General features: G+C 44.4%; 1 pseudogene; it reads left to right on the forward strand.

Annotated features, from left to right (window-relative positions):
• Positions 1–31,914: 31,914 nt before the first annotated feature.
• LOC125516746 lies at positions 31,915–101,505 on the forward strand (annotated as a pseudogene).
• The last annotated feature ends 23,687 nt before the right edge of the window (positions 101,506–125,192 follow it).

The raw sequence follows: 125,192 nt of genomic DNA on the forward strand, positions 1-125,192 counted from the left end.
GTGACCGTTCCGCCAGCAGCGAGCGCAGCAGACGGGGTCACGACAAGCTTTGACGCAGTGGTCTAGTACGAGGCACCGGAAGCAGCGTCTCTTCTTGTTTGAGGAGTGTGGTGGATGAAAGCGATGAGGGAGTGGGGAGAGAGGCCGACGAGGTATATATGGGAGGAGTGGTTGCGGGTGACTGTGGGCGCGGGTGGAGGAGAGAAGAGCATCTCGATATGTGGTCGTCGTGGCACTGTTGGACCGCATGGGCGGCATATCTTGTGTCAGCAGAGCGTGATCTCTTGCGTGTTGCAGTGTTTGAGGTGCCCGGGGCGTTTGGCGTGGTCATCGAGCGAACGGGTTAGGCTACATGGCTGGTTTAGGCGCGATGATGATGGTTAGATGCTGGCCAGGAATAGCTTGAGGGGTCGGCGTGGGCGAGAGTTCTGACAAGGAGCGGCAACAGTGACCAAGCGGGGAGAGACAGAGGGCGGTGCAGCACCGTCCGGATTAGACGCGCCGGTGGGGGGGGGAGTGAGTGGGGTACCTAGATTTGGTACAGACAGGGAAACAAAAGGGGATGCCTGGGTTCTAGCGCGAGCCTCACACGCATGCGCAGCCCCGCACACTGCATACGGATTTTCTTTGCGGATTTGGTCTATCTGATGCCGCCGCACAACCATCATTGTGCATGGGGTGGGCCAGGGGGTCATGCATGGCTGAATGGACGTGCGGCGAGCCTGTGAGGGTGGGTGGGGTGGAGCATGCAGGTGCGATTTGGGTGGCTCGAAGGGGTCAAGGATGGAAACGGTTCGTGGTTGCAGTGGGGTGTAAGAAAATGATTTATATAGCACGAGGAGCCGGCTACAGTGAGCAACGGCTGATTCTAGCTGGTCAAAAAGAAAAAGACGAAAGCCTGAGAAGTCAAGAGACCTAGACTTAAGGATTTGAAATTTTGCTGAGCGAGAGAAAATGCCAGTTTTGAAAATGAGCTCATCAACCTTGACTACATGGAAATCTTGCTTGACCGAAAACAGTGGTTTAAAGTTGACTCCACCAGGACTTCATTAGGTCTAACACTAATTGGCGTAAAGGTAACCCAGAAAAAATGAATGTGTGAGGTGTAATGTAGTTGGGGTGGGAGTTGGTTAAGGCGGTTAGCAAGTAGCATACGGTAAAAAAAAGCTAATACCAGTCGATAACATCTCACCTTTGGCAGGTCGAGAGTTGTTGACGGTGAGGGCAGTGATGCATTGAGGTTTGCCGTCGGGGAGGACGACGTGGCATCATACATTGGAATCTTGACCTCGCCGGCGAGTGAGCACCCGGCGCTAGCCAGGAGTGGCGGCCAGGGGAAACGGATCAGCATGCCCAGTTTGTGGAAGTCTCCCATGGAGGCAATGAGGTTGGCAACTGCTGGGTTGGCGACAGTGAACGAGAAGCATGAGTCTCCATCGTTAACGACATTGAAGTGGAGGTAGCAGCCACCAAACAGGCGAGCGAGGATTAGGGCCATTGAGTTGGCACAGAGGGCGAACGGGAATTGGATGAAGCGTGCATACATGCGGCATCCATGGAGGTTGGAGCATGGGTCGATGGTGACTGTCGATCGGAGTTGGGTGGAAACCATGCCTTCGATGTGAAGGCATAGGTCTTCTGAAATTTGCATGAGGGTAGCAAGCGACATGCATGAGGCAGCCGCAAGGGGCGGTGGTGGAAGCGGGGGGGTTCTTGCGAAGGAGAAGGCTTAGTTGCGGTGGCGGATCCTAGTTTGATCTAGGATGATCTCCGCGACTCGGGAGGAAGCCAGCGGAAGACGAGGCGAAGCACATGGCAACGTAGAAGTCTGCAGCACAGCCGCCAAAGGTAGCTTGGAGCAGCATGGCGACGGTGATGACGTCGAGGTGGAGGTTGGAGAACTTGAAAACGATGTAGAGGGGCGAAGCCAGGTGCAGCTCCGACGTTGTGACGGCGAGTCGGCAGTAGTAGCTGCAATCATCTTCGAACTCCAGGCCCATGGTGTTGCCGCAGCCCAGGAAGCAGCGGAGAGCCACCTGGCCAGCTTTGACATAGGGAAAGTCAAAGAGTGACGATGGGGGTGGTGCAACTGAAGGGAGCAACGCATCCAGGGGGCTGGTGATGAGTGTGAGGCAGGTGGTGGGTGTGTGGCCAAGCGGAGGGCTTGCGGTGGTCGGAAGGTGGTCAGATGCGGTGGCCGGAGAGTGGTTGGGGGCCGAGGGGGGGGAGGAAGGTTGGAAGATTCTACCCCGGGCACTCATGAGATTGTTCATCATTTCGACGTCGGGCTTATAGTATCGAGTGTCCAATAGTTTCGAAGCCAGAATGGACGACGTTAAGGTTAGCCACGTAAACGCGGCCCTATGTGGCCCTTCGCTTGTCCGTCTGCGGGTTGATCACCTAGACCAAGTGCTAAATGCCGTTAACTGTGGTGTTTACATGTTTAATCTGAACATTAAGGGGTTAGATATTGAGCTAATATGTCAAATCTGGATAATTTCTTAGACGAGTCATCTGTGGCTGAACACTGTGATAGAGGTCGTGTTTTTTTCCACACGATCGGAATACGGAGCTGATACGAGCATGTTGGTCCGCCGTGCCCGTTCCGAGTCCCGACGCCAGAAGCCCTCCAATTCCACGTGCCGATGGGGAGCTAAGTGGACCGCTGAACCGCGTACGTGAGGGGAGCTGCTCGTGTGGTGCAAGAGGGCATGGAGGACGTCGTGACTTGCCCCTTTTCCAATCCCAAATCAATTCGACTCGCGTAATCAATCCGTCACCCCTCGCAATAATCCGTCGCTGCAGGACGCCTCTATCCCCGCCCGGCCCGCGGCGGCCATTGCCAGTGGCCAGTGCAGCGCTCTTGATGTGGACGGTGCGGAAAGGTTGGATGCGCCGTGAGTGACTCATGGACCGCATCTCCGCGTGTAACGAAACCGGAGATACACCGGTGATGATTGAAGGAAGATCTCACAGAAAGCACGGCTAGATTTGCGGTGGCGGCAGTGTGCGGTGCATGCGGGTGGGCGGGCGCGACGGGTGCATGAGGCCAGGGGTAGGCACACGGTATCGATGCCCACGCCATTTGGGCAAGGGAATCGGGACGACGGCGACGCCGCGTGCGCACAGGTTCGATCTCATCGACGGAGCCTTGGCTTTGCTAATCCCGGCGCGACGTGACGCGCGCGCCGCTCGTGGCGTGCACATGTGTCGCCGTTCTGGGCGATGCCGATACCTCCGCTCGATTACGTGCGGGCAAGGCAAGGGAGCGTAACGACGTCTAAGACTCTAGCTTGTCGAGCTTTGCCAATTTCAGCCTGCGTACAAATTAATGCAACGAACGTCTAACGGCCTAATTGTGATTAACGCCCACATGGGTACGTGATCGGATTGCTAAGCAACACTCCGAAAGGAGCTCAGCTAAAAGAACGTGACGCAAAAAGGATGGACCTATGGTCAGGCCGTTATTTCGCACCCTAATTTCGACAAGGAGAGAGCACGCCGGCTTCTCTATTCAGTGGTTACTTTCAACTCACTTTCAAACAAACAAAAAAAGGAGTGGCTACTTTCGACCGTAGAGGACAGCCCGCTATACATGCGTCGTCATCAGAATAGTTCTCGAAGCCTTGGCCAGCTCTACCGGTAGGAGAAGACATCTCTTTTGATTGGTGTTCGCCGCGATGATCTGGACCGAACGACTTGACAATATGGTGATCCAGTGGTTCTTTTTGCAGCGTGCCAATTACTTTGTGTTTACTTCAGCACCAGCACCCACTCTCTATGCAGCGAAACAAAGACTGGCTATGTAGCATGATTGATACTTTGTGTGTGGTAGGACGCCGACTTGCTTCACCGTGTAGCTAGTGGTCCGACGGCATCGGTTTTTTTTGTGGGCATATTTTTGTTGTTGTTTCAACCGACTATTTTCATACTTCAACGTAATGGACATGCTGGTTTTGCTTTATTTACAACATATTACAAAAGCCTGTTTTGATCCCCGTAATATTTTTCGAAATTGCTTTTGGCTCCTGGTCTTCACCGAGCCCAGGTTTTTCCCCAAAGGTCTATCATTCTTAAGTTTTATTTTTTGAAATAAATACACACATGCATGTGGATGCAGTGGCGAATCTAGGAAGAAAATGAAGGATAGGCTCAAATCAACGGCGAGAAAACTAAGCTCTCTTTTGGAGAAAAAATTAACCATGATGTCCTAATCTTGTTGTCAAAATAAGTTCAATTTCCCAAATTACTATTTTTTGCATTAACTAGATTTTTTCTAGTATTTTTGAAAAAAAAATTGAACCAAATTTTGAATTTATCTTGCAAAATAATCATTATCTCCCCATCTTGTTGTACATATAAGTTGAAAGAGGGGTTACAATCACAATAGCAAAGGAAAGGGTATCTGGGTTCATATTAGTTGGGATAGGTTCAGGTTCAGCGTGAGGGGTACATGCATGCATACTCATTTTTTGTACTCCTCTTCTTTTTTCCAAATAAGTTGCATTGAACACTAAATCGGTTAACAGTACATGAACTAGTAATTACACAGTAGATGGAGGCTGTGCATTCGTTTGAGGTGCCTGTTCGCTGTGCATGTCTCGATAATATATGTACGATTGAGCTGGGATGAAAGTAGTAGTAGTACTGCTATTAAAAAAGTATTGTTTTTTGGAGGGCAGGCTTGAGCCTGTTTAAGCCGGTCTAGTAGACTCGCTGCTGTGTGGATGTATACTTTCTTTCTTAGAATAAGTACGGATGTACGTATCATATATTAAAGAGAAAAGCCACCAAGTCATCTACCCTTGGCCCACTACTCGCTATTCGCCCACGGTGCCAAACCGGTGAAGAACCCCTCGACTTCTCCTCATAGCAAGCCTGCATGCTTCCATAGCCAACCCTCGCCGTCGATTCGCTGGAGTACATGGCGTGTGTATGGCGTTACTCCGTCGAATATCACGGCATTGCAGTGTTTCCATTTTCACCCTTACCACCTGCTTGATGCACCACTCGGGCAATGTCTCGTCCGGTAGGGGGGGCTCTCTCCGGCTGCCCCATGGCCATGCAAACCCGTGTCCAGATCTTCTGAGCAAAGACACAACCTATCATGATGTCATTCATGGTCTTGTCACGCTGCTCACATAGTGGGCAGGTGCTTTGATGTAGTAGTTCCCTCCTTGCTAATATGTCGGACGTCTAGCACCGGTCCTTGATGGCTAGCCATGCGAAGGAACGACACTGCATGGGTGCCCTCGACTTGCATGTAAACATAGCTGTTGGCGCAACTTCCAGCCCTGAGAATTTGGCAGCATATATAGATCTAGCAGAGAGCAAGCCATCCTTCTCCCATGCTGTAACACCCCTGTATTATGAGCTACAACAACACTATGTGATTAATCTAATCATTTTGCTAAACAGTGCATGATCTTCTTTGATTCTATCTCATTTCAAAATCCACTTCAATTCAAATTCAAATAATAAGTGAAATTCAAAAATTCACAAACATGAAAACTAAAATGTTCATCATGTGGAAAACAATACATAACTAATTATGGTGATGAACCAACATTTTTATAAAGTGTTTAAATGTCCTAAACTAATTGAATCAGTGGATAAAACAATTATTTAAATGCTTTTTAATTTATAAAAATTCTAAATTTATTTATTTAAATGACAAAGTAATTGTGGCAGTGACCTAATTTACTAAACTAAATTAGGTGCAAGTTTTATATTTTATAAAACTATTTTTTGATTTAAAGATAATTGTAAAATAGAAAACAAAAAAATAAAAGGAAAAGGTAAAAAGGAAAAGGAAAACCCCCTTCCCCCTCCCCTCGGCCTTAGCCAGCCGGCCCGGCCCAGCTCCCCGCCACCTTCCACCTCGCTACAGGGGAAGCTGACCCAGTGCGCACATTCGCCCCTGATAATCCCCAAGTGCATGGAATTATCGTAGCAATTTCCAAAGGTGAAAGTGATAAGTATGGAGTGTCGAACCCACAAGGAGCTAAAGGTAAGATCAATATTCTCTCAAGCCCTATTTGCCACTGATACGACTCTACGTACACCGAACGTTTGCTTCCAACTAGAAACGAGAAATAAAACTACGTTGTGGGTATGAAGAGAATAACTTTGCATGATATCAGAGAAATAAAATATAAAAGTAGGGGCTGTTATCATAAATTTAGAATATATTACTAAATATTATAAATAGCGAGTGTGGAATAATGGTGGATCGGTGTGCGGAATTGTGCTAGGCAATTGTTAACAAGACAGATAGTCGTCATTGCAATTTCATATGAGGGAGAGGCATAAGCTAACATACTTTCTCTTGTTGGATCATATGCACTTATGATTGGAACTCTAGCAAGCATCTGCAACTACTGAAGATCATTAAGGTAAAACCCAACCATAGTATTAAAGTATCAAGTCCCCTTTATCCCATACGCAACAAACCCCCTTACTCGGGTTTATGATTCTGTCACTCAAACAACCCACTATAAGCGAATCATGAACGTATTGCAACACCCTACAGCAGGAATCCCTCACGCTTGCGCGACATGAAGGGCACAATAGGACAACACCAAAATAAAACATACAACTCGTACCAATCTAAATCATTAATCAACCCAAAGACAAAGGATATTTACTCAAAACATTATAGGATGGCAACACATCATTGGATCATAATATGTGGCATAAAACACCCTGTTCAAGTAGGGATTACAGCGGGGTACGGGAGAGTGGACCGCATAAAAGAGATGAGGATGGTGATGATGATGGTGATGTTGATGAAGACGATCACCGCGGCGATGATTCCCCTTCCGATGGCACTCCGGTGCCACCAAGAGAGAGGAGGAGAGGTTCTTCCGCTTGTGCTTCCTCCTCCATGCCCCCCCCTGGATGGGGAGAAGTTCTCCCTCTGGTCCTTGGCCTTCATGACGATGATGGCCCCTCCGGGATCCTCCTCCATGCCCTCCGGTGATGATGGCCCCCTCCGGCAGGGTGCTAGAGAGGGCCAGGATTGATTTCTCATGGCTACAGAGGCTTGCGGCAGCGAAACTTCCGATTTAGGTTAATTTCTAGAGGTTTTTGTATATATAAGAGGTTTTGGCATCGAGAACAAGTCAGGGGGGTCTCCGGGCTGTCCACGAGGTAGAGGTCGCGCCCAGGGGGGTGGGCGCGCCTCCCACCCTCGTGGGCAGCCCGGGACTCTTCTGGCCCAACTCTTTTACTCCATGGCCTTCTTCTGGTCCAAAAATAAGCTCCGTCAAGTTTTAGGTCAACTGGACTCCGTTTGGTTTTCCTTTTCTGCAATACTCTAAAACAAGGAAAAAAAATATAAACTGGCACTGGGCTCTAGGTTAATAGGTTAGTCCCAAAACCATATAAAATAGCATATAAATGCATATAAAACATCCAAGGTTGATAATATAATAGCATGAATACTTCATAAATTATAGATACGTTGGAGACGTATCAGCATCCGATCACCTCATCGTCGCCGGCGAGGGGATAAGAACGCCACAGACCCCCCCTCGGCCTCGTTAAGTCCCCCTCCCCCCACACAGATATTTAAATCGCCCCCCTCTCCCATGCTCTCTCTCTCTCTTGCACCCGAGCACCTCCGTCGCTGTCGCCGTTGATCCCGCGGCCGTTGTCCTCCTCCCGCCTCACCACCATGTCGTAGGGCTTCGCCATGTTCTTCCATGTCGCATGGTGCCAGCCATTCGAGTCGGGGAGCTCTACAATGCCGACCCCTAGCCCGTCTTTCTCCTCGGGCTCCAGCGACAACCGCTGTCGGTGTCAAAACCAGCGGATCTCGGGTAGGGGGTCCCGAACTGTGTGTCTACGGTGGATGGTAACAGGAGGTAGGGGACACGATGTTTACCCAGGTTCGGGCCCTCTTGATGGAGGTAATACCGTACGTCCTGCTTGATTGATATTGATGATATGAGTATTACAAGAGTTGATCTACCACGAGATCATAGAGGCTAAACCCTAGAAGCTAGCCTATGGTATGATTGTTGTTGTATGTATCGACTAGCCTGCCCCTGGTTTATATAATGCACCAGAGGCCTAGGATAACAAGAGTCCTAGCCGAATACGTCGGTGGGGGAGGAGTCCTTGTCTTGACCACCAAGTCTTGTGGAATCTTCCTTGTATGCGGCAGCTGTCCAAACTGGCCCATGAGTATACGGCCATGGGGGTCCTCGGCCCAATCTAACTGACCGGGAGACGACGTGGTGAGTACCCCCTAGTCCAGGACACCGTCAGTAGCCCCCTGAACCGGTCTTCAAGTTGGGGACGCTCCTCGATTCTTCCGAACTGTTCTTTGTCTTCGGTCGTCGGTCTTGAAAACTGGTTCAACAAATCTTCCCATCTTCTATCTTGAGGATTGCCGAGCTAAATCTGAAGATCTCACACGTCGGGTATCCGAGGAGCCCTTTAAGTCTTTGGCCTTTATCAATGCCTTGTTATTTTTATGCCACCCCTCGGGTTTGAAATTGTTCCCGGGCGGCAGCGTCCTCTTGCGTCCAAGCTCCAACGCCAGACTGCATTCGAGGTATCTTTTGCAGCCAAGCACCAACGTGGGACCGCTTTCCGAGCTCCAACGCCGGAATGTATCCGAGCTCCAACGCCGGACTATGTCCAAACTCCGACGCCGGACTGTATCCGGGCTCCAATGTCAGACTATATCCGAGGTGTCATATCACCTTGGTTCAAAAAAGTTGAAGGAGTTTAGCCGAGCTTAATGCTGGAAATGCCCTCTATGGAGCAAGCCACTAGCGCCCGAGCTTTATGCCGGACTGCTTCCGAGGTGGTGCACCACCGTGACTGCGGGCCAATTTTTTGTCAATATTTTTTATTGGTGCAATTTATTCTCTGCCGATATATATATATATATATAGCCAGTAGCCCTCAAGGTGTGTATCGGTCTAAAACCCGAGATGCACCTGAAGGATGACATAAGACCGCTGATCCCAGTAGACCCTAAGACTCAGGTTGATTCACAAAATCGGCCTGAGGATCAACTCCTAGCTCGGCAGAATACTTCTGGACACAAAAGGCGGTGTGCAAATTCCGCGAGACTCAGGTTGGGTGCGGCCGACCAACCTGAGGATCATAATCTCCTCGAAAACTATATTGCACTTAAATTTTCTGCACTGGATTGCCAATGCAGTAACCCCCGAGACACTGGTCGGGTGGCAACACCAGATCAGGGGATCGATGTGCCCTTTAATATTTGTAAATAATAGGCCCGAAGCCCAGTAGCCCCCGAGCCTTAATGCAGGCATGGGTGGCCGAATTAAGGATCGATATCCATAGTAAAATCACAAATTATGTGTAATGACTCTATGTATCCAAATAATGTACGTCACTAAAGCTCGGATCCGCATTGTACAAAACTTTGTTGACTAACCATCGGCTTCCACCTCCTCGGCCAGTAGCCAAGGAGTGTTTGTCCTACTTTATAAAGCCTTTATGAGGGCAAATATTTACGGCAAATAAGGAAATCTGGCCATACGATTTATAAACAAAGGTACGCAGAGAGATATGTTATATTACTGTTTAACATAAGAAATGTCTTCTAAAGAAAATAGTCCCGCTATCGGTTCCTTTCTTTGGGTTGTCATGCTAAGCATGATCATGAAACCTCAGCTCTAATGTAAGAGCAAGTTATTGAGGATTTAGTTTGGGAGGCCAGTTACTAGCCCCCGGTAGTGTTCGGCGACGGTCGAGGTCGAGCCGTAAACACTTCGGCCAATGTTGTGAATGACCCATCATTTAACACAGTCATCGGATCGCTGACCAGTTTACGCTTATTGTGATAGTCGGTTTTTGGCTTTCTCCACTGAGGTGCTTAACCATGTGAGCTAGAAACACAACCGCAGTGGTTCTCCCTTTGCATACCTAGCCGAACAAAGCGGAACGTAGGAGGCAAGCGCAGGAGCCGGGCAACCCAACTATTGACCGAAGACACAATTCGAAACCGATGCATATATAGCAATATCCGATAATGTTTTTGCCGAATCTCTAAAGGTGTCCGGCGCTGCACTGCGAGACTTGTGCTGAAAACACACAAATAGTTTAAAAGTGCCAAAAGCTTGGAAAACCAAAAAAGTCAGTAAAAACATGAGGTCCGAACAACATCAAGTGTGGTGCCAATCCGAAAATTGGAAGAGAAAAAAAAGTGCTTCTGTCGTGTTTTAACAACGACCAAGAAGAAAACACATTTACTGCTCATATATAAATTTTAAGAGCCCCCAAGTGACTTGGGTAAAAGAATTTTATGTATAATGATTGTATGTACCGAAGTACTTATATCATATATGTGTTCACCCGAACTTTAAACGCGTCTTAACCGACCGTCGGCTTCTCCCTCTTCGGCCAAGAGCCGAAGAGTGTCATGTACTCCACCTGTCGAGAGTATCGATGGTGTTTCCGATGACCAGGCAATCAGGCCATAAGGCTGTAACAGACAAAGCGCGCTAAGGGAACTTATGCTATATTACTAACGAAGTGTAAGAAGCATCTTCAAAGAAAATAGTACCCCCACTGATACCTTTCTTCGGTGCTCATTATTACTATGAGACTTGTGTAATAGATTTTTTGTACTCATGAGTTCTGTTGTGTGCCGACCATGATTGAAAAACAATAAGAGCGCTAGCTTTCGGCTTCACCGGGTCTGAGGTCAGAGCTCGGATGACCCAGTCGTGACAATCGCAGAGGTGCTCCCTCCCTAGCCGAACAACCGGGAACGTAGGGGTAAACACAGGAGCGAGGCAACCCAGCTTGCAAATCGCTTATGTCAATATGGTGCATATTGTGGCGTAATACACGAATAAGGAACGAACCCGTACAAGTATAATCATTTGCAAGAGGAAAAGCTCCATCAAGGGAGCCCCCAAATAAACGGGGTATTTGAATATGCGAGTCACAAACAAAGTTTTGACAAGGAGCTTTGTCACAAACAACTTTGTGCCGAAAAGTATAATGCTTGGTCGAACCAAACAAAATTTAAAACTGAAAGTTTTTTAGCATGAAAGCGACTTAGCTGATTAATGTGCTCGATGTTGATGACGCAGGCTGAGATTGTGGCGGGACGAGATCCCAGCCCCCAAGCCAGTCCCGAGATGTCCGAGCAAAGAACTCGGATTGATGAAGTGGTGACGCAGCATAGTCGATGGGCAAGGTGAAAACCCCAGTCCGACCGCGGCGACGAAGCAGGCCGGCAGTATGACGCCGAAGCCCCCAACGTGTGTTAATGAAGTGATGACGAAGCCCCCGGTCAGCCGAGGTGACGTGGTACGCCGGTACACCCCGGTGATAGCGCTGCCCGGATTATCTACCTGTGCATAGAAAATAGTGCAAGCCGGAGATAATAGGAATAATAATAATAATAAATTGTTGTATAATCAATAATTTATGCAAAATGAGTAATAAAATAAATATGGCCTGTGCGCCGAACACTCGATGAGGTAGAGCTCTCTCGGCGATACCGAAGTCCCCGACGCAACCGAACACGTCGGTATGGCAACAGGACCAACAAGGTGATCACACGAGCCGATTTACGCCGACTGGGACGACGACATCGGCTTGCCGAAGTGACTACATGACACAGTCGAAGTCGATCACCTACACACATAAAATAGTGCGGTCCAAAAAGGATAATTGCTTTTCGCAAAAATAATTTATTGAAAGAGATGTGGCCTGGCGCCGAAGTCATGTCGATGCAGGGTGTCGGCGTGACGCGGTGAAGGCATGGCCAAGCCCGAATTCGCAGGCCAGTCTGAGTTCCAGATGTGGCATTCGCCGAACTATATACGAAAACTGACCGAACCACCACGCGGTCGTTGTTAATGCGGCCACCATTTGATAGACCTGTGTATAGATGATGAAACAAACCGGAGTAATAATTCCTTGGGAAAAATAAACTCAAGCAATAAAAAATAATAGGATTGATAGCACCTGGTTTATTTGTTGTAGCAATCTGGAGAAAGGTTACTCCCAAAATTGGGGCTAGATCCGCACACCCATTGCCTGATGGGAGATGAAGCGGTGGCATGGATATGCTAGCAAAGATTGGCTCGCCGAGGAAAAACCCGTGGTCCAGCTAATGTGATGAAGCTGATCGGCTGGTGACGCCTAAGTCTCCGAAGTAAGTTGATGAAGAGATGGTGAAGCTCTCGGTCTAGCCGAGGAGACAGAGCAGGACGGTAAGGAGACGTTGTAGATGCCGTGTCAGTCGAGGTGTTGAAGCAGTTCAGCATGATGGACATCGGCTTGAATAAGCAACAGTGCGGCCATGACGACGCAGGTCGTAACTTGCGACGCGGTCAATGCCGGTTTGATGAAGTGACCATGCGGCGATGCCTGTGTTCCCGCTCCGTGTATTCCGTGGGGCGACGATGTTGGTGATGATTTATCCTTATTGATTCCGAACTCTTGTTCGCTCGCCGAGATAATGATCCGAATAAGTTGAGCTCGGCTCAAAAGGCGACGACGTGTCTAGCGCAGGTCGATAGCCGTGGAGCAATATTACCGGACTGGTTTGACACCAGCATGATAGTGAAGATTACCTCAGAGGAGGCTTAAAATTTTATGGGCACGTGTTTAAAAAGAACGCACAATACCCTAGGAGAAAATTCCTTTAAGAAAGTTGTCCCATATCACGTTCATAAAGAAACATGAATTCGGGTCGGATCTCTATTCGCGCAGAAAACAGACCCGAAAAGTGATGCACTAATCGGAAGGTTTCTGGAGTTTGGACGGTCGGATCGAGTTGAAATTTTGAGGGGTGTTAGATATAGGAATTCCGCAGCCGATCAAAGGTTGGATCTTTCAATGGACATCCGAGCTAGGTGCTGGCCCTAAACTCGTCCAGATTACCGTCCAGATTTGACAGGGCTCCGGTATATTGTAGATTGCCGGAGATTCCTCCATCAGAACTCGACGAAATTTTGCATGGTTTTTGTAGACTCAATTCCGCACAATTCCACCAAAGGGGTCGTCAAAGCGACGCAATAAGAGGTGGTGTCAGCGGATACAAGTTCGCTGTTCGGAAAAACAGCATGGTCGCCCGATGGCAATGTTGACGTTGAGCCCTGAGCTCCATGGATGATTCCTCCATGATCTTGATAGAGATCGGAGTTTATGTTGATGAAGGCCCTCGTCCGAACATGATGATTGGAGGTGGGGCACAATCCTCGGTCAGGCCAAGGTGACCAGTCGAGGCGCCGACGAAGACACTGACGTTGCAGTTGTTCTGCAGACGAGCCATCGATCCTTTGCCGATCACACAGCGGAACTCCCAATGAAAGCACCAATGTCGGTGTCAAAACCGGCGGCTCTCGGGTAGGGGGCCCCGAAATGTGCGTCTAAGGTGGATGGTAACAGGAGGCAGGGGACACGATGTTTACCCAGGTTCGGGCCCTCTTGATGGAGGTAATACCCTACGTCATGCTTGATTGATATTGATGATATGAGTATTATAAGAGTTGATCTACCACGAGATCGTAGAGGCTAAACCCTAGAAGCTAGTCTATGGTATGATTGTTGCTGTATCTATTGACTAGCCTGCCCCTGGTTTATATAATGCAACAGAGACCTAGGATAACAAGAGTCCTAGCCGAATACGCTGGTGGGGGAGGAGTTCTTGTCTTGACCACCAAGTCTTGTGGAATCTTCCTTGTATGCGGCAGCTGTCCGAACTGGCCCATGAGTATACGGCCATGGGGGTTCTCGGCCCAACCTAACTGACCGGGAGATGACGTGGTGAGTACCCCCTAGTCCAGGACACCGTCAACCGCCTCGACCCGCGCCACCCCGAGCACCTCGAGTTGTCCCGAGCCTCCCCAGCAACGACAGTGAGCACTGCATCCTCCCCCTCTCTCCCCTGCTTCTTCCCTGCCCGTAGTTGTTCCCCCCATCATGCCCAAGTTCGCCTGCGTCGGTCATGTCGCCACCGCGCTCACAGCCCTACACCCGCGTCTGAGCACGTCATCGTGCTCGGCAACCCCCCAGCAACCCAACACGCCTCTCCACCGCTCGTCGTGTCTCGCAGCCTCGTCCTCGAGGCCTGAACGCCGGCATCCGCCACGGTGCTCGCCGCCGTCAGCTCCGGCCACGCCACCGTCCCAGATCGACGCGCGGCTCTGCCCGCGTCCGAACGTGCCCCTCCGCATGCTTTTTGGTCGCCTCCTGCCCGTGCCCTCCGCCGCGAATGAGGCTCGATGGAGCCCTCTTCGGCACCGCCGCTGGTCTGGCCGCCTTGGGGACACCCTTGTGTCGCTGATGGGTGGCCCCCAGTGGCCCCGCTGACCCCTTTGACCACGTTGACCCAGTCAACGTGCTGACTAGGTAGGCCCAGCCCCTAACAGTGGGGCCCAACCCCCCTAATTACTAATTAAAGTAATTAACTTAATTTAGTTAAACTAATTACTCACTAACATGTGGGCCCAGTAGCTTAATTAGTTAAATTAGCTCAAATTTAAGATCTGTTTAGCCCACTGTGTATGACAGGTGGGACCCAACCGTTAGGTTGACCTGGACTAGCTGGGTTGAGTGCTGATGTCACGATGACGCCATGCTGATGTAATAAATTCATTTTTGATTTAATAATAAATTCAGAAAATGTTTAAAACTTCAAAAATTAATATAAAATAATCTATAAGTCAAATGAAAATAATTTATATATGAAAGTTGCTCAGAAAAATGTAACGAATCTGAATATGCAATTTGTTCATCTGTCGCATGCCTCTAGCATCATGAAGATGGATCCTTTCCCTTAGATTCATCTGTTCGAAAAATGCCAAATTCCGGGAATATATTCCAAGATGTTTTCCCTCTTCATCTGTATCGTGTAGTACTGCGTTAGGTCACCCCTAGCACTGCATATTGTCATGTCATGCATCGTGATGCATCTGTTGGCATTATATTTATTGTTTCTTTCCCCTCTTCTCTCTGGTAGACATCGAGATTGACGCTGCTCCTGACGCCAACTACACCGCTGATGACCAGACCTTTTCAGTAGAGCTTCTAGGCAAGCAAACCCCCTTGATCATTCTGATATCGTCCATTACCTTCTGTCTTATGCTTACATTAGAATTGCTACTGCTTATGTATGATCCTATTCTAATGCACAACCTGATTTTGTAACCTGCAATTGTTACCTTACCAGCTTATCCTAAACTACTTAGTATAGGTTGGTTAGTGATCCATCAGTGACCCGTCACCTTGTCCCTGTTTCCCCCTCTTTATCTTTGATTACTTGATCAACGTGATCGACGTCTAGGGCCCGACACATCACATCACACCTGCTTAGTTGTACAACTCTACAGAGCTACTATCAAGTGCCAAGGGTGATACCTCGTGTAGCACTTCTGATAAGATATCTGTAGTATAGCTATTCGGTCTTGGTATACAAAGGGTGATTCCTCCTTCACCACTATCTGATAACAACTATGTCGTGCAACTCATCAAGAGTGAACCACCGAGGGTGATTCCTCCTTAGTTCACCTTGACGGTTACATCAAGTGGAACCTTCAAGGCTGATTCTTCGGATTCTCTTTGGTGTTTTGGACACACGGTTACTTTGACTTTACCACATAACCATGTTGACATCGGGTCGGCCCCAAGGGGTACTAGCGAGTGATGTGAAGTCGGGTTGATCTAGAGGGTACCCGCGAGATAACTACGTAGCACGCCCGGGCATTCTTAGCCCTTGCCGTAAGTATGTGATACGGGGCGATGGGACCACATATCATGGATCATTGATCGTTACCGCGTGCTCCCAAGACACTTGCGGTTTGGATATGTGATCCGAGTAGGCCTCTAGCCTTTTCGCACTAACCACCACGCGACATAAGTATGGGCACTTGATACGTCTCCAACGTATCTATAACTTTTTTATTGTTCCATACTGTTATATTGTCATTCTTGGATGTTTTATAATCATTTCATAGCAACTTTATATCATTTTTTTGGACTAACCTATTGGCATAGTGCCCCGTGCCAGTTGCTGTTTTTTGCTTGTTTTTTACTTCATAGAATATAAGTACCAAATGGAGTCCAAACGCAGCGAAACTTTTTGGAGAATTTTTTGGACCAGAAGACACCCAGTGGGCCAAAGAAGTACCAAAGGGGAGGCCCGAGGTGGGCACAACCCACCAGGGAGTGCCGGTAGGCCCAAGCGTGCCCAAGGGGGTTGTGCCCCCTCGGTGACCTCCCGCACCACCTCTTCGCCCTATAAAACCCCAAATATTCCATAAACCCTAGGGAAATCAAGGAAACACAATTCCAGCTGCCGCAAGTTCCAGAACCATGACATCCAATCTAAACACCATCATAGAGGGGTTCATCATCCTCATTGGTGCCTCTCCGATGATGCGTCAGTAGGTTACCATAGACATACAGTTCCGTAGGTAGTAGCTAGATGACTTCTTCTCTCTTTTTGATTCTCAATACAATGCTCTCTTGGAGATCTATTTGATGTAATTCTTTTTGTGGTGTGTTTGTTACGATCCGATAAACTTTGAGTTTATGATTAGATCTATATCCATGAATATTGTTTGAGTCTTCTTTTGATCTCTTATATGCATGATTATTTGTAGCCTCATATTTCTTCTTCGAATCCTTGGTTTAGTTAGGCCAACTAGATCGATTTTTCTTGCCATGGGAAGAGGTGCTTTGTGATGGGTTTGATTTTGCGGTGTTCTTTCCCATTGACAGAAGGGGCAACAAGACATGCATGCATCGTTGCTATTAAGGATAACAAGATGGGGTTATTCCTACATGAATAGATCTCATCTACATCATGTCATCGTTCTTATTGCATTACTCCATTTTTTCATGAAATTAATACACTAGATGCATGCTGGATAACGGTCAATGTGTGGAGTAATAGTAGTATATGCAGGCAGGAGTCAGTCTACTAATCTTGGACGTGATGCCTATATATTGATTATTTTCTTGGATATCGTCATAACTATTCGATTTTCTATCAATTGCCCCCCAGTAATTTTTTTACCCACCGTGTGCTATATCTTGAGAGAAGCCGCTAGTAAAATCTATGACCCCCGGGTCTATTCTTTATCATATTTGCTTTTCGATCTGTTATTTGCCTTTGGGATCTATTTTTATTTGCTTTTATTTTCAGATCTATTATTCCAAAAACCCAAAAATACTTCGCTGCACTTTTTATTTGCATCTTTTACTTCACGTTTTATCGAGATCTATTTATCTAATCTACGACAATTGTTATCCCGTCAACTTGACAATTTCTGGAGCCGTTACCCGAAGAGGGATTGACAACCCCTCATACGCGTCGGGTTGCAAGTATTTGTTCTTTGTGTGCAGGTACCATTTACATAGTGTTTCTTGGTTCTCCTACTGGATTTTTACCTTGGTTTCATAACTGAGGGAAATACCTACCATAGTTGTACTGCATCATCCCTTCCTCTTTGGGGAAATACCGACACAGTTTCAAGCGACATCAAAAGGAATTTCTGGCACCGTGGCTGGGGAGACATCATCAACATCTATCAGGTTCCTAATCACAAATCTCGTCTCCTTGCAATTTACAATATTTTCCATTTGCCTCTCATTTTCATCTCCCCCACTTCACAAAAAATTGCCGTTTTATCCGCCCTCCTTTTCTTTCGCCGTTTTCTCATCATATTTGTTTTTGTTTGCAATCTTGTTTGCGTAGTTGCGATGTCTCAAGAAAATACCATGTTGTGTGATTTTTCCAATACCAACAATAATGATTTTAGCGTTCCGATTGCTCCTCCCGCCACTAGTGCGGAGTCTTGTGATTTTAATGTCGCTTTGTTGAATATTGTTATGAAAGAACAATTTTCCGGTACTCCTAGTGAGGATGTCGTGTCCCATCTAAACACATTTTTAGAATTGTGTGGTATGCAAAAATAGATGTGAACAATGATATTGTGAAGTTGCAATTATTTCCTTTCCTTTGCGGGATCATGCAAAATTTTAGTTTTCTTCTTTGCCTCGTAATAGTATCAATTCTTGGGATAAGTGCAAAGATGCTTCTATTACTAATTATTTTCCGCCGGCGAAAATTATTTCCCTAAGAACACAGATCATGAATTTTAAGCAACTTGAGCATGAACATGTTGTGCAATCTTGGGAAAGAATGAAATTGACGCTAAGAAGTTGTCCTACTCATGGTTTAAATCTTTGGATGATTATACAATTTTTTATGTAGGATTGAATTTTGTTTCTAGAAATCTTTTTAGATTCCGCCGCGAGTGGCCCTTTATGGAAATTACTTTGGGTGAAGCTACTAAATTACTTTATAATATTATGGAAAATTATTCACAATGGCATAGCGAAAGAGCACCTACTAGTAAGAAGGTTAATTCGATTGAAGAAATTTGTACGTTGAGTGAAAAAAGTTGATGCTCTTATGAAATTGGTTGCTAGTAAAAGTGCTCCTATTGATCTTAATGATGTGCCTTCGTCTCTTTGATTGAGCAAAATAGTGATCCCGTAGATGTGAATTTTGTCTCGCGAAACAATTTTAATAACAATACTTATAGAGGTAATTTTAATCCTAGGTCTTTTCCCGGAAATTTCTCTAATAATTATGGTTATTCTTATGGTAATAGTTCTTACAATAATAGGAACACCTCTGATCTTGAGAATAATATTAAAGAATTTATAAATGCTCAAAAGCTTTCAATACTACGATAGAAGAAAAGTTGAATAAGATTGATGATATGTCTAGGAGTATTGATAGAATTTAGCATGATGTAGAAAATCTCAAGATTAATTTTTTTCCACCTAAGGTTGACATTAATGAGTCAATTCAGGCTTTATATGTTTCTATGGATAAAAGTAATAAAAGAACCGCTATGCTTAGAGCTACAAGAGTTTTTAGAAAGAGCGTTTTCTAGTGATTGCTTTCATAAAAATGATGAAGATCTTAAAACAATTGGTGTTTATTCTATTGATTCCTTGTTTAGTAAAATTAAAATTGATGATAAAGGGACTGAAGAAGAGTCAACTTTATCTAGAAGGCGTCCCGATAATTCGGAGGGTAAAAATCTTGATGATAAAATTGATAAAAGTGGGTTTTGGAGAGGTCAAAACATTAACTAGTGATGTGCCCACTCTTTTGGATTACAAAGACTTTAATTATGATAATTTATCTTTGATTGAATGTATTTCTTTGTTGCAATCCATGATAAATTCACCCCATGCTTATGAACAAAATTAAGATTTTACTAAACATATCGTAGATGCCATGATGAAAGCTTTAGAAGAAAAGTTGGAACTAGAGATTTCAAGTCCTAGAAAACCACATGATGAATGAGAACCTACTATCAATGTCAAGATTAAAAATTATGATTGTTTTGCTTTATGTGATTTGGGTGCTAGTGTTTCCACAATTCCGAAATCTTTATGTGATGTGCTTGGTCTTATCGATATTGAAGAATGTTCTCTTAATTTGCACTTGGCGGATTCTACTATTAAAAAGCCTACGGGAAGAATTAATGATGTTCTTATTCCTGCAAATAGGAATTATGTGCCCATAGATTTTATTGTTCTTGATATTGATTGCAATTTATCTTGTCCTATTATACTTGGTAGACCGTTTTTACGCACTATAGGTGCCGTGATTGATATGAAAGAAGGAAAGATTAAATTTCAGTTTCCACTAAGAAAGTGTATTGAACACTTACCTAGAACAAGAATTAAGCCACCATATGAGTCAATCATGAGGGCATCTTATGTATCAAAAACTAAAGATGACAATACTTGAATCTATGCATTATGCCTAGCTAGGGGCATAAAATGATAGCGCTTGTTGGGAGGCAACCCAATGAATACATTTTATTTTTGTCTTTTCCTTTATATTATTGAGTGTTTGCACAATTATGCTATTATTATGATTGTGTTTTTATGTTAGTGTTTGTGTCAAGTAAAGCCTTTGGGATCATGTTTGGTGATAGTTGATTTGATCTTGTTGAAAAACAGAAACTTTTGCGCCCAGTAAAATAATTTTCATAAATCTTATAAACGTGATAAAATTCTGAATTTTTACACAAGATTGATATACAAATTGCTTACATTGTCCTAAATTTTTATAATTTTTGGAGTTACAGAAGTATACGACGTTTTCAGATTACTACAGATTGTTCTGTTTTTGACAGATTCTGTTTTCTTTGAATTGTGTGCTTATTTTGATGAATCAATGGATTGTATCGGGGGGTATAAGCCATGGTAAAGTTAGAATACAGTAGGTATAATGCAAAATTAAAATATGAATGGGTTTGCAATAGTACTTAGAGTGGTAATTTGCTTTGTTATACGAACGGATCTCAAGGAAGTTTTGTTAAATTTTGTGTGATTGAAGTTTCAAGTTTTGGGTGAGATCACGATGGATGAATTAATAAGGAGTGAAAAGAGCCTAAGCTTGGGGATGCCCCATGGCACCCCAAGATAATATTCAAGGAGAACCAAGCAACTAAGCTTGGGGATGCCTGTCGGTGTCAAAACCGGCCGATCTCGGGTAGGGGGTCCCGAACTGTGCATCTAAGGATCGGAGGTAACAGGAGATAAGGGAGACACGATGTTTACCCAGGTTCGGGCCCTCTTGATGGAGGTAAAACCCTATGTCCTGCTTGATTGTATTTGATGAGTATAGGGGTTACAAGAGTTGATCTACCTCGAGATCGTAATGGCTAAACCCTAGATGTCTAGCCTATATGATTTGTCTTAGCCTCTACGGACTAAACCCTCCAGTTTATATAGACGCCGGAGGGGCCTAGGGTTGTACAAAGTCGGTTTACAGAGAAAGGAAATTATACATCCAGACGCTAGGCTTGCCATCCACGCAAAGGAGAGTCCCATCCGGACACGGGGGAAAGTCTTCTGCCTTGTATCTTCACGGGCCATCAGTCCGGCCCATATCGGATAGCCCGGACACCCGAGGACCCCTTAGTCCAGGACTCCCTCAGTAGCCCCCGAACTTGCCTTCAATGATGATGTAATATTCGGCCCATGTCTTCAGATTTGGAACGCGGGTTCTTCATTACAATCCGGACCAATGATAATACGGCGATAACCTCAATGTCTTTTACTGTCCCCCCGACGGCGCTTCGATTTTCGCACTTCGGGCGAATACGAACAGTCCATGCTTTTTAGCAAATAAACCCCTCACCATGCTTGGACGACACCTATATAAATAGATATGGATCTCCAAAGGCCATCTCACACCGCACAGAAGAAAAAACGACCAACTTTAGCCACAAAACAATGCCTTCCATCATGGCCGGCACCCCTGGCTCCTCTTCACGCCCCCATGGCCCTCAAGAGGGTGATTGGCAGAGTTGCTCCGTGCCCCATCTTCAACTAAGCCGGCTCTAGATGCAGGGCTACCTCCCCCTCGCAAATCTAGTTTCTGTTCGAGCAGGATTATATTCAATAGGCAATGATTCGATGGCTGAGAACTTTTCCAACCCCAATAAGGAGGAGAGAGTGTGCTTCGTCCCGTTTCTGTTATGGGGCCTAGGGTTTCCAATCCATCCCTTCCTCCTGGGGTTATTGGTATTTTACGACATCCAACTGCACAACCTCACCCCAGGTTTGATTTTGCACATCTCAGGCTTTGTTGCCCTCTGCGAGCTATTCCTAAGCATCGAGGCCTATTTTGGATTATGGAGGAAATTCTTCTGCCTCCCTGATACGTCTCCAATGTATCCACTTTTCCAAACACTTTTGCCCTTGTTTTGGAATCTAACTTGCATGATTTGAATGGAACTAACCCAGACTGACGTTGTTTTCAGCAGAATTGCCATGGTGTTATTTTTGTGCAGAAATAAAAGTTCTTGGAATGACATGAAAATGAACGGAGAATATTTTTGGAATATATAAAAAATACTGGCGAAAGAATCAAGGCCTCTCTTGAGAGGGATGATCTGGAGTCCGTTCGGGGCTCCGGAGAGGGGGGGGGTCCGTCGCCATCGTCATCATCAACCTTCCTCCATCACCAATTTCATGATGCTCACCGCCGTGCGTGAGTAGTTCCATTGTAGGCTTGCTGGACGGTGATGGGTTGGATGATATTTATCATGTAATCGAGTTAGTTTTGTTAGGGTTTGATTCCTAGTATTCACTATGTTCCGAGATTGATGTTGTTATGACTTTGCTATGCTTAATGCTTGTCACCAGGGCCCGAGTGCCATGATTTCAGATCTGAACCTATTATGTTTTCATGAATATATGTGAGTTCTTGATCCTATCTTGCAAGTCTATAGTCACCTATTATGTGTTATGATCCGTTAACCCCGAAGTGACAATAATGGGGATACTTACCGGTGATGACCGTAGTTTGAGGAGATCATGTCTTCACTAACTGTTAATGCTTTGGTCCGGTACTCTATTAAAAGGAGGCCTTAATATCCCTTAGTTTCCAATAGGACCCCACTGCCACGGGAGGGTAGGACAAAAGATGTCATGCAAGTTCTTTTCCATAAGCATGTATGACTATACTCGAAATACATGCCTACATTACATTGATGAACTGGAGCTAGTTCTGTGTCACCCTATGTTATAACTATTGCATGAGGAATCGCATCCGACATAATTATCCATCACTGATGCATTTCCTACGAGCTTTTCACATATTGATCTTCGCTTATTTACTTTTTCGTTGTTACTATTACAATCACTATAAAACCAAAACTATTACGTTTGCTACCGTTACCGCTACTATCGTATTACTTTGCTACTAAATACTTTGTTGCAGATATTAAGTTTCTAGGTGTGGTTGAATTGATAACTCAGCTGCTAATACTTGAGAATATTCTTTGGCTCCCCTTGTGTCGAATCAATAAATTTGGGTTGAATACTCTACCTCGAAAACTGTTGCGATCCCCTATACTTGTGGGTTATCAAGACTATTTTCTGGCGTCGTTGCCGGGGAGCATAGCTCTATTCTTTGAGTCACTTGGGATTTATATCCAGTGGTTACTATGAAGAACTTGAAAAATAAAAGAACCAAGATTTTTCCCTCAACTACGAGGGGAGGTAAGGAACTGCCATCTAGCTCTGCACTTGATTCACCTTCTATTTTGAGTAAACTTGCGACACCTACTCCTGCTATTCATTCTGATATGTCGCATGTTATTGATGATGCCACCTCTGCTTTGCATGATACTTATGATGAAACTACTTCTATGCTTGATGATATTGTGCCACTAGGTGAATTTCTTGATGAACAACTTGCTAGGGTTAGAAAGAATGAAATTATTGAAACTGATAATATTGATGAAAGTGATGATGAAGATTCTCCCCCTAGATATGAATTGCCTGTTGTTCCTGAGGGTTATGTTATGGATGAAGAAACTGCTAGAGCCTTCTTAGCTTGCAATGATAGATCGGATCTTAAGAAATTATTAGCTAATCTTAAAGAAAAGTCTTTGAATGCTAGAATGAAATATGACCCTGCTTTTGCTACTTGACCTATCTTTATTACCGATAAGGATTATGATTTCTCTGTCGACCCTGAGTTAATTACTTTGGTTGAATCTGATCCTTTTTGTGGCTATGAATCTGAAACTGTTGTGGCGCATCTTACTGAATTAAATGATATAGCCACCCTGTTCACTAATGATGAGAAAACTCGCTATTACTTTATCCTTAAGTTGTTTCCGTTCTAATTAAAGGGTGACACTAAAACATGGTTTAATTCTCTTGATCCTGGTTGTGTGCGTAGTCCCCGGGATATGATTTATTACTTCTCTGCTAAATATTTCCCCGCTCATAAGAAACAAGCTGCCTTAAGGGAAATATATAATTTTTTGCAAATTGAAGAAGAGAGTCTCCCACAAGCTTGGGGGAGGCTTCTCCAATTACTGAATGCTTTGCCTGATCATCCTCTCAAGAAAAATGAAATACTTGATATGTTTTATAATGGACTACCAATGCTTCCAGAGACCACCTAGATAGTTGTGTTGGTTGTGTTTTCAGGGAAAGAACTATTGATCAAGCTAAATTGCTATTGAATAATATGTTGAGTAATGAAAATGATTGGACACTTCCTGAACTAGCTCCTAAGCCAACTCCGAAGAAAAGGGGTATTCTATTTCTCAGTCCCGAAGATATGCAAGAGGCAAAGAAATCTATGAAAGAAAAATGATATTAAAGCTGAAGATGTTAAGAATTTACCACCTGTTGAAGAAATAAATGGTCTTGATAGGTCTCTCTCCTCCTATTTTGATTATCCTCACAAATAACGTTATAAGTCTGCTAGCCAATTAAAGCTGAAGATGTTAAGAATTTACCAGGTGATATCCCTTGTTATAAGTCTGCTAGCCAATGCCTAGATGAGTTTGATAATTTTATTGTTAAACAAGAAAACTTCAATGCTTATGTTGGTAGACAATTGAACCGCAATGCTGATATGCTTGAACACTTGAGTGATTATATGTCTAGAGTTAAAGGTGAACTTAAACTTATTAGTAAACATGCTTCTATGGTTACCACTCAAGTAGAACAAGTACTTAAAGCTCATAATGATTTGATCACTGAATTAAATAATAAGAAAAATGATAATGTTGTTAGAGTTATGACTAGAGGGGGTAAAATGACTCAGGTACCTTTGTATCCTAAGGGCCACCCTAAGAGAATTGAGCAAGATTCCCAGAGAACTAATGTTGATGCACCTAGTCCTTCTAAAAGGAAGAAAAAGAAAAATGATAGGACCTTGCATGCTTCTAGTGAACATGTTGTTGACACACCTGAGAATCCCAATGATATTTCTATTTCTGATGCTGAAACACAATCTGGTAATGAACATGAACCTAGTGATAATGTTAATTATGGTGTTCATGTTGATGCTCAACCTAGTAATGATAATGATGTAGAGATTGAACCTGCTGTTGATCTTGATAACCCACAATCAAAGAATCAACGTTATGATAAGAGAGACTTTGTTGCTAGGAAGCACGGTAAAGAAAGAGAACCATGGGTTCAGAAGCCCATGCCTTTTCCTCCTAAACCATCCAAGAAAAAGGATGATGAGGATTTTGAGCGCTTTGCTGAAATGATTAGACCTATCTTTTTGCGTATGCGTTTGAATGATATGCTTAAAATGAATCCTTATGCTAAGTACATGAAAGATATTGTTACTAATAAAAGAAAGATACCGGAAGATGATATTTCCACCATGCTTGCTAATTATACTTTTAAGGGTGGAATACCTAAGAAACTAGGAGATCCCGGAGTACCAACTATACCATGCTCCATTAAAAGAAACTATGTTAAAACTGCTTTATGTGATCTTGGAGCCGGTGTTAGTGTTATGCCTCTCTCTTTATATCGTAGACTTGAATTGAATATGTTGACACCTACTGAAATATCTTTGCCAATGGCTGATAAATCAACTGCTATACCTGTCGGTATTTGTGAGGATGTGCCTGTTGTGGTTGCAAACGTTACTATTTTAACGGACTTTGTTATTCTTGGTATTCCTGAGGACGATAGTATGTCGATTATCCTTGGTAGACCCTTTTTGAATACTGCAGGGGCTGTTATTGATTGCAACAAAGGCAATGTCACTTTTCATGTCAATGGTAATGAGCATACGGTACACTTACTGAGGAAACAACCTCAAGTCCACAGTATAAATTCTGTTGGAAAATTTTCAATGATTACAATTGGAGGTTTTGAATTTCCTCTTCCTACTGTCAAGAAGAAATATGATATTCTTATTGCTGGGATGTGCATATCCCCGTTGAGGTAACCTAGTGTTATTTGAAATTTCTCCGGTTTCATGCAATTCAGAATGAGTTTGTTAACAAGACTTGATCAACCTTGTTAGTGGATTCCTTTTGATGAGCATGAGATGGATGAAGTTAGAAAACACAACCCTCTGTACCCTCCTTTTACTTTCTGTTATTTATCTTAAATAAAGTAAAAATAGTATTTTCTGTTTTTTTGCTGAATTATCCTTGTAATAAAAAATACCCCAAAAATAAAAGTTCTCCAAATGCCATGAAAATGAAATATGATTTTTCCCAGAATATTTAAGAATTTTTTGCACTGAGAACACATCAGGGGGACCCACCGTGTGCCCACAAGGATGGAGGGCGCATCCTACCCCTTGGGCGCGCCCCCTGCCTCGTGGACCCCACGTGGGCCCCCTCCACTTATTCTTGAACCCACACACTTTGTCTTCCTCTAGAAAAAATCATCCACCACCTCAACCCGTGTTCTAGCTGATCTTGCTGCCATTTTAGATCTCCTTGCTCAAAGCTCCATTGACAAAACTGCTTTGGGGGATTGTTCTTCGGTATGTGACTCCTCCAATGGTCCAATTAGTTTTTGTTCTAGTGCTTTATTTATTGCAAATTTTTGCTGCTTAGGTGACCCTATTCTTGAGCTTGCATGTAAAATTTATGTGGTCAAAAGTAGTTTTAATGCATGATATAGCCTCTAGGAACTTGTAGGAGTAGTTGCTATCAATCTTGTTGAGTTTGGTTCACTTTTATTTTTGAGTTACTAAAAATTTTCAGAAATTTTCCAGAGGAAGAAATATGTTTAGGAAAATTTACCAAGGTGGTTCCTCAAGGAAGCAAGGACCCAGGCCCGCGATACATGAGCCGGACAATGAACTACCAATAGAAGCTCAAGTACGGCCTTGTGAATGGTCGTCAGAAGATTTTATGGTCGAAGCAGGAATTAAGGAGGAATTTGACGCGTATGTGCGTAATGCTGAACTTGAGGGATTCGTTTCATATAAGTGCCCCCAATATTATCACCTAACAGATTCCTTTGTTAGAAGGTTTAAATTTACATCCTCACGCAATTCTCACAATGTCCTTTTTGATCTTTATGATAAATTTTATACCATGGACTTAGAAGATTTTAATACTGCTTGTAAACTCCTGCAGTGGGGTAGTGCTAGTGAACCTCGCAAATCTGAATTTAAAGAATTTCTTGCTAGTATCATTGTGGGAGAATATAGAGAAATAACACAAGCTACCATAGGGAGCATTCATTTTCCCGCCATACATTATTTTGCTCTCTTCGTGGGTAGATGCATTAGCAGTAAGGATGAGGCGTGTCACATGTGCGTTCCCGATCTTAGTGTTCTCAAGAGTGCTGTATTAGGAGATAAACAATATAACTTGGGGGCTATTGTTGCACGTAGGTTGCATAATAACAGTATTAATGGATATTTGTTTGGTGGAATTTACGCAACCCGTTTAGCTAATTGTCTTGAGGTACCCATACGCGGATATGATATGGAGTTGCCCCCTACTTATCTGGATTATAATGCTATGGTTCGTCATCAGTTTGTTGAGAGGAACGATCAGTTCCTCCAGTACCGACTAATCTTTGACAGACGGTGCACCTTCCATGTTGCTCTCCCTGCTCCTACTTTCTTTGATTTTCAGACAAAAGGGAGATATGTTATAACCAGGGAGGAGGCGAACGAGTACGAGAGGAGGACGGAGGCATCTCGCCTCCAAGCTGCAGCTCATAAGGCAATTGCCGCTGCATCTCAGTACGACCCCAGCTACAGCTTTAATCCGTGGGCATAGACCAACTTAGGCCAAAAGCCTAAGCTTGGGGGAGTACGTATCTCTCACCGACATTACATTCATGTTCGCACACTCATGCCAGTTGTCGGTGCTCATACTTTTTCATTGTATCATCCATGCTAGTTTATTTTCTTTTTAAACTTTCTACTTGTGTCTTTGAAAAACCTTAAGAAAAAAAAGAAAAAAAAATTAGTTGTAGCTTTTAGCTAGTTTACTTTCCATGCTTGTAGTAGTAATAATTAAAAAGAAAACCCAAAAAGATTTCTCGTTCTTCTTTTGCTTGTTGGGAGCTTTCCCGTGTAAATAGCTTTATTTCTTTTCTTGTTCTTTGGGGGTCGAGAGGAGAATACCATGATGAAAATGTTGAGTGGCTCTCATATGCATTATTGTTGATCTAACAAAGAGCCCATATTACCTTGTCTTCTCCCTTGAATTGAATGCTTGCAGATTCCAGCTTAGTCCAATGCACGTGCACTATTATTATCCACACTATTCGGTTGTGCAAGTGAAAGGCAATAATGACGATATGCGATGGAATGATTGAGATGAGAGAAGCTGGTATGAACTCGACCTCTCTTGCTTTTGTAAATATGATTAGTTCATCGTTCCTAATTCAGCCTATTATGAATGAAACATGTTTGCAATGACAATTAGAGATTATAGTTGCTTATTCCATGCTTAATTTGCTAGGAGTTTATAATGGTTTACCTTGCGTGCCAATATGCTATTAAAATGGTTGTGATGTGCTATGATGGGGTGGTATCCTCCTTTGAACGATCTGAGTGGCCTGACTTGGCACATGTTCATGCATGTAGTTGAAACAAAATCAACATAGCCTCCACGATATTTATGTTCATGGTGATTTATATCCTACTCATGCTTGCATTCAGTGTTGATTAATTTTAATGCATGTTCATGACTGTTGTCGCTCTCTAGCTGGTCACTTCCCAGTCTCTTTCTAGACTTCACTTGTACTAAGCGGGAATACTGCTTGTGCATCCAATTCCATAAACCCCAAAGTTGTTCCATATGAGTCCACCATACCTTCCTATATGTGGTATCTACCTATCATTCCAAGTAAATTTGTATGTGCCAAACTCTAAACCTTCAAAAAAAATTCTATTTTGTATGCTCGAATAGCTCATGCATCAACTAGGGTTGTCTGTATCTTCCATGCTAGGCGGGTTATTCTCAAGAGGAGTGGACTCCACTCCTCACTCACGAGAAAATGGCTGGTCACCGGGATGCCCAGTCCGATGCTCAAATCAAATCAAAATAATTGCAAACAAAACTCCCCCAGGATTGTTGTTAGTTGGAGGCACCCATTGTTTCGGGCAAGCCATGGATTGATGCTTGTTGGTGGTGGGGGAGTATAAACTTTACCATTCTGCTTGGGAACTGCCTATAATGTGTGTAGCATGGAAGATATCAAGATCTCTCAGTTGTTATGTTAACAATGAAAGTATACCGCTCAAAATTTTATTCATCTCTATTTCAAAATCGAGCTCCGGCACCTCTACAAATCCCTACTTCCCTCAGCGAACGGCCTATCCATTTACTTTTATGTTGAGTCATCACCCTCTTATTAAAAAGCACCAATTGGAGAGCACCGCTATCATTTGCATGTATTATTATTAGTTTACATTGAGTATGACTGTGACTGGATCTCTTTTACCATGAATTACAATTTCCGGTCAGCCCTTGATCTTCAGGGGTGCTCTGCATTTATGTTTTGCAGTCTCAGAAAGGGCTAGCGAGATACCATCTTGTTATATCATATTATGATTGTTTGGATAAAGTGTTGTCATCTGAGATTTATTATTATTGCTCGCTAGTTGATTATGCCATTGATATGAGTAAACATGAGACCTAATGTTATTGTGAATATGGTTAGTTCATAAACTTTGCTGAAAACTTGAATGCTGGCTTTACATGTTTACAACAAGCAGAGCAAACAGAGTTTGTAAAAGTTTTTCTTTATCACTTTCAGTTTGTCAACTGAATTGCTTGAGGACAAGCACATATTTAAGCTTAGGGGAGTTGATACGTCTCCAACGTATCCATTTTCCAAACACTTTTGCCCTTGTTTTGGACTCTAACTTGCATGATTTGAATGGAACTAACCCGAAGTGATGTTGTTTTCAGTAGAACTGCCATGGTGTTATTTTTATGCAGAAATAAAAGTTCTTGGAATGACCTGAAAATCAACGGAGAATATTTTTGGAATATATAAAAAATACTGGCGAAAGAATCAAGGCCAGGGGCCCACACCCTGTCCACGAGGGTGGGGGCGCGCCCCCTGCCTCGTGGGCCCCCTGGTGCTCCTCCGACCTCCACTCCAACTCTATATATTCGTGTTCGGGGAGAAAAAATAAGAGAGAAGGACTCATCGCGTTTTACGATATGGAGCCGCCGCCAAGCCCTAATCTCTTTCGAGAGGGCTAGTCTGAAGTCCGTTCGGGGCTCCGGAGAGGGGGATCCGTCGCCATCGTCATCATCAACCTTCCTCCATCACCAATTTCATGATGCTCATCGCCGTGTGTGAGTAATTCCACCGTAGGCTTGCTTGACGGTGATGGGTTGGATGAGATTTATCATGTAATTGAGTTAGTTTTGTTAGGGTTTGATCCCTAGTATCCACTATGTTTTAAGATTGATGTTGCTATGACTTTGCTATGCTTAATGATTGTCACTAGGGCCCGAGTGCCATGATTTCAGATCTGAACCTATTATGTTTTGATGAATATATGTGAGTTCTTGATCTTATCTTGCAAGTCTATAGTCACCTATTATGTGTTATGATGCGTTAACCCCGAAGTGACAATAATCAGGATACTTACCGGTGATGACCGTAGTTTGAGGAGTTCATGTATTCACTAAGTGTTAATGCTTTGGTCTGGTACTCTATTAAAAGGAGGCCTTTATATCCCTTAGTTTCCAATAGGACCCCGCTGCCACGGGAGGGTAGGACAAAAGATGTCATGCAAGTTCTTTTCCATAAGCACGTATGACTATATTCGGAATACATGCCTACATTACATTGATGAACTGGAGCTAGTTCTGTGTCACCTATGTTATAACTATTGCATGAGGAATCGCATCCGACATAATTATCCATCATTGATCCATTGCCTACGAGCTTTTCACATATTGATCTTCGCTTATTTACTTTTTCGTTGTTACTGTTACAATCACTATAAAACCAAAACTACTACTTTTGCTACCGTTACTGCTACTATCATATTACTTTGCTACTAAATACTTTGCTACAGATATTAAGTTTCTAGGTGTGGTTGAATTGACAACTCAGCTGCTAATACTTGAGAATATTCTTTGGCTCCCCTTGTGTTGAATCAATAAATTTGGGTTGAATACTCTACCCTCAAAAACTGTTGCGGTCCCCTATACTTGTGGGTTATCATTCCCTGCCACCGAGGGGTTTCCATATTTGAAGTGGATGGCACCAAAGTATGGCGTATTGTCGGATTCAGATACCCTGTAGGAACACCTAAGGAAGCATACCTGCAGTGGTCTTCAGAGTGGTTCTATATGGACGATGTTCCGCTGCTGGATCCAGTCAGGCACGGTCTCCCTGAATTTTCCAACACTCCTTTGAAGAAGCGTCTCAACTGGCGTCCCCGAAGTCCCAAAGAAGAGGACAGTGCAGAGATACAGAGGTTGGTCAGCAAGGTCAGGCTGCTCGCCCACTCCGAACTCTCATTAGTTGAGGTCATGGCGATTGCAATAAAGAGGTGTGTGCAGTCTCTTCAATCCAGAGTAACTCTCTTATGGTGTTACAACGGAGAAGATGACGCATCCCGTTACAGACGGCAGGGTCCGGGTACCCCAGCCGAACTGGCTTCAATTTTGGCCGATCTGTACAAGGGCGAAAAAGAAGATTTTCTCCGGTTAAACTGTCGGGAGGCCTATTCCATGTACACCCCTATTGAATGGGTAAGATCTCAATTCATCTATGCTTATTTCATTGCATTGCAGACACTAATCGAGTGTACTGTTTGTTGCCACCAACTAGTCATGGAGGAGGATGACCGAGGACGTCCACTGTCCTGCTCCCCAGTCGGATGATCATAATCGTGATAAAGATCCTGGCTTTTGCGAGGATTCGGATATATATATATATATAGAATTTGACGATTGGGTATTCTATCAGGAGAGCCTTGACAGTTCGAAAGTGGCCATCATCGCCGACTACCCCATTGTCCAGGCTCTCCTGATAGAATACCCCATCGTCAAGGCTAGCACTTGAGTTCTAAATACAAACCAGACGCACTTGAGTGCGGTCACCGCCGAACTAGCGGAGTTGAAAAGGACCACGATGGGTGCTTCCAAGGAAAGAAAACTTGAGGAGGAGAAGGACAAACAGTCCGAAGAGATAGAGAGCTTGAAGGCTCAACTATCAGCCGCGCGGAAGGAAAATGAAAAGTTGAAGGGCGGCATGTTCGGTATGTTTTCCCCTCTTATTTAGGACCACCATAGATACTCATGTTTAGTCCATAATACGGAATACCATGAATTTGTTGCCGCAGGTCTATTAACTAGTCGACCCGAGGAGGAAGTGTCCGGGTTTCAAGGCGACATGCTAAAGGAGTTGTCCGTCGTGCATGCTCGGGCCCGGAAAGCCATGAGGAGTATGGTGAAGGCATTATGGCCATATGATACTCCCCAGAAAGTATGGAGGGCCTAGAGAACCTGTTCAAAGGTGCCTGTCGCCGGTTCGAGCTATGGAAGACGTCTTCCTACCATGAAGGCGCACAAGAAGCCTGGGCCATGGTGAAGACACGCTTCTCAAAACTGGATCCGAATCATATGGCCTGAGTAGGACCACAAGGACCAGATGGGAAGGAAATCCCCTTAAGTTTAGTTTATGATCAAGTAATGATTGTTGCAAAATATTCGTAGGAAGATTGCAGGTTAGACAGCCTTATAGACGACATAGAGAAGGAATAGGTTTTTAACTTAATGTATCAATGTACATTTATGATCAACCTATGGTTTGATCCGAACATGCGAAATGATTTTGTCATCGTAGGATTTCGACTTTAACCTCCCAACCAATAATGGTGGAGTGTTTCTGGATACGTAGGACGAAAGGAAGTATCCTTCCGAAAATCAGGCAAGCCAGTCATTGTGCTCGAACAGACAAAAAATTCGAGTTTGGAATGTATGTTATATTACGTATGTAAACATCTTCCAAGGAAAATAGTTCCGCTAACAGTTCCTTTCCTTGGGTCGGCATTTTATGATTACACGTGCTGGGGCATGTGGTTCATAGTACGGAAAACCATCTCAAAGTGCTTTATAGATGATTGCAATACAACAAGAATCTGTTGTTTTAGTGCCGACCAATTATTCCCTTAAGAACGCTAGCTTTCAGCTTCACCCGTCTTAGGTACATGTCCAGATGACCCGGTTGTAACAATCACAGAGGTGCTCCCTTTATGCCCTAGCCGAATAATCGGGAATGTAGGGCATAAGCACAGGAGCGAGGCAACCCAGCTTGGCAAAAACTTAAGTCATAGAGGTGCATATAATGGCAAGAAAGGATGTATCTCCACAAACGACATATAAATTATGAGATCGAGGCTTGATATAATAATAAGCTTCTACTTACAGAAGCCCCTAGTCATGGCGGGGTGTATACATTTAAGGATTGTTGGGGAACACAATATTTCAAAAAAATTCCTACGATCACACAAGATCTATCTAGGAGATGCATAGCAACAAGAGGGGAGAGTGTGTCTAAGTACCATCGTAGACCGAAAGCGGAAGCATTTATCAACGCGGTTGATGTAATCGTACACCTTCACGATCTGTCCCGATAAAGTACCGAACGTATGACACCTTCGCGTTCAGCACACGTTCAGCTCAATGACATCCTTGCCTTCTTGATCCAGCAAGAGGGGCGAAGTAGTAGATGAGTTCTGGCAGCACGATGGCATGGTGACGGTGTTGGTGAAGAACAATCTCCGCAGGGCTTCGCCTAAGCACTACAAAAACCATGACGGAGGATAAACTAGAGGGGACAGGGTTGTCGCCACACGGCTTGGTGTTTCTTGATGTTTCTTGGGTGCTAGCCCTGCCCCTCTATTTATATGTTGAGCCTTGGGGTCTAAACTTGGAGTAAAAGCCTACACAAAGTCGGTTTCACTCGAAAGGCAAGAGTCCTTCTCGGACTCCTGGACCAGATGCCAGGGTTCCCGGCATCTGGCCCCTAGACTCCGCAAAACTTCCTTTTGCGCTTTCCAAAAACCTTGTGGGCTTTCCAGTTTTGGCCCAAATAAAGTGTTCTCGTACCCAAACATTTCGGGAAACATCCGGAACCCCTTCCGGTGAATTCCGGAACCCTTCCGGAGACCAAACACTATTATCCCATATATCAATCTTTATATCCAGACCATTCTGGAAGTCCTCGTCATGTCCGTGATCTCATCCGGGACTCCAAACAACTTTTGGTCACCAACATACATAACTCATATAATTCTATATCGTCAACGAACGTTAAGCGTGCGGACCCTACGGGTTTGAGAACTATGTAGACATGACTGAGATATCTCTCTGGTCAATAACCAATAGCGGAACCTGGATGCCCATATTGGCTCCTACATATTCTACGAAGATCTTTATCGGTCGAACCGCATAACAACATACGTTGTTCCCTTTGTCATCGGTATGTTACTTTCTCGAGATTCGGTCGTTGGTATCCTCATACCTAGTTCAATCTCGTTATCGGCGAGTGTCTTTACTCGTTCCATAATGCATTATCCCGCAACTAACTCATTAGTCACATTGCTTGCAAGGCTTATAGTGATGATCATTACCGAGAGGGCCCAGAGATACCTCTCCGATACACGGAGTGACAAATCCTAATCTTGATCTATACCAACTCAACAAACACCATCGGAGACACATGTAGAGCATCTTTATAATCGCCCAGTTACGTGGTGACGTTTGATAGAACACTAAGTGTTGCTTTGGTATTTGGGAGTTGCATAATCTCATAGTCATAGGAACATGTATAAGTCATGAAGAAAGCAGTAGCAATAAACTAAACGATCATAGTGCTAAGCTAACGGATGGGTCTTGTCCATCACATCATTTTCTAATGATGTGATCCCGTTCATCAAATGACAACACATGTCCATGGCTAGGAAACTTAACCATCTTTGATTAACGAGCTAGTCAAGTAGAGGCACACTAGGGACACTCTGTTTGTCTATGTATTCACACATGTACTAAGTTTCCGGTTAATACAATTCTAGAATGAATAATAAACATTTATCATGATATAAGGAAATATAAATAACAACTTTATTATTGCATCTAGGGCATATTTCCTTCGAGGATGTGTACCCCTCAAGTGTTCGGCCTATCCGAACACACCATGGGAAACGTATAAAATGAAAAAAGGAAAATTTTGAAAAGGATACAAAAGAACGAATAAGAAGCAGGGCCGTACTTATGCGTAGAATCTTCGGAGCCGGGCAGCGTTCCAAGGGTTTGGCTCTAAGCGATTATTCGACGCATTGCGAAGGCGGTAGGCTCCTCCCATCAGAACTTCATCTATAATGAAGGGACCTTCCCATTTTGGTTTGAGTTTGTCCTTTTTCTTCTTTGGGAGGCGTAAAGCGAGCTCACCAACGTTGTAAGTCTTTGCCCGCACTTCTCTGCTTTGGTATCTTCGAGCTTGTTGTTGATAAAATGCGGAATGGGCTTTTGCAACATCGCGCTCCTCCTCCAGGCGATCTAAGTCGTTCTGCCGATCGAGCTCGGCCTCTCTCTCTTCATACATGCGCACTCGAGGTGAATCATGAATAATGTTGCAGGGCAAGACAGCTTCTGCACCGTACACCATGAAGAATGGTGTGTATCCGGTCGTGCGGTTGGGCGTGGTCCACAACCCCCAGAGTACGGAATCAAGTTCCTCCATCCAATGTTTGTCTGACTCCTTTAGGGATCGCACTAGTCTGGGGTTGATGCCGCTCATTATGAGGCCATTGGCCCGCTCGACTTGACCGTTTTTTTAGGGTGATATACGAAGGCGTAATCGAGCTTGATGCCCAGTTTAGCACACCAATTTTTTACCTCATCGTCTGTGAAGTTAGAGCCATTATCAGTAATAATGTTGTGCGGGATACCATAACGGTGTACGACACTGGATATAAAGTTTATCACCGGCCCGGCTTTAGCTGTTTTTACTGGTTTGGCCTCTATCCACTTAGTGAATTTATCCACAATGACCAGTAGATATTTCTTCTTATGGCTTCCCCTTTAAGGGGTCCGACCATGTCTAGCCCTCAGACCGCAAAAAGCCAGGTAATGGGGATAGTTCTTAGGGAAGTAGGAGGCATATGGCTTTGATTGGCGAAGATCTGGCATCCTACACCGTGTTGTACAAGGGCCTGTGCATCTACTCGGGCCGTGGGCCAAAAGAAGCATGTACGAAAGGCTTTGCTTACAAGGGACCGAGCTGCGGCATGATGGCCGCCAAGGCCAGCATGTATTTCGGCCAAGAGTTGCTACCCCTCCTCTTTGGAGATATGTATTTGAAGAACTCCAGTAGTGCTTTTCTTGTAGAGTTCTCCTTCGTGAACTTTGTAGGCCTTGGACCGCCGGACTATGCGATGAGCCTCGTTCTGATCATTAGGGAGCTCCTGCCTATTAAGGTAGGCCAAGAAGGGTTCGGTCCATGGAGCAATAACCGCCATGATTACATGAGCGGAAGGCGTTGGCTCAATGCCCGAGCCCCCGATGATATCCGAATCATGGTTGGCGTCCGGGGGTGTGATCGACGCCGGACTATTATTTCCGCTCTCGTCCTGCCATACCACAGATGGCTTAAAAAGCCTCCCCAAAAAGGTGTTAGGCGGGACGGGGTCGCGTTTAGCGCCCAAACAAGCAAGGATTCTGCTTCTTTATTACTATCTCGAGGCACATGATGAAACTCAAGCCCCTCAAATCGAGCCAATGTTCTAAGTATGGCATTGCGGTAGTCCGCCATCTTTGGATCCTTTGCGTCAAATTCTCTATTTATTTGGGATATCGCGAGGTTCAAATCCCCACACACCTCAAGGCGTTGTATGCCCATAAAAACGGCCATCCGGAGTCCATGCAGGAGCGCTTCATATTCGGCCGCATTATTGGAATCTGTATACATGATTTGTAATATATAACGGACTGTGTCCCCTGTAGGGGATATTAGAATGACACCAGCCCCCAATCCGGCTAACATTTTGGAACTGTCAAAGTACATCACCCATTTGGAGTATGTGATGTACTCTTTACGGAGTTTGGCTTCTGTCCATTCAGCGACAAAGTCGGCCAACACATGATATTTAATAGCTCGGCATGGCTTGTATGTTATTTCAAATGGTAAGAGCTTGATAGACCATTTGGCAATGCGGCCAGTGGCGTCTCGATTGTTTATGATGTCATTGAGTGGCACTTCAGAGGCCACCGTGATTGAGCACTCTTGAAAGTAGTGCTGCAGCTTTCGAGATGCCATGGAGACCGCATACGCTATCTTTTGATAATGCGGGTATCAGGATTTGCACGGTGTAAGGACCGCCGATACATAATATACTGATCTTTGGAGTGGAAATTTGTGTCCCTCTTCCTCTCGTTCGACAACGAGCACAACGCTCACTGCTTGGTGAGTTGCTAATTTGTATAGAAGCATAGGTTCGCCAACGTTTGGTGCGTCAAGGATTGGGTTGTTTGCTAACAAAGTTTTTATTTCTTCCAACCCGGCCGTCGCCGCTTCCGTCCACTCGAAGTGATCAGTACGTCGGAGCAGGCGATAAAGTGGTAGTGCCTTTTCTCCCAATCTGGAGATAAAGTGGCTCAAGGTTGCCATACACCCAGCTAGTTTTTGGACCTACTTCAGGTCTGTTTGGTGTTGCCAATTGCGACAAGGCTCGGATTTTGGCTGGGTTTGCTTCGATTCCTCTATTGGAAACAATGAACTCGAGCAGCTCTCTGGCCGGGACGCCGAAAACGAATTTTCCGGATTGAGTCATATGTCATATGTTCGGAGGTTGTCGAATGTGAGGCGCAAGTCGTCCACCAATGATTCGACATGTCTAGTTTTGATGACTACATCATCTACATATGCCTCCACCATCTTGCCAATTTGTTTTTCCAGGCATGTTTGAATCATGCGTTGGTAGGTGGCGCCGGTGTTTTTGAGTCCGAAAGGCATAGTGTTAAAGCAGAAAGGCCCATAAAGAGTGATGAATGCCGTTGCGGCTTGATCGGATTCCCTCATCTTAATTTGATAGTATTCGGAGTATGCATTGAGGAAGCACAATGAATCGTGTCATGCAGTTGCATCAATGATTTGGTCAATGCGGGGCAGTGGGAAGGGGTCCTTAGGGCAGGCCTTGTTAAGGTCTTTGAAATCGACACAAAGGCACCATGATTTATCCTTCTTTGGCACCATGATCAGGTTTGCTAGCCAGTCTGGGTGTTTGATCTCTCTGATGAACCCGGCTTCAAGTAGTTTGGCTAGCTCCTCCCCCATGGCTTGTCGCTTGGGTTCAGAAAATTGCAGCAGTGTTTGCTTGACTGGTTTAAAGCCTTTTATTATATTGAGGCTATGTTCGGCCAGTCTGCGTGGGATTTCTGGCATATCCGAAGGATGCCAGGCGAAGATGTCCCAATTTTCGCGCAAAAACGCTCTTAGAGCAGCGTCAATCGTTGGATCCAGTTGTGCTCCAACGGCTGCAGTTTTATTAGGATCCATTGGGTGTACTTGAAATTTGACTATTTCGTCTGCTGGTTTAAAGGAAGTGGATTTGGGCCTCTTTTCGAGGATTACGTCGTCCCTTTCCAATGTAGAGCGCAGAGTGGTTAGTTCCTCGGCCACGAGGGCCTCGGATAGCGCCTCGAGGGCTAGGGATGCGGTTTCATTTTCGGCGCAGAGTGCTATATCCGGATCAATGGTGACAGTGATAAGTCCGTTGGGCCCTAGCATTTTGAGCTGCATGTACCCGTAATGGGGTATGGCTTGAAAGCGTATGCTCGCCCTAACAGGGCGTGATATCCGCTGTGGAAAGGTGCCATGTGGAAGAGCAACTCTTTGGACCGATAGTTCTTCGGTGTGTCGAATACGACGTCGAGTTTGATCTTCCCCGAGCTTATTGCTTCTCGGCTGGGGATGATGCCTCGGAAAGTGGTGCCGCTTTGCTCAATGCCACTTTTGTCCATCTACAGTTTTAGGAGCGTATCCTCGTAGATGAGGTTTAATCCACTTCCATCGTCCATGATTACTTTGGTGAGCCGAAAGCCATCTACTATTGGGTTTAAGACCAAAGCAACTGGTGCTCGGACTGATCTGACCCTTGGCTCGTCATCTGCGGTGAAGGTTATTGCCATGTCATTCCAAGGATTTACTGCGGCTACCTGGTTGACTTTGGCAAGGTCGCGCAATGCCCTCTTGCGCCGGTTGTTGGAAGAAAAGGTCTCAAAGACCGTAAAAACGTTTGAGACCGACAACTTCCGAAGAGTGCCTCTCTGAAGGAATGCTGGTGAGGATGGCTTCGCCGCTCTTAGCCACCTGGCGGAGTACCCAACATGCCCAAAGGTTGTGTGTTGATTCGGTATTCGGCATTGTATGTATATGACAAGGTTTATCAAGCAGGTCGTCAAGGACGATTCTGTGTCCCGTAAAGGGATTTACTTTCTTGTCCATGGGATGATGATCGGGTTCCCAGTAAGGGTGCATCCTTTTTGTCCGTCCGGTGGGCTGCTTGAAGGCAGGAGGCTCCCACTGAGCTGTTTGTGCCTTCCAGGTGCTTTTCATTGCACTGTACTTTTGTACAATGTGTGCTAGGTCTGCAAAGTGCAGTATGCGGCGGCGGTTGAGGGCGTTAAGGATTCCTTCGTCCGTAAAATTGCGGCAAAATATTAAAACCGCGTCGTCGTCACGGCAGTCCTTGATCTTGTTTTTGACAAGGAGGAACCTGGCCCAAAAGTGGTGGACTATTTCCTCAGGTTGCTGCCGCACATACATTAGGTCGCATACGTCTGGAGGGCCTGAATTGTCTGGGGAATATTGCTTGCGGTGGGTGGGCGGACTAAAATCTGAATCCTAACCCATTATTGCATCCGGAGTTTGAATAATTTGCGAAGTCACCGACCTAGGGTCCGGAGCGTTCTGGCGGTCTTCGAGCTCAACGCCCGGTTCTTTGTTCGAAGGACATGAGGTCTCTTCCCGAAGAGGGGTATCCGGCTTGCCAGACTCGGAAATCCGAACATAGCTTGTTTTTAACGTAGGGGAGAAGTATCATCGGCTTGTTCCTCCACGACCGCTACCAGATGGGTGATCAGCGGGGACCTGATTTCCCTTTGATAGTCGTAGAAGCAATAGTTGGCGAGACGACAATGTAACGCCCTCGATGCGGCTATAGCTCCCACGTGTCGAGGCACGACTTAGAGACATAACCGCATTGAAAGCAATGTCGCGAGTTAGGCAATCTTCACAACATCCCATGTAATATAGATAATAAAAGGGGAGATACATAGTTGGCTTACACTCGCCACGTCAATCAAAGTACATAAATAGCATTACAACATTCAAACACTCATGGCCCGACTACGGCGCCAAAATGAAAGAACAACCCAACATGCGACACGGTCCCGATCACCCCAACTGGGCACCACTACTGATCATCAGGCAAAGACACGTAGTATCGGCGTGAGTCCTCGTCGAACTCCCACTTGAGCTCAAGTGCGTCATCTGGAGCGGAATCATCAGGCCCTGCATCTGGTTTGGAAGTAATCTGTGAGCCACAGGGACTCAGCAATCTCGCACCCTCGCGATCAAGACTATTTAAGCTTAATACGTAAGGCAAGGAAAATATGTGGAGCTGCGGCAAGCGACTAGCATATATGGTGGCTATCCTGTTCGCAAAAGAGAGCGAGAAGAGGAGGCAAAGCGCGAGCGAGTAACTAGAGGGCATCCTGCGGCAAGCATTACTCCAACACCGTGTTCACTACCCGGACTCCGCCGAGAAGAGACCATCACGGCAACTCACACAGTTGATTCATTTTAATTAAGTTAAGGTTCAAGTTATCTACAACCGGACATTAACAAATTCCCATCTGCCCATAACCGCGGGCACGGCTTTCGAAAGTTCAAATCCATGCAGGGGAGTCCCAACTTAGCCCATGACAAGCTCTCACGGTCAACGAAGGAATAGACCTCCTCCTGAGACGTTCCGATCAGACTCGGTATCCCAGTTCTTCAAGACACTTCGCCCATTAAAACAAATCCAGCAACACCGCCCGAATGTGCCGACAAATCCCGATAGGAGCTGCACATATCTCGTTCTCAGGGCACACTCAGATGAACACTACGTACAACTAAAACCAACCCTCGAGTTGCCCCAAGGTGGTGCTGCAAGTGGCTCTGTTTGGACCAACACTCAGAGGAGCACTGGCCCGGGGGGGTTTAAATAAGATGACCCTCGGGCTCCAGAAACCCAAGGGAAAAAGAGGCTAGGTGGCAAATGGTAAAACCAAGGTTGGGCATTGCTGGAAAAGCTTTAATCAAGGCGAACTATCAAGGGGTTCCCATTATAACCCAACCGCGTAAGGAACGCAAATTCCGGGAACATAACACTGATATGACGGAAACTAGGGCGCCAAGAGTGGAACAAAACACTAGGCGAGAGGCCGAGCCTTCCACCCTTTACCAAGTATATAGATGCATTAAGATAACAAGGCAATATAATGATATCCCAACAAGTAAATAATGTTCCAACAAGGAACGGTCTCCAATCTTCACCTGCAACTAGCAACGCTATAAGAGGGGCTGAGCAAAGCGGTAACATAGCCAATCAACGGTTTACTAGGACATGGTGGGTTAGAGGTTTAACATGGCAATTTGGGAGGCATGATAAGCAAGTGGTAGGTATCGTAGCATAGGCATAAGCTAATCGTGGAGCAAACTCATCTACGGTAACATCTAGCCGCCTCGCATCGCATCCGCTGCAGGGCATAGCAACCGAGACACGATGTCCGGGCCGCACCGGACACGTCGCGGCCATCTCACAGACTACATAGCACCCGACCGAGCTCAGATAGTTCTCCCACTTGCTTGTAGGCCCAGCGTGTTGGCTGGGAATCCGCCACTCAGCATACGCTCACGCTTCCCGTCGGCCCCTGGGCACAACGTCGCTGGCCTCCTGCACAATATGCGGGGCGACTGCCCGCGCAGACCCAAACGGTGCCCTCCGGACAGCCGACGGCCCGCCTTTCGTCACCACTTTCCTCGACGCGCCCGCCCGTGGCCAAGTGCCTCGCGCGCCGCCGCTCCGCACAGTTTCCCTCGCCGCCGTAGTGTAACCCGCCGAGAGCTCAGGTCTCCCCGGCCCCCTCGTACCGCCGCCGGCCGCGCACACAAAGGAGCGCCCGGACCCAAGACACCCACGCGCACACACCAAGGCGGCAGAGAGCCGCCTCCAGCGGCGGCACGTCGAACCCAAAACACCTTCCCCACCTAACCCTCACGCATTGACCCCCTCCCCGAGCCAGAACCTGCCATTCCGGCGGTAGCCCGCCTCTACTCGTCCTGCGCTTTGCGCGCAGATCCCTTGCCCGTGAACTACATGTCGATGCATTACCCGTGTGAGCCTCGGCAATGCTAGATCGACAAGGTCACCAAAACTTCGTTATAGACACCTGGTTCTGCCTCTCAACCCTGAGACTATGTGAATATTCCCCCACTGGTGTCATTGCCGTGCCTCGCGGATACCTATGCAGATGTCGATGAAATCGACTCGCATTCCCACGAATTATAGGGTCAATAGTAACATTACGAAGAAAATAGTCTCGTTCCGTTGCCAAGGTTGACAGCCACGGTTTTGGACAAAATGGCTATTCAATGCTCTGATTGGTCTACAATACTGATTTATTGCACCTGTTTTGTTCCCTGCAATCTGATGCCGCACCCAAAATTAATGCTTTTTAGAATAATTGCTATTTTGAGATAAGTCAGATCTGCTCATGCCTCCAATTAAGATATTTGTGCATTTTGCCATGATTATTGTAGTTGCATGCTGGGATGCGCCTGCAGCTCTTGATGGATTGTGTTAGATTAATAGTGCCTATTTACTAGCAACCAATTGCCTAACTACAGCAGAAGGTGCAATCCCTGATTTGTGATTGGTGTCATGAACATGCGTACAGTCAGACTAGCACCAAGCTCTGACAATCAAGCATTGGGGGCAACGCATATCAGTTATAAATCGATCTGATTTCAGGGGAGACTCTAAAGGCAGTTCGGACCTAACCTTGATCTCTCGTTTTATTCTCATCATGGTAATGTCATATGTTCATGTCTGTTTTGCCTCAGCTTTTCCCGTACCATCCATTTCTGCAGGAAAGATCCAGTGAAACTGAGACAGTCTGTATGCTTGTATAACTCTGTCCAAAGTGCTAGCTCTCCTATACTATCACATGGTCTCACTTAGTTACTCTTGCAATATGGAAGCAACCCTGTGTGAGTCAAATCGAACTGGCGCTCTACAATCTTTACTCCATAAATTCGACATGAATTCGTGGTGACAAGAAACAGTGGATTCTACTCTTGTTAGCAAGATCTTTGTGGAGGGATGGTTGTAGATAAGTTGATTAGCAGCTATGCTCGCTAGGTAGCATTATTGTTTATTTGCTCTACTGTGCCAATTGCTCTAAGGCTTAGTAGACTACTGTTATTTTCCTTTTCATTGGTCGGTGTAGCATATGCCTAAATCATATATGCCATTGTACAGCATGTACATATGCTCGATACTATGGCTAGAGTGCAATCGAGGACGTCTGAATAAAACGCAGGCAATGGCCCTACGTTTGATGATCCTTGTATGTCCAGGCAAGATAGCTCGCCGTTTTCCCTTAAGTGAGTCTAAGAACACTGATCTCATGTTATATAATAGCCAGTTCCTCACATGCTTCATATGTTATATTTTGCATTGATCCCTTTGCCTTGCTCAAGGTCAACTAGAGCAAAAGGACTTTTTGGTTTAAGCTCTTTGGAGCAGCTCCAGTCCGTTGCTCTTTACTCTCTAGCACCAAAGATCTTAACACCTTAGCTATTAGGCCAAAAGGGATCAGAAAACATTTGCAAGCATGTGAACATGGCAAATGGCAAAAACATAATCAGTTCTCAGACTTAGTGAAAACTGGAGCATGCTGAAAACAGATATCAAGTAGGCATGTTTACGAGCTCGATGCACTCACTACAGAGCATGTCATGACAATCTAAGCATACACCCATCAAAAATACACAAAATACAAGCTAGACATGGCAAGAACAATAACATAGCATGCACGGATCAACTACAACATCCTCGGCAAAATTGCTAACAAGTAGACAATCTGCCCAGATTCATGAAATGACAAAAGTAGAGCTCGATTGACTCAAGCTAGGGTGCTCCATAATTGCAAACAAAGGCATGGATGGATAGAGCACTACAAGATTAACAAAACATCCTTACTGATCATCCTCAAAAGAGGCACGGATCACTAGGAAACAACATGAACATATGGCATAATGAGATAAACAGATCAAGGACTTAGTGGAAATGCTAAGTCCCTGAAATCAGCATTAACGAATGCTCCACTTTGCAAGCTTGTGCTAGTCACCACACACATCACAAAAATACATGGGTTGCACCTCTGGATAGATGGCAAAACATATAACAAAACTCATCAAGAGCTCAGGCGCATATCATGCACACAATAATCATGGCAAAAATGACAAATATCTAATTGGAGCAGCAGATCTGACAATTATCTCAAATAGCATTATTCTAAAAGCATTTCGGGCATCAAGATGAACTCAAATGAAAATGATGCAATGATATGAAATGATGTGCTCTCTGAGACGAACATTTTGATATGCTATATGCCCAAATTGGAGCTACTGATGCAAAGTTACGGCACGATGAACAGGGGCAAAATATCTAGGGTTTGAGGCAAAAGTCAACCGAGTTTGGATCTGGATCCAGATCTGGCCGCACGGGTTACGAGGTTCACCGGAGAGGGACTTGAAGCTCGCCGGAGAGAGGGGGGTCGCCGGAGGGAGGTGTGGCCGGGGCGGCGGCGTCGAGGAGGCGGCGAGGTGCGGTGGCCGGGGCGGCTCTTGCCGGCGGGTGGCGCGGGGCCGGTCGGGCGACCTTGCGCCGGCCGGCGTCGGTGGCGGGCGGCGGCTCCCGGGCGCCTCGGGCGGCCGGACTTGCGGAGGGCGGCGGCGGCACGGCTCCCGGGCGGCGCGTCGAGGAAGGGGACGAAGGCGGGCGGCGGCGCGCCGGTTTGGGTCGCGGGGGCCCGCTGGAGGCCGCGGCGGGCCGGCGGCGGAAGCGGCGATGTGGGGCGGTTCCCGCCACGTGGCAGCGCGGGATTGGCGGCGGCAGATTGGGCGGACGTGTCCGGTGCGGCCCGGACATTGTCCGGCCGCGCGGATGGAGCGGGGCTAGGGTTTGGAAGAGGGGATCCACGAATTTCGGGAGGGTGGTGTATATATAGGCATAGAGAGAGCTAGGAGTGTCCAAATGAGGTGCGGTTTTCGGCCACGCGATCGTGATCGAACGCTCTAGATGATGGAGAGGGTTTTGGTGGGTTTTGAGGCAAAATGGAGGGGTGTTGGGCTGCAACACACAAGAGGCCTTTTCGGTCCCTCGGTTAACCGTTGGAGCATCAAACGAATTCCAAATGGTACGAAACTTGACAGGCGGTCTACCGGTAGTAAACCAAGGCCGCTTGGCAAGTCTCGGTCCAATCCGGAAATGTTTAATCCCCACACATGAAAGGAAGGTAGAAATGACCACCGGAGGAGAACGAAGCGCCGGAATGCAAAACGGACAACGGGGAAAATGCTCGAATGCATGAGATGAACACGTATGCAAATGCAATGCACATGATGACATGATATGAGATGCATGACAACGATAACAACACACGGAGACAAAAGCCTGAACCCGAGAAAATAAAATAACTTAACGCCGAAAACGTCAAGAGTAGGAGTACATATTGGGTAAATTACATCCGGGGTGTTACAACACTCCACCACTACGAAAGGATCTCGTCCCGAGATCTAGGACTGAAAGAACGCCGGGTACCCAGAACGGAGGTGAACCTCGCGTTCCCAGGTGGCTTCACAGTCGGAATGGTGTGACCACTTGACTTTGAGGAATTTGATTGACTTGTTGCGAGTCTTGCGTTCAGTCTCTTCAAGAATAGCAACGGGGTGCTAACGATAAGAGAGATCTTCTTGGAGCTCAATGTCCTCGAAGTTGACGGTGCGATCAGGAGTCTTGAAGCACTTTCGAAGCTGAGAGACATGGAACACGTCATGAACATTTGCAAAGTTTGAAGGAAGCTCGATTTGATAGGCGAGATCGCCTCTCTTGCTGACGATCTTGAAAGGTCCCACGTATCTAGGGGCAAGCTTCCCTTTGATACCGAAGCGGCGAGTACCTTTCATAGGAGAGACGCGGAGGTAAACATGATCTCCGATCTCGAAAGCCAAATCACGGTGCTTACTATCATAGTAGCTCTTCTGGCGGGATTGGGCTGCTTTGAGGTTATCTCGAATGACTTTGCACATTTCCTCTGCCTCTGTGATTAAGTCATTTCCGAGAAGCTGACGTTCACCGATTTCAGACCAGTTGAGAGGGGTACGGCACTTCCTGCCATACAGAATTTCAAATGGGGCCTTGCCCGAACTTGCTTGAAAACTGTTGTTGTAGGAGAATTCAGCATAAGGAAGACAATCCTCCCACTTCATGCCAAAGGAGATCACACAAGCCCTGAGCATATCTTCAAGAATCTGATTGACACGCTCGACTTGACCGCTAGTTTGAGGATGGAAAGCTGTGCTGAAGCGGATGTTGGTGCCCATGGCCTTCTGAAAAGAATCCCAAAACTTGGAGGTAAAGATGCTGCCACGGTCTGAAGAGATCACTTGTGGAATACCGTGCAGAGAGACAATCCGAGAGGTATAGAGTTCCGCCAATTGAGCTGCAGTGATTGACTCTTTGATAGGCAGAAAGTGAGCCACTTTAGTGAGTTTGTCGATGACAACGAATATAGCATCATTGCCACGCTTGGACTTTGGAAACCCAGTCACGAAGTCCATCTCGATGTGGTCAAACTTCCATTCTGGAATGGCAAGAGGTTGGAGGAGACCCGCTGGCCTTTGGTGTTCTGCCTTCACTCTTCTGCAGACATCACATTCATTCACGAATTGAGCAATCTCGCGCTTCATTCGAGTCCACCAATAAGCCTGCTTGAGGTCCTGATACATCTTCGTGCTCCCAGGGTGGATGGAGAGGAGAGAATTTTCAGCCTCGTTCATGATCACTTTATGAAGGTCACCTTTGGGCACAACAATACGATCCTCGAAGAAGAGAGTATCCTTGTCATCAAGGCGGTAACACTTGTACTTGGGTTGACTCTTGGCAATCCCATCTTCACCTTCTTCACCATAGCATCAAGAAGCTGAGCTTGGCGAATCTGGTCTTCCAAGGTAGGAGAGACTTGAAGGTTGGCGAGGAAACCTTGAGGAACAACTTGCAGATTAAGTTTGCGGAAAGCTTCACAAAGCTCGGGTTGATAAGGCTTGAGAATCAGACTGTTGCAATAAGCCTTCCTGCTTAATGCGTCCGCAATCACATTGGCCTTGCCTGGAGTATACTCGATACTTGGATTATACTCTTGAATCATTTCAACCCAACGAGTTTGCCTGAGGTTGAGATTAGGCTGAGTGAAGATGTACTTGAGACTCTTGTGATCAGTGAAAATGTCCACTTTTCTTCCCAATAAGAGATGTCTCCACGTCAAAAGAGCATGCACAACTGCCGCCAACTCGAGGTCATGAGTGGGGTAGTTCTTCTCGTTGGGCTTCAACTGGTGAGAGATATAAGCCACAACTTTCTTCTCTTGCATCAACACTGCGCCAAGACCTTGGAGAGAGGCATCGCAAAAGACCTCGTACGGTTTGGATTCATCAGGCGGAGTCAGAATTGGAGCAGTGATCAATTTCTCTTTCAAAGTGTTGAAAGCAATCTCACACTCCAGAGACCAAACGTACTTGACATGCTTCTGGAGAAGATTTGAGAGAGGCTTCACGATCTTAGAAAAGTTTTCAACGAATCTTCGACAGTAGCTTGCGAGACCGAGGAAGCTATGGAGTTGCTTCACGTTCTGAGGAGGTTCCCAATTCACAATTGCAGACACCTTCTCAGGATTCACCGCAATGCCATTGGCAGAGATGATATGACCAAGATAAAGAACCTCATTGAGCCAAAATTCGCACTTGGAGAACTTAGCATAGAACTGGTGTTCTCTGAGCTTATCGAGTACCAAACACAGGTGCTTGGCATGATCTTCCTTGTTCTTCGAAAAGACCAGAATGTCGTCGAGATAGACCAAAATGAAGTCATTGGTGTAGGCGTTGAAGATGAAGTTCATCATGCAAGAGAAAGTCGGAGGAGCGTTGACGAGGCCAAAAGACATGACAGTGTATTCATATGAACCATAGCTTGTCCTGAAAGCCATCTTGGGAATATCTTGCTCACGGATTCGAATCTGATGATAACCCATACGGAGATCAAGCTTGGAGAATACTTGGGCGCCTTTGAGTTGTTCGAACAGCTCGTTGATGTTGGGAAATGGGTATTTGTTCTTGATGGTCTTCTTGTTCAATGGACAGTAATCAACACAAAGTCGGTCTGTTCCATCCTTCTTCTTCACAAAAAGAACACCACAACCCCACGAACAAGAACTAGGCCGGATGAGGCCCATTCTCTCTTGAATATCGAGTTGCTTCTTCAGCTCCTTCAACTCTTCAGGTCCGAGATTGTAAGGACGCTTGCACACTGGTTCTGTGCCAGGCTCAAGATCGATGACGAATTCAACTGGCCGGTGCGGAGGCATTCCTGGAAGCTCTTCTGGAAATACATCTTGATATTCGCAAACGACTAGAATCTGCGAGATAGCATCCAGTTCACCCTTCTCATTGAGAGAAAACAGACGGATGGTATCATCACGAGCGGCAAAGACAATTATATCCTCAGACGAATGAGTCAATTGAATCTGCCTGGCTGCACAATCAAGATGCGCCTTGTGCTTAGAAAGCCAATCCTTTCCGAGAATAAGATCAATATTCGAATTATCAAGAACCACCGGAGAAGAAAGGAACTTGTAGTCGCCCAACGTGATAGAGACATCCGGGACGCAATTGTTAGAAGTCATTTGCTTGCCCGGAGACACAATCTTCAACGGGACAGGAATCCTCTCGGTCACAAAATCATGCTTGGCAACAAATGGTGTTGAAATAAAAGAAAGCGATGCACCCGTGTCAAAAAGAACTTTTGCAGGAACATCGTTAACAGGAAGTTACCCATGATGACATCTGGCGAGTCCTCTGCCTGAGCTGCATTCAGCAAGTTGACCTTGGTGTGCTTGGGGTTATGCTTGACCACAGCTGTACTTGCCGATCTCACGGGAGGAGGAGGAGGAGGGAGGCGCCTCTGATTGAAACAATTGTTTGCATAGTGACCCTTCTGTTGGCACTTGTTGCACGTGACCTCTGAAAGCGGACGGTGATATGGAGCACTCGATCTTGGAGCTTGGGACGAAGTCTTGTTCTGAAAGCCAGGGTTGGGTGGGTGGGAAGATCCACTGCCACCTTTGCTCTTCTGCTGATACGGCTGACGGGACGGAGGAGGAGGAAGCCAATACTTCTGCTGCTTGGCCACTTGAGTAGAGGAAGAAGGAGTAGTGTCTCTGACTCGCTTCTTGGAAGCATCACACCTCAGTTGAGCAGCCTCTTGCTTCAATGCCATGTTGTAGAACTCATCGTACCTCAAGGGCTCAAAGAGAACAAGAGCTAACTTGATTTCTTCTCTGAGACCACCCCTGAACTGGTATATCATGCTCTTCTCGTCAGGCACGTCCTGCTTAGCAAAGCGGGCGAGCTTCTGAAACAACTTGTTGTAGTCATAGACAGACAAAGAGCCTTGCTTCAGGTTGCGGAATTCCTCACGCTTGCTTTCAACCACGCTCTGAGGAATATGATGAGCTTTAATGTCTTGACGGAATTCATCCCAGGTAATCACGCGGCCTCCTTTGGAATCCTTGTACTGCTGGAACCATTCTGCAGCTTGGTCTTTGAGTTGGAAGGAAGCGAACTTGACGAAGTCCTCAGGCCTGACGTTACTGCACTCGAAATGCTTGCACAGATCCACGAGCCAATCGTCAGCATCAGTTGCCTCAACACAACTGCTGAAAGTCTTTGGCCCGTTAGCAAGGAACTGGTTGAGTGTAGCAAAGTGATTCTGATTGTTGCCTTGGTTGCCTTGGTTCGCTTGATTGCGCTCTTGAAGAATTTGCATGATCAACTGCGTGTTTGCATTGGTTGCGGCCATCACAGATTGCCATGCCTCCGGAGGAGGTGGAGGTGGTGGCGGATCCCGATTCTGATTCTGATTGGTGCTCTTAGCGGGAGCCATCCTGAAGAGGGTGACAACCATTAGCACATTGACAGATAAAAAGAAGCTGAATCCAACGGGATGAAATTGCAACATATAGTCTTCACATCCGAACAAAATGAATGAATGCATTCCTCTTGAAATGGTCACATATCCATAAATTGAGAAGCCAGTTAGAATTTAGGTAGAGAAATAAATCAACAAGGTACGGATCAAGAACGAATACTCGGTAAGAAATCCCAATCTCAAACCAAATATCCGTGGAAGAAGAACTAGAGCTACAAGAATTCCCACCGATGAAACTCCCGAACCTTTCCGGTTATGCAATCAGGTGTTGGGGATACAGGGGAAGCATAATATCTCACCCAAAACTAGCAAATCATACATCCAGCTGTATCCATCCTTTAACACATAACCGAGAAAACTTCGGAAACCATCTACCTCAACCTTTGAAAAGCATCCGTTATACAAGTTATGGCGATACTCCCGAACTCCCGCCCCAGTACTGGGTGGCGTCAAGGTTATCTCACCAACGAACTGCATAAAAGAGATTTTCGATGTCGGCGTACTAAACTTAGGTATTCTAGAACTGCAACGATAAAATTGTGACGACAACACCTCGGAGCTCAACTCCCCGGGACACTGCCACAACCCCTAAAGACAGGAGGCACCAAGAACAATGTTCTCGTCACAAAACCATCGGAACGATTCCAAGATACCCGCGTGATCCTAAAAAAAATAGTGAAATTTGAGAAGAGAAGAGTCAAAACTCTACGTCAGGATGCCTTACCAGAGCGATGAGGAGACTGGGAAGTAAAAAAGAATTCCTAAACTCTCCGATATATAATTCCTAAATGACTCAAAACATTTTTCTAGACTCAAGAACGGCTGGTAAAAACGATCAAGCAATGGGGGCTCCTAAGGTCGGGGAAGGCTCTGATTACCAACATGTAATGCCCTCGATGCGGCTATAGCTCCCACGTGTCGAGGCACGACTTAGAGACATAACCGCATTGAAAGCAATATCGCAAGTTAGGCAATCTTCACAACATCCCATGTAATATAGATAATAAAAGGGGAGATACATAGTTGGCTTACACTCGCCACGTCAATCAAAGTACATAAATAGCATTACAACATTCAAACACTCATGGCCCGACTACGGCGCCAAAATGAAAGAACAACCCAACATGCGACACGGTCCCGATCACCCCAACTGGGCACCACTACTGATCATCAGGGAAAGACACGTAGTATCGGCGTGAGTCCTCGTCGAACTCCCACTTGACATCAAGCGCGTCATCTGGAGCGGAATCATCAGGCCCTGCATCTGGTTTGGAAGTAATCTGTGAGCCACAGGGACTCAGCAATCTCGCACCCTCGCGATCAAGACTATTTAAGCTTAATAGGTAAGGCAAGGAAAATATGTGGAGCTGCGGCAAGCGACTAGCATATATGGTGGCTATCCTGTTCGCAAAAGAGAGCGAGAAGAGGAGGCAAAGAGCGAGCGAGTAACTAGAGGGCATCCTGCGGCAAGCATTACTCCAACACCGTGTTCACTACCCGGACTCCGCCAAGAAAAGACCATCATGGCAACTCACACAGTTGATTCATTTTAATTAAGTTAAGGTTCAAGTTATCTACAACCGGACATTAACAAATTCCCATCTGCCCATAACCGCGGGCACGGCTTTCCAAAGATCAAATCCCTACAGGGGAGTCCCAACTTAGCCCATGACAAGCTCTCATGGTCAACGAAGGAATAGACCTCCTCCCGAGACGTTCCGATCAGACTCGGTATCCCGGTTCTTCAAGACACTTCGACCAGTTAAAACAAATCCAGCAACACCGCCCGAATGTGCCGACAAATCCCGATAGGAGCTGCACATATCTCATTCTCAGGGCACACTCAGATGAACACTACGTACAACTAAAACCAACCCTCGAGTTGCCCCGAGGTGGCGCTGCAAGTGGCTCTGTTTGGACCAACACTCAAAGGAGCACTGGCCCGGGGGGTTTAAATAAGATGACCCTCGAGCTCCGGAAACCCAAGGGAAAAAGAGGCTAGGTGGCAAATGGTAAAACCAAGGTTGGGCATTGCTGGAAAAGCTTTAATCAAGGCGAACTATCAAGGGGTTCCCATTATAACCCAACCGCGTAAGGAACGCGAAATCCGGGAACATAACATCGATATGACGGAAACTAGGGCGGCAAGAGTGGAACAAAACACTAGGCGAGAGGCCAAGCCTTCCACCCTTTACCAAGTATATAGATGCATTAAGATAACAAGGCAATATAATTATATCCCAATAAGTAAATAATGTTCCAACAAGGAACGGTCTCCAATCTTCACCTGCAACTAGCAACGCTATAAGAGGGGCTGAGCAAAGCGGTAACATAGCCAATCAACGGTTTGCTAGGACATGGTGGGTTAGAGGTTTAACATGGCAATTTGGGAGGCATGATAAGCAAGTGGTAGGTATCGTAGCATAGCCATAGCAAAAGAGCGAGCATCTAGCAAAGCAAAGATAGTAGTGATTTTGAGGGTATGATCATCTTGCCTGCAAAGTTGTCAGAGTTGACTGGATCCTCGAAAGAAAACTCAACGGGCTCCTCGTTAGCGAACTCGTCTCCCGGCTCTACCCAAACAAGACAAACAAGCAACAAGGACACAATCAACCACGTGCAAACTCAAACAACATGATGCAAGGATGGTATGCTATGCGGGATGCATTATGTGATGCATATGCAAGATTTGACAAGGAATGATTAAACCTGGCCTCAGCTTGGAAATCCAAGCGTGCCACTGGAAAGATGAGATGAAATCGCTTGAAAACGATATAAAGAATGCCGAAATCGGAGTTACGGTTTGGAAATGGCAAGCGATTCAAATATGACCACGTTCTGCGATTTACAGCAAGTAGCCATCTAAATGCAACAAGATGAACATGCTATAGCACCCAATCATGGCAACACAATACATGGCAGGGATCCATTCAAGATGCTTAACAAAATACTAGCACTGAGCTACGGCCAATTCATCCATTAACAGGTTCAAACAAGCATGGCAAAAATGCATTTGACAAACAGATCTCAGACTTGGTGAAATTAACACTTGTCTGGAATTTCAGATCAGATAGCACTCTTTGGAGCATGAAAACGATATGCTACAAGATCTGAACATGGCAAAGTAAAGCATGGCATGGAGCTAGTCAAAGAGCTTAACAAAAGTCCCTTAGTGACCTTGAGCCAAAAGGGATCAGAAAATACATTTGAAAGCATGTGAACATGGCAAAAACATAATCAGTTCTCAGACTTAGTGAAAACTGGAGCATGCTGAAAACAGATATCAAGTAGGCATGTTTACGAGCTCGATGCACTCACTACAGAGCATGTCATGACAATCTAAGCATACACCCATCAAGAATACACAAAATACAAGCTAGACATGGGAAGAACAATAACATAGCATGCACGGATCAACTACAACATCCTCGGCAAAATTACTAACAAGTAGACAATCTGCCCAGATTCACGAAATAACAAAAGTAGAGCTCGATTGACTCAAGCTAGGGTGCTCCATAATTGCAAACAAAGACATGGATGGATAGAGCACTACAATATTAACAAAACATCCTTACTGATCATCCTCAAAAGAGGCACGGATCACTAGGAAACAACATGAACATATGGCATAATAAGATAAACAGATCAAGGACTTAGTGGAAATGCTAAGTCCCTGAAATCAGCATTAACGAATGCTCCACTTTGCAAGCTTGTGCTAGTCACCACACACATCACAAAAGTACATGGGTTGCACCTCTGGATAGATGGCAATACATATAACAAAACTCATCAAGAGCTCAGGGGCATATCATGCACACAATAATCATGGCAAAAATGACAAATATCTAATTGGAGCAGCAGATCTGACAATTATCTCAAATAGCATTCTTCTAACAGAATTTCGGGCACCAAGATGAACTCAAATGAAAATGATGCAATGAGATGAAATGATGTGCTCTCTGAGGCGAACATTTTGATATGCTATATGCCCAAAACGGAGCTAGGATGCAAAGTTACGGCATGATGAACAGGGTCAAAATATCTAGGGTTTGAGGCAAAAGTCAACCGAGTTTGGATCTGGATCCAGATCTGGCTGCACGGGTTACGAGGTTCGCCGGAGAGGGACTTGAAGCTCGCCGGAGAGAGGGGGTCGCCGGAGGGAGGTGTGGCCGGGGCGGCGGCGTCGAGGAGGCGGCGAGGTGCGGTGGCCGGGGCGGCGCTTGCCGGCGGGTGGCGCGGGGCCGGTCGGGCGACCTTGCGCCGGCTGGCGTCGGTGGCGGGCGGCGGCTCCCGGGCGCCTCGGGTGGCCGGACTTGCGGAGGACGGCGGCGGCGCAGCTCCCGGGCGGCGCGTCGAGGAAGGGGACGAAGGCGGGCGGCGGCGCGCCGGTTTGGGCCGCGGGGGCCCGCGGTGGGCCGGTGGCGGAAGCGGCGATGTGGGGCGGTTCCCGCCACGTGGCAGCGCAGGATTGGCGGCGGCGGATCGGGCAGACGTGTCCGGTGCGGCCCGGACGTTGTCCGGCCGCGCGGATGGAGCGAGGCTAGGGTTTGGAAGAGGATCCGCGAATTTCGGGAGGATGGTGTATATATAGGCATAGAGGGAGCTAGGAGTGTCCAAATGAGGTGCGGTTTTCGGCCACGCGATCGTGATCGAACGCTCTAGATGATGGAGAGGGTTTTGGTGGGTTTTGGGCCAAAATGGAGGGGTGTTGGGCTGCAACACACACGAGGCCTTTTCGGTCCCTCGGTTAACCGTTGGAGCATCAAACGAAGTCCAAATGGTACGAAACTTGACAGGCGGTGTACCGGTAGTAAACCAAGGCCGCTTGGCAAGTTTCGGTCCAATCCGGAAATGTTTAATCCCCACACACGAAAGAAAGGTAGAAATGACCACCAGAGGAGAACGAAGCGCCGGAATGTAAAACAGACAACGGGGAAAATGCTTGAATGCATGAGATGAACACGTATGCAAATGCAATGCACATGATGACATGATATAAGATGCATGACAACGACAACAACACACGGAGACAAAAGCCCGAACCCGAGAAAATAAAATAACTTAACGCCGGAAACGGCAAGAGTAGGAGTACATATTGGGTAAATTACATCCGGGGTGTTACAGACAACGATGCTACGATGGAGATCAAGGTGTCGTGCCGGTGACGATGGTGATCATGATGGTGCTTCGGAGATGGAGATGACAAGCACAAGATGATGATGGCCATATCATATCACTTATATTGATTGCATGTGATGTTTATCTTTTATGCATCTTATTTTTCTTTGTTTGATGGTAGTATTATAAGATGATCTCTCACTAAATTTCAAGATAAAAGTGTTCTCCCTGAGTATGCACCGTTCCCAAAGTTCGTCGTGCCCAAACACCACATGATGATCGGGTGTGATAAGCTCTACGTCCATCTACAACGGGTGCAAGCCAGTTTTGCACACACAGAATACTCAGGTTAAACTTGACAAGCCTAGCATATGCAGATATGGCCTCGGAACACTGAGACCGAAAGGTCGAGCGCGAATCATATAGTAGATATGATCAACATAGTGATGTTCACCATTGAAAACTACTCCATTTCATGTGATGATCGGTTATGGTTTAGTTGATTTGGATCACGTGATCACTTAGATGATTCGAGGGATGTCTATCTAAGTGGGAGTTCTTAAGTAATATGATTAATTGAACTTAAATTTATCATGAACTTATTACCTGATAGTATTTTGCATGTCTATGTTTGTTGTAGATAGATGGCTCGTGCTGTTGTTCCATTGAATTTTAATGCGTTCCTTGAGGAAGCAAAGTTGAAAGATGATGGTAGCAATTACACGGACTGGGTCCGTAACTTGAGGATTATCCTCATTGTTGCATAGAAGAATTACGTCCTGGAAGCACCGCCAAGTGCCAAACCTGCTGCAGGAGCAACACCAGATGTTATGAACACCTGCCAGAGAAAAGCTGGTGACTACCCGATAGATCAATGTGCCATGTTTTACGACTTAGAACCGGGACTTCAACGACATTTTGAACGTCATGGAGCATATGAGATGTTCCAGGAGTTGAATTTAATATTTCAAGCAAAGCCCGGATTGAGAGATATGAAGTCTCCAATAAGTTCTATAGCTGCAAGATGGAGGAGAATAGTTCTGTCAGTGTGCATATACTAAAAATGTCTGGGTATCATAATCACTTGACTCAACTGGGAGTTAATCTTCCTGTTGATAGTGTCACTGACAGAGTTCTTCAATCACTGCCACCAAGCTACAAGAGCTTCGTGATGAACTATAATATGCAAGGGATGGATAAGATGATTCCCGAGCTCTTCGCAATGCTACAGGCTGCAGAGGTAGAAATCAAGAAGGAGCATCAAGTGTTGATGGTTAATAAGACCACCAGTTTCAAGAAAAAGGGCAAAGGGAAGCAGAAGGGGAACTTCAAAAAGAAAAACAAACAAGTTGCTACTCAAGAGAAGAAATCCAAGTCTGGACCTAAGCCTGAGACTGAGTGCTTCTTCTGCAAATAGACTGGTCATTGGAAGCGGAACTGCCCCAAGTATTTGGCGGATAAGAAGGATGGCAAGGTGAACAAAGGTATATGTGATATACATGTTATTGATGTGTACCTTACCAGAGCTCGCAGTAGCACCTGGGTTTAATACTGGTTCTGTTGCTAATATTTGCAACTCAAAACAGGGACTACGGATTAAGCGAACACTGGCTAAGGACGAGGTGACGATGCGCTTGGGAAATGGTTCCAAAGTCGATGTGATCACCATCGGCACGCTACCTCTACATCTACCTTTGGGATTAGTTTTAGACCTAAATAATTGTTATTTGGTGCCAGCGTTGAGCATGAACATTATATCTGGATCTTGTTTAATGCAAGACGGTTATTCATTTAAATCTAAGAATAATGGTTGTTCTATTTATATGAGTAATATCTTTTATGGTCATGCACCCTTAAAGAGTGGTCTATTTTTGATGAATCTCGATAGTAGTGATACACATATTCATAATGTTGAAGCCAAAAGATGCAGAGTTGATAATCATAGTGCAACTTATTTGTGGCACTGCCGTTTGGGTCATATTGGTATAAAGCGCATGAAGAAACTCCATACTGATGGACTTTTGGAATCACTTGATTATGAATCACTTGGTACTTGCGAACCATGCCTCGTGGGCAAGATGACTAAAACGTCGTTCTCCGGAACTATGGAGCGAGCAACTGATTTGTTAGAGATCATACATACTGATGTATGTGGTCCAATGAATGTTGAGGCTCGCGGCGGGTATCGTTATTTTCTCACCTTCACAGATGATTTAAGCAGATATGGGTATATCTACTTAATGAAACATAAGTCTGAAACATTTGAAAAGTTCAAAGAATTTCAGAGTGAAGTTGAAAATCATCGTAACAAGAAAATAAAGTTTCTACGATCTGATCGTGGAGGAGAATATTTGAGTTACGAGTTTGGTCTACATTTGAAACAATGCGGAATAGTTTCGCAAATCACGCCACCCGGAACACCACAGCGTAATCGTGTGTCCAAACGTCGTAATCGTACTTTACTAGATATGGTGCGATCTATGATGTCTCTTATTGATTTACCGCTATCGTTTTGGGGTTATGCTTTAGAGACGGCCGCATTCACGTTTAATACGGCACCATCAAAATCCATTGAGACGACACCTTATGAACTATGGTTTGGCAAGAAACCAAAGTTGTCGTTTCTTAAAGTTTGGGGCTGCGATGCTTATGTGAAAAAGCTTCAACCTGATAAGCTCGAACCCAAATCAGAGAAATGTGTCTTCATAGGATACCCAAAGGAAACGGTAGGGTACACCTTCTATCACAGATCCGAAGGCAAGCCATTCGTTGCTAAGAATGGATCCTTTCTAGAGAAGGAGTTTCTCTCGAAAGAAGTGAGTGGGAGGAAAGTAGAACTTGATGAGGTAACAGTACCTGCTCCCTTGTTGGAAAGTAGTTCATCACAAAAACCGGTTCCTGTGACATCTACACGAGTTAGTGAGGAAGTTAATGATGATGATCATGAAACTTCAAATCAAGTTATTACTGAACCTCGTAGGTCAACCAGAGTAAGATCCGCACCAGAGTGGTACGGTAATCCTGTTCTGGAGGTTATGTTGCTAGACCATGACGAACCTACGAACTATGAAGAAGCGATGGTAAGCCCAGATTCCGCAAAATGGCTTGAAGCCATGAAATCTGAGATGGGATCCATGTATGAGAACAAAGTGTGGACTTTGGTTGACTTGCCCGTTGATCGGCAAGCCATCGAGAATAAATGGATATTCAAGAAGAAGACTGACGCTGATGGTAAAGTTACTGTCTATAAAGCTCGACTTGTTGCAAAAGGTTTTCGACAAGTTCAAGGGATTGACTACGATGAGACCTTCTCACCCGCAGCGATGCTTAAGTCTGTCCGAATCATGTTAGCAATTTCCGCATTTTATGATTATGAAATTTGGCAAATGGATGTCAAAACTGCATTCCTGAATGGATTTCTGGAAGAAGAGTTGTATATGATGCAACCGGAAGGTTTTGTCGATCCAAAGGGAGCTAACAAAGTGTGCAAGCTCCAATGATACATTTATGGACTGGTGCAAGCCTCTCAGAGTTGGAATAAACATTTTGATAGTGTGATCAAAGCATATGGTTTTATACAGACTTTTGGAGAAGGCTGTATTTACAAGAAAGTGAGTGGGAGCTCTGTAGCATTTCTGATATTATATGTGGATGACATATTGTTGATTGGAAATGATATAGAATTTCTGGATAGCATAAAAGGATATTTGAACAAGAGTTTTTCAATGAAAGACCTCGGTGAAGCTGCTTATATATTGGGCATCAAGATCTATAGAGATAGATCGAGGTGCTTAATTGGACTTTCACAAAGCACATACCTTGACAAAGTTTTGAAGAAGTTCAAAATGGATCAAGCAAAGAAAGGGTTCTTGCCTGTGTTACAAGGTGTGAGATTGAGTAAGACTCAATGCCCGACCACTTCAGAAGATAGAGAGAAAATGAAAGAGGTTCCCTATGCTTCAGCCATAGGCTCTATCATGTATGCAATGTTGTGTACCAGACCTGATGTGTGCCTTGCTATTAGTTTAGCAGGGAGGTACCAAAGTAATCCAGGAGTGGATCACTGGACAGCGGTCAAGAACATCCTGAAATACCTGAAAAGGATGAAGGATATGTTTCTCGTTTATGGAGGTGACAAAGAGCTCGTCGTTAATGGTTACGTCGATGCAAGCGTTGACACTGATCCGGATGATTCTAAATCGCAAACCGGATATGTGTTTTTATTAAATGGTGGAGCTGTCAGTTGGTGCAGTTCTAAACAAAGCGTCGTAGCAGGATCTACATGTGAAGCGGAGTACATAGTTGCTTCGTAAGCAGCAAATGAAGGAGTCTGGATGAAGGAGTTCATATCCGATCTAGGTGTCATACCTAGTGCATCGGGTCCAATGAAAATATTTTGTGACAATACTGGTGCAATTGCTTTGGCAAAGGAATCCAGATTTCACAAGAGAACCAAGCACATCAAGAGACGCTTCATCTCCATCCGGGATCAAGTCCAGGTGGGAGACATAGAGATTTGCAAGATACATACGGATCTGAATGTTGCAGACCCGTTGACTAAGCCTCCTCCACGAGCAAAACATGATCAGCACCAAGGCTCCATGGGTGTTAGAATCATTACTGTGTAATCTAGATTATTAACTCTAGTGCAAGTGGGAGACTGAAGGAAATATGCCCTAGAGGCAATAATAAAGTTATTATTTATTTCCTTATATCATGATAAATGTTTATTATTCATGCTAGAATTGTATTAACCGGAAACATGATACATGTGTGAATACATAGACAAACAGAGTGTCACTAGTATGCCTCTACTTGACTAGCTCGTTGATCAAAGATGGTTATGTTTCCTAGCCATAGACAAAGAGTTGTCATTTGATTAACGGGATCACATCATTAGAAGAATGATGTGATTGACTTGACCCATTCCGTTAGCTTAGCACTTGATCGTTTAGTTTGTTGTTATTGCTTTCTTCATGACTTATACATGTTCCTTTGACTATGAGATTATGTAACTCCCATTTACCGGAGGAACACTTTGTGTGCTACCAAACGTCACAACGTAACTGGGTGATTATAAAGGTGCTCTACAGGTGTCTCCAAAGGTACTTGTTGGGTTGGCGTATTTCAAGATTAGGATTTGTCACTCCGATTGTCGGAGAGGTATCTCTGGGCCCACTAGGTAATACACATCACTTAAGCCTTGCAAGAATTGCAACTAATGAGTTAGTTACGAGATGATGTATTATGGAACGAGTAAAGAGACTTGCCGGTAACGAGATTGAACTAGGTATTGAGATACCGACGATCGAATCTCGGGCAAGTAACATACCGATGACAAAGGGAACAAACATATGTTGTTATGCGGTTTGACCGATAAAGATCTTCGTAGAATATGTAGGAGCCAATATGAGCATCCAGGTTCCGCTATTAGTTATTGACCGGAGATGTGTCTCGGTCATGTCTACATAGTTCTCGAACCCATAGGGTCCGCACGCTTAAAGTTCAATGACGGTTATATCCTTATGGGGCGCGCCAAGGGTGGCTGACCCCCTCCCCCTCCTCCACTCCTTTATATACGGGGAGGAAGGCACCCCCTAGAGACACAACAATTGACCCCTTGGATCTCTTAGCCGTGTGCGGTGCCCCCTCCGCCATAATCCACCTCGGTCATATCGTAGCAGTGCTTAGGCGAAGCCCTGCGTCGGTAGAACATCATCATCGTCACCACGCCGTCGTGCTGACGGAACTCTCCCTTAAAGCTCGGTTGGATCGGAGTTCGAGGGACGTCATCGAGTTGAACGTGTGCAGAACTCGGAGGTGCCGTGCGTTCGGTACTTGATCGGTCGGATCGTGAACACGTATGACTACATCAACCGCGTTGTGCTAACGCTTCTGCTTTCGGTCTACGAGGGTATGTGGACACACTCTCCCCTCTTGTTGCTATGCATCACCATGATCTTGCGTGTGCGTAGGAATTTTTTTGAAATTACTACGTTACCCAACTGAAAACGCTGAGCTGGAGGAGCTGTCCTGGAGCTAGGGTCTCTCCAGAGGTAATGTTTTCGTTAATGACAAGGCGAGCCATCGATCCCACAGTGAACAGCACAATGGAACTCTCAATGAAAGCACCAATGTCGGTGTCAAAACCGGCTGATCTCGGGTAGGTGGTCCTGAACTATGCGTCTGAGGATCGAAGGTAACAGGAGACAAGGGAGACACGATGTTTACCCAGGTTCGGGCCCCCTTGATGGAGGTAAAACCCTACGTCCTGCTTGATTGTATTTGATGAGTATAGGGGTTACAAGAGTTGATCTACCTCGAGATTGTAATGGCTAAACCCTAGATGTCTAGCCTATATGATTTTTCTTAGCCTCTACAGACTAAACCCTCCGGCTTATATAGACACCGGAGGGGCCTAGGGTTGTACAAAGTCGGTTTACGAAGAAAGGAAATTATACATCCGAACGCTAGGCTTGCCATCCACGCAAAGGAGAGTCCCGTCCGGACACGGGGGAAAGTCTTATGCCTTGTATCTTCACGGCCCATCAGTCCGGCCCATATCGGATAGCCCGGACACCCGAGGATCCCTTAGTCCAAGACTCCCTCAATGCCTTCCGGCGCATCCCCTCTTTCTTCTAACGACCATCGGTATTTTACTTGGAGCTATATTTTATTCGTCACATATCATGAGTTTTTCTTGGAGCGGATTGTATTATATGAGTCTTTGCTTGTTTTACTTTTTAGTTTGTGTCATCTATCCTTGCTGGACACACCGATTTGAAAGATCCAAAATTATGCTATGATTTGATAGAATTGCTCTTTGTGCTTCACTTAAATTTTTTGAGTTATGGAATTGCTCCAGTGCTTTACTTATATCTTTTTGAGCATGGCGTGCTTTAATATTTTTGAAGAAATGCTCCCATCCTTCACTTATATTTATTTGAGAGTTAGTAAATTTTTGAAGAAATTCTCTCATGCTTCACTTATATTGTTTTGAGAGAAGAAAATTTTTATGCTCATGTGCTTCACTTAAAATTTTTTGAGCTTATCAAAAGCAACATATGGAACTAGTCCCAAAGTGATAGATATTCAAGAGGGATATAATAAAAACTTTCATGAAGATCATTGGACAAATTAAACTTGATTCTTTGTAATAGTTTTGAGATATGATTATATTGATATGTGAGTCATGTTGATGAGTAATTATGCTTTAGTAAGAATATTGGTGTTAAGGTTTGTGATTCCCTATGCAAGCATGAAAGTCAATAGTTATGCAATGAAATTACATCCTACTTATGGTTCATTATTCAGTGTTAGTTATGCTTAAGGCTCGCTTATGAGATTTTCCGTTTCATGGTTGGTTGCTTCTCAATCTATTTGCTAGCCTCCACTTGTACTAAGTAGAAATACTAATTGTGCATCAAAAACCTTTAAATCCAGTTTCGCCATATGAGTCCACCATACCGACCTATATGCGGTATTTTCGTACCGTTCGAAGCAAATTTGTTTGTGCCATCTCTAAGTTTCAAAATGAATTTCCTTTTTGTGTGCTTGTACTGCTCATGAAGCGGCGGGGGTGGCCAATATTTTCCTTGCTAGATGTGTTATTATCAAGATGAGTGTTTATTCACTTGTCATTGCACGAGAGTACAGCGGTAATAGGGATGCCCAGTCAAGAAATGAAAAAGAAATTTACTTTATGTTGTCAGTGTTGGTATGGAAGGCACCCGTGGATACGGCTAGCCATGGATTGTGAAAGAATGGTGGAAAAAAGAATAAACTTTATTTTCTGTCTGGGAACTGCCTATGATATGTCTAGCATGGAAAGTGTTGGAATTACTTAGTCGTTTTCGTTGACGAGAAAAGTATGCCTCTCAAAAAATTATCTCTCAATTTAAGCTTTGAGCTCTGGCACCTCTACAAATCCCTAATTCCCTCTGTGAAGGGCCTTTCTATTTACTTTATGCAATTTTATTTTTATTTGAGTCGCCATCTTCTCTTATAAAGCACCAACTAGGGAGCACTATGATCATACTTGAGCATTGGATGTAGCTAACATGCGAGTGTGTTTCATGAATGGATCAATGGTTGAGCATGATGGGCTAGGGATAACTTTCTTTAGTGTTGATATTTTGAAAGACATGGTGATATGCTTGAGTATTGAAATCTTCATGTCAAAACTAGACTATTGCTTTGAACCATATAAGGTCCAAATGTCCATGCTACAAAAGAAAAGAATATGTGATGAACATGTTAGGCAGCATTCCACAACAAAAATTCTGTTTTTATCATTTACCTACTCGAGGGGTGCCAGTTGATGTTTTTTGCTTATTTTTTACTGCGCAGAATATCAGTACCAAACGAAGTCCAAATGCAGTGAAACTTTTAAGAGAAATTTTTTTTTGGACCAGAAGACACCCAGTGGGCAAAAAAGTACCAGAGGGGATGCTCGAGGTGGGCACAACCCACCAGGGCATGCCAGGAGGCCCAGGCACGCCCAGGGGGTTGTTCCCCATTCGGTGACCTCCCACACCGCCTCTTTGCCCTATAAATCCCCAAATATTCCATAAACCCTAGGGGAGTCGACGAAACACAATTCTAGCCGCCACAAGTTCCAGAACCATGAGATCCAATCTAAACACCATCACGGAGGGGTTCATCATCCTCATTGGTGCCTCTCCGATGATGCGCGAGTAGTTTACCATAGACCTACGGGTCCTTAGGAAGTAGCTAGATGGGTTCTTCTCTCTTTTTGATTCTCAATACAATGGTCTCTTGGAGATCTATTTGATGTAACTCTTTTTGCGATGTGTTTGTTGGGATCCGATGAACTTTGAATTTATGATCAGATCTATATGCATGAATATTGTTTGAGTCTTCTTTTGATCTCTTATATGCATGATTATTTAGAGCCTTGTATTTCTTCTTCAAATCTTTGGTTTAGTTAGGCCAAGTAGATCAATTTTTCTTGCCATGGGAAGAGGTGCTTTGTGATGGATTCGATCTTGCGGTGTCCTTTCTAGTGACAGAAGGGGCGGCAAGACACGCATGTATCGTTGCTATTAAGTATAACAAGATAGGGGCTATTCTTACATGAATAGATGTCGTCTACATCATGCCATCGTTCTTATTGCATTACTCCGTTTCTCCATGAACTTAATACACTAGATGCATGCTGGATGGCGGACGATGTGTGGAGTAATAGTAGTAGATGCAGCCAGGAGTTGGTCTACTAATCTTGGACGTGATGCCTATATATTGATCATTGCCTTGTATATTGCTACCTCTTGAGCTTGCGTTGGATTTCCCCGAAGAGGAAAGGATGATGCAGCAGAGTAGCGTAAGTATTTCCCTCAGTTTTTGAGAACCAAGGTATCAATCCAGTAGGAGGCCACGCTCAAGTCCCTCGTACCTGCACAAAACGATAGCTACTCGCAACCAACGCGATTAGGGGTTGTCAATCCCTTCACGGTCACTTACGAGAGTGAGATCTGATAGATATAATTTTTTTGGTATTTTTGGTATAGAGATGCAAAGTGAAAAGTAAAAGGCAAAGTAAAAGGCAAAACAAGATTAAAGTGATGGAGATTGATATGATGAGAATAGACCCGGGGGCCATAGGTTTCACTAGTGGCTTCTCTCAAGAGCATAAGTATTCTACGGTGGGTGAACAAATTACTGTTGAGCAATTGACAGAAATGAGCATTGTTATGAGAATATCTAGGCATGATCATGTATATAGGCATCACGTCCGTGACAAGTAGACCGAAACGATTCTGCATCTACTACTATTACTCCACTCATCGACCGCTATCCAGCATGCATCTAGAGTATTAAGTTAAAAACAGAGTAACGCTTTAAGAAAGATGACATGATGTAGAGAGATAAATTCATGCAATATGAAATAAACCCCATCTTGTTATCCTCGATGGCAACGATGCAATACGTGCCTTGCTGCCCCTTCTGTCACTGGGAAAGGACACCGCAAGATCGAACCCAAAGCTAAGCACTTCTCCCATGGCAAGAACTACCAATCTAGTTGGCCAAACCAAACGGATAATTCGAAGAGACTTGCAAAGATAACCAATCATACAGAAAAGAATTCATAGAAGATTCAAATATTATTCATAGATAGACTTGATCATAAACCCACATTTCATTCGGTCTCAACAAACACACCGCAAAAAGAAGATTACATCGAATAGATCTCCACAAAAGAGGGGGAGAACTTTGTATTGAGATCCAAAAAGAGAGAAGAAGCCATCTAGCTACTAACTATGGACCCGAAGGTCTGAGGTAAACTACTCACACTTCATCGGAGAGGCCATGATGATGTAGAAGCCCTCCGTGATGACGACCCTCTCCGGCGGAGCTCCGGAACAGGCCCCAAGATGGGATCTCGTGGATACAGAAAGTTGCGGCGGTGGAATTAGGTTTTTTGGCTCCTGTTCTGATCGTTTGGGGGTACGTAGGTATATATAGGAGGAAAGAGTACGTCGGTGGAGCACCGAGGGGCTCACGAGGCAGGGGGGCGCGCCCCCCACCCTCATGACCGCCTCTTTGACTCCTTGGAGTAGGGTCCAAGTCTCCTGGATCACGTTCGGGTGAGAAAATCACGTTCTCGAAGGTTTTATTCCGTTTGGACTCCGTTTGATATTCTGTTTCTCTGAAATACTGAAATAGGCAAAAAAACAGCAATTCTGGGCTGGGCCTCCGGTTAATAGGGTAGTCCCCAAAATAATATAAAAGTGGAAAATAAAGCCCAATATAGTCCAAAACAGTAGATAATATAGCATGGAGCAATCAAAAATTACAGATACGTTGGAGACGTATCAGGCATCCCCAAGCTTAATTCCTGCTCGTCCTCGAGTAGGTGAATGATAAAAAGAGAATTTTTTATGCGGAGTGCTACTTGGCATAATTTCAATGCAAATCTTCTTAATTATGATATCAATATTTAGATTCGAAAGATTCAAGACAAAAGTTTATATTGACATAAAAATAATAATACTTCAAGCATACTAACAAAGCAATTATGTCTTCTCAAAATAACATGGCCAAAGAAAGTTATCCCTACAAAATCATATAGTCTGGCTATGCTCTATCTTCACCACACAAAGTATTTAAATCATGCACAACCCCAATAACAAGCCAAGCAATTGATTCATACTCTAACTTTTTCAAAACTTTTTCAATCTTCACGCAATACATGAGCGTGAGCCATGGATATAGCACTATAGGTGGAATAGAATGGTGGCTGTGGAGAAGACAAAAAGGAGAAGATAGTCTCACATCAACTAGGCGTATCAACAGGCAATGGAGATGCCCATCAATAGATATCGATGTGAGTGAGTAGAGATTGCCATGCAACAGATGCACTAGAGCTATAAGTATATGAAAGCTCAAAAAGAAACTAAGTGGGTGTGCATCCAACTTGCTTCCTCATGAAGACCTAGGGCAATTTGAGGAAGCCCATCATTGGAATATACAAGCCAAGTTCTATAATGAAAGATTCCCACTAGTATATGAAAGTGATAACATGAGAGACTCTCTACTATGAAGATCATGGTGCTACTTTGAAGCACAAGTGTGTAAAAGGATAGTAACATTGTCCCTTCTCTCTTTTTCTCTTATTTTTTTTATTTGGGCCTTTTCTCTCTTTTTTTATGGCCTCTTTTCTTTCTCTTTTTTTGGGGCTTCTTTGGCCTCTTTTATTTATTTTTCGTCCGGAGTCTCATCCCGACTTGTGGGGGAATCATAGTCTCCATCATCCTTTCCTCACTGGGACAATGCTCTAATAATGATGATCATCACACTTTTATTTTTCTTACAACTCAACAATTACAACTCGATACTTAGAACAAAATATGACTCTATATGAATGCCTCCGGCGGTGTACCGGGATATGCAATATGACAATGAGGGAGTGTGTCATAATAAACGGAACAGTGAAAAGTTGCATGGCAATATATCTCGGAATGGCTATGGAAATGCCATAATAGGTAGGTATGGTGAAGGTACATGGTAGGTGTATGATACCGGCGAAAAGTGCGCGGTATTAGAGAGGCTAGCAAAGGTGGAAGGGTGAGAGTGCGTATAATCCATGGACTCAACATTAGTCATAAAGAACTCATATACTTATTGCAAAAATCTAGAAGTTATCAAAGCAAAGTATTACGCGCATGCTCCTAGGGGGATAGATTGGTAGGAAAAGACCATCGCTCGTCCCCGACCGCCACTCATGAGGAAGACAATCAATAAATAAATCATGCTCTGACTTCATCACATAACGGTTCACCATACGTGCATGCTACAGGAATCACAAACTTTAACACAAGTATTCTCTAAATTCACAACTACTCAACTAGCATGACTTTAATATTATCACCTCCATATCTCAAAACAATTATCGTGCTTCAATCTTTTCTTAGTATTCAACACACTCAAAAGAAAGTTTCACAAATCTTGAATACCAAGCATATTATTATTAAGCAAATTACCATGCTATTAAGAGACTCTCAAAATAATTTAAGTGAAGCATGAGAGATCAATAGTTTCTTTAAAACAAATCCACCACCGTGCTCTAAAAGATCTAAGTGAAGCACATAGAGCTAAATTACATAGCTCAAAAGATATAAGTGAAGCACATAAAGCAAAACTACTTAGCTCAAAAAGATATAAGTGAAGCACATAGAGCAAAATTATAATGCTCAAAAGATATAAGTGAAGCACATAGAGTATTTTATCAAATTTTAATTTATGTATGGCTCTCTCAAAAGGTGTGTACAGCAAGGATGATTGTGGCACACTGAAACACAAAGACACAAATAATACAAGACGCTCCAAGCAAAACACATATCATGTTGGTGAATAAAAATATAGCTCCAAGTAAATTACCGATGGAAGTGGACGAAAGAGGGGATGCCTTCTGGGGCATCCCCAAGCTTTGAATTTTTGGTGTCCTTGGATTATCTTGGGGGTGCCATGGGCATCCCCAAGCTTAGGCTCTTGCCACTCCTTGTTCCATAATCCATTACAAGAATTCACCCAAAACTTGTAAACTTCACAACACAAAACTTAAAGTAGAAAACGCGTGAGCTCTGTTAGCGAAAGAAAACAAAAAACCACTTCAAGGTACTGTAATGAACTCATTATTTATTTATATTGGTGTTAAACCTACTGTATTCCAAGTTCTCTATGTATTATAAACTATTTTACTAACCATAGATTCATCAAAATAAGCAAACAACACACGAAAAACAGAATCTGTCAAAAACAGAACAGTCTGTAGTAGTCTGTAGCTAGCGCAAGATCTGGAATCCCAAAAATTCTAAAATAAATTGCTGGACGTGAGAAATTTATCTATTAATAATCTGAAAAAAGAATTAACTAAATATCACTCTTCAAATAAAAATTACAACAGTTCTCGTGAGCGCTAAAGTTTCTGTTTTTTACAGCAAGTTCAACAAGACTTTCCCCAAGTCTTCCCAACGGTTCTACTTGGCACAAACACTAATTAAACACAAAAAACACAACCAAAACAGAGGCTAAATAATTTATTTATTACTAAACAGGAGCAAAAAGCAAGGAATAAAAATAAAATTGGGTTGCCTCCCAACAAGCGCTATCGTTTAACGCCCCTAGCTAGGCATAAAAGCGAGGATAGATCTAGGTATTGTCATCTTTGGTTTTAGAGAAAAAGAGAGCAAACTTGATATCTATGGAATTAATCTTTCTATTTTGACAGAGTACATGTCCATTAATGGTAGAAGAAAGATTAAAAATGTTGCGGAAATTGGCATCTAGGCTAGCTTTTATCTCTTTAATAGATTCGTTTTGGTAAGAAAGCAAGAGAGATGTGATTTCAGTTTTCTCAGTAATGGGGTGCCCAAATATAGTTTCCATCCTCTCATAGGTATCTATGGGGTCCCCTTCAAGAAAACCCCCCTCGAAAATAGAATCTAAAACTTGTTTGAACGAAGCGGGTAGCCCAACATAAAAGCTTTTTAAGTAAACCTCAATTTGATATTGGGGTACATAGCTAGCCCGGATCCTTAACAGCCTATCCCAAGCATCTTTCAAAGATTCATCAAGTAAATAACGAAAAATTCCAGAATCATCTTCATCAAAATTACTAAGGTTCTCATTGATAACTCCAGCAAGTTGTTCTATAGCATTCCGATTTATGAGTTTAGATAAGATAGCAGGATTGTCTAAAGCACTAGAACTTGGGAGAGAACCCCCAACTCTTTTTGGTTCTGACATGGCGAGGGAAAAGAGGCAAACAGAAAAAGAGAGGGCGAATAAAACGGCAAGGGTGAAGTGCGGGAGAGGAAAACGAGAGGCAAATGGCAAATGATGTAATGCGAGAGATAAGGATTGTGATGGGTACTTGGTATGTTGACTTTTTGCGTAGACTCCCTGGCAACGGCACCAGAAATTCTTCTTGCTACCTCTTGAGCTTGCATTGGATTTCCCCGAAGAGGAAAGGATGATGCAGCAGAGTAGCGTAAGTATTTCCCTCAGTTTTTGAGAACCAAGGTATCAATCCAGTAGGAGGCCACGCTCAAGTCCCTCGTACCTGCACAAAACGATAGCTACTCGCAACCAACGCGATTAGGGGTTGTCAATCCCTTCACGGTCACTTACGAGAGTGAGATCTGATAGATATAATATTTTTGGTATTTTTGGTATAGAGATGAAAAGTGAAAAGTAAAAGGCAAAGTAAAAAAGCAAAACAAGATTTAAGTGATGGAGATTGATATGATGAGAATAGACCCAGGGGCCATAGGTTTCACTAGTGGCTTCTCTCAAGAGCATAAGTATTCTACGGTGGGTGAACAAATTACTATTGAGCAATTGACAGAATTGAGCATAGTTATGAGAATATCTAGGCATGATCATGTATATAGGCATCACGTCCGTGACAAGTAGACCGAAACGATTCTTGCATCTACTACTATTACTCCACTCATCGACCGCTATCCAGCATGCATCTAGAGTATTAAGTTAAAAATAGAGTAACGCTTTAAGCAAGATGACATGATGTAGAGAGATAAATTCATGCAATATGAAATAAACCCCATCTTGTTATCCTCGATGGCAACGATGCAATACGTGCCTTGCTGCCCCTTCTGTCACTGGGAAAGGACACCGCAAGATCGAACCCAAAGCTAAGCACTTCTCCCATGGCAAGAACTACCAATCTATTTGGCCAAACCAAACGGATAATTCAAAGAGACTTGCAAAGATAACCAATCATACATAAAAGAATTCAGAGAAGATTCAAATATTATTCATAGATAGACTTGATCATAAACCCACAATTCATCGGTCTCAACAAACACACCGCAAAAAGAAGATTACATCGAATAGATCTCCACAAGAGAGGGGGAGAACTTTGTATTGAGATCCAAAAAGAGAGAAGAAGCCATCTAGCTACTAACTATGGACCCGAAGGTCTGAGGTAAACTACTCACACTTCATTGGAGAGGCTATGATGATGTAGAAGCCCTCCGTGATGACGACCCTCTCCGGCGGAGCTCCGGAACAGGCCCCAAGATGGGATCTCGTGGATACAAAAAGTTGCGGTGGTGGAATTAGGTTTTTTGGCTCCTGTTCTGATCGTTTGGGGGTACGTACGTATATATAGGAGGAAAGAGTACGTCGGCGGAGCACCGAGGGGCCCACAAGGCAGGGGGGCGCGCCCTAGGGGGGTGGGCGCGCCCCCACCCTCGTGACCGCCTCTTTGACTCCTTGGAGTAGGGTCCAAGTCTCCTGGATCACGTTCGGTGAGAAAATCACGTTCCCAAAGGTTTTATTCCGTTTGGACTCCGTTTGATATTCTGTTTCTCCGAAATACTGAAATAGGCAAAAAACAGCAATTCTGGGCTGGGCCTCCGGTCAATAGGTTAGTCCCAAAAATAATATAAAAGTGGAAAATAAAGCCCAATATAGTCCAAAACAGTAGATAATATAGCATGGAGCAATCAAAAATTATAGATACGTTGGAGATGTATCATATATCGTCATAACTATTTGATTTTCTATCAATTACCCAATAGTAATTTGTTTACCCACCGTGTGCTATTTCTTAAGAGAAGCCACTAGTGAAATCTACGGCCCTCGGGTTTTTTTATTATATTTGCTTTCCGATCTGTTATTTGCCTTTAAGATATATATTTTTTGCTTTTATTTTTAGATCTATTATTTTCAAAAACCCAAGAATACTTTGCTGCACTTTTTATTTGCATCTTTTACTTCGCGTTTTATCAAGATCTATTTATCCAATCTGTTACGGCATATCTCTCTCAAGATAGTTTTGGTGATTGATGACAACATGTTTGCGGACTAATCATGTGCTTTGAATAGTTCACAGATTCACCCCTGGCACGAGACGCTTCCTTCCCTTCGGAGTGTCCTTCAAGACGGTGTAGCTCTTTCGTTTCTCTCTCGGTGGACTAGTTGCGTAGAGGGCACCGTACTATCAAGAGGGGGTCCGCTGGGGTTTTGCATGGGTGGAATCAACACGTACACATCAGCTTCTCACCCTCCGAGCTTGTCCATTCCTTTGAAGAGGTCTCTCCACTTTTCGTTGTCCTGTCTGGGTCCCAGCGGTAGTACCGCGCAACCCAGCCGTAGTACCGCTGAGGAGACACAAGCGGCAGTACCGCTCCACAGCGGTAGTACCGACCTTGTCTCCATAGCAGTAGTACCGCTGGGGTGCCTGGCACCACCGCCTCGTCCTCAGCCTCATTGGAGAGATTCTCTCTCTCTCTCTTCAGTGTCCCAGCGGTAGTGCCGCACTACCAACGGTAGTACGGCCGAAGGGTCACAAGCGGCAGTACCGCTCCACAGCGGTAGTACCGCCCGTGACCCCGCTGCCGTAGTACCGCTGGGCTGTCTGGCTCCTACCGCCTCGACTCGAGGGGTCTTTTTCTCGTGTCGGGTTTTGCGGCACTACTTGCAGTTGTAGAGGCGGCAGTACCGTTTCAGGAGCGGTAGTACCGCCCCTACCACCGCGGTAGTACCTCGTTGGGTCCTATTCCCTACTAGTCTCCTCTGCGCGGTAGTGCCGCTGGCTGGTGCGGCAGTACCGCTGACCTAGCGGTAGTACCGCCCCCTCTTAGCGGTAGTACTGCCCTGTGTGGGGCTGGTTGGTGGGGGAAAAGGTTGGATTGTTGCCCCCACTATAAAAGGGAGTCCCCTTCTTCTCTTTGACTTAACTCTTCCTCCCCCAAGCTCCATTTATTGCTCAAGCTTCATTAAATGCTCCAAGCTCCATTTTCGCCCGATCTATCTCTCTAGCCAATCAAACTTGTTGATTTGCTCGGGAGTGGTGTACCAATAGTTAGGAAGTAAAATGGGCTTTTTATTGGGGATAGAGGGACTTGACTTGAACCCTCACGATTTAGAAAGTCGACGGATTTTCCTCTTACTAGAAATTTCATTGTGGTCGGTAACGTTGGTGAATTAACAGAAACGTGAGAAGGCCCCGATCTACACTTCCACCAAGGGATTTTCGATTCCCCCACTCATCCCTAGCGGATCTTGTTACTCTTGGGTGTTTGAGCACCCTAGACGGTTGAGGTCATCACGGAGCCATAGTCCATTGTGGTGAAGCTTCGTGGTTTTGTTGGGAGCCTCCGATTAAGTTGTGGAGATTGCCCCAACCTTGTTTGTAAAGGTTCGGTCGCCGCCTTCAAGGGCACCAATAGTGGAATCACGGCATCTCGCATTGTGTGAGGGCGTGAGGAGAATACGGTGGCCCTAGTGGCTTCTTGGGGAGCATCGTGCCTCCACACCGCTCCAACGGAGACGTACTTCCCCTCAAAGGGAAGGAACTTCGGTAACACATCCTTGTCTTCACCGGATCCACTCTTGGTTATCTCTTACCTTTACTTGTGCAAGCTCTTTAGTGTTACTTCTCTTGCTTGCTTGTTTGCTTGTTGGTATTGCATCATATAGTTTGCTCACCTAGTTGCACATCTAGACAACCTACTTTGATGCAAAGTTTAATTTGATAACGAAAATTTAAAAATTGGTAGTTGCCTATTCAACCCCCCCTCTAGTCAACCATATCGATCCTTTCAATTGGTATCAGAGCCTCGTCTCTTTATTAAGTACTTTACCGTCCAAAGAGTATGGTTGATACCGTAGACGGTGTGGAGGAACACTCTAGTGTGAATCTGATCTCGTCCACGGGCGATGGGGGAACCTCAGTCTCTCGTGAGGAATTCAATGTGGTCTTAGAGACATTGAAGACCTCCATGACGACCGAGGTTGAAAGCATGTTTACTAAAGTTCTTGAGGGGCTTAAACTTTCCACCGCATCGTTGAAAGTGGGTGATCCCACCAACAAGGTGACGGATGTTATCCCCGACAAGGGGGAAGCTAGTAGTGAAAAGGCTCCATCTTCTAGTGGTAAAAATGGCACCGGCATCTTTGCTCATGTGGAACCACCACTTGTTTATGGTGGAGCGGTTCCTTCTACTCATTTGAATCATGCCGGTCCTCCCCCTAAGATTGTGAAAAATGAGGACTTTGATTCTTGGGTTTACCGCTTTATACGTCATTTAAATCATGTGAACACTAACCTTTGGAGAATCATTGAAGAAGGTTTTTATCCGCATGATCCAAGCAACTTCACTCCTCGAGAAGCCGCGGATAATCAATTCAATGAGAATGCTCTCTTCATCATTCAAGATGCAATTCCACCCGAAGACCTACCTCATCTTCGTCCCTTCGCCTTGGCCAAAGATGCATGGCATTGTGTTGTCTCTCTCTACCGGGGAAGCGCAAGCATTCAACGCTCCAACTATGAAGTGGTGCAAGATGAGGCCGATGAGTTTGCTATGAAAGAAGATGAAGAACCTCGTGAGCTTTATCGGAGAGTAACCAAACTCGCGGTCTCACTACGAGATCACGGGAGCAAGGACACGGATGACAATTGGATCAAGCGCAAATTCCTCAAGGCAATGATGCCCTACCACAAGGCCATGTCCTCCGTCATTCGTCAAAGACCAGACTTCCACACTTTGACCTCAAGTGAAGTGTTGGATGAGTTTGTGGCCATGAACATTTTGGACAAGACCGCCGACAATGCGGTGCTCCGTTCTCAACGGGCAAAGAAGCCTAACCTTGCATTGAAGGCCAAGCTCACCGTTGAAGAAGAAGAAGAGGAAGAAGAGGAGAGCAACCCCGAAGATACGAAGTATGCATATCATGAACACATGGCACTTGCTTCAAGGCAATTTTGGAGCAAGAAAAACTCGAGGCCAAACTTTAGCAAAAACAACTCGAGTGGCACGAGGGGCAAGCAACGTGTAAGGACTTGCTAAAATTGCGGCAATGTGAGTCATTTTGTTGCGGAATGCCCGTATGAGAAGAGGGAAGACAATGTGGCAAGCTCATCCGAAAGGACAAGGCCAAGTCGTTCCCCAACAAGAACAACTTCACCAAGAAGACTCCTCCCAAGGCATTGGTTGTACAAGAAGAGTACAATGAGGATGATGACGATGATGAGTCGGTTGCCATGGCCTCCGTTGCCATTGCGACGACTTCACAGGTGTCTCTCTTCGACTCACCCAATGAGAGCATCACTGCCAAGTGCCTCATGGCTAAAGCCACCAACAAGGTAACCCCCAATATCAAAACTACCATCATTAATCATCCTTCTCCGACAGATAGCATTAATGAACTTGAGGGAGCTAATGTGGAGGCTAACGAGTTTGAGGCCTTTATGGGCAAACTCAAGGGAAAATTCAAGAAGCACTTTGTTGCTCTCTTGGAACAACTTGGTGAAGCCAATGACATGATCGAGGCTCACGAAGACACCATCACTAAGATGGAAGGGCATAGTCGTGACTATGCCGATGAGATTTCGGATCTTTCCAATGCTCTTGAGGAAGAGCGTGGTCTTCGTTTGGCTCTTGAGGAGTCACACAACGTTGATCATGCTAAGTTAAAGAAAGATTATGATCATGTCCTCATAGTTTCTCATGTGCTAAACTCCGAGAAGGCCGAACTTGAGGTTGATCTTGCTAGACTCAAAGAGGAGTTTGATCTACTTGACAAGGCTCACAAGGTCTTGAAGGGTGCTCATGCTAGCCTCAAAGAGTCTCATGATCAACTTCAAGTAAAGCTAACCAAGGAAAAAGCCACTTTTCCCTCGTATGATGTTAATTGATAATGCAAATGCTACTAACCCGTGTTGTGAGCATGTGCATCTCGTTGAGGAGAACGCTAATCTAAAGGGGCAACTTGAGAGAGGTCTTGCGACTTGCATACAAGGCAAGAAGAACCTCAACGATCTCTTGATCAACCAAAAGGGAGTTGTGGCCAAGGAAGGGGTTGGGTACGTGCCCGACTCCAAGAACAAGAAGAAGAATGACAAGACCAAACGACCTCCTCCTCTCATGCAAACCTTTGTGAAGGAGGGAGAGAGTGCCTCCGAGGAGAAGAAGAAGAAGAATGTCAAGAAGGGCAATGTCACCCCTCCCAACAAAGCCGGTGATTTTAATCCTTCTTATGTGTTATGCCGTGCTAGTGATGGGCATGTTTATGCCAAATTTGTTGGTTCTCATCATGAATACATTGAATGGTCTATTTGGGTTCCAAAAACCCTTGTTACTAACATCAAAGGACCCATTACAAAATGGGTACCTAAAACCAAGCATTGATCTCTTGTAGGTGTTTGCTTCCGGTGGGGGATCATGGTTGCTCGATAGCGGAGCTACAAATCATATGACCGGAAGCAAAGACTTGGTGGTGGACGTGCACAAGGTTCCATCTATGCCCACCAATGTCGAGTGGGGTGACGCCTCATCTTCTAAGGTATTGGGACTTGGCAAGGTGGTCATCTCTCATGATCTCACGATCGAGAAGGTCATGCTTGTTGAGTCCCTTGCATACAATTTACTTTTCGTTCGTCAACTTGCAATCATGGGCTTTGCCACTTTCTTTGATATCGATACCGTGGCCCTCTTATGGAGCAAGACTCTTAAAGTAGCTTTTGTTGGGCATGTCGAGAACGGTCTATATGTGATTAACTTTTCGGAGCGACCCACTAAGACAGCGACATGCCTAATGGCTAAAGTTGATGTGGGATGGCTTTGGCATCGCCGTTTAGCCCATGTCAATATGAGATCTTTGCAAAGTCTCCTCAAGGGGGACCATGTCCGTGGACTAACAAATGTTAGTTTTGCTAAAGATCGTGCTTGTAGTGCCTGTATCGAAGGAAAGCTACATGAGAAGGCTCACCCTCCCACGACTATCATTTATTCAAAGAGGCCTTTGGAGCTCCTTTACATGGATCTCTTTGGGCCTCCATCCTTCGATAGTCTTGGAGGTAGGAAGTATTGCTTGGTGATTGTGGATGACTACTCAAGGTACACGTGGGTGTATTTCTTCAAGAGGAAGAGCGAGACCCAACAAACCGTCATTGACTTTGCAAATGAAGCACAACGTCAACACAATGCAAAGATCTTGACAATAAGAAGTGACAACGGCACCGAGTTCAAGAACTACACCTTGGATGAGTTTATTAGTGATGAGGGAATCAAGCATCAATATTCCGCACCCTACACCCCTCAACAAAACGGTGTCGCAGAGAGGAAGAACCGGACGTTGATGGATGCGGCAAGGACCATGATGGCGGAGTTCAAGTCTCCATACAACTTTTGGGCCGAAGCCATCAACACCGCGTGTCATGCATCCAATCGGCTCTACCTCCGCAAGGGCTTGAACAAGACTCCATACGAGATACTCACGGTAACAAGCCCAACCTCAAGTACTTCCGGGTATTCGGGTGTAAGTGTTTCATTCTCAAGAAAGGTGTTCGGTTGTCTAAATTTGAGGCTAGAGCTTATGAGGGCATATTTGTTGGCTATGCTACAAACTCTCATGCTTACCGTGTCCTCAATAAATCCACAGGACTTATTGAGGAGACGTGTAATGTGGATTTTGATGAGAATAACGGCTCCCAAGTGGAACAAAGTGGCACTTGTGATGTAGGTGATGAAATTCCTCCCCAAGCCATAAGAAGAATGGGTGTTGGCTTTATCCTACCCATTGAGGAACCCCTTTTGGCCGAAGGAGAAGGACAAAGCTCCACTCAAGTGGATCCATCACCAACCCAAGGCCCACACGCTTCCGAAGTTCAACATGAAGGCCCTCATCTTCAAGAACATGACCAAGGGCAAGATCACGCTCAAGACGGTGTTGACACATCAAGTGATGCCCAAGGTCAAGTTCTCTCCTCCGAGCAAGTTCAAGAACAAGAACAAGCCCAAGACGACGCTCAAGATGATCAAGTGACCACTCCTCGTCTCACCTCCGAGGAGGAATTAGAGCGTCGTGCCGCCAAGGTTGCTTCCAAGCTCTCCACCAAGGATCATCTCATGACGAATGTGCTTGGAAGCTTAAGAAAGGGGGTAAGCACTCGTAGATAATTAGCAAATTATTGTGAGCATCACGCATTTGTCTCTTGTGTGGAACCCCACAAGGTGTATGAAGCGCTAGAAGATCTGTATTGGCTCAATTCCATGCATGAAGAACTCAACAACTTCGAGCGCAACAAAGTGTGGAGATTGGTGCCAAGACCAACGGGGAATCACAATGTCATAGGAACCAAGTGGATATTCAAGAACAAGCAAGATGCCCATGGGATTATCATTCGCAACAAGGCTCGTTTGGTAGCACAAGGCTACTCCCAAGTCGAGGGTATCGACTACGGTGAAACCTTTGCTCCCGTTGCTCGTCTTGAATCCATTCGCATGTTGATTGCATATTCTTCTCATCATAACTTTAAGTTACAACAAATGGATGTGAAGAGTGCTTTTCTTAATGGTCCTATTAATGAATTGGTTTACGTCAAGCAACCCCCCGAGTTCGAGGATCCCTTCTTTCCCAATCATGTGTATCAACTCGATAAGGCACTCTATGGCCTTAAACAAGCCCCACGTGCATGGTATGACCACCTTACCGAGTTGTTACAAGACCGTGGTTTTGAAGTTGGGCTAATCGACCCCACTCTTTTTACTAAGAAGGTCAAAGGGGAGTTGTTTGTGTGCCAATTATATGTTGATGATATTATCTTTGGTTCTCCTAACAAAGCTTTCAATGAGGAATTTGCCGCTCTCATGACCTCAAAGTTCGAGATGTCCTCCATGGGAGAGTTGAAGTTCTTTCTAGGGTTCGAAGTGAAGCAAAGAAGAGAAGGAATCTTCATCAATCAATCCAAATACACTCAAGACATGCTCAAGAGATTCAAGCTAAGTGACGTCAAGCCGGCTTCCACTCCAATGCCCACCAAGTGCCAACTTGACTTAGATCCCAATGGTAAAGTGGTGGATCAAAAGGTATATCGTTCCATGATTGGATCCTTGCTTTACCTTTGTGCATCTAGATCGGACATCATGTTGAGTGTGGGAATTTGAGCACGGTTTCAAGCCGCACCTAAGGAAAGTCACTATGTGGCGGTCAAACGAATCTTTCGATATTTGGCTCATACCCCAAACTTTGGCTTATGGTACCCAAGAGGATCAAACTTTAAGCTTGTAGGGTACTCGGATTCCGATTGGGCGGGAGACAAAGTGAATAGGAAGTCCACTTCCGGAGGGTGCCAATTCCTTGGTTGCTCTTTGGTAAGTTGGTCTTCCAAAAAGCAAAGTTGTGTGTCTCTCTCGTCCACTGAGGCGGAGTATGTTGCCGCCGGTAGTTGTTGTGCACAACTCCTATGGATGAGGCAAACTTTAAAGGATTACGGTGTCACTTGTGACAAAGTGCCTCTTTGGTGTGACAATGAAAGTGCCATCAAGATCTCTCTCAACCCGGTGCAACACTTCAAGACGAAGCATATTGAGATTCGGTATCACTTCATCCGGGATCACATTAGGCAAGGAGAGATCGAGCTCAACTATGTCAACACTCATGACAACCTTGCAGATATTTTCACGAAGCCCTTGGATGAAGCAAGATTTCGCGAGTTAAGGCATGAGCTAAATATAATTGATTCGAGCAATGTGGCTTGAACCCTTGCACACCTCACCACGCTCAATTTGTTGTCTAGTTTAGGTGTAGGCATGGACATAGGGGGAGTGTTGTTCTCTCAATGAACTCTCCCCCCCCATTATGCATAAATTGATCAAGTCTTTCACTTTAGCCATCGTTGATGGTACTTGTGTTTCAAAGATGAGTTTTGGTCATGGGCCCAAGGTTAAAATCTTCGCGGCGCCATACCTCTTGACTCAAACATAGGTGGCCTCGGCCACCGCCCTCTTTTGAAGAGGTGTGTCTTGGTCGTTTGCTCGTGTGCTCTCTTTTCTTGCCGTTTGTGTCTTTCCTTCGAGCAAAAGCCTTGTTTGTTTGGTTGCCGTGGCGTGCTGGGCGGTACTATCGCTGGTGGTGCGCGGTACTACCACTCATAAGCGGTACTACCGCCCCCATCACGGTACTACCGCTAAGGGACGGGACCAGGGGGTTATATCGGGGTAGGGGGAGGTTTCTTCTCCCCCATACCCATTCGCCCCCCTCTTTCTTCTTCCTCTCTCCAGCCTCCACTCGCCGCGGGAGGGCTCCGGCGGATCTCCGTCTCCGGGGCGTCCCTCTCCATTTCCTTTGGTGGAGTCGATCCCCACCCCGTTCTCTTGCCATGGATGCCGGTATTGCCCCCGTTCCTTCTTTCCTTTTGTCTCGTTTTCAGATCTTGTTTCTTAGGGGCAATGGTGGTTGCATCTCTAGATTTTTGGCTAAATCTAGGCTTGAGTTGGTTGGAGAAGGCAACTAGACTATCTCGATTAGAGTTTGGTAGGAATATTTTTGATTTTGGCAGGCCGGTAGTGCCAAATCTGACCACGGTAGTAGGAAACCGCTGTTTCTCCGCCTCGTGCTGTAGGAAACTGTTGTTTCTCTGCCTCGAGCAGTACTACCACTCTCGTTGGAGCGGTACTACCGCTTGGGCTCGAGCGGTACTACCGCTCTCGTTGGAGCGGTACTATCGCTTGACCTCGAGCGGTACTACCGCTCTCTTTGGGGCGGTACTACCGCTTGGGCGGTACTACCGCTTGGGCGGTACTACCGCGGGCATGTCACGGTACTACCGCTGCATACCAAATTCCATCAAATTCCTACCTTACCTTGATTATTTTTGTTGTGTTTGTTGGCTTATGCTCGTTCTTTCTGGTTGTTTTGCGTGTTCTTGTGTTTGTCTTCAGGTGATGACCCTTCTGAGCATCAAGCTCGCCGTATCAACCCCGGGCGTGCAACATCAAAACGCTACCGCACCTCTGAGCCAGCCGGTGGTTCCTCGAGCACCCAACCGCCTCCAGCAAGCGCTTCTGCAAGTGTTCCTCCACCTCCTCAGCAATCGAAGAGATCCGCCAACAAGCCAAAAGGGAAGACTGTGACTGAGATGACCAACAAGGAGTTTTGGGAGAAGCGTCGCCGCAACCCCTATGCGGTGGACCAAGAACCAACTTTGGTCAACCGCCCGTTCTAGAACCGTTTTCAGTTTGCCATCTACTTTGATGTGATCAAGGCCAAGAAGAATCTCTTTGTTGATGTTCGCTCCATTGACACTGATTCTATGGAGAAGGACCCGGAGTACTTTGGCGAAGCCCTTCAGATGTGCACTCAGCTGAACATTCTCAGGATCATGCAATTCAACAAGGATTTCGATGCGGATTTGGTGGCTCAATTCTATGCCACCGTCCATCTTGGGACGGATGTCGACAGGACTCTGACATGGATGACCAATGGCAAGCTACTTTCCGTCAAGTGGAAGGCTTTCATGGAGTTACTTGATGTGGTGGATCACGGGCTTGAGACTCCTGTCGGCTTCCGCCCTCACCGCAATGCTACGTCCACCCACAAGCAAGCCCTTTGGCCCTACTGCACTATGAAAGTTCACCCAGTAATTGAGAAGAAGACCTATGAGCTGTCTCCGTATCTGGACATTCTTCACCGCATCTTCCGTGAGACTCTATTTCCTCGGATCGGGAATCTGGATATGGTCCACTCTTACCTCGTGGACATGCTCCTTTTCTGTCAGCATGAGAAGGAAGCAAGCACTGGAGAGAGTCTGGATATTTCTCATGTCATGTGGTCTGAACTTCTCTCTGCCATGTCTGAGCGCAAGTGCCCGATATATGGTCCATTCATCATGAGGCTCATTGAGAGGGCCTGGGCACAGACCTATCCCAGAGCGTTGCTAGAGACTGGAGACTTGGTTTCTCATGAGATCAAGCGTCTGAGGAAGAAGGACAATTGGGTCACCCCAGCGCCTCATACAGGGGGTCCGTCTGCTGCTGCTGCTACTGCTGCCATGGAGACCGAGGGTGGGGCAGCCACTGATGATCACAAGGAGGATACTGGCCCCTCTAGTGATGAACCCTCGTGGGCGAAGAAGCTTAAAAACAAGTTGAAGAAGCTTTTCTGCATGGAGTCTCATGGTCAGTACATGACTCATGTGGCGGAGAAGCATGCCAGGATGTGCCACAAGGAGCTCATGCGTCAGTTGGGAGCGACAGTTGCCAGTGGTTCTGAGGGTCAGATCACTGAAGAGGAGGAGTGGATTCATCAGCACTGCCCTTGGACCGACTCCGACACCGAGCAGTTTTCGACCAACGACGAAGATGCAGACGATCACGCTGAGATTTGATGTTTCGAGATCCTCAGCTTGCCATCACCTGGAGTTGTAGCATCGCTCTTTTCCCTTTTTGGTGTCTCGCTGCCAAAGGGGGAGAGAGTGTAGGGATTTGTGTCATGCTTTGTGTTTGTCGTCTTGTGTTTTCTTGTGTGTTCTCTCGGTGTCTTTGTTTGGTTTGGTTTGATGCCCGTGAGACCTAAGTTCTAGACATATGGTGTGAGACATATGCTCCCTATCGCTACCTTATTACTTATGTCTATTCAGTACTGTAGTTTATTATGAGTTGCATGCTTTTCCTATTATATTCTCTTCTCTCATATATCTTGTGCTTGGAATTGTGCTTAGAATTGTTGAATATAAAATATAGGGGGAGTGTTGATCCAGATGTGTGTGTCTTGCTTTCTGAATGCTCCTCTAACCAGGTGCACACATTCTGGGGGAGTCTGTCTATATTTTGTAGTTCTTAGTTTTCTTTCATTTATTTCTTTTCCTTGCGCAAATCCCTAGTTGTCATCAATCCACCAAAAAGGGGGAGATTGTTACGGCATATCTCTCTCAAGGTAGTTTTGGTGATTGATGACAACATGTTTGCAGACTATCATGTGCTTTGAATAGTTCACAGATTCACCCCTGGCACGAGACGTTTCCTTCCCTTCGGAGTGTCCTTCAAGACGGTGTAGCTCTTTCGTTTCTCTCTTGGTGGACTAGTTGCGTAGAGGGCACCGTACTATCAAGAGGGGGTCCGCTGGGGTTTTGCATGGGTGGAATCAACACGTACACATCAGCTTCTCACCCTCCGAGCTTGTCCATTCCTTTGAAGAGGTCTCTCCACTTTTCGTTGTCCTGTCTGGGTCCCAGCGGTAGTACCGCGCAACCCAGCCATAGTACCGCTGAGGAGACACAAGCGGCAGTACCGCTCCACAGCGGTAGTACCGACCTTGTCTCCATAGCAGTAGTACCGCTGGGGTGCCTGGCACCACCGCCTCGTCCTCAGCCTCATTGGAGAGATTCTCTCTCTCTCTTCAGTGTCCCAGCGGTAGTGCCGCACTACCAGCGGTAGTACGGCCGAAGGGTCACAAGCGGCAGTACCGCTCCACAGCGGTAGTACCGCCCGTGACCCCGCTGCCGTAGTACCACTGGCTGTCTGGCTCCTACCGCCTCGACTCGAGGGGTCTTTTTCTCGTGTCGGGTTTTGCGGCACTAGTTGCAGTTGTAGAGGCGGCAGTACCGTTTCAGGAGCGGTAGTACCGCCCCTACCACCGCGGTAGTACCTTGTTGGGTCCTATTCCCTACTAGTCTTCTCTGCGCGGTAGTGCCGCTGGCTGGTGCGGCAGTACCGCTGACCTAGCGGTAGTACCGCCCCCTGTTAGAGGTAGTACCGCCCTGTGCGGGGCTGGTTGGTGGGGGCAACGGTTGGATTGTTGCCCCCACTATAAAAGGGAGTCCCCTTCTTCTCTTTGACTTACCTCTTCCTCCCCCAAGCTCCATTTATTGCTCAAGCTTCATTAAATGCTCCAAGCTCCATTTTTGCCCGATCTATCTCTCTAGCCAATCAAACTTGTTGATTTGCTCGGGAGTGGTTGAGAAGGCCCCGATCTACACTTCCACCAAGGGATTTTCGATTCCCCCACTCATCCCTAGCGGATCTTGTTACTCTTGGGTGTTTGAGCACCCTAGACGGTTGAGGTCATCACGGAGCCATAGTCCATTGTGGTGAAGCTTCGTGGTTTTGTTGGGAGCCTCCGATTAAGTTGTGGAGATTGCCCCAACCTTGTTTGTAAAGGTTCGGTCGCCGCCTTCAAGGGCACCAATAGTGGAATCACGGCATCTCGCATTGTGTGAGGGCGTGAGGAGAATACGGTGGCCCTAGTGGCTTCTTGGGGAGCATCGTGCCTTCACACCGCTCCAACGGAGACGTACTTCCCCTCAAAGGGAAGGAACTTCGGTAACACATCCTCGTCTTCACCGGATCCACTCTTGGTTATCTCTTACCTTTACTTGTGCAAGCTCTTTAGTGTTACTTCTCTTGCTTGCTTGTTTGCTTGTTGGTATTGCATCATATAGGTTGCTCACCTAGTTGCACATCTAGACAACCTACTTTGATGCAAAGTTTAATTTGATAAAGAAAAGTTAAAAATTGGTAGTTGCCTATTCACCCCCCCCCTCTAGTCAACCATATCGATCCTTTCACAATCTACCACAATTTTTATCCCGTAAACTTGACAATTTCTGGCGCTGTTACCCGAAGAGGGATTGACAACCCCTCATACGCGTCAGGTTGCAAGTATTTGTTCTTTGTGTGCAAGTACCGTTTACATATATAGTTTTGCTTGGTTCTCCTACTGGATTGATACCTTGGTTTCATAACGGAGGGAAATACCTACCGTAGTTGTACTGCATCATCCCTTTCTCTTTGGGGAAATACCAACGCAATTTCAAGCGACATCAGCACTCGGCGTCGTACATTTCTCCAAAAGCTCTTCGGACGTCAACGATTGAGCGACACACGTCCGGGTGGTCCGCGTAAGCACCTGCCTTGTATAAGGAGGTAGCAAGGACTGATCCCGGCAGTCAACGCAACATCCAGGAGTGCAAAGGGCGATGGGCCCAAGACCCCTGCATGCTTAGGATGTAGACAGGCGTGCTGGCCTCTCTGTTGAGCCTAGGTAGGACTATGGTGTGTCAATCAGCCGAGGTCGGGTATGATCTGATGGTGTGCCCGACTAGAGTTAATTGAGCGTGTTGGGTAAGTTTGTGCACCCCTGCAGGGTAGTTAATCTATTCGAATAGCCGTGTCCACGGTAATGGACGCTCAGAGTTGTATCCCGATCGATACAACTAGAACCGGATGCTGAGGCATGAAATGGATGATGGCTCCAGGATTGCTTTCTCGCAGGGAGTCGAGGAAGGATCTCTGAGCGTGGTTACTACAACATACTACTACTTATACTATGCTAATTTGCACTCTTCTAATGCTTCAAGATGCTTGAAGATGCTAGTCTTCGATAGGCTAGGCTTTCCCTTCTCTTCTGGCATTTCTGCTGTTCAGTCCAAAAATTTAGCCCCATTCCTTTGATACCGATGCATACTTAGTTTAGATATGATGTAAGTCTTATGAGTACTTTGGATGAGTACTCACAGTTGCTTTTCTACCTCTTTTCCCCCTATACCCGATTACTGCGATCAGATGACGAATCCCAAGAGCCAGATGTCACCACCGATGACTACTACTACCCCGATGGAGCTTACTATTATGTGGAAACCGCCGAAGACCAAGAGTAGTTAGGAGGTTCCCAGGCAGGAGGCCTTGCCTTTTCGATCGTTGTTGCTTTTGTGCTAGCCTTCTTAAGGCAGACTTGTTTAACTTATGTCTGTACTCAGATATTGTTGCTTCCGCTGACTCATTTGTATTCGAGTTTTTGTATTCAAGCCCTCGAGGCCCTGGCTTGTAATATGAAGCTTGTATGATTTTATTTTGTGTCTAGAGTTGTGTTGTCATATCTTCCCGTGAGTCTCTGATATTGATCGTGTTTATTTGCATGTATGATTAGTGCACGATTAAGTCGGGGTGTCACACATGCCCTGTGGATCGAGTCACGCTCTCCAGTATGGATTTGAACCTGGTCGACCCTTTGCCACACCTCCAAGAATTGTGGTAACATGGTGGCCGTGAGTTCAAGGACAATGTCCACGACCCACGTATGGTCTCGCGAAGCTTCTGAGATAGTGTGTGTGGATCTATCTTGCCTTGATACCTTCTGATATAGCAGCAGTGCGAGCTCCTCGATCCATTGACCCTGAAGGCATTTATCCTTTCAAAAGAATGTGTCCTTGCCATCGCCCACTGTGGCTCTTGCCACCGCATGGAATAGGGCCATCGATTCTGCGGTACTGAGATTGTGAACTCAGACCATGGTCGGGAATGATTTGAATACTACTTCCTCTGTAAAGAAATATTGCTACTCTCTTTATAAAGTAGTGACCTAAACGCTCTTATATTTCTTTACAGAGAGAGTACTTGTTTGTAAAGTTTCATCAGGAAATACATTTGATATGATCTACATAAAAATAATAAAATCTGTGTATTTCATCATAATTTTTACACACATATGCTATGCATCTTTGAGTACTTGTCTGGTTTTTCTAAAAATATTAAAATTGGAATACAAATTTCATTATTTTTTTGACAATTTTAGGCTTAACGGAGGCCCGGGGCGAAAGAACCCTCGCCCAAATAGTTCACCAAATTTAAAATGCACGCGGGAAGCAGTGGACATTCTGATTTTTTTTTCAGAGAATGGTGTTGAGAGCATAGGTATGCTTCACGCGCCGAGTTGCCAAGCATGGATGGCTTGATTGTATTGTCCTTCAAAAATCATGTGCGTAGTGTCATGTGTATAGAAGTGCTCAAGCAACAATCATTAAGTCATGGACTGATGACCTCTTGTAAATTTTAATGTACACCATGTTTCCAAAAATCCCCCCCCCCCTTTCTTTTCATCTATTTGCTATGTGCTCCATCCATTCCATAATATAGTGCGTAAGTATGAAAGTACATCTTATAATGAATCTATTGATATAAGTTGGGCATTCTAGATGTAAATGTTTTTTCCCACAAATTTGATTAAACTTTTTGAGATTTAAAAAAATTCAAAAAATATATATATACACTACATTTTGAAACAGATGGAGTAGATAACTTTAATTAATGAACATTTATCATAGAGCTATTGTTCTACGGTTTGAGGATAAAACAGCAAACATTTGGCCCCACTCTTAATTCTAGTAAAAACATAGGACGACATGGAAGAGCAATTCCTAAACACCCTAGATTCAGATCTATACCTAAAAGTAAATAGTGCTTCTACCCGTCCGTCATACCATTTTGCATAAACCCCTCTGACTTTTCCAATAATCAACCCGCAGTCCAGGTTTTAGACATATCTTTGCTTTTGCATAACCCCTACCCCCTGCACTGTTTTTATGAAATGACCTGCAGCCCAATTGTAGGCGGATTTTTGCTTTTTAAAAATATATCCATATCTTTTAAACCGTAACTCCGAATTTAATACGTTATGTATAGATTTTGAGTTGAAGAATGAGTAGAATCTGAATATGATGTTATTTTACCTGTTAACAAATTTTAAAATATGGTTAAACGAAAAAAAATCTATTTTAAATGTTATTTAGGATGCAACCTTAATCAATAGCGCATGATCCATCTTTTTTTTCCATATTGGTGACTACCCGGATTGGAAATAAACACCTACAAAAAAATTAGATTGGAGACAAAAGAAACCATCTACCCTCCTCCTTGCTCACCTTGCACTCTTCGGATCGCCTTCGGTGTACGCCCCTTTGAGTTGCACCCTGTGTCCCCCCCTCCACCCCCTATCAATGAAATGATATGCAACAATATGTATTCACCAAAAGAACAAAAGAAACCATCTATCACTACACATGCATGCCTCATCAAAACCTCACAAAGAAAGCAGATTGCTCATCTTATGTCGGAAAAGAGACATTTTAGGATTGACCATATTTAAACATGTTGTAATTGTGTGAGCACAGTGACCACCATCGGCGAGGGTGGAAAGAAGGGATAAGCGGAAGGACCCTGATAAGTGCCACACGTGTGGCACCAACACATAGCAACTCCGAACGTTTTTATGGCAAGTTTACTGACGCGAGGATGACAACTTTAGTTATCAAGCATGTCAACATTTTTTTTCAGATGGCAAGTTTCAGTTTTTTGGGGTTTGTTTTTTTCTTTTCGGATCAGAACTTTAGTTGTGAAAACATCAGGGTCGAAGTGCTTCGTGTCATACGTGTGTTACTTATCATTTGGGTAAGCGGAAACACAGATGAGATACCATGTGTTAAGGTAAAGAACGTAGACCTATCGGAGTCTTAAGTCATGGTTATTGAGTTAGAAGCGTATGGTATTTTTTTACAACGCACGGACTACTAATACGTGGCATGGTCGTCATCCTGCACTTTGCTCTGTCAATCAGCACGTTGTTCCCCACAAATATTAAAACAGCAATGTATGTATGTTAGGTCTGTCGGATGCAAAAAGAAGTCCTAATCACACGTACTCGTCAGGTCAGTTCTGCAACGTGAAAGCATCAGCAGTCAGCATAATAGACTATGATAAGAGAAACCGGGCGAGCGAGCTTTTGTCATGCCTAAGAGGAGATGTCGGTGTCCATGGACGGACACTCGGGGTAGGATCACCACACCACCATGTTCGGTGACAAGTCATGGCAACGCGCAGCAGCTAATCAATATTGCATCCGGTTGACCCATCATGTTTATAGCCTGCCAGATCTTCCACGCGGAACTGAAAGCAAGGGGCACCGCCCAACTGGTACAGTACCTTTGCCTTGACGTTAACGGGTGCGACCTGTGTCCTCCGTTCCCATTACCCGCCCTAGCCACTGTGCCTTGACGATATCCATATATCCTATCTCGCTTTGTGGGCCGGCACGCCGGGGTTTGACCAGCCGGAAACTCGACAGCGTAACGTCGAGCTGCCGTGGCTGTGTGGATACACAGTGTGCACGAGTGATTGAGGGGCCGTGTACAGATTCGGTGGGCTGGATTTCTCAGATAAGGCTGATCATCACCGGATCCTGAGCGCGACACTGCACCTAGGCTGGGCGAGACCTTTGGGGATGCTGGATAAGCACGTCTCGTTCACTTGAAATCTTGTGGAATTTGCATATCCGGTTTGCTAAACATGGGCGACTACAATGAGCTTGGAAGCACGGCCGTGTACGAATTCACCTAAAGCTAGTGCCTTCTCAAGGGAAGAAAAGGGAGCCCCATGGCAGTGCAAACAGTGATAAGAAATTCCCAAGTTGTACTAGAAAGTAATAAGTGTTGGTTGGTGGGAAGAAAAGGTTGCCATTCTATGGAATGTGATTTAGCAGTCGACTTCCGAATAAGGTTAGAACTAACTAAGCCCCCCTTTCCGTGAGCAAGGTAGCCTTGGTTGAAAAAAGAGAGGAAGGTAGCCCTATTTTTTTCAATTTATGCGGGAAATTAAGAATCCAAAAGGAGATTGCCAGATTCGGCAACTATTCAGCCTCGTGGATGGAGGATAGATTGCACTGGTCAGCTATCTTAACGTGAACTTCATGGAGCTAGTCCAATTTTATTTAATTTTTTATTTGCGGGTGAGTCCAAAAGTTTCTTAACAGCGAGAAAAGCCAAGCTCATGACAGGTAATACAATTTGATTAGCTGAAATTTTCCTTTGGTAAAGAGGGCTCGTCTATTATTAACAATTCCAGAAATCCATATAAATACGAAAGGGTATTTTATCCTTATCAACAGGATGTTGGTCTTGACTTAAGTGAAGATATTGGCTCTTTTCTTTTCTTTTATTCGCAAAATACGCCATCTTATTAGAAGAAGAATCTCAATTATTGCTCCAAAGAAACGGCAAACATCAAGAATGTTACACCTATGAAACTAGTAAAAATTCCCACTAGCCTGGCTGTGATGCTCTGGTGTTGGATAGATACAGTGAACTCAAGAACAGGAAACGCCGGCTACGAGCCTTAGAAGAACAGCCCAATAAGAGCAGAGCAAATGTGTTTCTTTTCCTTATAAAATACTCCACTAAATGTGGTGCCATAGGATTTGGGCATTAACCTATCGCCGAGTAATGTGCAAGTATCTATCGCTGAGTAGGATCCGATGCAAAAGGGGATACTTGCCTTAACATGGTTTGTTAGGCCAAGACAGCCCTTTCTCGTCATAATCAATGTTAACAGCGACCCAATAACAACTCCAAAATGCTAATGGCCGCTCCACGGGAATATTGGAAACCTTGGAAAAGGCAATCCTCTAAATCATATCGGCTTCAAGTGGCCTTACTAGAAGAGAAACCTCAGAAAAAAAAAGCAATCATGTAAATCATATCCGATTCAAGTGGCATTACTGTATGGAGACACATCAAAGCTGATTCGGCTGTGCGTAAGTGTAACACGTTGTGCTGCGCAGTATACACAGGATATATCATAGTATGTGGAGTACGATGAGTGTGTTTGTTCTGTCCACGTCACGTCACTCCTGTTTCCATCCACGCCTTGCCTGCCTCACATTGACTAGATTGCTCATCTCTCCACCACCAAGTTATCTGCTATTCAGGTTCTGTACGAAGTACTACTCCCTAGTGTCAGAAAATGTCTCTTACATTTTGAGACTGAGGGAGTATATACACAGAATCAAGTTACTTTATGTTTTCTTTTCTTTTCCACGTATTCAAGTAAAGAGTTAAGTGTTTTGCACCTGAAATTGAATTTGATGATTGCCCTGCTCTAGCCTGACTAAATTTATGGCAGTCTGTATTCATTTTCCTGCCCCTCGATTACCCATATTTATTTTCGAAATACCTGGCGATTGTTCCATGTGGGAATCCTATTTGGCGCACAGGCCGCTAGTTAACAACCGAGCGCATACCCCCTGCCGCTGCGTACACTTTGAGCGGGCATATTTATAGGATTTCTTAAAAAATAGAAATTCTGGAAAAAGGAAAAATTGGGAAATTTTTGAAATCCCAAATTATCTAAAGAAGAAACAACAAAAAGGAAAAGAAAAAAAAAATGAAAATATGGTATGAAAAAACTCGACGCCCCGTACATGGGCCAGCTCAGAAAGAGCTCGCAGGGAAAGGGGCTGCGCGTTGGCTCGGCATATCCTATTCAGCACTTCACGCGCCAGTTTCTTCCGGGAGCAACTAGTTGACGAGCACTCCTTCGGGAGCCTCGCAACGATCACTTGAGGTGGGTTCTCTGCCGCCGCCACGTGTCGTGTCCTGGTCGCTCTCTCTAAAAATTTTTCGTAACGCGTTTTTGGCTTTTTGGATAGTTTTTTCTGGGTTTTTTTCAACATTCGGTTTTCCACCTGTCATTCTTACCTTTTCGACAAAAAAAATTACATGAAAAAACGTATATATTTTTCTTAAGGGGCATAATTTTGCTTCCACGAGAGGTATGCTTTTGCTTTCGCGAGAGGCATGGCCGTGCCTCTCAGAGACGAAAAAAAACATGTATTTACTTTTCTTTTCTTCCATGAGAGGCACAGTTTTACTTCCGTAAGAGGCATGGTCATGTCTCTTAGAAACGAAAAAAAAATTGTTTGCTTTGGTGAGAGGCACGATTTTGCTTCCTCGAGAGACACAACCATGCCTCTCGGAATAAATATAAAAAAATGTTTTTACCTTTTGTGAGAGGCACGTTTTTGCTCCCGCGAGAGGCACAACCATGCCTTTCAGAAACGAAAAAAATGCATTTTCTCTTTTTAAACGGCTACTAGAAAGGGAAAAAACGTGCTCCCGGTTTGGTCTTTTTGTCCGGGTTTCTTCGTCAAAAGAAAAGTCTGCCGAAACCTATCAACATGGAATCTGATACTTGTCCCAATGTCGAGATGTGGGAGTGATCTTTGGAAGAAGTACTTCTCAACTAATGATTTTGGTTTCTTTGAAATTACCTAACGGCAAAACACTACTGCTCCAATCTGGGCTGTCCCATTCTACTTCTATCTTTTCGCGGGAACTAAAAATGTTGCAGCAACAGGATCGAATCCACGACCTCATCGTTCAAATGTCGAGATGTGGGAGTGATCTTTGGAAGAAGTACTTCTCAATTAATGATTTTGGTTTCTTTGAAATTACCTAACGGCAAAACACTACTGCTCCAATCTGGGCTGTCCCATTCTGCTTCTATCTTTTCGCGGGAACTAAAAATGTTGCAGCAACAGGATCGAATCCACGACCTCATCGTTCAAAACGAAGCGAAGCATCCACCAGGCCGTCTGATGCTCCATTGCATAGTGACTTCGCTCTTTCCTTTAATTTCGTTATATAGTTCGGTTTGTTCTTTTCCTTTTTTATATCTTTTTTCTTAAAAGCATGGTTTTAAAAAGCAATAATGTTAATCTTTTTTTCCAAAATCGATGAACCTTTTTAAATATTTGATAACTATTTTATAATTTTGATGAACTTTTCTAAAATTTGACGAATTTTTTTTCAACTTTGATGAACTTTTTTCTAGTTTGATGAACTTTTTCAAATTTGACGAACTTTTTTTAATGTTGATGAACATTTTTTTCAAGTTCAATGAACTTTTTTCCAAATTTTGTGAAATTTTCTAAATTACATTAACTTTTTTAAAATTAATGAACTCTTTTTCAAGTTCATGATTTTTTCTCAAAATCAGTGAACTTTTTTGAATTCACAATTTTTTCCTTTTTTGCGAATTATTTCATTTTAAATCGATTATTATTTTCCTTAATACGATTGAGCGAACCAGGGAAAAAATGCGAAAACTAAATGGGCCAGCGCACTTTCGCTGGCGCGTGGGCTCCAAGTAAGCTCCTTGGTGGCTAAAGCGTTGAATAGAGGCTCCCCTCTGGCTCGGGGCATTTCCTAAACGGCGCCCTCAGCGGCCGTTTACAGTTGTCTGTGCAATCGGGCGCACACCCCCGTTCCCAACCTGGGCCGGCCCGCTTTACTCTTTTCCTCTCCTTTTTTTGTAAACTGTTTCAAAAAAGGTGCACAACAGAGATTCGACTATGCGACAGTTCGACCGCGGTAACCACCGGAGGCAGCTTCCCTTTGTGATTGATAGCAACTTTTAAGGTTCTTCAAATAACTGACGTGAATCTATTTGTTTTTTTTTCTTTTTGTCTGGTTTTCTTCTGTCTTTTTTTCTTTTTTTGATCTGGCGAACTTTTCTTCAGTTCACCAAAAAAAATCTGTGAAACTTTTTCGAACTCGTTAACTTTTTGCAAATAATACGAACTCTTTTCAAAATTTGATGAATTTTTTTGAAATCGATCAACATTTTTTCAAATTGATGAACTTTTTTTGTGAACATTTTTTGAATTCCTGAACTTTTTTCACAATCGATGAAATTTTTGCAAATCTGATGAACTTTTTTTTCAGAATTGATGAACTTTTTAAAATTTTGATGAACTTTTTTCAGATTCATTGAACTTGTTTTCAAATTCGATAATTTTTTTTCAAATTTGATGAACATTTTTCAAAATGGATGATGTTTTTTTTCAAGTTGTGAACTTTTTCTATATATGTGAACTTTTTTGAAAATCAATGAACTTTTTTAATTCGTGATTTTCATTATTTTATGAGTTCTTTTCGGAATTTATATTAAAAAAATCTATGCAGCGTGTATAATATATGTTATGTGCAGTATTTAAAGGTTAAATAGTTCTTCCTCCGTCCGAAAATACTTGTCCCGGGATTGAATGTATCTAGATGTATTTTAGTTCTAGATACATCCATTTGTATCCATTTCTTCGACAAGTATTTCCGGACGGAGGGAGTATAGTTTACTGGTAACTAGCAAAAAGGCCCGTGCGTTGCAACGGGAGAGAACCCAAACTTCCCTAACGCAATGGTTCAAGACCCCCTCCGCCTCCCACCACCCACCGCGAGACATTATGACATCAACATACTCTTCGAAATCATCCACACTGCCATGAAAAGATATGTTGCGCAAAAACATAAACGTGAAAGTATTTCGTAAGGGTACTGAAGGTGACTTGCAGAAATATCTTCGTGGTAGCGAGTATCTCTTCACATCTTACACAATGTTAATTCCATTTTAGTACAACATATTTTCTTCACTACATAGGCAACACAAATTTCCTTGAACCAGTCTTGGCTTTGTTTAGGGATTGTGTAGTGTAGCACTATTCGTGTCCAACGATATTACGAGCGTTGTATAAAACTTCTTCATCCCTGACTAATATAATAGAGAAAATATAGAGTTTGTGTCGCACACAACAAGGGCTCTCGGCCAACTCTTTGTACTTTGGTGTCAGGCAGAAAAATAAACAAAACCTGCATCACATGCCACTATGTGCCACCTTCTGTATTCAACTCAAACAAAGGTCACAAATAAGATTACTCTCATTCCTAGTATCATTGTGAAATGTAGTTGTTTCACTGAAAGTAAGAATACAAATATCTAGATTCTTTTTTTTTCTGCAGGAAAACTTTATCAAACTTACAAAAGTTGTTAGGTTTTCTTGCTTTTCGCAAGTTAAAGTTACTTGTGTCAGGTGTGTTGATGACCTGAAAACTACGGCTCCTATGACATGAAGATATTGAAATTTGCTTCAAGTATGAAGAAAACTTTTGTCAAACTTGTAGAACATGTTTTCATCGGGAGAAAGAATTGACGTAAATATATTATTAGACGGAAGGATTGCCCTTATGTTATAAATCAATCGTTGCATGCGGGTCTACAATCCCGTTCATATATGCGCATTTTAGATCAAGAGATGCAGAGGCCGGGGGTTATCCTCCTTATCAAAAAAGAAAAAATATGCGCATTTTAGAATTCTGTTGTTTAAAGCAGCAATCAACCACCCATTTTTAAACGGGGCTCCCTTTTTCGTTATTATTATTCTGAGAAAAATATTGTATCAACAACAAATAAATATTTTTTATTATGATTTAGAGAACAGACTGGGACGCAGGATGGGGAAAAAACTACACACCGGCTCTTTTCTTTCTTTCCTTCTTCCCACTTCCCTATTTTTTTTCTATTTTTCTCTATTTTTCTGGGGTAGCTTCCAGCTTTCCTTTTTTTCAGTCAAATCTGAAATCCCTCTTTTCCTTCTTTATTCTGTTTCCTTCCTCATTACGGGATGGCTGGCTTCCCAATTTTCTTTTTTTTTCTCTATCAACCCCCTCATTATAGGGTAAGTTTCCACTTTCTTATTTTTCTCTATCAAACTAAATCCCTCCTTTCCTTCTTTATTTTTGAGCATTAAATTCTGAATCCCTCCTTTCCACCTTTATTTTTCGGCATTAAATTCCGAATCCCTCCTTTCCTTCTTTATTTTCTTGCTTTCCTTCCTTATTATTACAGGATGAAATTTTCACTTTACCCTCTTCTCCACGTGGCTCGCTGATGATCAGGCAATTCATCTACGTATATAAGTTGGTAAGTTTCTGTAAATATGACCGATGTGGGATCATTAAATTGTACAATGAATCAACTATTTTACATTGCTATTGCATAGCCCATGTGGCAGCAGCCATCAAGATGCCCGCTGAGATCTGGAGTTCGAAACCACAACCCTATGTTTTTTTTGTTTGGCCCACACCAACCAGCTGTGTGCGGCCCACAACCATCTGCAGGCCCAAGTGTGGTAGGAACGCAGCAAACGTGATGTTTTTGATGTATGGGCAACTATATAGATTAGTACCACATCGGATAAAGAAAGGGAAGTGTTTGTGGCCGGGGCGCCGGTCGCGCTCCGTGCGTTGGATCTCTTTTGATCCAAGGGACATTGTCTGCGCCACGTGTCACCACAGACCCATGTTTTTTTTAACTCGCACGGGTTATCCCTTCCCCAGTTTTTGCTGCAACCGCACGGGGTCGTCATTTCGGTGCGAGGAGGCAGGGCGACCGGCGGGCGACGGGCTTGTTGGCGCTGGCAGATCAGGAGCGGCGGCGGCGGCCCAGGGCGGATCTCGATTCTCCGGCGGTCTATGGCTTCCCCGGATGGTAACTCTCCCCTCCTGCTCTCCCTTTTCGTTGTTGTCTCCCCCTTCCCCGTTGGCTTTAGGGTTAGGGCGGGTTATGATGCGGGCGAGTCGTTTGTGTTCCCGCGGGCCGGCGCCGGCGCCGGCGCGGACGGGGACGGGGTGGTGTTCCCGCGGGTCGAGGAAGGGGGCGGGGTGGTGTTCCCGTGGGCAGAGGGAGGGGGCGGGTGGTGTTGCCGCGGGCAGATGGAGGGGGCGGGGTGGTGGATTTGAAGGATTTGAATCTTGTGTTCAAGAGGGATTTGGGATGGGATTGGGATTAGGGTTGGATCTCGTCTTGTTCGGGGAAATTCGATGTTTCCTGTCCTGAGCTGTGTTCCATCACGGCGCCAAGGGGACGGAGTGAGCTGGAAGCGGCCGGAACCAGGCTGCGTGTTGGCTTTGCGCGCACGCGTTTGGTGCTTCCATTTCTTAAAATCTGGAGGAAAGTCCCTTTGAATCGTTCAACAGGACAGAGTGTCAAGCTCCCCGCGTTCGGTGGGAGATTTCTGGTGACAAGTGACAGGTTGTTGTTTGTCCGTCCATCGCATTTCTCCGTCGATAGTACTGGTGCTACTACTCTGTAAGACTGTAGCTGTACTGGGTGTGCACGCTGTGCCCAATCATTTTGCTAGATCACCGTGATGATGAGATTTACTGCCACAGGGTGTCAGGGAGGGACGTACTAATTTCAGACCATTGTAGTAGTAGTACTAGTACCTAGCAAACATGAATAATTATTACTCCATGTACATTGGAGTAGTACTTGGTACCTGCAAGATTTTTTCCTCTCTAAGGCTGAAGTGAAACAAATATGGCCCTAATGCTGTGCTAAGTGAAGGACATGTTGTTCTTGCAATGATCCATGTTGATTTGCTTACTTTGGAGTGCCTGCATTATGTCAATGATCAACCTGGCTGTATTGTATCTGTGAGTGTTGCTTACTGCTGCCATGGGTTGTCGTCATTGGTTTGTGTGATGCCAGTGCTAAACCATCTGATTTCAGATTATTTATCCAGGTATATATGGCTTTGCTTATTTCATCAGCAGACAGTTATATGGATTTTACATTGTTGCATCACACTTTCTTGAGTAGTCATTATCCGGTCTGATGGTCTCGTGTTAACATTTCTGGGTCACCAATGATTAGTAGAAATAATTAGTTCGTTGAAGGTTACATTTGTATATGTTACTAAGTTGAACATTAGCATATGAACTAGATGCTTTACTAATCAATGCAGCTTATTCATATTTCCCAGTCACTACTCAAACTTCAGAGAATAGTGGGACTAAACTAGACATGGTAGGGACAACGCAATATGACACTTACAAGTTACAGCCAATGCTAGTAATAATAGGACTGTCTCCCCAAATTGGCTAATGGCAGTTATGGTCAAAATACCTGATCATCACATGTAGTAATTTTGTTAAATATTATTTTTCACAAAATTCTTAGTTAAGGCTGAAGTGAAACAAACATGACCCTAATGCTGAAGCGAAACAAACATAGCCCAAATGATGTGCTAACTGAAGGACATGTTTTATTCTGTACATTTTTTATGTGTGCTTGTATGTTTCTTATGTCTTACAGATTTTTTAGGTGTTCTTGTATGTTTTTTCCTAGTTACTGATGATGCAGTTTTAGGGTTTTATTGACTTGTTTTTTTTCCTTTTTGTAGATGTCGCAGGCACCGCTGGTGAGAATGAAGGGAGTAAGAAGGTTAAGAAGAAGACCAAGAAGAAAGGCAATCTATGTGGCTTTAAGTCAAGGTTTAACTCAAAAAGGCTGGCTGAGATTGGGAAGCAAGTATCACCAGAAAAACAGAGAATCATAAGGGAGGGACCGTTTGGAGACTTGTTGGACATCCGGTCTTTCAAGGTGCCCCATGAGCTCATTGAGTTTGTTGTGATGAACACGAATCACATACTCTCTGAGTTCAAACACAAGAACAAGTCCATCACCTTCAGCAAGCTCATGGTGAAAAGGATTTTCAACGTGCCATCCGGTGATAGACCCGTGAAGCTTCTTAAGAAGAGTGATGAACATGATCTTCGCAGCATCTACAAGGAGGGGAACAGGGCTCCAATCGCCCATGTTGTAAAGTTGCTCACTAGTTGCAGCGATGAGGACGTGGTTATGATAAATAGGACTTGGACACTCCTTGCGTTGGCAACAGTTTTGTGCCCAGGCACTGGCAATATGGTGAATCTCGAGTATCTAGCTTCCTTGGAAGATATGTCTTTGGTGCATGAATTCGCTTGGGATGAGCACTTGTTGGCACGAGCGATGGAGGAGGTTGGAGTCTTTCAAGAGAAGAAGAGGATGCAAGAAAATACAGAAAAAGTAGCGGAGTTTCAGATCGCTTCATGCCTTCCCATGTTAGCGGTATGCAACGCAACAAAATGAAATACATGCATTTTTTTCTTTGCTGCATGAAACCTTTTATACATTTCTATAGCTCGCATTTATGTTTTTGTTGGCTAATGTCCTTTTCCATTCTATGCAGATCATATACATGGATCATATTGATATTCCGGCCGGCCTCCCAAATGAGCATGCCATTGATTATTCCGTGCCAAGGATATGTTTTGTTTGTCAAAAGGATTTTGATTGGTTGGATAAAGTTGACAAGAACAAGCTCACTCTTGTCCAACCTTTCTACGGGAAACACACCTAAGTAATTTTGCTACATCCCGCCTATGTACTTTCCTTTGCCAATGGAGTATTAAGACCCCCCTGTTTTTTGCTCACTGAATTTGCATGTAGCAATCTTTGCTTTTCCATTTAGGTTATGGCAGCCTTCTTATTTCCGCCACTCATGTTTTGTTTTCCGAGATATGGAGTTTGTGCAACACCCCCTATGCAGTACAACTCGCGGGACAGGAAGTTGGTGCTGAAGCAGCCAGTGGGCAGGGAGTTGGTGCTGAAGAACCTAGTGGCCAAGGAACTAGTGGCCAAGGAAGCCAAATTCAAGGTGCTGAAATTCCAGCAAAGGACTCTCAATCAAACGAGGCTCAACAAAATGTTGAAGCTGAACCACACCTATCATCCTCGCTCAACGATTGGCTGCAGCAATCATTCCCTAGCATGCAGGATCTAAGGGTACTTTCCCCCCATCTACACTTTCTTTTTCTTTGTATTCATTTCCTGTTTTGCCTTTGGCTTTGCATTATTTACTATACCCAGTTGCAAGTGTATATTTTGTTTGCTGCATCCCTCATTCCGATGTGCTACAACCATGTTCTGTTTTTGCTTCATATGTGGTTTAAGTTCATACCTACTAGGCTTTTTTTACTGCATCCATATGTCTAGTGTGCTACAACTACATTATGTTTTTGTTTCAAACATGTCATAATTTTGCTACATCCATATCCATAATTTGCTACCTAGAGGTATAGACCATTTGTTTTTTATGCTTCATCCATGATAGTAAATTGCTGCAATCACACTGTTTATTTGATACATAGTGACATAGCAGCACACCTACTTCTCAAAATCTGGATTTACTTGTCACTAAAAATGTTGGCCACTTGCTTTCTTGTAGGTACCAACTCAGTTTCAAATGCTATACGACAAGCACAAGGGTATTTTTGTAGCATAGGTGGATGGTGTAGTAGGCAAGTTTGGACAGTGTTTAAAGGAATTGCAGTGCAACCGGATGGCCGCTCTCCTTCGTGATGTTGGAGATGCCATCACAGCTACCAATGAGCCCAACTTTTCCTTTGAAGCACCTATCATGGACGAATGTCGCGGAAAAGAGAATGATGCTAAAGCTGCAAATGCCGACATTGGTGCTCAAGCTCAAGCTCAAGGTACAACACCTAGCATCAACAAGGATGAAGTCACCGGATTGAACCTAGAAGTTGCAACAGAGGCTGCGGAAACTCGTGAGCAACAAAGAGTGAGTTTCGAGATGGAAGACAACGCCTCACCTCACAGCCCCCCACTCTTCTATGATGCACCCAGGAGTGCGACAGCCGGCATTTGGGACGACGAGCCATCCTGTGAGTTGTTCCCAAAGGGCTCCGAAGACTATGAGATGATGCATTCCACAGATGAGCCTATAATTAAGAAGAGCACAGTCAGTCCCATCTATGCAAACATCCCCGTGTTTCCTGTTTCAGACGATGATGACATCCCAAGTATGCTTTCTTCATCTTGCATCATTTCTTTTTGTTTTTCTCCATATCATTTTTTCACAATTGTGTGATTCCAGCAAATTCTTTTTGTACAATATCTTGCAAACTCATCCATTTGTATTTTTTTGCTACAGCTGCTAAGATGGTCGCTACAGAAGAGCATTTTGCTGATGCAAGCAGTGGCCCTAGCACACATGACAAGAGCACTAGGAAGAAGAGGATGGCCAAAGTTCCAGCCATAAAAAATACCAAGGCAAAGAAGCAAAAGGTCGACAAGGCTGCAGAAATGTATGAGAGGTTTGTAAAACACGGGAAACCATTGAGGAAATCACAATCCAATGAACAAGTGTGAGCTACCTAAGCCTTATCTGTTTTTGCTTTTTATTTTTTATTTTTTCTGCTCGAAACAAATGATTCATTCGGTTGCATCTATGGTAACAGGACACCTTTCATCAAGCTAGGTGGATTTTACATTGGATACAAGAAATTCCTTGTATGCTTCAAGCCTCGCGGGGATATGAATGATGAGGTCATGTCACTATGTATCGAGATGAACAACATTGCATCCCGTGCAGCAAAAGAACCGGAGCTGAAGAAATACATTTTCTCAGTCCACGCGGGGGTAAGTTTTTGTAAAAACAAGCAATGCTTCATTCTTTTCTTTCTTTTCACATTTTCGTTGCAACACACACTAACCATTTTGTTGTATCTTTCAAGTAGATCCTACTAAAACAAGACCCATCAACTTTCCAACCAGCAAAACTCATGGCTGAGCTTGAAAGGGCTATGAAAGTGTTCAAGGTTCAAAAGTTTGACCTCGTAAGTCTCACGAAGCTTTCTTTTGTTCCACACCACAAATAACTTCCAAATATGATCCAATGATGTGACGCGGCTGTAACATTTTTTACATGTTCTGAGTACCTTTTCGCCTTTCTTTTGTTTTTTGCAGCTCTTTTTCACAATTGTTCATGATCGCCATTGGATAGTTGTTTGCGCAAACTTGCTTCACAAGCAGTGGAATGTATTTGACTCAATCCATTCAAAAGGAAAACAATCTCCTTTGAAGAAGCAAGCCAATAACCTGGTATGCTCATGCTCTCTAATTTTTTCTGTTTAGCCTTCTGATTCATCTACATAAATGCCCTGTTGTCATCTTTACACACCTCATTTTATTTTTGAAAATTTTGTGTGTGTTTTCGGTGCTAGATCACAAACTTTGCAACCCTCGCACAAGAGTGCAGCGAATTCAATGTCAATGTTGGATCCTTCGCCCATGTTGACCTAGAGGATTACCCAAAGCAAGATACCCTGTGAGTTTTCTTTTTGAATTTTGCTTCAATCATGTGTTCCATTTCAACATTTTGTTTTTTCAACTACGCATGGGAAGTATGATGGAGAACTTTTTATTATCTCACAGATGTGATTATGGTTTTTTTGGGCTCAAGTATGTGGAGAACTATGATGGGAAGTCAATGAGAGAGTTCAAGCAGGTACACATTTTTAATTTTTTGTCTTGTCATTTTGTTACAATCTACTTTCTTTGTTTTCAATACTCATGCAACAGAAGAATACCATGTTTTGTTGTTGCTTCATATGTGGTTCAAGTTTGTACCTACTAGGCTTTTTTAGCTACATCCATATGTCTAGTTTGCTACAACTACATTCTGCTTTTGCTTCATCCATATCATAATTTTGCTACATCCATATCAATTTTTTGCGGTGGATGGATGTGAACTTTTTGCATTCATCACTCATGCAACACAAGAATAACTAGTATCATACTTGCTTACTTTTTGTATTCATTTTTTACAGGAAGACATGGCGCGATACCGCATCGATGTGGCATACAACCTTTTCAGCCACCCAATGAACAACGCCCCAAAGGAGCGGGCGTTCAACGATGAGTTGGCGGCTTGATTTTCTGGAAGGTTCAAGACGAACAAGCTTGTTTCTTCGTTAGGTCTAGATCATGTCTGAGGTGGTAGCGTTCTGATAGGATTAGAGTAGTGCGCGTTCGTATGTAAACTGTTGATACCTCCAGTAAACATGTGTCCTTTTGGTATGTAAACCGATGATAACTTGATATTTGGATGATGCACTTATGTTTTTAATGGATGCGTTCTTCTGTTTGCCAACATGATCATGCGGTGACAATTGTTTTTTGTTTCACTGGTTCTGAAATATGAAAATATTTCAAACTTCATCCATTGAAGTTTCAAGGGAATCTCTGTGCATTTTCCCCCTCAAAACATATTTTCTAAAAAATAATATGTGAATGCTACTTTTTGTCACACACTTATATTGCTGGAATCTCATAGGAAATAGCTACAACCTTCAATTAGATTTGTTGCAGAGCCAAAATATATTTTTTTACCTGCAAATTAGCTACATCCCTACAATATTTTTGCTGGAAGCATAATGTAAATATGCTTCCTTTCCCAACTTTTGCTATACAGCTAAATCAACACTTTAAATCATTCAAGGCTTTTTCCTTTTCAAACTTGTTATTTTGCTTCAACCATGTTTTAAAAAGCTTCAACCATGTTTACAAAAAGCTTCAACCATGTTTCCTAAAAGCTGCAACCATATTTTGAAAAAGTTTCAACCATACTTTGAAAAAGTTACAACCAAGTTTTCAAAAGCTTCAACCATGTTTCCTAAAAGTTGCAACCTTGTTTACAGAAGCTTCAACCATGTTGTTAAAAAGCTGCAACCATGCTTTCCAGAAATCTTATAAACATGTTTTCTTGAAGCTTCAAACATGTTTCCTAAAAGCTTCAACCATATTTTCAAAAAGATTCAACCATGTTTTTCAAAAACTTCAACCATGCTTTTCAAAAGCTTAAAACATGTTCTTTTTAAGCATGGATCAAGCTGTGGTTACAACAACCATTGAGTACTATTTTTTAAAAATAAATAAGAAAAAACCCACATTCTGCTTTTTTTAAATTCTACTTTTGGCACCATCATACTACAAAAAGTAAGCTCTCACAAACATATAACAATAAGAATTTATTTAAAAACAACTCTTGTAAAAAGCAACATTCTGCTTTTTTCAAACTACGCAGGTAGTAATATGTTGCAATCCCACAAAACAAACATTCACAGCTAGTCAACACAACTTATTATCATAAGTCATGGGGTGTTACAAGGCAATTCATCATTTTTACCTCACGAAAATATCCTAAAGTGTAAGGATTGTTTCGACACCCGGAGCTTTCGCGCTCGCACTCATAGCAAGAAAAGCTGCAAGGAGTTGGCAATCCTTCACGTTGTGATCTTCATCTTCACAATATTTTCATGGAGTCTTCTTTTCCCTTGGCTTTGGAGCTTTCTTCGTTTTCGCCGCGTCCTTCTTTGCTTTCTTCTTCATTTCATCTTCTCGAATCTCAATTAGTGGTTTCCTGTGCTTCTCTTTCTCCTTTGGCCTCCCCTTCTTTGCAGACTTTGGTGGGTTCCGCAGTCCTACGGGGGGTGGATCCCGCTGACCTGTACTTGGACCTCCTAAGACTTGTTCATGTCCTGCATGACCTTGGTCTTCTTCGTCTCCTGCAAACCCATCAGTTGCTCTAGCTTTTATTGCAGCAACCCCAACACTGCCCTGATCAATTAGCCCAGAGACAAAACTATAAGCTTCATCATTGAAGCAAGCATCAGAAGCGAGTTTCCCAAACTTCCGGCATAGAGAGTTAAACTTTAGGGTGTTTGTCGTGGGGACGCCAAAATGCATAGCTCTATGCCCATCGCCCGGTTCAGGCGCAAGGTCGGTTTCTCTCTTAGACCATCTTGGAAGCATGTAAGTCGCAGGTATCATTTGCACATTCAGGTGCACCATGACACGGATGATATGTGGGCAGATCAGCCCACACATCTCAAACATGTTGCAGGTGCACATGTATGCCTGATCTTTAGGAGCAACACGCACCGTGTACACTTTTGGGTTGCCGCCATAGTTTGCAACAAGGCGAAACCAGATGACATCCCCTTGCAGCTGATATTGCAGACCATAACCTGTTGATTTAGCCAATAGTTTCTGAAACTTGGAAAATACCTCTCTGGTATAGAAATCTGCAGCTTGCTTTTCAATGTTGTAGCTGCAAACAAAAAAAGCTTCCAACATCAATAATAATTTCTACATATGTTTCAAAGAAATGCTGCAACCACACTGTGCTGGAAAACTAAAAAAATGCTACATGACTTTGGACTTACTTGCCCCAGAGCGGAGGCCTCGCCGCTTCATTGATGAAGCCAGCATTGTCTTCACGATCAAGCATTAGTTCCTGGCAAAGCTCAAACTGCTGGACAAATGTCCAAACCGAGTCTCCATGATGATTTAAAGTCTTGAAGTAGGAATTCAGGCCCTCGGACCGCCCGGTTGTTCCTGTGAATGGGAAGAACTTATTCCTAAAGTACACAGGAGCCCACATCTCCCTGCTGTCCCACATGTTCTTCAGGTGTTTCTTATCAGTCACACCAAATGACTCGACCATCTGCTTCCATCGTTCTTCAAACTCCTCAACGGTATCGGAATCATTGATGCAACCATAGAATGCTTCAGCAAAAGGCTCATCCTTGCCCAACATCTTCCCTAGTTTCGTCCTTGCAACCCGGAAGACGTGCCACTTGCAACATCTGTGTGTTGAATGTGGAAATACCATTGAGATGGCTTTAGCCATTGCCTGGTCTTGATCAGTCATAATGTTCAATGGATGCTCGTTATTCATTGCCAACATCCATTGCTGGAAGACCCACTTGAAAGTTTTGATGGTCTCATCAGGCAACAAAGCGCACCCCAAGCAAACAGTATGTGTGTGGTTGTTAATGCCAACAATCGGAGCAAAGGGCAAGTTGTAGCGATTGGTGCAGAATGTGGTGTCGAAAAACACACAATCTTTATACTTTGGATACAAGGCCCTTGTTCTCCCATCAACCCAGAAAAGTGCTCTAACAGCTCCATCTTCTTCTAGCTTCGAGAAAAAGAAGTTGGGATTCTCCACTTGTCTTCTCTCAAAGTACTCGATTGTCAGCTCCAAATCACGCTCTGACAGGCCCCTTCGCAGCTTTGCTCTTGCATTTGTCACATCAGTCTTCACATACGGCAAACTCCTAGGATCGCAACATCGTGCATCTCCAAGCAAGCCCATCATATTAGCCGTTGATATGTTGCGATAGTGCAGCGAAGTGATGTATTGCATGTCTGCATCGGGGATCTTTCTGTGAGAGCGGCAAAATCTTCGACGCCCCCTTTGCAACATCAGCTGGTGTGTGTGATCGGCCTCAAAAACTGTCACAACCCAGCTACCTTCTTTGAGGCTAACACCCATACGAGCCTTGCAATCATATCGCTCCAACCGGTTTCTTCGCCTCTTGTCGCTCACATCCATATAGCTGCCAGCTTGTTTGCTTGGAGATTTTTTATTACTAGCATAGCTCATATCAACATCATCACTTTGATTTGTTGCAGCCCCGTCAGAAATGCTTCCACCAACATTCTTAGAAGGATCTTTCCGTGAGTGTATGCACTCAAAAACTCTATAGATTAGGATGCGCTTCTGTTCTAAGCTATTTTTCCTACTATGCTTTGACGTCACAATGCGAGTTCCAAAGCCCATCTTCGAAGCATATTCATTGTAAACACGCTGAGCTTCTTCAACATTGTCAAAAATCATTCCAACAAAAGGGACAACTGGCTGTGATGATATATCTTCGTCTGGTTCATCAACAAGTGTTGCAGCATTTCCATTGGCATTGTCACCGGTCACACGGGCATTGCAATGGTTTGGAGCTGCACCATCCGTGTTCAGCTGCAAGGAATCGTCACTATCATGTCCCGGAGTATCATTCAGATCAATGCCATCATCTTCTTCTTCATGCGCAACATTTTGCATATCATCATCAAGGAAAATCGATGGCTCCACAGCAATATTCTGCAACAAAATCAGCACCCAAGTCAGTTCTTTTTTGCTGCATCAAAAAACATGCAAAAAACGCGAACAAAAAAAGTGGATGCAGCATGTCAATCAGAATTCCAAAACAACTCCTGCATGCAGCATTTTAGGATGTAACATGTAACATCCAGCAAGTAGCACGTAGCAAGTGCAACACATACTTGTAACATTTTACTAGCAGACAGCAGGAAGATGCTACCATTAATTGACAACATATCACAAACAATACACAAAAATCAAACACAAGTACGTTGAGAACATCTCTTTTTAATATCATGCTCATCAATTGAAATCAAAGGTTGCAACATTTTTTTGTGAACAAAAGGATCTAGGGTTGCAATTGGAAATCATACCAGATCAATTTCATCCCGGCCATGCCGTGCTGCATCTTGGAAGACCACACCAGGGTTGTAGTACCGTTGCAGCACCGGTCCACTACCACCAGGGCCTTGCCGCCTCAGGGGACTTCGGCCATGAACGACAGTGGAGCTCGAGCCCAAATCCATGGAGGCAAGGAGGTCATTACGGATGTAAGACATGGTTGAAGCAATTCCAAGGCCGCTTGATAGATGGGGAAGCCCCTCCTGGACGTGATTCAGCCGTGGGGAAATTAAAACAGGCGGATCCGGCCGCCGCCGCCGCGGATCGGGGACGGGCAGACGCGGGGGATCCAGCTCCCCTGTTTTTCTCGTTGTGGCTGTTTGTACAACAGTTGCAACAAAACGTGTTTTTTTTGCTGCAACGGTTGGCTCGGTACACACTCGCGCGCAGATCTAACGGTTCGCGCTAACCGCATCGAACGGCTCGGGCTCGACCGGCCGAACCGTTGCGCCGGTGCGCCGGGGCAGATCGCTGCCCATAAAGAAAATATAATATGAGCAAGGTGGACGGACCAAAAATAGAGGAAATTACGGTGGTAAGAAGCAATAGCCTCTTTATTAGTAGGTATAGATAGATAACTAACAAGTTGTGTCTGGTCTACTGGTTGCCATGGCTGGTTGTTACTCGACATGTGCCGTGTCTGATTCTTTGTGAGCGCAGAATTTTTCTTCGCGTTTGTTTTTCCAGCATGTTGATGGGCGGGCCCGCTAGGCACCTCGCGTGCGTGCCGGTTTAGCTTGGCGAGGCTTAAAGCGCCAATTAGGAGCTCCCCCTGGCTTGGTCACCAGAGCCTAAGGCGGCAAATAGCGCGTACTCTATAACTCGCTTACAGCGAGTTCTATAGCACGCTGGCCAGAAGAAATTTTTGCATTGCAATATTAACTGGACCGGCCCAGTTCATGTCCTCCCTCTGCCCGCTCGCGAGTTCCCTCGTTCATTTGGGAGGCTCGTTCTTTTGGAAGTGTTAAAAAAAGCTACACTTAGTTCGGTCCGATTTTCTTCTAGTTTTTTCTTTTTTCTTTCCTTCCGTTTTTACAATCTGTTTTCTTGTTTCTTTTTTGGCTCTCTTTGGTTTTTGTTTCCTTTGAGGTTTTTTTTTCTTCTCTGGGTTTTCCTTTTTCTGATGATTTTTTCGCGTTTCCACTGGTTTTTCTTTTTCTTTTTTTGCTTTGTTTTTTCTATCTTTACGGTTTTCTTTATTTCTTTCATGATTTTAACTGTTTTTTCTTGTTTCCTTTCTATTTTTTCTTCATTTTCTATGTTTCTTTATTGGGTTTCACTAGTTTTTTTGCTTTTCTTTCTTTGGTTTTCTTTGTTACTTTGTTATACGTTTCCAGTTTTTAATGATTTTCTAAATTTGTATCTGTGCATTTTTCGTATAAACAGGAGCATTTGTTGAATACATGTTTAACAGTTTCTAAATAGATCATTAACATTTTTTGAAATTTGGTTTTTATTTTTACTTTATCCATACACATTTTTAAATTTTTTCATACATATGGAGTATCTTTTATGTACACATTGAACATTTTCGGAAATACATGATTAACATTTTTTTAAACAAATAATTTTTAGGTCCAATTTTTTTCATAAACATGGCACATTTTTTAAGGAATACTTTATATTCACATGGTTAACATTTTCCGAATACATGAGTAACATTATTTTTTATGCCTACTTTTTCATAAACATTGTGCATTTATTGTATACATCAAGATCATTTTATGTATAGATGTTTAACATTTTTCAAATACATGATTAATATTTTTATGCCTTCTATTTTCATTCACATAGTACATTTTTCTGTAAAATCACAAACCTTTTCATATATAGGTTATATTTTTGCAAATAAATAATTAACATTTTCATATCAAACATGTTTGGTAAACATGAGAAATATTTTCTTTATTCACATTTAACTTTTCTCAAAATGCTTGGTTAACGCATTTTGAATACATGATCCACATTATATATATATATATATATATATATATATATATTTTAACATTTTTCAAATGCTTGATTAACATTTTTCAAATACTAGATTAATTTTTTTAATACATGGTCAACAACTTTTTTCCATACACATTTCACATTTTCAAATGCTTGATTAAAATTTACCAAATGCAAGTTTGACATTTTTTATTACATGGTCAACATTTTTCTATACAAATTTAACATTTTTAGAATACTTAATTAATATTTCTATATTACTCTGTTACCATTTTATTAAATACTCCCTCCGTCCGGAAAATCTTGTTCCTTAAATGGATTTATCTATCACTAACTTGGTGCTAGATACATCCATTTGAGGGACAAGCTTTTTTGGACGGAGGGAGTATGTGATCATCTTTTTACACTCATAATGTATTCTTTTTGTATACATTTTCGATGAAATGAGAAACATTTTCTTTTATACACAATTAACACTTTTTAAATGCCTGGTTAATTTTTTTGATTTTTTTTATTTAAAGTGTTTTTTTCTAATATATTTATTAAGAATATTTGGAAGTGCAAAAGAAAGAAAAAACATAAAACATGAAAAAAAACAGCAAAAAAGATTTTGTTTTATTTTTGCGAGAAACACGTGTAACTTTATTAATCATAACAATTACAGGTACACTGATTTGTACCGAAGATCCAAGAAAATACAAAGTAACTTCTATGACCAAGAATTACAATGAAATCTCTTATAAACACCTTCTTCGTGGTAGTATTCTCTGCTTGAAAAATACTCCAAAGACTTCGGTGAAGAGGCAGTTCAAAAAGATAAACCAGGACAAGGCCTCCCACACGGTTGTGTCGGCCCATTTAGGGTTTCCCTTACGCAAGAGCACGCTAGGCCTCGCTAGAGGCGAGACATCGCGCTATCGGCAAAATAGAGCCAACTCCTATATGGCACCTTAAGTGTTGGTTTTAGTTTTTTTTTAGCAAAATGTGCCGGTTTTAGTACATCGCACACACTCGATCCGAACATGTCGGCCCATGTAACCTAGTGAGCGGGAAGTTTCGTGTGGGGTTTAGGATGCTTCTGGAAGGTTTCCAGCCTGGTTTTGGGAACTATTTAAAAATTTGAAAAGTTTTTACAAATTCATGAACTTTTCTCAAATTATGCACTTTTTCAAATTTCATGATCTCTTTTCAAATCCATGAATTTTTTCAGTTCTACTAACTTCTTTTAGTGAACTATAGTTCATGAAGTTTTTTCAAATATCTGAAGTTTATCACTTTTACCAACTTTTTTAGTGAGTTTTTTCCTATTCATGAAAATTTCCAAATGTTTGCACTTTTTTTAAAACAATCTTGATCTTTTTTATATTCTTGAACTTTTTCCAAATTCATGAACTATTTTAGAAGTTCACAATTTTTTTATAATTTGTGGAATTTTTCAATGTTTGTGAACATTTTTTAAATTGGTGAACTTTTCAAATTGGCAAACTCTTTACAAATTTGTGAACTTTTTGTCATTCATGAACTTTTCCAAATTTGGAAACATTTTTAAAATTCATGAACTTTTTCACAACATGTTTTTCACAACACGTGTGTGACGCTCCCGATTTAATCATGTACTAATCATACACACAAACATGAACGATCAAGATCAAAGACTCACGGGAAGAGATCACAACAGAACTCTACAACACAAAGGATAAAGATAAATCTTTATATTACAAGCTAGGGGCCAGGAGGACCCGAATACATAAGTAATCAAAGCAAATAGTATCTGAGTAGAGACATAGTTAGACAAGTTTGCCTTAAGAAGGCTAAGCAAAACAATGCCACTAGATCGAAAGGCGAGGCCTCCTGTCTGGGACCTCCGGACTACTCCTGGTTGTCGGTTTCCATGTAGTATGCTCCGCTGGGGGGGACCTCCATCTGCGACGCCATCATCTATTGTGAACATCCAGATCAAAGGAAAAAGGGGTTGCAAAGCAACCGTGAGTACTCATCCAAAGTACTCGCAAGACTTACACCAGATCTACACTACATATTCATCGGTATCAAAGAAATGGGGTAGTATATGTGGACTAAACTATATAATATCAGAATAAGATGGGAGAAGCTCATTGTCGGTGTCAAAACCGACAGACCTTGGGGTAGGGGGTCCTGGACTGTGGAGCTAGGATCGATGGTAATAGGAGATGAGGGACACTGTATTTACCCAGGTTCGGGCCCTCTCTAAGAGGTAAAACCCTACTCCTGCTTGATTGTATTCGATATATGTGTTACAGGGTTGATCTACCTCGAGATCAGTATGAGCAAACCCTAGGCTACAGGGGATGAAGATTGCTCTCCCCCAATGACTACACCCTTCGGTTTATATAGACACCGATAGGGCTAGGGTTACTAAAGATAGATTACATATCAGGAATAAAAGATATCTTGCGCCTTCATGACTTGGAGGATACTCCATGGCTTCAAAGAAATCCTGCCATAGTACGGCTCCACCAGTCCGGCCCATATACAATGGGCCGTTGCCCCGAGGACCCCTTAGTCCATGACTCCATGAGTAGCCCCCGAACTTGCCTTCACCGCCAAAACTTGTGTCCGACATCTGCTCTGATAACTGTATTCGGCTTGCAAGGTGAGTTCTTTAGCAGATCTTCCCTGTTCGGTGCCACGTGATGTTCGGAGCCCGGCACAACTGTTTCTCTCAATACCAAAGGTAATAATAAAAGATTCTATTTGAGTGCGGATAATGCCTTTATCTGACAACCTTTCCTCCTTTAACAAAGAGTCGCTCCCAGCCATAAAGCCGGGCAGTTACTGTTTCTTGATACGCGGCTCGAGGCTGACGCCATGCTTGACACGTCCATTCGGGGTGGAGATCGTGTCCCGCTTTTTGGGGGATATGGTTAATGATTTCGATTCCCCCCTTTCATAATGTCGCGGAGATATCGGGAAGTGGAGAAGCCACCGACGTGAAAAAGGGATCTTTGGCCTGCCCATAGCCTATAAAGGGTGGCCACTACAGTTTATATCCCACGCCTTCTCCTTCCTTCCGCACTCACAGATCTCCAGAGCTCCAGCGCCCCCTTTCTCCTTGTTTTCATAGCCAATCCCACTCCACCTTCCTCGACCATGGCCGGATCTGGCGCTAATGGGAAGTGGGAAGCTTCATGTGTCTTCAACAAGGAGATATTGAAGTTGAAGGAGGTCGACTACCTGCCGGCCAACGTCGCCCACAGAGCCCCTGAAAAGGGCCAGATCATCCCGACGCCCGGGCCGGGCGAGAGGGTAGTTTTTCTTCCTCATTTCCTTAGAGGACTAGGTTTCCCCTTGCACCCCTTCGTGTGGGGGCTAATGTTCTATTACGGGCTAGATTTTCACGATCTACCCCACAATTCCCTCCTCCACATTTCGACGTTCATTGTCGTCTAGGAAGCGCTCCTCCGAGTCGAGCCGCACTTCAGCCTATGGCTGAAAGTGTTCAATGTGAAGCCGAAAGTGGTCAGCAAGGAGCATGCAGATTGCGGAGGGGCTATGATCAGCAGATTGACCTGGGTCCAGTGGCTGGAGGACCACATCGTTGATACTGTCCGTATGTGGCAGAAGGAGTGGTTCTACATCACCGAGCCAAGGGAGGCCACATGGGGAGCGGCCCCCGCATTCCGATCCGGACCCCCCACCCGATTGGCCTCTTGGACCAACAAGGGTCCGGATTGGGGTTGTGTTGCCGATACCAAAGCGCTGCAAAAGCGCGTGGAAAGCGTGATAGAGACTAGCGTGAAGTTGGTCGACGTTTCCCGGATCACGCTCAACCGCGGGCTCCTTCCTTGACAGGCGAGGGCCAAGCCTATGTGGGAGTATGATCCCGAAGACCAGGCCACTATGCGGCACCTCTTCGGCACAACTCATGACAAGATATGTGGCCAAATATTCCAACCCCATGAGGGGTGGCCAGCAGAGGGGAAGGACATCGACTACGATGCCGGAAAACGCCCGAAGGAGGTAAGCGGCATGTTTCTTCGAGGAGTGTTCAGATACTTACTTTTTGTAGGATCTGATTTAATCTTGTTACGCGGGTCCTACAGGGCTGGCTCGCCAAGGCCAAAAAGATCAGCGGTCCAGTGCCGCTGCCAGAGGCACCCCGATAGGAGCAGCTGGAGAGGATGCTGGTAGTGGTGCCGTACAAGCCACCCGCCAAGAAGGACAAGAAGCAAGAAGGCCAGGAGGCCAAGAAAGGCCTCCGCCGCCGGCTCCGTTTGGGAAGCCGGTCAGGAGACACCGCGGCCTCATCCGTACAGGATGGGGGCGAGGAGGAAGAGGACGAAGAGGAGAGTGCCTCTCCGCACTCGAAAAAGAGGCCGGCGTCCGAAGATGCCGAGCAGGTCCAACCTTCCCCGGCCCCGAAGAGACGACACTAGCCAAAGTTGGACATACCCGATAGCTCGGACGATGAGAAGTCCGAGGCGTCCGGGGAGCTCCCAAGAAGGAGCTTAGGGTCAAGCCCCTGCCAGCAGGTAATGTGTCCATATTTTCAACTATCATATTTTAACAGTTTGTTTTGGTTTGGAAGTTAACTCCTTGGATTTATCGTCCCCAGCATGAGCGCCCTACTGAGCAGACCTCAGAAGGGACGTCTTCGCCCACAGCGCTGGCGGACAGCGGGTCCATGGCGCATTCCGCACCTCCCTTGGTCCTCGAAGAGGCCGAGGAGGTGCGGTATTGAAGAACTCCTCCTCCGAACATGGAGAGGGAGGTAGATGTTGTGATGACCGAGGTCAATGCCTTGGTCAACGAAGACCAAGAGGGAGGGTCCCTCCTGGACGGTGAGGGAAAAGAGTCCGGTCCATCTGGACCCCCTCCATTGATTGCTCCTGAGCCCCCGAGGCCCTCGACAGCATAGACTCCTCCCAACAGGGAGGGGGCCAGGAAGCTAACGCTGGAGCTGGACTCCTCCGTGAGGGCGGTGGCTGGCTGGCCGGACAAACTACAGGAGTTGGTTAACAACTCCGCCATCATTGAAGGGCGCCGCACTCTGATCAGTGCGGTTATGCAGAGAGTTCGGTCCGTCTAATCCGGACTGAACGACGCTGTCCAAGGCCTTCTAACAGGCTTTGAGGTAAGTCAAGTAATGATCCTTCCTTGTAATGCGGTTTTAATTGTTAGTTCGGGTAGGCCGTGTACATAGCAGCCCACGAGACTCTTCTAGGAACTCAAAGAGACCCGCAGAGGATCGAAATATGTTAGTTGTCTAATAATGTCGATATTTCAAATGTTAACGCAGGCATCCTCCGTGGCCGTGGCTGCTAGTGCCGCGGCGTTAGAGGAGATGGATCGGAAACTCAAACTTTCCGATCAGGAGCTGGATCTTGTCAACAAGCGGCTTGATGTGGCGCAAGGTAAGCTCTATAAAAATATATGTACTTGCCAGATAATGACCGGCCGGACCATTTACTGATCCTTTTAATCTTGATGAAATTACAGCTGCTGCCACCGAAGTCGAGGGCTTGAAGGCTTGAAGGAGGCCCTGAAGAAAGCTGAGGCCGAGGAAGCCAAGAAGGGGGCAGCCGCAAAGAAGGCGGTATCCGAGCTAGAGCAAGCCAAGCATGCTGCTAAGCAGCATGAATCTCGGGTAACTGAGGTCCAAGTGGAGCTCAAGGATGCCGCTGAGAAGCTTGAGGCCCTTGAGAAGGGGCGAGAGGAGCAATCCTCCTGTCTGTCCAAGGTGGAGAAGGATCTCCAAGAGGCATGAAGTGACGCCTGAGGTGTCCGGGAGGAGCTTCGGCAGGCGGCGCAGATTGCGAATGGTAAGCAATACTTACTGCAGTGTGTGTTCGGAGGCAACAGGTTTTCTCTGCTAACGAGGGTCTGGCGCTCCGCATGCGTCTTCGCCGATCTCCTGAAGAATGTGGCAGCCGCAGCGAGGCACTATGCCACCCGCGAGGAGGACTCCACGCAGCGGCTCTTTTGGTCGCAGTTTCCTGACTCCGAGCGTCCTCCCCTCGTCAGTGATCGAATGAAGCAGCCGATGCAGATGCATCGGATGTCCGAGCTGGCCCTGAAGGACCTCTGCGTCAGCCTGTGGCCATCCGAGCCTATTCCGGACACATACTTTGGCCTTGTGCAGAAGCCGCGTGATGACCCACAAGTATAGGGGATCTATCATAGTCCTTTCAATAAGTAAGAGTGTCGAACCCAACGAGGAGTAGAAGGAAATGACAAGAGGTTTTCAGCAAGGTATTCTCTGCAAACACGAAAATTATCGATAATAGATAGTTGTGTGATAAGATAATCCGTAACGGGTTACAAGTAACAAAAGTAACTAAGGTGCAACAAGGTGGCCCAATCCTTTTTGTAGCAAAGCACATGCCTGGACAAACTCTTATATAAAGCAAAGCGCTCCCGAGGACACATGGGAATTACTGTCAAGCTAGTTTTCATCATGCTCATATGATTCACGTTCGTTCGTTGATAATTTGATATGTGGGTGGACTAGTGCTTGGGTGCTGCCCTTCCTTGGACAAGCCTCCCACTTATGATTAACCCCTCTCGCAAGCATCCACGACTATGAAATAAGAATTAAGATAAATCTAACCATAGCATGAAACATATGGATCCAAATCAGCCCCTTACGAAGCAACACATAAACTAGGGTTTAAGCTTCTGTCACTCTAGCAACCCATCATCTAGTTATTACTTCCCAATGCCTTCTCCTAGGCCCAAATCATGGTGAAGTATCATGTAGTCAACATTCACATAACACCACTAGAGGAGATACATCATACATCTCATCAAAATATCGAACGAATACCAAATTCACGTGATTACTTAAAATAAGACTTCTCCCATGTCCTCAGGAACAAACATAACTACTCACAAAGCATATTCATGTTCATAATCAGAGGAGTATTAATTATCATTAAGAATCAGAACATATGATCTTCCATCGAATAAACCAACTAGCATCAACTACAAGGAGTAATCAACACTACTAGCAACCCACATGTACCAATCTGAGGTTTTGAGACAAAGATCGGATACAAGAGATGAACTAGGGTTTGAGAGGAGATGGTGCTGGTGAAGATGTTGATGGAGATTGACCCCCTCTCGACGAGAGGATCATTGGTGATGACGATGGCTTCGATTTCCCCCTCCGAGGAGGAAGTTTCCCTGGCAAAACAGCTTCGCCGGAGCCCTAGATTAGTTCTGCCCAAGTTTCGCCTCGAGACGGCGGCGCTTCGTCCTGAAAGCTTCCTCTTGATTTTTTTCCAGGTAAAAATACTTCATATAGCAAAAGATGGGCACCGGGGGCCTGCTAGGTAGGCGCCAAGGCAGGGGGCGCGCTCAGGGGTAGGGCGTCCCCACCCTTGTGGCTAGCTGGTGGGCCCCCTCAGGTGATTTCTTTGCCCAATATTTTTTATATATTAAAAAATAATTCTCCATGAAGTTTCAGGACTTTTGGAGTTGTGCAGAATAGGTCTCTCAGATTTGCTCCTTTTCCAGTCCATAATTCCACCTGCTAGCATTCTCCCTCTTTATGAAAACCTTGTAAAATGTGTATGTTTGGAGCAAAATTATCGAGAGGGAAAGCAAAAGTGGTATTTTCTTGATCCTCTTTTGACACATGTATTTGAGAAAAACCAGAATAACCATCTAGAAAGCAAAAAATGCGTATGTTTGGACAATCTTTCTAGCATTTGATCAATAAAAGATAGAGGGTAATGATCTTTTCTAGTAACTTTGTTCAATTTGCGATTACCATTCTATAACCTGTAACAATTCTTTGTGGGATCAGTTCATTCTTATCATTAGGAACAACAATAATACCTCCCTTCTTAGGGACACAATGAGCAGGACTTACCCATCTACTATCAGCAATATGGTAAATTATACCCACCTCTAGGAGCTTTAGTATTTCATTCCTTACCACTTCTTCCATCCTAGGATTTAACCTTTGTTGATGATAAACAACTAGTTTAACATCAGGCTCCAAATTAATTTTGTGTTGACATAGAGTGGGAATAATGCCCTTAAGATCATCAAGAGTATATCCAATAGCGGCACAATGCTTCTTCAGAGTTTTCAATAATCTCTTTTCTTCATGCTCTGAAAGGTTAGCACTAATAATAACAGGATATATCTTATTTTCATCAAGATAAGCATACTTCAAAGTATCAGGTAATTGTTTAAGCTCAAACAAGGGACCACCCTTGGGTGGAGGAGGATCTCCAAGGATATCAACATGCAAGTTGTGTTTCAAAACATGCCATTGATTAAAGAATATTTCATCTAATTCCTTTCTTTCATTCATAAACATATCATTTTCATGGTCTAGCAAATATTGTTCCAAAGGATTAGTAGGAGGCACAACAATAGAAGCAAGACCAATAATTTCATCCTTACTAGGCAATTCCTTATCATGGGGTTGTCTACGAAATTCAGAGAAATTAAAATGATGAGACATATCCCCAAAACTTACAGTAACAATTTCTTTCTCATAGTCTATCTTTGCATTAATAGTATTCAAGAAAGGTCTACCAAATATAATGGGACAAAAGTCATCTTGCAGGGAACCAATAACAAGAAAATCAGTAGGGTATTTTATTTTCCCACACAAGACTTCAACATATCTAACAATCCCAATTGGTGATATGGTATCTCTATTGGCAAGCTTAATAGTAACATCAATGTCTTCTATCTCAGCAGGTGCAATATCATTCATAATTTCTTGATATAAAGTAAAAGGCATTGCACTCACACTAGCACCCACATCACATAAGCCATGATAACAATGATCTCCTATTCTGACAGAAACAACAGGAATGCCAATGACTGGTCTATGTTTATCTTGAATATCGGGTTTAGCAATTCTAGCAGCTGCATTACAAAAATAATTAACATGCCCATCAATATTATCAACCAAGAGATCCTTAACCATAGCAATACTAGGTTCAACATTAATTTTTTCAGGGGGTGTAGGTGTTCTAGTATAACTCTTAGGAACCATAGTTGAAGCTTTAGCATGATCCTTTATCCTAACAGGAAAAGGTGGTTTCTCAATATAAGTAGTAGGAATAACAGGATCAACATTATAAGTAATAGTTTCTTCTTCAACTTTAATAGGTTTGTGACGCCCCAAGACCGGAGCTTCAGATGCCTTCCGTGGTTTCCGGGTTTTCGTCGTGTGAGTTGTTGGTTTGTTGCATTCATCTTTGCATCGTGTGCATTGCATCATGTCATAAATCTTTTGCATCTCAACTAAATAAATTGCATGGATCTTTGGTCCATTTAAACCGAGGGAAGTCACATGGTGACTTCTCTTTATAACATACCCTCCTGATAGTAGGGAGCTATATTAATATTCCATTCGTGTGGAATTACCTTGACACACTTGCAAATATTTTCCCCATGCCTTTCGTCCCATGCATCATCTCCTTCTCTTTTCCTTCTATTTCCTGTCTTTTGCTAGTCCCATTTTCCCCCTTCTCTTTTAATGTCCATTCTTTTCCCTATAAATTCTAGACAGTGCCAGGACCACCTCCTCCAATTTTCAGATCCTTTGGACTTGTTTTGGTAGGGTTCAAAATGGCTCAAGTTTGAATTTAATTCGAACTTGAATTATTTTTCTATCTATAATATTTGCCAAGTCCATTTTTTTCAAATTGTGCATAATGCAAGGACTCCAGATACATTCTCATATCTCTCTCACGCCTTCACTTTATCTTCGAGCTTTTCCCACTTATTCTCTGTTTGAGGAAATTGTGAATAGAAGGAATAAGGGGGGAAGGGAGAGCCCAGCTCCAGTGGCAGCAATGCAGCCCAACACCAGCAGCAACTGGGCTGGCCTCTAAGGCCCAGTCGCCCAGGCCCATCCTGCCCTGTTAACCCTAGCCTCGACCCACATCTCCCTCGAACCCCTCCTCCTTTTTCGTTCCTCCCAGCGCCGCCAGGAGAGCGCCGCATGCTCGCGCCGTCCGACTCCCATCTCCTCGATCTCCCCTCGAACCCTTTCTCTCGATCCGTGGCCTCCTCCCTCTGCTGCCCGGATCCCGCGCCGGCCCCTCCTTCCATCGCGCCTCGACCCGATCCCCTCCTGCCGCGAGCACCCATCTCCGACGCCCGCGGCCCGATCTCCCTCCGTCAGCCACGTCCAGCGCCGGCCCTGCTGCTGAGCGACGCCTGCTCTTCGGTCCGGCGTCCCGCGCTGACCCCGTCGCCATCGTCCATCCTATCGTCGGAGCCCGGCGCCTCTACCTCTCCTCTGCTCCCGCCTGCTTCACCTCCCCGTGCTCCAGTTGCGCCGACGTCCGAAGCTCCAAGTCCTCCGCCTCCGTTGTTCGTCCCAAGATCCGGCGAGGTCACGGCCGGACCCAACTCCGGTGCCCCGTCACCATCGGTGCTGACCTCCACCGCAGGAGCCGCGTCGTCGCTGCCCTGTTTCTGTGTTGTTCGCCAAGTCCCGCAGGAGGCCGCACGAGCCCGCGTTGACCACGTCGGTGTGGGTCCCTTTTGCCAGCAGCCGCACGTCACACATACCTCAAGTCCCAGCGGCCTCGTTCGCCTTTGCGCTAGCCCTGCTCCAGAACCACCAAGACCGTCCAGGATTCGTCAAGAACCGGTTCGAGTATGACTATCGCTGATACCTCGAGGACACCGAGTATGACTACATAGGATGATGCATCAAGTTCCGGGGCTGTCTACATGGAAGTACCACTACCGTCGCCAAGACCAAGATGGTGCCAAAAGTACCAAGACAAACGGGAACGACTACCGAGGTCCCTCCAAGTTCGACCAAGATTGCCGTGTACAACTACCGTCGACTCGGATTACGCCAAGTACACCGTCGGCCTTGGTTTCACCGAGACCACCTCGAGTATGACTACACGACCGGAAAACAAGTTCCTTGTACCACTATCATCACAAGAACCAAGTACGGCAAGTCCGAAGACCCTAGTTGCCCCGTGTAACGCAAGCGTCAAGTTCCTCTACCGATGACTCGAACGGCTACGAAACGTGTACCACCACCGTCGCCCGAATGTCTACGGAACATGTACCACGACCATCGCTGAAGACCCCGTGGACGTCAAGTTCCGTGTCGTGACCCCGAACATCTATGGACATGAACCACTACTTCCCTCGACGACCCGGAAACGTCTACTTCCCCTACACCGCATCGAACTTGAACCCCTCCGATAACGCACGCTTCAAAGGTATAACGTCGAGACGACCGTCGTGGACGAATGTTGCGTGATGTATGAGTTGCACCCTTTGTCTGCACCATGTCTGTAGTGTCTCTCGCTTCCATGCCATCTACTCATGGGACACCCGGTATCCAGGAGCGCCCCACCATCTTTTACACGCATCCGCACACTTCTCCTTTGCATCGGTATCTCAATCGAGTTACCGGAATCGGAAAGTTGCCGTGGCATCATTTTCGGATTCGTTGCCGTGGCACCCCTTTCATTTCCGCCACGATGACAAATGCCCTCATCACGCTCATGTCAACTTTTAATAAAAATTGCATAAACTTGAACATGTCATCCGCATCATGTTAACAACTTTAAGATGGTTAAAATTTGTTGTTGCTTTAAAAAATCTAATGCATATGGGGACTTACTGGATTTGTTATTTGTTATATCCGGCCTCATTTAAATTGTTTAGATGATATAGTTTTGATTTGATTCACCTCTTGCCATGTTAACCAACATTTAATATTGTTGAGTACCTAACCGAGAGTGAACTAAATAAGTCATGTGGTGATTCGTCAATATGCAACTTGTTTCATATTGAGCTCCACTTAATTTTTAGTATTGTTTGTGCACTTGACCATGCCATGCTTCATTAAACCGGACATGCATCATACTTGGTTGTGCATCATGCCATGTTTATGTGTTGGTTGTTTACTATGTGGTGTGCTTCTTTCCGGTGTTGCTTCTTTGGGTTGGGTCCGATAACGTCGCGTTTGTGAGGACCCGTTCGTCTACGTCCGTTTGTCTTCTTCATGGACTCGTTCTTCTTCCTTGCGGGTTTTCAGGCAAGATGATCATACCCTCGAAATCACTTCTATCTTTGCTTGCTAGTTGCTCGCTCTTTTGCTATGCCTTTGCTGCGATACCTACCACTTGGTTATAATGCCTCCCATGTTGTTGAACCAAGCCTCTAACCCACCTTGTCCTAGCAAACCGTTGTTTGGCTATGTTACCGCTTTGCTCAGCCCCTCTTATAGCGTTGTTAGTTGCAGGTGAAGATTGGATCTTGTTCCATGTTTGGAACAGGGATATTTTTGTTGGGATATCACAATACCTTGTATTTAATTAATGCATCTATATACTTGGTAAAGGGTGGAAGGCTCGGCCTTATGCCTGGTGTTTTGTTCCACTCTTGCCGCCCTAGTTTCCGTCATATCGGTGTTATGTTCCCGGATTTTGCGTTCCTTACGCGGTTGGGTAATAATGGGAACCCCTTGACAGTTCGCCTTGAATAAACCTCTTCCAGCAATGCCCAACATTGGTTTTACCATTTGCCACCTAGCCTTTTTTTCCCTTGGGTTCTGCAGACTCAAGGGCCATCTTTATTTTAACCCCCCGGGCCAGTGCTCCTCTGAGTGTTGGTCCAACCTGTTAGCCGCCGGTGGCCACCAGGGGCAACTCTGGGCTGGCCTACCGGAAGTTTAGACAATCTGAGTGTGCCCTGAGAAAGAGATATGTGCAGCTCCTATTGGGATTTGTCGGCACATTCGGGCGGTGTTGCTGGATTTGTTTTAACCTGTCGAAGTGTCTTGAAGAATCGGGATACCGAGTCTGATCGGAACGTCTCGGGAGGAGGTCTATTCCTTCGTTGACCGTGAGAGCTTGTCATGGGCTAAGTTGGGACTCCCCTACAGGGATTTGAACTTTCGAAAGCCGTGCCCACGGTTATGGGCAGATGGGAATTTGTTAACGTCCGGTTGTAGAAAACCTGAAGTTGACCTTAATTAAAATGCATCAACCGCGTGTGTAACCATGATGGTCTCTTTCCGGCGGAGTCCGGGAAGTGAACACGGTGTTGGAGTTATGCTTGACGTAGGTTGTTCTAGGATCACTTCTTGATTATAGTTTCTTGATCGTGTTTTGCCTTCTCTTCTCGCTCTCATTTGCGTATGTTAGCCACCATATATGCTAGTCGCTTGTTGCAGCTACTCCTCATACCTTTTACCTTACCCATAAGCTTAAATAGTTCTGATCGCAAGGGTGCGAGATTGCTGAGTCCCCGTGACTCACAGATACTTCCAAAACCAGCTTGCAGGTGCCGATGAGTCCGTGCAGATGACGCAACCAAGCTCAGGAGGAGCTCGATGAAGATCCTGTCCTTTGTGTTGTTTCGTTCTAGTTGATCAGTAGTGGTGCCCAGTTGGGGTCGATCGGGGACCGTGTCGCATTTGGGGTTCTTATTTTATTTTGGTTCCGTAGTCAGACCTTGATTGTATTTGGATGGTGTAATGCTTTATTTATGTATTTGTGTGAAGTGGCGATTGTAAGCCAACTATGTATCTCTTTCCCTTATGTATTACATGGGTTGTGTGAAGATTACCTCACTTGCGACATTGCTTTCAATGTGGTTATGCCTCTAAGTCGTGCTTCGACACGTGGGAGATATAGCCGCATCGAGGGCGTTATAAGTTGGTAATCAGAGCCTTCCCCGACCTTAGGAGCCCCCTGCTTGATCATTTTTAGCAGTCGTTGTTGAGTCTAGAAAAATGTTTTGAGTCATTTAGGAATTATATATCGGAGAGTTTAGGAATTCTTTTTACTCCCCAGTCCCTTCATCGCTCTGGTAAGGCATCCTGACGTAGAGTTTTGACTCTTCTCTTCTCAAATTTCACTAAAAAAATTTTAGGATCACGCGGGTATCTTGGAATCGTTCCGATGGTTTTGTGACGAGAACATTGTCTTGGTGCCTCCTGTCAGGGGTTTTGTGGCAGTGTCCCAGGGAGTTGAGCTCCGAGGTGTTGTCGTCATAATTTTATCGTTGCAGTTCTGGAATACCTGAGTTTAGTACGCCGACATCGAAAATCTCTTTTATGCAGTTCGTTGGTGAGATAACCTCGACGCCACCCAGTACTGGGGCGGGAGTTCGGGAGTATTGCCATAACTTGTCAACGGATGCTTTTCAAAGGTTGAGGTAGACGATTTCCGAAGGTTTCTTGGTTATGTGTTGAAGGATGGATATAGCTGGATGTAGGATTTGTTAGCTTTGGGTGAGATATTATGCTTCCCCTGTATCCCCAACACCTGATTGCATAACCGGACAGTTTCATGAGTTTATAAGTGGGAAATCAAGTAGCTCTTAGGATATCTTTCCGACAGATGTATGATATGAAATTGGGGTTGAACGTCTAGTGGTCCGCCTATTCACGGTCGATTTTACAGTGGTCTCGTTGTGTCTTAAAGAGTCCTTGGCTATGCCGACTCGGGGACGCTTCGTATGTCATGTGCACTGCCTTGTACATGACGGTGCTGTACGATCGAGCCCGTGTTAGTCCCACCATGAAAACTTCGGACGAAATCTCTATCATATGTTTGTTCCGGCTTATTCTGCAAGCCAATCCTTTGATTTGTTTTGAGTTGTGGTATTCGAGTTGCTTCAAAGTCAAATGTTGATTCCATACCTTCTCTAAACGGTGTTCTCATACTCCGATGCGAATACTAATCCTTCTCGATAATTGAGATTGTCATATCACTCCTTTTCAACCGGTGTGTCTCTCTTTAAGTGGATCCGATCATTTCAACATTAGCAAGATCAATTCTCAGTTCTTCTCAACGGTGTTTGTTTCAGCCGTCTCCGAGTTGCCTTTGTTTTTTTCCCGCCCTCCCTCCCTTGTTTTCTCCGAGGACTCAGAATTTTTACTCAACTATCCTTTTATTGATGGGAAGTCTCTCCATTCCTTTTCCGCCAATGTTCTTACCCGGTGTTGCTCATGAAGATACTAACGGAGCTTCAAGTTCGTCAACCTTCACTCATTTTTCTTCTCCGGTGGTTTAAATTCAAGCGTTATTGATCATATCTTTCTCCTCATTTCAAATACCTTCTCATGCTGGTGCACCTCATATTCATTCACTTCTCGCTATTTAATTGTTCCGGAGTGCTCAAGATATCTCGAAGATTCGTGTTTCCACTCTGCATTCGTTCAAGCTCTTTCGAGATTGGTATCTCATTCAAGTCATTTAATTCAACTGGTGCAACCTCTCTTTTTAATCATTTCAACGGTGTTTCTCTTGAGTGGGCCCTAACCCACAGGTCTTTTCCATGATCTTACCTGACTCTTCTATTTTCTCGGAGGTATTCTCAAATTCTTTTCGAAGTTTGACGTAAGAATGATTTACCATCAGTCAAATGTCTTTCTCTAAGATCTTTCAAAATTCTTTTCATCGTTGGCTCAACCTCTTCATTTTGATTCTTCCGGAGTGTCTAAATAATTCATGGTGATGTTCTCGTCGTCATTCTCGGATTTTGAAGACCGAAGAAGAGTTTCTCTTTAATCTTGCTCCATTCTCTTCTAGACTCATGGGTCTATCTTATTGCCATTCTCTCACCATTGTATTCATTTGTCAGTATTTCTTTTCACCCATCTGGAGCATTTCATGAGTTGTTTCCCATTCATTTCCTTCGAAGGCCATCGTTTCAAATATTATTCATTTTCAGCTTTCAGCTCTCCTTCTCTAAATCTTACCGGTGCATCAGTCAAGTATTCTCTAATCAGTTCGTGAACTATTCGTCCTCTTGTATCTAAATTCTCTCAAGTATCTTCGTTCATTTCATAATTCTTCCCGGTGTTTCTTTATCTTTACTTCGTTCATTTCCAATTCTTACGGTGGTTCGTTCAAGATTTCTCTTCCGTATCAATTCATTCGTGGTTTCAATTCTACCGGTGGTTCGTTGAAGACCTTCCTCAAGTTTGCGCTATATCTATCTTAATCCTTTCTACGAGTATAAGTAGTAGGCCAAATCCATTGCTTGTCATCAATCTAAATTGGTGAAGGATGAGCATAACATAATTCTTATTCTTGTTTCATCCTAATGATTAATTCCTTTTTTCCGGAGTGGTTCATCATATCATATTCTCAGTTCGAGATGCCTTATCTTTTCTTTCCCGGAGTTCCAAGCTCTAATTATCACGGAGATCCATCTAAATCATTGCAAGGATTCACCTTGTGTTTTCAATTTCTCTTTCTTGTTATTCTTTTCTTACCGGAGTTTCTTCATGGAGGCTATACATGATGGTTCATCAAGGATTTATTCCCTTCTCGAAGCGTTCATCAAGATTCTTTTCTAAGGAGCTTAAATTTCTTCATCTTGCAATCAGGAGTGCAATTCTTTCTAACATATTATTGGAGATGGTATTATGTCATTCTTGATAATTTGAGTTCATGTTTTCATGATTCACAAGTTATCAAGTATGAGATATTTTAAATCCATCAACCTCTTCGTTGCAATTATCTTGGGTTATATTTCACCAAAAGCCTTCCCTGAGGATTGTTGCTATCCATGGTGCTTATAAAGGACCCAAGTTCTTCTTTATCCTCCCGGTGAAATACTTTCTCGTCTCCTTGTTCATTCCAATCCATTTTTTTTTCCGTGAGTGGCAGGTTGTCACCTCTTAATTGGAGATGCATTCCATAAGACCATATCAAGTTTATTCTTTTCGTTGTTGGTGCTCCAACAACTCCGTTCGACCCTTCTCCTAAAGATGCTTTTTTCAAGCTCTTTTGTGGCAGAAATTGGCATTTTCTTCTCCATTCTCCTATTTCAATTATCGATCTTCTATTCTTTTGTTATGGAGCCTTTGTGATCTTGCTCTTTTCTCTCACCATCTTGGATCGTGTTCTTTTCATGCCTATCCATTTAACCGGAGTGTCGTGCCCTCTGCTCATGTTCTCTTCATCTTATCAAGTCTTGTATCACTTTTCAACCGGAGTGCGGACCGAAGTTGTTCTTCCTTGTTCCTCTTTGCTAACGGAGTGCTTTCAACTTCGTTCATCTCCGTTGTATTCTTTTCTCGAAATGGCTTAACCTTTTCAAGGTTCTTTGGTTTCACTCATTGGTCAAAGCAGAAACTTAGTTATACCTCTTCTCTTTCTCTTCCGTTTTCCCTCCGGTGCCATTCTAGATCTCGGGACGAGATCCTCTCGTAGTGGTGGAGTGTTGTGACGCCCCAAGACCGGAGCTTCAGATGCCTTCCGTGGTTTCCGGGTTTTCGTCGTGTGAGTTGTTGGTTTGTTGCATTCATCTTTGCATCGTGTGC

This window comes from Triticum urartu, chromosome 6 (genome assembly GCF_003073215.2).
Source record: "Triticum urartu cultivar G1812 chromosome 6, Tu2.1, whole genome shotgun sequence".
NCBI classification, from domain to species: Eukaryota; Viridiplantae; Streptophyta; class Magnoliopsida; order Poales; family Poaceae; genus Triticum; species Triticum urartu.